Source organism: Periplaneta americana, chromosome 3 (genome assembly GCF_040183065.1).
Source record: "Periplaneta americana isolate PAMFEO1 chromosome 3, P.americana_PAMFEO1_priV1, whole genome shotgun sequence".
Classification (NCBI taxonomy): Eukaryota; Metazoa; Arthropoda; class Insecta; order Blattodea; family Blattidae; genus Periplaneta; species Periplaneta americana.
In genome coordinates, this window is record NC_091119.1 from 68,284,553 (window position 1) to 68,406,341 (window position 121,789).

Here is a 121,789-nt window from a genome sequence, read left to right on the forward strand (position 1 = left end):
GTGTCTTACTAGTCGTCTCAAAAGCTACAATACAAGCTATAGCATCAAACAAATTGCCTCTTACAAATAAATTAATGAAATCCGAAAACTAATAAAAATACCAGAAAACTTACAGAAGAAAATACACTTCCAATGGATACCATCACACGTTGGCATAAGTGGGAATGAAATTGCTGATGAATTAGCAAAAAAAAAAAAAAAAAAAGTTCACACACACATTAGGCATCACAATTAAAACCAAATCAGAAGAAAAAATATTACATAAAATTGATCAACAATCACAAGGGAAAAAATGGGCAGATATCAACAAACTTTGGAAAACATATAGCTTAAAACCAAGACAAGAAGCTGTTGCCGCCTTCAGATTGAACACTGGTCATGATTGCCTTGCAGCACATCTCTGCAAAATTGGAATCCTTAATACTGAAGAATGCCCCTTATGCAACTTACCAGGTTCATCTATGGCATACCTGCACAAACAGCGCTCAACGAGCGCACGCGCTCCTTTGGAGCGGGAGAGCTGTGTTTACCGCTCGCCGAAAAGGAGACGAAGATACATCAGAATGACATAGACTTGCTATAGGTAGAGGAGAGGGAAACGACCACTCAGCTATCTAGTGGAGTGCAGTGTGTAGGCCTATTCTCAGTAACTGTCTCACGTTGCTTACCTAATGCTATAGTACAGAATGGAGGAATCTAAAAGACGGAACATAACATTTAACGATTTACAGCTCGAACTTATTGATCTTCAATGTGACCTAAGGGCTAAAGATCGTTTGAATAATACTACTAGCCTGGTTGAGTTTTACAAGACTAAACATTAGCAATAATAGGCTATCCACGACTACACAGGCTGGCTGTGAAAATGATTGCTATGTTTGGCTCAACATTTATATAATCAACTTTAATAAAGGCAGACATCGAACTTCTGTAACTGATGTTTCATTACGATCAGTAGGCTTACTATTCCTTTCAGCTGCCAACAGCATAAAACCTCGTTTTGATGTACTGATAAATAAAAATATAACAAAATGATATTGTGCATTTAAGTAGCTATAGAATTTCTAATATTTTTGTAAAATAAATATTTCTTTATTAATTAATAATAGTCCAAGACAGTTTTGCAAACACTGAACGGGAATTCATTTCATAAACACTCGTAATAGTAATTCCTTTGTGTATATTTTGCACGAGTCCACCCCTTCTTCCAGTCACCCTTATACAGAGCGCAGCTAATATCTGCATTCCGCTCATGAGCTGTGAGCTGGCTCGGAGAGCGCAAACCTTGTGCAGGCCTGATCTATGGGAAGAGAACACCTATTCACATGCACTGTACTGAACAAGGAAGCACAACAAAATAAAAACTTCTCTCAACTTTACTGGAAAGCAAGAAGCAAAATGGGTTAAATGATCCCAAATTGCGGTGATTAGAGAACAACAACAACAACAACATTCCTTCCTGTTGTGGATTCTCTAATTCCGAACTGACAAAACGTGCAGAAGCTTACTCATTGATTTCAAATCTTATTCCTTCTTCAGTGAATTAGAAATTGGTTCTGACGAGCTACACAAAATGTGTGAATATTTGACTAATGTATATCACAAAAACTTTGATTATGATGATCTTTTAAATGAATGTGAGCATCTCAAACAATATATCGTTCTTGATAAAAAAAAATTGTGATAATCTCCTGTATTGTATAGGAAAATAATTTCGGACAATTAGACATTTTGTAAAATTACATTCAGAGCGTTCATATGCTCAGCTGATAAACTGTGCAGGAGAACATTCATTTTCAAGTGAAACTTATATAAAAAAAAAAAATAAACTTCGCAGCACAACGGGGCAGCAGCATTTGAACTGGCTTTCACTCATGTGTATGGAAAATTACATCCTGAAGATCGTTGACTTCCAAGCCAATTATAAAGGAAATCTCTGCAAAGAAATTTAACAAATGTTTGTGATCAACACTTGATCAATAATAAATAACTCACAGTAATTTCATAATGTGTGCCTGTATTACCTCAGTCAGTATATAGTACCAATCAAATACCATTTTTATGTTGAAATTTTTGTTTTTCAAGTTCAATTATTGTCAAAAAAATGTGTATTAATTAATCTTTTCTATACATCATGTTCAGGCCTCACCATTTCCGATCCACGGTCATAGTTGTGATACATTTACCATTGCGTTTTAAATTTCGGACGCATGGCAGGAAAAGGAGGTACCACAAGGCATAAGCAATATAATGCAGCCTACACACTTCAGGGCAACTGAATGCATAAACAAACAGACCCAATACAACATGCACTTTATCTAACTACAAGTTGTACCTGAAATAAGTGTGGTTTGTAATTTGCAATATCAAATAGCATTAAGGTCTGCATGTTCATAGAGTGCATTTGTATATATTAAAAAAAATGGGATATATTGTATTTACTTATTTCAGTTGTACGATTGAGTACATTAAAGAGAGGAAAAGGACAGTAGTTAATATTTTAGGTAGTACAGGAAAATAATAATAAAAATGTTGTTCTTTATATAAATTTTCATTATATTTCACTTAATTTTGGACTTTCATTAAGGGATTTGCATTTTCCAAGCATAAAATTAAGTTTTTAACACATTTCGAGTAGCTATATCGTTAATACCAAAAAATCGCACCCCTAGTTATTATTTAAGAGGTTTACATCAAATATAACAGTTAACATCTGCGTACCAAAAGTTAATAGCAGAAAATCGTAAAATTATGATGGTATTTATCTCCAGCATTATCTTCTGTGGAGAGGAAGGCGTTTTAGAAGATTAGATTCAACTGAGAATCGATAGTGGTGACGAGTTACAACATATATATGGTAAAAAACTCCATATAAATCTCCATAAATACAAAATGAAGTCATAAATTTGTGTGGTAGTGGCATGAAAGACCTCATACTCAAAGACTTTACAAAACTGTGTGTCAATTGGAAACTAGTGGATGAGACAGCTCATGTCTCAGGAAAGGAACAATAAATTATTTATCAATAGGATTGAAATATTTTTATGAAGAAAAAATTATGGTACGTACATGAATAATTTCTCACATTAGAAGAATTACAAACTATGGCTACAAAAATAACAGTGGACACAATCAATAAATTTCTAGAAAAAGAATTAGACTCACAAAAGTGTGCCAAACAGGAATACGATGGCTGTGCAAACATAGCAGGGAAAGATGGTAGTGTACAAAAAATATTAAGGGATAAATATATGAAAGCTTTGTACTTTTGTAGAAGTTATCGGCTAAACATGATGGTGAATGATTTAAATTGTGTCACTGAAATTCGTAATACAGAGTCTACTATTAAAGACATTATAAACTTTTTTCGATAATCTATTCTAAGGAAAATACCAGCTTCGTGTGATACCGAGAAGACAAGGTGGTCTCAAAAATACAGCATTTCCATCTTCAAGGATAATTTTCTGTAAATTGTGCAAGGTCTGGATAGATTCGCTCAAGAAAGAAATACTGCCGCAAGAAAAGACAGGCACTCTGCTGCCACAAAACTCTACATACATTATTGCCAAGTATTCCTCTATACTAGCACGTGTTGTAAATACCTGCAGTTAAAAAGTTTACATCATCGATGTGTGAACCACATTAAGAAAATTGTTAACATAGTGAAAGTTCACCATTGAATTGTCGATGCTATTATGGAAGATTTTCTTGCTACTAGGGGAGGTACTAGTAGAACTCTGGGAATCCAAAGTAGTAAGACACAAACAGCATCATTCGAATCCTCCAGCAAATGATGGAAATGATCAATGCTTATTCCATAACTTGACTCATTTGTGTCAGCGTTGCAGAAGAGAGAACGAAGTTCATCATCAGCATTTCGAATGTAAGACTCAACACAGTACAAAAGAACCACTTAATCACTCATACTGTACATGAAAGATGGATTTTATAATCAACAACATACTATCACCACATTCCTGGATATTTAACAAGCAATCGACAAAGTCTGACATGATGGTTTTCTATATATACTTTTCAAACTAAACATTCCCAATGTATTCATGAAATTTATTGCAGACTACTTCAACAACAGAAAAATGCCACAATTGGTATGGTAAGTAGATTTCCTGTAAAAAAAAAACTAATTTACTTACACAAATCACAATTTATTACTGATGACTAGGGACCAGATTTTTATGTAATTACATACCGGTATTATATTACTTTCAACCTAACCGTATATAAATAACAAATCTTAGCGAATCTTGTAAGTACCATTAATATATTAAAATTTGATACTACATATTTTTACATATTTACCCCACATTACATATTATGGCTTGGTATTACATAAATCTACATATTTTGTAGTTTTATTCATTTTTACTTCTCTAAAAGGGGCAGGGGAAACTTCTGCTGGGGAAGTTTACAATTTGAAATACACCCAAGAAAGGATATATTTCGGGACGAAACACAACGTCCTTAGTTCCAGAAAGTAATAGAGGCACTCACCCCATACAGCCCACTGTAAATATGAGTAAACAAAAGGCAACCTTTCTCATACAACTACCTTGTATTGTAAAAATCACTCAGATTAAAATAAATAGCTTTTCAGGTTATGCTTGATCTCTTTACTTTAAATTTAGTAGACCTATATGGAAATGGGATTTTCCGAGCAATTAGAAAGTATGATTCTCGGCTGGAATAATCCTACCCTTCTGAATGAGACAGGAATGTCACTTTTCAAACAACAATTTGTAAATGCTTATAGTTTGAAGTTTTAGTAGGTACTTTGTTTCTTACAGGGAGCAGCTAAAATGCGTATGTCTCACATCTCCTATTTTCTCCTAATCCAGTAAAGCGAAACAGTGCTTGCAGTTCTGTTATGTCATTCATTTCACTCAGTTCTCTAGTTTTAGTACTTACAGTATAAAGTGTGAGTTTATCTACTGCTTTTAACTAACTAAAATTACCTCTGTATCTTCAACCCTAGTGACAAAAATAAAATCATGGATTGTGATGGACGAAGCTTTCACTACAGATGGAAAAATAGTAATGTGTCAAATATGCGGTAAAAAAGTCGGGTGCTCTATGAAATCACAACTGGAGAGTCTTACCTATCCTATACCTGTCAGATATTGATATTAAATATTTTCATGATTTTACATATTTTGGTACATATTCAGCTTATTTTTCTTACATAAATATGTACATATTACACACCTTGATATTATATTAAAATCCGGTCCCTACTGATGACAATGAATTATTAAAAGTAGAACTAGAACACCTCCATTTCTGCAGGAACCTTGAAATTGAAAAACAAGAAGCTCTTTCACAATTAAACATTCCCAACAACGCAGAAATACATTCGATGACAGGACGAAGTTTGGATCTGAGTTATGGTGGAGGTCGTTTAATAATTGGTGTCGTCTTCCACAAAAAGGTAAAGGAATGATGACTTACAGTGAAGATCCAAAAAGCAACTCTTTGATTAATAATAGAAGAAGGATATTATCCTCAGAGTGGACCAATGCCATAAATATGTCCACAAACATTGCAACAGTACAATCTGTGCCAGGTCGTTCCTTTCAAGATCAAAACTATTGTCATCCAGGATGCAGTGAAGTAGAAACCCTTGGGCACGTTTTGGGTTATTGCCCTAAAGGAGAACTACTGAGGAACAATCGCCACCATAAAATGAGAAGCTCCATCGCAACCACTCTTCGGAAGGCAAAGTGGGAGATTTACGAAGAAGTGCACTGCTTGACTGAGAATGAGTCAACAAGAAGAGCATACATTATAGCCATCGATTGCCAGAATCAAAGAAGCCTCATTCTTGACCCCACTGTCCGTTTTGAGGATGATCAACAAACCAATAATGTTAACGATGAAAAGAAGTCTGTTTACAATCCATATATTCCTCACTTCAGTGAGAGATACAAAATGAATATTAATACATGGGAAGTGAAAGAACTTTTTTTTTTGGCGCTAGGGGAACTTCATTTAAGTTAACCAAAACCATTCTCCTTTCTCTTAAATTTTCTAATGAGGACAATAACAAAATATGTCTAATGGTATTGAGAGATTCATTATCCATTTTACACAGTCACTTGTATAACACTACGTAATATTTTTTTGTTTTACTTCATTTCATTACTCTTCATTGTACTTTCATCTCATGTTTCTCCGAAATCAAATTGTACTTTATTTTTAAATTTATCATTGTTCTGTATTCTCTCCGGATATCATATTGTATTTTATTTTTAATTTAGCCTCTGCTTTGTATTCTGGATCCTAGTGATCAGCTGTAGATGTCGGCCAGATGTCCCAAATTGTGGAATTAGTAGTAGTACACCAATGAGCAAGCAGAATACAAATAGTGTGGCTATTTCATCTAGTAAATGAGCATAGACGAATAGCTCAGAAGATCTCATGACTATATGTGCAGAACCATTCTAAACCCTCGTATTTAATGGTCACTGTAAGGAATATTGTTAATCTATGTATTAAATCGCGAACATACATAGATACACAATTATGTTTTTGGAGATTTTGTTCTGTTTAAAAAAATTATACTATCACTTTTGTATGCATATATTTTGTCTGATGGAAGTTAATATAGTTAACAAATATTTTCACACAATTCTATACTAAAACATAAAGAAGGAACACCACTGAAAATAAATCTAACTTATGCAAAACACATATTCAAATGCTTTTTAATCACTTGAAATAATATTTCTATTTATAAAGCGAATGTAGTGTCTTATACAGCATTACTTGAAACTAAACCCTGTAATAGGCGCTAAATATGAACTCTGACAACACAGATTACATATTTAGATTCATAAATGGCAAACAATATACATATCATCAACAGCAAGTTCATTATGCTTCCCACACTAACATATCAATCTATCAGCACTTCATAAACTAACATGAAAATATAATGTAAGCATGCAATTTAATTTGATTTTAGGCAGTTAATATTATTGTCAAATTAAACTATCAGATGCAACAATCTACAATAACATACAATTAAACTATTGACAAACATGACATGTATTCATAACTAATCATCCCATTTTTCCATAACATGGGGAGGGACCTATGTGAAATTCATCCTTGTTGATTTGTGAGCTAGTGCATATAATTTCAAACCATACATACAAGCAAAGTTGATTAAATAATAATAGTAATAGTAATAATAATAATAATAATAATAATAATAATAATAATAATAATAATATAAAAAAATACTACACAATAATATAATGTACTACGCAATAATACAATGTAAATGCTGGTACCTATGCTGTGCAATTCTGGTCAGAGTTATAAAAATGGAATCTGGGAATAACTATTATAAACACGTGGACATAATGAGATAAAAAGTTTTCAAGCTACATTTCATTCTTTCACTGCATCCTGCAAAATTTTTCATTATCATTGTTAGGTTTTAAGGATTTCAGGGCTATTCTGAGTCCTTTCTACTTACGTTTATGAATCAGTATAGTTCACAAGGAGAAAATTCCCCGATTATGTGTTGAGATTGGCTCAAGATCATCACCTAGGACAAGTAGGATTACTTTCCTAATCGACATTAATCCGCTCTTTTCTATGAAAGGTCTCCATAATCTTCATCGTGGTGACATCTGTTACCACATGCGACCAATTTAACAATAATCTCTCATGGACCCACCTCTGGTCTCCACCTCTTCCATCCGTATTGTTAATGGGATGTAACATTTTCTCTGATGATCTGTATATATGTAATTCAGTTTGTTATTTTAACATTTCAAACTAATAAAATGATTTGAATAATTACAGGGAGCTTCACCTGAAAGACGATTTGCATAATAAAATGATTGGTTGGTTTTCAATTCTGAACACTTAACAATGATGTTATTGGCTTGCAAAAAACGTGTAATTCATGCAAATTTGGCAATACCTGTTATAATTACACAAAGAAAGTTGTGATACAATCACTTTGTCACTTTTTTATAATAGGCACATTCCCTCAGATTTCCCATAAGCCCCATCCACAGTTTTTATAGTGATAGCATGTGTCACCAACAACCGAAACAGAGAAATAGTGGACCAGACAGAATTTTTTCTTTATACAGTGAAACCTCTCATTTACGGACATCGAAGGAACGTAACAATCTGTATGCATCTGGGAGGTGTCCTTTATTGGGAGGGAGGCTCCCCAATCTAACAATAAATTTATAATATGCATTATGTATCCCTTCATGCTTTAAATGAAATGTAGGCTATTACCGGTACTGTAGTTTAATTCTAAATACAGTATACTGTACTACAGTAAATTCTTTGCAACTTTGAACTACAGTAGATAAGACCAAAAAAGGAAAATACAGTATTTTATTCTAGGGCTACAGTTATGAGTACTGTCATTTACAGTTTTCAACTTAACCTTTACGTTCAGGTGCCATGTTTTTCGAAACAGAACAACTGATTGAAGTGAAGAGAAGAATCCTACTAACCCTATCTTGTGTCAAATACAATTTAACGATCACGGAAACCTTGAACCCATCAGACAGGTCAAATATTATGATTTTGTTTATCCACCTGCTTCCAGCTAACAAGGGATAGCCAGCTGGGTTAGTGGTAGCCTACGAGACCCACTGTCTTCTTTCATGTTGAGGAATTTCTGTACAGCTCTCAAAACTAAATTTTCAATTTTTGTAACACATTAGGTTTTAAAATCCAAGTTCTGTCAGCAGTCAGGAGGTAAAGCAAGCTTTAGGACTGTGAAACAGCTGTCCGTGTCTGAGAGTGTCCATAAACGAGAGTTAAATTTATCATTATTTCTATATTATTTCAGTTGGGACATAAAAATCTGTCCGTATATGAGGAATGTCCGTATCTTGGGGATGTCCATTAGAAGAGGTTTCACTGTACATCTTTCTTTATGGAATCTTTTTTTATGGAAGAAATACGCATTACTTCAATACCGGTATATATGATTTTCATATAGGTTATTACAAATATCCTCATGTTGTAGAATTAAAGATTCTCACAACAGAAAACATGGCTCAATGAACAAGAGTTCATGCAAACCTGGATAAACATCAAGATACACTTATAAATGTCCTTCACATAGGTGCCCTCATCTTAAATCTATTATTACTATAATATGGTACAGCATATTCCGTCTTTGTAATACAGTTTGGTTACAGCAAGTGCTAGCTAAGGTTCAATTTTTTGTTCTAGAGACTGTCTTCATCCCTCTACCCAGCATTTTATGATCCAGTCACCTCACAGAACAGAAAACAGCACTAGTTTACTTTCAGATGTTGTACGATACAAGATTTACTATCTTACGTGTTTATCTATTGATTAATGATGGCACATCAGACATACATTTTTGTACTGGTACATGAAGTATTTTATGTAATTCGTACGTTAAAACAAAATCTGTTAAGACAGGTAAGAAGACAGCTGTCTACGAAGTATCCAGGCTCCACACAGACTATAAAAATATGTGCTACACAATTAAATTCTCGAATAATCCCCGCACAACAGAAGAATTAAAATGTAATGTCAGGGCAGAAATTTAAGAGACTTCTATTTTTTAACTTAGAAGTGGATCAGTAACAACTACTTCTCAATTTTTTATTTTTATTATTACTGTATTATTATTATTATTATTATTATTACTATTATTATTATTATTATTATTATTATTATTATTATTATTATTATTATTATTATTATTATTATTAGTGTTTATTATAAAGAGACTAATCGAAAAGAGAAGAGAATTTAACTTGCCAGCGTATTTACTGTTTGTTGATTTTGAAAAGGCCTTCGACAGAGTAAATAGAACCAAACTATGGGCAATAATGAAAGAACGAGGATATCCGCATCATCTAATAAAATCAATCCAAAGCTTATATGAAGAAACCAAAATAGTAATAAAAGCAGATGAAAAAAAGTCAGAAGAAATTTTAATAAATCAAGGAGTTAGACAAGGGTGCAGTTTATCGCCCACTCTTTTTAATATATATATTGACGACATTATGAAACAGTGGAAAATGTTAACACACAAAGGCCTTAGATTGAATAGTGACACAAGTATTAACAACTTAATTTTCGCTGACGATTTAGTCTTACTACATTATGACGAAGATTTATTGCAACTGGCTGCCCATAAATTAAATGAAATATGTAAAGATTATAATCTCAAAATCTCGATAAACAAAACAAAGGTGATGGCTTTTAGTGGAAAAAACCCTCTACGCGCAAAAATAATCATTGATGACCAAATGATTGAACAAGTATCCCACTATAAATATCTAGGATGTGATATTAGCTATGGATATGATAAGGATATTGAATATAAAATTAATCAGTTCCAAGCTATTTGTGGCACAATAAATAGAACGTTGAATAATAAAGCCCACAAACAAACAAAATTAAAATTCTGTAAAACAATGGCAGTTCCTACCCTCCTATATGGGAGTGAATCTTGGATTACCACTACTAAACATGAAAGTAAAATCCAGGCAGCTGAGATGAAGTTTTTAAGGAGAGTAAAGGGATGTACTAGAATGGACCAGATAAGAAACGAGGATATCCGTGAAGAACTGCAAATCTACTCCATAAAAGAAAAGATAACTAACAATAAGGAACAATGGAAAGAACATATAGAAAGAATGGCAGAGAGTAGATTACCAAAGAGAATACAAAACTACTTCCCAAGAGGAAGAAGAGATGTTGGACGTCCTCGGAAGAGATGGTCCTAGATCTTTTAGTGAAGACGGAACAGGCAATTAATGCCTAAACTAGGAAGTGAAGAAGAAGAAGATTATTATTATTATTATTATTATTATTATTATTATTATTATTATATTACTATCATTATCACTATTACCAATGCTCTTCTTCCAGAGAAAAAGGTGGTGGAAGTCTGTGTAGAATGTATTATAGCAGTTGGGGAGAGGACTGTCCAGTGCACGAGAATTTTATCGTTTTTACCTCCTTTTCGCCCAACTTTCAAGGCCTAAACGGAGTAATTATTAACACATTTTTCGGTTCCATGATGAAAAATATAACGAAAAGTTGCCAGAACACCATTCCGGCACATTTCACCAGAAACAAAAAGCCCTGACTATTACCATTGTTGTTGTTGTTATTATTATTATTATTATTATTATTATTATTATTATTATTATTATTATTATTATCTGTAGCTTGGAACTCGATTACAACCACAGATTCGGCTAAATTAGAAAATGCACAAAAAAATTTATATCTTTATGTTCATTCAGATTTCTACCCGTTAATTCCGGGTATAGTTAAGAGAAAAAATTCGAATATTTTAATTGTCGAAACCTACATGCTAAATGGCACGAGCTCGATTATCAGTTCATTTGTAAGGTCCTCAAGATATATCCTGGGACTCCTTCTTAAACAATATTACCTTATGTATTCCAACAAAAGATATGAGAGCCCACAAACTTTTCTATAATAGAAATTCAAACTTTTCAGATGCATTAAAAATGCCAACATGCACGACTGCGAATTTGATCCTTTCAATGTATAGACTTAGTTTGCTCTTGGAAATGACATCATTTATGTATTCTTTTAGAAGTTATACTTAATTTTCATTGTATCATCTCTATTATTCTCATAGTATAATATATCATAGATTAGAGAAAAATTCTTCCTTCGAGATAGTTGATTTTTATTTTATCTTTATTGTTATTTTTATGCATCCCATTGATTAATATTACAATTTAATTTACTTATTTAAGTTCTGTATTATTATTATTGTTGTAAATTTTAATTTTATTCTGTATTATTATTGAATCACTTGTGTTGGGTTATCATTGGCCCATGCCTGTTGGCAAGCAAATTAATATTATAATAAATACAATTATTATTATTATTATTATTATTATTATTATTATTATTATTATTATTTTTATTATTATTATTATTGGTGTTATTATTACTATTTAAGTTTCATACTTTTATTTTTGCTAACTTCAATTTCTATTGTATTATGAATCATTCCACGCAACAAATTCACTACAGTAAGTATGTTTCAGCAAAATGTTGTACCTTTGCTAGCACTTCAAATAATTGTAACATAGGACATTTACTACCCTGTGTACTACCCAAATTACAAATGCATGGTCATTTTGTGCATATTAAATGGGCAAATTCATATTGTTATACACACAGTGATACTTATGTTATAACACATTCAGAACATACTAAATGAGTTTAATGTAAGCACATATTATATACGATAGGTACCCAAGAATAATACAAAATCACATGATAAAGAAGCGCAGTATGATCGAATTCTGGATTCAATTTATGCCGTACCTCAGTGATGTCAAACTCAATGCCACCATAAACCTACACAGAGCACGGTACCAGATTCGAGGCAAATGACATAAAACAGATGACAATTCAGTCGTACCTTCATTCAATATTCTGTGACTGATCACATTACCGTGTGTGAATGTAAGACCAGGGAAATTTCTTGTGCATGATTAGCTACAGTATTTGGCAACAAGCTTATGATCTCGAAATTCGAAGGTTCATTGGGACGTACATTCTTTGCTGTTGTTAAAATACAGTCCTAAATAAACTGTCCGTCTGCATAAGCTTCATGTCTTGCGCGACAATCATGCGCGTTAGTTCATAACTTGCTCTCACAATATACTCCTCTATGTTATACCAAAAAATTTATATTAAAAAAAAAAATGCTTTAAGAACAGTGCGCTAACCGACAGGTTATTATCTCAGTTTTCACAGAATCACATGAAGCTTTCACTCATTCACAAAGTTAGTATTGATGCATAAGATGCACCATGCTTTTCAGACCTATTTTTAATTAAAAAAGTGAGTCTTATGTCCTGGAAAATACTGTACATTGCGGGGAATATATAATAAATATTAATAGAATATATAAAATTATAATAAAAAATGTGTACCATACCTTACGGAATAATTAATGTTTATTTATTTAATGTTATTTATAGCATTTTCACTGCTTGTATATTTTGTGACCTGGTAGAGTGTAAAAAGAAGGCCCTATGGCCTTAACTCTGCCAGTATAAATAAGTAAATTATTATTATTATTTAAATTTGTGGTCATTTCCTTCAAACTCTAGTATAAATTTAAAGATCAGTTTTATATTCCTTGGGTCACCGAAATGCAGGTCCTGGTCATTAATATTATCTATCACTGGTACGACTTCTTTTTTTTTTTACATATTAACTATGATTCTATGAAACAGATCTTTAGTCTTCTCTTAGGATTGTACAACAGTAAATAGGCCTACAAGTACTATCAGTAAATTCCATGAACTTTAAAATTATGCAACTACGGTAAATAGCATTTAACTTGTTAGACAAATGATTGTAATATCGTACAGCATGAGTGAACTACTTACATCACATGTATCTACTTTTAGACATTTTACTACAATAACTTGTTCTTCTCCATCAAATCCTTCATAGTCCGCTTGGTGTTTCAACTCTTAATGTCGTTTTATATTGTACTTTCTTATGAAGAAGTACTGTTTGCATACTAAGCATTGTATATTATGATTTGCTACAACCCTACATAACAACACATTCTCCCATTCTACATATATTAAAAATCTACGTAAACTAGGGTATTCAGCACGGATCATGTCTCTGGATTTAGACAGAGCCTTTTCTTGGACTTTAAGCCTCTGCCTGCCAAAGCACTGTACTAGCAGCTCGGGCCACAAGAGCCCTGGACCCGAGCTCGTGGCAAACCTGTGGCAGTTACCACCAGTGGCCGAGCTTGACATGACTGTCGTACCTCAACTAGCTATACTTTTATTTGCATTACTGATTTTGTTATTCGTACCCTGAAAGTATAAAATGGAAGAAGCAGAAACACATTATACAGGTGAGTAAAAAATGTGGAACACTGGTCATATCTTTTCAATTTCATTCTTATGAAGAAACTCTTTTTACCAGTAAAAAAGTTATAGGGGATGAAAAAAAGTAATATTTTGAATATGTTTTCAAAATTACGTTTTCATTTACAAATGGTGTATCAAACAGTTTTTTTTAATGGTACCTTGTACAGATACGTGCTACCATTAAAAAAAAAAATCAGACTCCTTGACACATCCTTTAAGGAAGGCAAAGTTTTTGAAAACATGTTCAAAATAATCTTTTTTTTTTACCTCCTGTAAACATTGTAACAGCGTTAATTCATATGATTAAAAATATGAAAGCTACAAGCAGGTTCCATAGTTTCTACTTGCCTTACTTTCTACACACCTAAGCTGACAATATAAAAAGTCGCGAGTTACAGCTCATAAAAGTAAGTCTAATTACAACAATATCTTTATGCAATGAATTTTCTACGTATAAAAAAAATTTGAGTTCAGTTTTATATAAACTGCAATCTACACTTTTTATACAGATAATTACAATATACTATATTCTAACTGGAGTCCTTTGGTACCTTTACAGAGAGTTTTCAAATAGAATTCAAAAGGCTCAGACAAAACTCAGTATCCACTGCTGCCAACATGCGATACTACTGATTTAAAATTTTAGTCACTGTCAACATTGTGTAATCACATGTAAGTTTGAATATTACAGTGATTGAGGGCAATATCCTGTTGCAACTTTGAATTAATATTAATTAATGTTGCTAATTTACAAGGCACAACGCAATTTGTTTATTGTACAGTATTACAGAAAATTAAAATGTTATTATAGAACATTTCTTCTGAACCCATGTAATAATATTGTATAATCGGTATGTATTTTTGTTATTGTGTATATTTTGCAAATTGTAATACAAATTAGATGTGTCAAATAAGTAAGTTCTGAGATTTACATTTGCATCATTTTTCTCCATTAGAAAATTTTTCAATTTTGAGTTGTCTCAAAGTTTTGACTAAGCCTTTTGAAACATCATGTACATTTACCCTTAAGTAGTCACGACTAACTTTGTAACATTAAGAGTCGCGCCGAGTGTTGCTGACACTCCAAATACAATGGGTTCTTATGGGCCACTTTTTCAGTGAACAATTAAAATATCGCTTTTTATTTATACAACTACTATAAGAAACACTTTAATACCTATCACAATGTTATAATTAATGTACAGTATGGTAATATTTCAATATTGGTTCACATATAATATTTGAACGTCTATTCACTCCTAATCATAATTTACTTTTTAGCTTCCTTTTCAGACCACTTTCTTGATTTTTCTGAGCACACAGTCACTACTTAACATCCACTGTTATTGTTTCACAAGTGTGGTCAGTTTAGTCCTCTCACTATTTACAATTGGAGCATTGTTGTAACACTTTGTCACTCCACACCACTTAAACCATTACCATCTCGAATATGCGAATTCCGATTTCAAACATGTCTACGGTTATTGTTGCCTTACCAATTCTAAGAAAGGTACTGAAAATTTCACAAGTACAGGCTTAATAAATGTAGTTAACAGCTCCATATATTTGACTGATGTGTTGACAACACCCTGCATGACTACTTAAGGGTTAAATTTGAACAGATGAGAGATATGTTTAAAATAAAGAATAAATATGATACAAGCCATTCATTATCTCGTGAAACCTACCTGTGCGTCAGGAGAAGAAGAAAGTGGTCTGAGAAGCTTCCCTCCCTCACTAGACTTCTGCTTGTAGCTAGAGAGTTCACTTACCCCCACCACAAGGCTCTTACTATATGCTACAGTGCATGCAAGCATTTGGTTTCACGAGATAACAAATGACCTATATCAGCTCTACAAAACATATCTCCAAATATGTACACATTTGTTTTTAATGTGATATACAAGTTTATAAAAAAGTATAAAAAGTATTATTTTTATACCTTGTATTCAGTTTCAATATTTGTTGTAGCCTACATCATTAATAAATTTAAGTTTTGCACCACTAACACATTATGCAACCTAAGTCTCATTTTGCCGTCCACTAAATAAATTAGCGAAATCTGTTCGAAATTCTTATGCTAGCATTAAAAAAAATTAAACGTGTGTTACTTTGAGAGACTGTTGATAATGCAATTTATTACTGCTACATCTTATACGATTCAAATGAACAATATAGGCTACATCTTCCTAGAGAAAGAGGAGGAAAAAAAAAAGCTTATGTTTCCAATGTTTTTCTCACATTTTTTATAAGTCTGTAGAAACTTCACGAAAATATAACAATATTATGTTAAGTTTATTGGAAGGATATGTAGCATATTGTTTTGGACTAAAACACGAGACAGCAATGGAACATATTTTACATTAAACTGACACACATTTTCCGAAATTTTCTTTCCTTAATAAAACAACCTATTTCCATTTATTTTACATCCATTATTTGAAATGGATTGTAGATGTTGCAATGGAAAAATCCTATAAATTTTATCAGTACAGATAGAATTTGTGGTAGACATGAAGTGTTCCAAAAGAATTTTTGGGTATCCCCATTCTCTTGTCATCTTGCTCTTAGTCTGTAGCTTATCATCCATATTACTGTAAGACCAATTCTTACTGATATTAGAATTTAGATATTCCTACGACTTGGATGGCAAATACTAGTGGAAACTTCTGTATGTGACCCAAACGGAATCAAGCATGGCTGTTGGAATGATGGGGCAGGAGAGAGAGAAGAATGTCGGAGATAAATTTTGATCAGCTCTACATAATTTGCCAGTATTTCAAATTAAATCATTAATTTGTTTTCACTAAGTTTATTTACACATGCTTTAACATCTGTGGTCAAATCATGTGTTAGGATCTGTGGGTATACCAGTAGGCCATTGTTACTATAGCTGAGTTTCTTTTTTCTGTTGTGTTGATGTAATTGATTTTTTGGATTTTTATTAATGTTTATGATATTGGTGAATGAGGTGGTGATAAATTAGGGTATGTAAATTTCCAATCCAGCATTTGCCTTTGTGAAACCATGAAAAACCCCAGTCAGATTGGCGAGCGCAGGGGTTTGAACCTGACACCACCCGAATACGAGTCTCAAACGCTACTGTCTGAGCCAATTTACTTTGTTAATTTATATTAATTACATGATTAAGAATAAAAAATGTATTTTACTTTAGAACTAACACAGCAATAGTTTTTAAATTTATGGGTAAATATCAGCAGTTCATTCTTGTATTGAAAACAAGCAATAAGTAATCACAAGAATAGTACCGTAAAGCGGGGTGACTTTGAACAGTAATTTAGCACCCTTCTAAATTAAATGCTGTACCCTATTGCGAAAAAACTGAACTAAGTTATTGACAACTTAAACAGTTTTTTCGCAATTGGCTACAGCATTTAATTTAGAAAGGAGCTACATTACTGTTCAAAGTCACCTCAGTGTTCAAAGTCACCCCACTTTACGGTAATACCAAAGATTAATACAAATGGTGAGGGGGTTGGGCAATGGTGGCATTTCTTTCACCTATCCTGACCCACCAAGACAATGACCATGATGATATGTAAAACAATACTGTATTACTACATTATATCTTTTATTCTCTAAATAGACCATATGATTTTTAATTAGGGAGAAAAGAATCACAGTTTGATCAAAATATCTTTGTTACAAACTTCTTTTATTTTTTGAGTGGGAGGCGAGATATCTGAAAATGGATGTGAAGATATAGCACATGATCACTACATATGTTATATGTAGGTGGCTGTGTTGATACTACAAGATGTCATACATAAAAAAATGCGTTTTTCGACTATTCCGTTGCTGTATTTGAAATTTTCCAGTTATCATCCAATAAGAGGTCGTATGTCACAGTACACTACAAAAGATGACACACATACATTGCAATATGCAGTGGTATATGTGAGAGTTCGCTATGGAAATAAAACTGCCTCGTCGGTTTCAGCATAACTACTAAAAAGATTGTGTAATGCATCTTTGTGCAGTTAATTGCCCTGCTTTCCGTTTAAAATACTGTCAAGTGTGGTTTCATTTTCTTATTTTTTTCATTGTAACAATAGCTTAATAAAATTAAATGGTAATTCTTTACAATTGTGCTGCCAAAGGAAGGCAGGTAACAATGATTCCCTAATAAAGACATTACAGAACACAGTGGAAAGAGTGGGGGGGTTTTAGATAGGAAAGTGACATCTAGTAGAGGAGGTGACTGAAGTAATAAGAAATAGTTCACAGATGGTATTACTCTCTTTCCTCAGCCTGCCCTCCCTCTTTCCCCCCCCCCCCCAGGCAGTACATCTTACTTGACAATATGTCAGAGGGTAATTCCATGCAAAAAAAAAAAATGTATTTTTGAACCGTGATGTCTCAAAAGTTAAAAATATTGTAGTAGGTTATTCTGTATGTTCTAAATATGAATTTCACGCAATATTATATTTATATTCTTCATAGTTTGACAGCAATCAACATTTAAAATATTGGTTTAGCAAAGAACATGGTTTCATTCATTGAAGTTTTCTTACTATGTGAAAGATAAAAAAAAAAAAAAATGTGATTTCAATGCAATTCGAAAAAGGGGAGCCTAGTTTATAAAGGCCTTCAAAATGGAAAATATATATATATATATATATATATATATATAATTTTTAAATGATTACCCACCTTAAAATAATTAAAAAAATATATAGAACACAAAGTGCAATTCATTTTTACAGACGAAATAAACATGTGTTTAATTCTTTAGGGTATATCGATTCCACTATGAAAATTTTAGAATGTAGACTTAAATACCATGCTAGTTTTTAATAAAAATAACTCACCAAAACAAAGAAGCTCAGCAGGCAGGCTATCCCGTTGTACAGAATGTCGTCACTGCCACGTGATGCTGTTTATGGTTTTGTGTCAGTTTAGAGATGAGCAAAATGCCGAATTCTGACATTTTGTTTACACTCCAGCTTTTGGGTAAATAGGTTAAAACCATATATTTTTCGTTCGTTGAGTGCACATTAGAACATTTCTCCTTAAATTGTGCGGTCATTTCTTCGCCATCATTACTTTTATTCCATACATTAAATATTTTGCTAATTAATTTCGTTCACGGCACTGGCTTTCCTTGCCGCGTATGATTTGATGCTCAATAACTTACGTTTAGAAACGGAAGACTGTCCAAAGGGCGTTAATAATTGACTTAAATCGCTTATTGTGGCCTCCTCTTTAATTTCTGGTGGAACACACTATTCTTCACTAAATTTCAACTCAATATCAGTCACTGGCACACATTCTTCTTCGCTGTATTTCCTCACATCAATTTGTTCACTACAGCCCGCGGATGCCATTTTTGATAATTTTTCATACAACACGAACTGCATATTGCATCACCTATCACTAAATTCGGTATTTTTTTCTCGCGTCCATTCAATAACTTTTCTACTACCTGTCCTTCTCGTATGTCCTTGGAGTCCGAAAGGGTTACAACACCATAAATACCAAAAACGACTTTCAGATTTTGGCATTTTCAATCTAATCAAGCACCACCACACTGTTAAAAATTCACAGCTTTAAACAAATGCTTCCAGACGTATACTGCCAGCTCCAGCAGCGCAATCAAGGTCAGGGAGAGACACACGGGTTTGTTTGAGATTACTCACCGAGTTACGTCTCACGACCATCACACATAGCAAGCAATTTTCAATCGTCAGAACAAAAACTAATAATTTTATTAATTTAATTATTCATAGGTTTTTTGAGATTGTCATAAAACTTGGGAGATGGATTAAGAATAAGATTTTCTTCAATATGAATGAAATTCGCATGAATTTAAAATGTTGCATTCTAATATGAAACTATTTCTTTTTTTCAATGAGGCGTTTTATTAGTATCCCTTAATATTATTCGAATTTGTCTTTAAAGTATTAAAATACGGTTTTTCAAGTTTACAATGGCGTCTCTTTAATTTCGATGGCGCTTCATACGGGGTGTCTACAATATTTCAAATTATGGATAACATGTAACTGCCACCCATATGACTATGACTAAAATATTAATGATATAGGTCATAGTTGGCAGATTAATTTATTTTTATAACATTATTATACTGAAAGCCCAAAAAAATTCATGACATCACTGGCACATTCTTAAAATTTTCTAAGGAATGACCCCAGAGGAACAGTCAGTACATCTCACTTGACAATATGTCAGAGGAAGGACAATTGAATGAATATATAGTCTAATTAGTGCAATACATTATTAGTCAGCGATGTATGCAATTGAGGGGGAACTGGCCACCCTACTCCATTATCTCTTGGCTCTCCTCACGAGTGATGCCTTATTGGTATCACGAGATTCAATCTTGTATTCGGACAGTTGACTAAACAACATATTAACATTGTTGTAGACATAAAACTCAGAAGGTTAGAGTGGCTGGGACACGTAGCCAGGATGGAGAACAATCGCACACCCAAAGCTCTACTAGATGCATTGCCAGTAGGAAGAAGGAAAGTCGGACGACCTAAATTGAGATGGCTGGATGATGTTCAGGCTGACCTAACAAAAGTTGGAATTAGAAGATGGAGAACACGAGCATTAGACAGGAGTGATTGGTCGGATGTTCTGAGGGAGGCTAAGGCTAAACTACAAGGGCCGTAATGCCGATGATGATGATGACTAAACAACAATAAATTCTTACCTTGTGGTAATCAGTGAGCTCTATAGTAAACTGGAGACATCATGGCAATGCTCTTTCCTATTTGAAAGCGTGACTGTAGATGCCATGTTGGAGAGGGTATTGCTCTCTTTCTAACTAATGTGTTTCAATCAGTCTTTCGTGAGGTTTATGATGCAATAAAAATACTGATATTGTGTATGACAACATTCATTGCAAGAGAGACAAGGACAACACTATGTTAGAAAGAGATAGCAATACGCTCAGGCATTCAGCACTTCAGCGTCATGCTTTTAAAGCATTGAGTTGTGTCTCCAGTTTAGTATAGAGCTCACTGGTGAAGATTTGAACCTGCGACAGTACCCCTTGATGTAGACAAATTTCAAAGTATTCAGACATATAAATTTAGAAATTTTCAAACCGAAAAAAAACTACTGCTGCAAGTGCACTTATGTTTAAAAAATGAGAATTTGAATGAGGAAGACTACCTTGAACATCAGAAGACAAAAATGGAAGCCCAATTAGGAAAAAAAAAAAAAAGAGTTGATTTCAAACAACAATGATGAAGGAACTGTGTGGTGATATCTTACTTCAAACTGGACAACGAAGATGTTATTTGGTATGTTTAACAGAGTAATAATAGGCTAAGGATTTTGCAACTATTACTAGGAAACTGAACAAGAATGAACTGGAAAAGAAGGATAAGCATCCTGAAAGAATTATCATCTTGAGCAACAGCTATTATCAGAACAGAAATGAGAAACTGCTCATTACTGTGCTCAAATTGGCAGCTGAAGAAAACATAACAATTGAACAGAAATATTTAGAAGTTGGCCACACTCAAATGGAGGTTGACTCCATACACAGCACCATCGAGAGAAAACTATGGAACAATAAGGGAATTTACATTCCTGCAGATTAAGTCTTGCAAATTATAAAACCTGCAAGGACAAACACATGCTCATACAATGTTATAGACTTCTACCAATGTGAACCCAAGTACTCCATTGTCAGGTCTGGAATGAAAATAAGACCCAAGTGTGGCAGATTTAGTTGCCTTAGATATACAGCCCATGAAATTAATTATAAATTAAACTTCTCATCTGCCTCGATTCTTCTAGCAAATCGCTCAAAACGAAGCAAACAACCTGCTGAAATGGAAAAGCCTTTCTATTTTGGACAATGCCCAATTGAGGAATTTAAGTACAAACACTTGTAGAAATTGAAGGTGCTAAAGGCTGGTCCACAATAAACTAGGAACGGAAATGACAACAAGAACGGAAATATTGTTAAAATAAATGTACCGTATTTGCCCGAGTATACATGTATAGGCTGCACCCAAATTGGAGGCAATACTTTTGGAGAAAAATTAATTTCTAAGAAGCAAGACGAAGTGAAGCATGTGGTATTTGAAAATACGGTATGGCAACATTATAAATTCCTCAGCTCACAGTAGCTGCTTAGCAGTACAGCACATAACAAAGAGATGGTGGGTTAGTAATTGTTCCTTGGCTGCATAACAGTACTAAGCGTAAAAAAGGGGCTGGAGGGTTAGTCACTGCTCCTTGTTCATTACGGTGGGAGTTCAGTGTGTGAAACCATGAGTCTAGTGAGAACAGGCTACTCGTCAAAATAAGTTGCAAGTAGTGCGATGTGCACGAAAAAATGGAAACAGCAGCAGGGAGGAAGTCTGATATCGACGAAAAAATGTGTGATGATGGATGAAAGCAGAGGATGCACTTGAATTTTTGTGAATACACAGATGTAGACAGCTAAAGTACGTGTTTTTATATATAATAAGATACCTACGTTACTGTATTTTATAAGAAATTTGTTCTACTTTAGAATGTCTTGAATAAAACCGCACCCACATCTTTTATTTACATTTTGGGTAAAAAAATGCGGCCTATACACGGACAAATACGGTATTTAAATGCGAGCATTCACAAATAATAAGCTTGCCGAAGCCTGGGAACAGAAACGTGAAGGTTGGCCAAGTTTTAACTTTGCTATTCTCGTTTTTGATTACGATCTACTAGATTCTTTCTGTTGCCATCAAAAACATATTTGGTCATCGTATATTTTGTAGCAAGAAGGCCGTGACATAATTTCTTCTTCATTCATTGCTTGTAACTAAGCCATAAATTCAGTAGAATCACTTCCAATATGTGCTACATGTATATGTGACCAGACTGCAACTTCAATTGAATTCTTAAATATTCCGTGTCATAAATTTTGAAGTTGGCTGGCTTGTAATCATGAGAGAAGGCCATTGGACAATGGTCGCGTTCTGCCAGGACAGTGCTAACTTGGCTATTAATTTTTGGCGAGTTGCGGCAGTTGTAAGGAGCTGAACTATCTGCAGGGTCTGGTTTAGGCAGGAGCCTATGGTGCCTCTCCTCAAGGCTTCATGATTCTGGGGGCCTCAAAATCCCAGAAACATGTCCCCCCCCTCCCCCGTGAACTATGCAAACCAAATAGACAACAACTCTGCCAACTGAAAATCAGAATTGAGGAACTAAGTAATTATGCAATAAATGCTTATGTTTGAAAACACATAAAAAATCATTTTACTGTTTTATGTTTAGAGTAATAAGTTCAGTCCAGAGTTTAATGTGTTCAATTTGTAAAAGTTGGCTACCATGTACAATTGTGCAGTTTATTCAAATTATTGTAATAGTAAGTCTGTTTAAATAATTAATAATGAATTCAGCAGTCAAACTCAACAACACTATCAGTTCTCATTGCATTGAATGTTAAACCAAGTTCCTAGTGCTTGTATTCCTTGCAGCTTATTTAATTTTTGTTGGTATAGGACAATTATCGGTGTGTAGTGGTAGTGTTAAGTTGTTTTTATAGGAATGTCCATAATTAAAAATTGAATTCCCAAGCAAATTTGGGTTCGTAGTCAATAAAAGAAAATGGAAAGCTGCTATTGAAATTCAACAGGAAAAACAATACTGATCATTGAGCAAATATATTCGTTGATATGTTATTAACAGTACCTCCTTCACTTACAGAGACCTCCAATTTCAAAAAGTTAAGAACGTTTTAACACAGATTAATGAAGATTTTGGCATACAGAAACAACAATCCAACACAGATATTTATTGTGGAGAGCCAAGGTACTTTTTTGTATAAGCTTAAGCCAGAATTCAGGAAAAAATAGAACATTGCTTTCAAACTCCTGAATTACTGCACTAGAGGAAACAAGGGATAGCCTAGTACCGGCACTACAACCAATGCAATCAGCTCTGACCCGGTCTTGTGGCCACACGTAATCACTGATACCTCATGGAACCACTTTATTTTTAATGCTTCTCCTCAAAATAGAGAATTAATAAAAACCTTTGTGAAATAAATACATGATGAAAGGAGATAGATGACAGAATTTAAATGAAATAAGATAGACCTAGTTAACATTATATGAAAAGAAGGGCCTCAAAGAAAATTAAACTCTGGGTCTCTGAAATTGTAAATCAGACCCTGACTATCTGATTCCAAAATGTCCAATGTGTTTAGAAACAATCACATCCTTGTTCCTTCGCTGAGTGAGCAATGGAAGAGGAGCAAAAAAGAAATTTTCTACAAAAAATGACGACCACTGTTACAGAGAAGCCAAAGGCTGTCAGTTAGCAAGGCATTCAATGTTTTTACTGCCTTAGTGCTGTTCCTGTTGAACGCAACCAATTACACACAAATGACATCTGAATGTGTAATATCGACTTTACATGCTGTTCTTGACATACATAACAATATGCATACCAGTTTCCATTCACATCCTCCATTTTGCGTTCCTGTTCTCGTTCTAGGTTTATTGTGAACCAGCCTTAATATCTTCTGACTACTGGTTTTTTTTTTAGTAGTTTATTTTATGATGCTTTATCAACATCTTAGATTATTTAGCGTCCGAATGAGATGGTGATAATGCTGGTGAAATGAGTCCAAGGTCCAGCACTGATAGTTACCCCAGTGGCGTATACTGGTTAAAGGGTTCGGGCTACCGCTGACCCTATTATTACACAAAATATATCTAACAATTACTTTAATTTTAATTACTATGGTAAAACTAATAATACAAAATTATTACATTATGTCATATTATAAACTTTTTCTTTTGTAATTTCCTTGGGCTACCGCCGGTAGCCCGCAAAATATGCCCCTGAGTTACCCAGCATTTGCTCATATTGGGTTGAGGAAAAACTCCGGAAAAAACCTCAACCAGGTAACTTGCCCCAACAGGAATCGAACCCAGGCCACCTGGTTTCGTGGCCAGACGCGCTAACCATGACTTTATAGGAATCAAAAACACAAATAACAACATTGTGTGCTTTGTGTATTTTCTATGGTATTATTTATATTTTTGTACCCCACAAGTTTATGTGCAAGCACTTTCAAGGTTTTCCTTTCCTTCTTGAATTCGAAATAAGAAAACTAAGAACAATAAAACTGTATATCAATTAGTCTATTGCACTTCATCATTAGAATGTCGTATGTTGGCAAAATTTGCCACTCTTAATATGAAATAAGTTGTAAGTCAAAATTTACATAAGAAATTTTTTTTTAATGTATTTTAATATAAATAAAATTCAGGATACCTACAAAGTATTTTGCTAAAGTAAACAAATATATAAGCTCCACAAAGAAAAAAATTCGCATTTTTGCTTTCCTGAAAAGTAGCAAATTTTACATATGACATATTGTAGTATCGCTGTTCCAGAAGAACAATAATGCAACTGCAAAAGTAGGATAAATATTAAAAACATCGCTATCTAATACTGTTCAAAAGTAACCAAAAATTATATTATTTTGATTTCAATTGTCATAATATTTTTTAAATATTTATTATTTATTTATACATGTATTTATATCTAAATAAGATTCTAGTTTTTGCTTCTCCTGAAAAACATTCTACAGTGAGGTTAGTTGGGGACGCTTTTTGTCCTGAGCCAGTCCGGCTGTCAATGTGTTGGTTACCGCAAGGAACACGTGCGTGCATCTCTGGCACTTTTAGGCCTACAATTCTACTGTTACAATGCTTAAAAGTTACGATACTTACCAAGCTCACATTCGTTGCTCAGGATGTCTTCCATTTACTGCAACACACATTTGACAACTTTTTATAAGATTTGCAGTCACTCTCGCAAGTTTTTCAATTTTTCACCAATCTCGTCTAATTTCTCTTCCGACAGAACACGCATTCCCTTTTTGGTTTTCATCGTTTACCGAACCTGTCCGAATGAACTTCTTATAAAGTCTTATTGTACTGGCAGCTGGAACAGGTCTCTCCGGAAACTCTTCCCGAAATTTGCGTCTTGTCGCCGCATAAGATTTTCGTTTCCATATGTATGTATTGTATGGATAAGTACGTTCACGTTATGAATAAGTCATTACAACAGTAGCCTACACAGGTACTTCAAACTTTTAAGATTACAACTTTCACCATCTCACAACACAACTAAAGCGAAACTTCAATCACTCACTGCTTGCGTGCGCTGAGAATGTGGACGCACTATTCCTGGTGATTATGCCATCTCTTGGCGGGGAATGGCTCCTGCAAAACCCGAGCATCCCCAACTAACTTCACTGTATGTTGCACTTACGTCGTTGTTCCTCTGGAACAGCAATATGTCAATGTGTTGTATAACTACTTTCATACAAAAGGCTTTGTAACAGCCGAAATTCGAGGCACTAGAATCACAAGGTAAGTGTTTTTCTTGAACCACTACTACTTTCGGTAATATAAGATTTACTTAAATGTCCCCCTAATTTTAAGAAAATTACCAGATAATGTTAGTGGATACATTCCACGATGACACGTGAATCGTGAAGTTCAAAATGTGTCCTAAGCACAGGTAACAAAATGATGTGTTTTTGCATACTGGCACAATATACCATATAATAAGATTTCTTCATGTGCAACTTTCCAGCATAAATATATGTTACAGTAAATTTTTACAATGGATGAGGACAAACAATTTTAATGGTATAAATAAAAAAAGAACAAACTGAGTGAAACATCTCACTTGAGAATAGCGGTTGTATTGTGTTGTGATGTCACACAAAGAACATTACGTTTTCGAGCAATGTGATTGAACTGAATTTAATGGAGGGGGCACTATGGCCCAGCACTGCGACCTTGTTCAGACGCATTCCCAAATTCACACCGGCCGGCCACACTAAGGTTCTTTGGTCCAGGTTTCGAGCAGGCATCCCCACTCGTCCCTAGATCAATCCCCTCCATGCGTCACCAGCGGCGTTCGGGGAATGCTACGGAATGATAATGAAATGGAGAAATGATGACAGAATGATGTAAATGTCTAATTTGGAGAAAAACGAGAGAACCCAGGCAAAAACCCCAACTGCGACCTTGTCCACCACAAGTGTCACTATGGATTTTTTCAATGAAAAAATCCCAGACCTGACCGGGAATCGAACCCGAGCAGCCTGCGTGACAGTCAGCCACGCAGACGTCGAACAATGTAATAGTTTTGACATTTTGTCGTATTTTATTTGCATTTGAATGAAGAAATGAAAAACTTTAAATTATCGAAGTCATATTGTAACATATCACACTATATATCCCACTAAAAGACCCAACTTTCTATGGAAAATAAAATCAATGCATATTCCCCATTAAAATAATGGACTAGGTATTCCTGGATGATGACAATGGCAATGACAGTGGGTTGTGGTGGTGGTGGTGGTGGTGGTGGTGGTGGTGGTGGTGGTGGTGGTGGTGGTGGTGGTGGTGGTGGTGGTGGTGAAGAGAAGGAAGAAGTAAAACTGAACCAGTCCTACATTTAATACTAGAGAACACCATGAGATAAAAGGAATTGTTGATGAACAACACAGACTCATCACTGAAAAATATTCCATTTTAAGACCACATTTACAAATTAGAGAGCTAGGTGGAGGCCATAAGCACAAATATTGACATTATTCCAGAACTCTTACTCATAGTTCCTGTTACAAATTATTCATTGAGACTTACATCTAAGAGCAATGTCAATACATAAGAGACAGGACAGTGTATTTCTACAGTTCTAAACATTACAAAATAAAATTATTCTAACCTCTACATATTGAATTCCAATGTACAAAAACAATATTCTATAATTTTAGTATAAACATGCATGTTCGTTTATTTTATTTCTTAACAGTAAAAAAATAAGTCAAAACGACTAACTGCAAGTTTCCACTGAAGATAGTAATGCAAATAATATGGATTTATACGAAAATAATTCATATCACAATCATTATAAACACAAAAAGCCATGAAAAGCTTTCTAAATTTCATATCTGCATCAAAACAATGTATGTACTTATAAAACTATCCCATCTCTACTATCTATATTTCAGATCTCTCTTGAGTTTCAGATATGTCACAAAATGTATATTAAAGTCTAATGTTATGTAACTCTATTTATATATATTTATTACCTATTATCAGTGTTTCTCAACCTTTGTGAGACCACAGACACCTGACAAATTACAGCCAATTCTGCAGACTATATTCCCAAAATTAATTTATGCAAATTATAACATACAGTCGTCATTTTTCCTATATAATATGACGTTGGGGTGGAGGGAATCTTCATAAGTTGGGATCCACCCAATGTGCATATAGCGTAGTAACAATTTCAGAATCCCAAATGGCTCATCATACTTGAAATAAACCCATAATGATCATGTAGAGCTTTTGATGGACAAATGTGTTGAGCCAAGTATCATTGAGGTATTCCAGTTTCCCTTGCCACAATTTCATTTTCTTTTCAACACTATTATCGTTACATATTTAGAGAAAATTAAAACAGGCACAGTTAACATGTAATGTGTAACGTTCATGTAGGAAGAGGGACACGAGAGAGAGGTAGGCTTAGGGTGAGAAACACTGTTTAGAAATATCAAAACCATTATTGTACAATTTGTTGATTGTAGAGAAAAGTGGCCTAGAAATTAGTGACATTCATACAAATGCCATACACGTACTTTCTTTGGTAAATTCATGTTTACCCTGTTTAGAAGTAGAGATTTAAAGAACAGAAAAGCATAGTTTTAATGTCACTTAGCTATTTTACACTTGATTCTGATCATATGTGGACTGCACATCAGAAAATGTCCATGCAAATTGAAAATATATTGATATAAATGTTATGCATAACTACTGTATATTTCTCAATGCACAATTTTGATATTTAAAGAGTGGTCTGTTATTGATATAAGACTTCCACAAATATTCCATGAAATCAGTGAACAATGACATAAAAAACAAATATCAAGAAAATAAACAGACAATCAAGTATCACACAAATAGTTAACCTAACTTGAACATGTTAAATGAGAGGAGTCCGATGCTTCAGGGATCTGCAAGCTATGGCTCGCAAGGCCACAGGCCACAAACAAGTACACTGAACATGTTAAATTGGTAAGATGAATAAACAATAGGAACTTTTTAAAATCTATTCACGTGAAAATGGTTCACATGAACAATAATATTCAGATTAAAATTGGAACAAAATTCTCTTAGATGAAATAAATTTTAAATAGCTACTCTTAGTACAGTATGATTATTTAGTCCTGACAGTGTTGACAATGTGCACCTGGGTAGTCCATAAAGTTATGCCAAGGGGTGTTCGGGTTAGTCAGTCACTTGCATTCAGAGCGATCGGATGTTACACGTGCTATAGAGCAGTGTGTTTCCAGTACAGTTAAGCTGTACTGCATTTCTTTACTGACCGCTCGCTTCTATCTCTACTCTGGGCTCTCCCCACTACTCTTATTACTTCCCCTCTTTCACATCGCCGAGCTGTCAGGACTAAATAATCGGTCTGTACATGCTAATACAGTTTATGCAGAAAAAAACTGGAAGTGTTACAAATGCAATAAATGTAGTGTAATACGTTCGAAGAAAAGAACTGAGCAAATTTTTTTAATGTATGGTTACATTCGCAATTTGGTCTAATGTTAATAAAAAGTTTATTACACGTGTTAAACAGTCTAATGTTGAGATAATCACATAACACCCTAATACTAAACAATAAGAGAAATCCTTACAGCAAGGCCAAATGCGAAATATTACTTATCAGGATGTAATGCAACATTATAAAAGGTCATTAAAATAATTTAAAAAATAATGGGATATAAATAATCATTACTAATTATTAATAGAACACTCATTCACTTCCAAAGCCATTCAGAACGACTGCAATTAAAAATTTTGTTTATTTTTAAAAAAGGAACAAGCGGCATTATTTTAACAGGGTTGCCAACCCACTGATTTTTTGTAGGCCTAAATTTACCGAAATATTATGCTCTCACATCTAACTGCAGTAATTTCTACCACTTCATTTTTTAATTGTTCTCATTTCAGTCTTTCTTAAAAAAGTATATAAAACTGAATGAATATTTAATGTAATTCGTATTAAATGGATGAAATGAGATTACAAAATTGCATACACAATTTTTATTATTTCATTATTTAGTTTTCTCAAAACTTCAAAACTCTCTATTTTTAATATGACAACAGTGTCAAGAAAGAAGAAAATAGACTCTATTTTTGTCACACATTCACTCTCAGTCGAGTAAAAATATATACTTTAAGCTGAAATTAAATTTATGTATAGCCTTAGACATAAAAATGACCGCTCTCCTGTAGCATGAATTTGTCTAAGTCCACTTCGGGCAGCGCCTGGTTTACACGACTAAGGAAAGGATGTTTATTTTGCATCTAATTTCCTCTTTGAATATATCTTCGTTATAGATTATTCACAACACTTGACGTATAAATAGATAGAAAAGCAATAAACAAATAAAACAAAGAAAAAACAGAGTGGAGCCCTGCATAAGAAATTCCTTCACGTGTGAACCTTAGTTCTCATACAATAAACAAAAATCTTCCAAAGGGAACTTGGCATATGGCAATACGTCATTTTTTTAATCTAAAACTGTACATATATTTTTTTAACAATGGGTAACACTAGAACCTACTAGGTATTATGGTTTCCTTACATCAACTGCAAACACGTACTGTATCCTTTATAAAGTTGACCCATTTTCCTCTCTATCTATCGAAATATTTATTCCAAAAGTGTAGATTTCTGTCTCAAGAGGCTGGCAACCCTGATTTTTAAATACGACTGGAATTACAAAATTAATACACCCTTATATAATAGTCTACAACAACTATGTTTCGACACAAGTTCTCTATCATTCATGGAGTAATGAATAATATAGTCTAAACTTGTTTTCATTTGTTACAATAACAAAAATACACTAAAGGCATGCTCATTATTACGATCAAAAATCAGAAAATCCTAATTTTAAAGTATAATTTACTACTTTACCCACAGAAAGTAAAGAATAACTCACTTATATTTTGTAAGGATTTCACTGTGAGAAATGGACTAAATAGATTAATCACAAATTAAGTCACATTACAAACAAAGTATCATATTACAATATAGTGAAAAATAGGACACTGTAAGCCCATAACATATTAACATGTCTTTCAAGGACACCAGGTTGCAGAGAAACCTGATTCAGTCTCATGACTGGTTGCTTACATAGACAAAAGATAATTATTGGGTTTATGCACAAGTTCGTAGCATTTTCGTTCATCATCACAATGCTGCATTGTTAAGAGATTGTTTATAGTTTGTAATTTTTTATTTGGAAGGTTATGTTTGTAAATACGCCTTAAATTTTGATTTGAAAAAATGTTGTGCTATTTGTGGGCTAAAGGAGATGGAGTGGTAAGTGGAAAAAAAAAAAAAAAGAACACTTCCGAAATATTCTTCTATTTGAGTTTAATAGAGCAGCAAAGGCAGCAGAGACTGCTCGAAACACATGTACTGTGTATGGGGAGAATGCCATCGGAGAAAGCCAAGCAAGAAAACGTTCTGCCATTGCAACACACAACATTCTGCACAAAAGTTATTGTCCATCCACAGGAGAAGATGTTATGTGTCTGTTGGGATAAAGAAGGTGTCATGTTCTACAAATTGCTTCTCAGGAATGTAACATTTCCAACGCTCAGACACCTTGCAGCCGCAATTGAAGAGAAACGACCGGGAAGACTGCGTCAAGTGCTGCTGCAACACATCAATGCATGCCTGCACTCCAGGAACGTGACGAAAGCAGCTATCCAGAAGCTTGCTTGGGAGTTGCTCCCACAACCCCCATATTCTCCCAATCTTGCTCCCTCAGATTTCCACCTTTTTCTTTCTCTATCCGACAATCTTCAAGGGACCTCCTTTGATAACGAAGATGCCTTACAAACTTGGCTTGCTCCAAACCAGCAGATTTCTCCAGATGAGGAATCGAAAAATTACTCCAGTTTTGGCAGAATCATAGATAATGTAGGAGAATAATATATTACTGATTCATTTCTGTCTTCTATTTATTTCAAATAACTTTTGTCACAGCGAAAAAAGTGCTACGAACTTTAACATCAACCCAATAAAACTGGCAACAATCATCTGCCCTTACTGCTAGTAAGCTACCTATCACTGGTGCAGTTTAGAAGGCTGTACAGCAACAGTCCTCGTGATAGACTCTTTACATTCAACCATTTGAATTCGAACTCATTATCTTTCAAACCTGCCCATTTGTTTCTATGTGATCTTATCAAATGCTTTCACACTTATACTAAGAAAATGAGACTTACAACATGAAACTGAATCGCAACATAACTCAGTAATTTAAGCAGGAACAGACTTTTTCTTTTAATATTTCAGATATACAACATCTAAATCATTAAGTTTTCCTGTGTTGTATGACAAACAGAAGTTTCTCTTTATATTATTACATTATGTATATACATAGATGGTTAGAATTTTAAATGAAAAGGCTTTTACAATAGCCCACAATCAAGGGAATATGTTTATCTTTGTTATATTTACAACTTTTAGAAATAATTCACTGTGAAAAGTATTTCCATATGGCACTTAGCTTTTGAACATATTCGGTGGTAAAATATTACCTATCATATTAATAATTTTAAAAATAATTTATGGACACAGATTGCTGTGTACAATATAATAAATAAAAGGGATTAATGAATAATAATATAATAAAAAATATATAATCCGTGGCACTACAGCCCATGAAGGGCCAAAGCCAACCAACAGGCGTTGGCACCACGTCCACATGCCTCAACAGAGGTGAACGATCATCCAACCAGTAAGGGGATAACGTGTAGTCAGCACGATGATCCCCTCAGCCACAAAACCAGAGTTCACTATCTATTATAGCTTCCCAAATTTATCACGATGTTGGGTGGCCACCAGTCCCATATGGGAGTCATGAATATAATACAGGGTTGGGCATGAATAATCGCCCTGCCTCATCTCAAGAATGGTTTCAGTATAAGAGAAAGAACAGTTTCAGACCAGATGAGTGTGAATATCTGACAAGATGAGGTGAGTCGGTTATTCATGCCCAATCCTGTATAATATAAAATAGTCAAAATTATGGAGAGATCAGGAACATGGCTGAAATATGTATATAAAACTCACATAATGTAAATAAAAAAAGATACGTGATTTTATATGAATGACTCGTCTTTAAGCCAATGGCCAGAGTTATATACATATTGTACAATGAATATACCACTGTAATTAAAGAGGAAATAGTTATAAATCTTAAGGGATAATATAATTTAGAATTGATGCATGTTCTAAATGTGTACACACAGCTATCTACTACATACAAGAAATGTATAGTTCTTCTTTGTATCTTTCATAAATTTTAATCTGAAATACGAATATTCGTCCACTAAAAACAATTCAGTTTCTTTCTTGTACAGTCTATCAAAAATTTAAACTTCGAAAACTAGATACGTTTCTATAATACAAAAAACCAAGCACAATGGAACAAATAACGAGTGAATTTCTACCATGGCATATGAAGGCGAAGGAATAGAAGCAACAACACTATCATTCCAAAATGAAAGGGATGGGACGTTCAGAGAGAATTATATTTGTATATGTATATGTATATGTAATACATTATTTATGATAAGAAATCGTATTTCTGTTTAATCAGCAGCTCTAGCTTTATACACACAAATGAGTTTGTCACTTTTCACACTACCATCACTGTCATGAATTTATGTGATATATTAGGAACTTATCATGCCCTGAAACAAATTTCCACATGACCTGAGTTCAAAGAGCAGTATTTTTACGGACTCTAGTATAATGCATTAGAGTTCAAGCTTTTATGACTTGGTTGATAAGATAATTTTGATTTCTTTTAAATGTAGTGAGACATTTCTCTGAGAATCAGTCAGCAGGATTGATAGATATCTCAGACTAGAATAAGGAACAGAAACATATACAAGTAAATATCTATCAACGAAATCATTATTTGTAATGAGTTAAAAAAAGTTGGTTTATATATACAATTTCGGGATCAAATTTAAAATTTTAATTTGTTACTTCCTGACCCATTGCATTCTTCAACAAGTTATTATTACAATGAATGGAATAAATGTTTGTAAGACATAGAAGACAAATTTATTTAAATCGGTAATTCTGTATCAATTAAATTGTACGGGAGTTGCTTATTATCTTTCCACTTCAAGAACATTTGAGGAAACAACCATTTCTACAAATTAATTTGAAACTGCTAAGTTTAAACAAGAACATATTAATGTGGAAAAATTTTGCACTTCATTGCCCATATTCTTCAAAACTGTCGCCTATTTTCTATTAAAATCTGGTTATCATCACTGTTTATAAATTGTAATCTAAAGAATCTTTGATAACGAAATACTCATCTAGGTTAATATACGAGTATGACTCAAATTTCACACTACTTACAGCATCAAAAGTAGGTTATTATATTTTATGAACACGTCAGATCTAGTGCCATTCTGGAAATGGAATTGAAACAGAAAAATGAAAACAATTTCTAGACAAGCTCTATACTGGTTTCAAAAAATGTTGTATAATGTTCAATTAGTTTACCTAAGCTAAAAAAAAAGCCGAAGTTTCACAGGACAATCGGCATTCCCTGAACGAATTATAAGGTACATATGAAATTATATCTTAAATATTTCTTAATGTTTGAACATTTGAGTTGGGTGATACAATTCTCATGGTGGAAACTGTGAGTAGTTCCAAAATTTCAGAGAAATGTCTTGACATATGCTAAAAGCCCCAATTGTTTGCTACCCCTCCTCACTTATTATATCCCTGAACTATTGCAATGCAATAATAATTGCATTAAAACTGCACATACTTAGGTCATGTAGTAATGAATTTAGTCCATTATTTCGAAACTTTTATAAACTTTTTAAGCAGCAGTGGTTTCATTGTGTTACTACTTTCTATAGTGCCATCTTCTGACCATATACAGAAGTAATTTGGAATTTCACGTACTTCACACAAGAGATAAGAATGAGATCATATATTCTATATTCCGCTGAGTTATGTTTTGATATGATTTTATTACTATCGTACTTATCTTGAATTGTTTTGTATAATCCCATAAGAATCACATTCGCTTTTTTAATATTATTTTTTACTAAGATTTGGAATATTAAGAATCTATAAACTTTTACACACGTGATCAGCTGGATCTGTGATTTAGTCAGATTACAGCCTGCAAAAAAAAAAAAAAAATGGTAATATGATGAAAACACTGCAGCTCAAAGTCTTCAAGGAATGTTTACACTAGTTTCATTTCATTTCATTCCATAACACAGTATAAAAATCACTCAAATACATACAATGGTTTTACTATGTAAAATTTAATTATAAGTGTTCTGAGGATTGTTACTTATTCTTATAAAATATCTCAAGAAATGCCTTCGAATGGGATGCACTCAGTGCATATTAACTAGATCATTCCAACTGAACTCTCACTATTTCTAAATCTCTCATCCTTCCTTAACCTTCGGCCATTCATTTACTGAGTTTCTCCTGAAGCCATTGCTCCGTCAGTTCATCCAGCTCTCGAACCTCATACACCCGTGTGAGATCTGCTTCCTTTTGCAATGCCAGCTTTGTCCCAGCATACATAATCTGAAGCTCCATCTGACTATCTGTCAAAATATTAAGAAAAAATTAACAAAGCAACCAAGCACGACAGTGTAGGGCAATGGTCATCAACTGATTTGCACCGTGCGTCTCCCTAGCTCGCTTGCTTGCCCTGAACAACCGAGTGTGTGGTAATGAAGCAGAGGTGCAGTGGCGGTGTGTTTGCTTTTAATGAATAATGAGCAAGACATTGGACATGATTTGAATAAATTAACATTAACTTTATTATTGCATTAAAATATTTAACATATGCAAACAGAATAAGATATTAAATAGCAGCAACACAATTGTTACATATTACTGGCACAATTTCAATTAATACTTAATTTCGGAATATGTAATATATGTCTTTCTCGTGTTAAATTCTATCATACCCGGTTAACATGTTTCGGCATGTTATGGGCCTTCTTCAGAACTGGTTGTTGCTGGTCTTGGCGCCTTTTATTTTGTTTCCTGTGAGAATGTGTTTGTGTAGTGTAATGTGGAGTCAAAGAATATGTGTGTTCTGAAATTGAGTTGTGTGTTGAGAATTTCATCTGGATGTGTTTTTGTGTTTCTGTATATTTCGTATTGTTCTAATGAAATTCTCAACACACAACTCAATTTCAGAACACACACTCTTTGACTCCACATTACACTACACAAACACACCCCCACAAGAAACAAAACAAAAGGTGCCAAGACCAGCAACAACCAGTTCTGAAGAAGGCCCGTTACAGGCCGAAACATGTTAACCAGGTACAATAGAATTTAACACGAGAAAGACATATAATACATATTCCGAAGTGATACAGTGTTAAAAGTTGTGTAATCAAGATGTATAATACTTAATATTCAAATTAATATAAACCTTGTATATATTTTTTAATTAAATACCGATTGCCACTACATACATAAATATGCATTAACTAAACCATGAATATAATGAATGGTACTATTTTAGGTTTGAAAGGAGATAAATAATTGAAATGAGAAACTATAAATGTTTATGAAAGAAAGAGAATAAACATAAATATTGCTACTATTTGTGAAACACGAATAGAAGTTTACTCAACAATGGCAGCTATTTTTCGGGATTTTTTTAATTCTCTTTCACCCACAGACTTCTCAATGTTTGGAAACAATGAGTGGTGCACAGTCTCAGTGCACATTTTAAATTGTGATCTGACAGTTGATTTCTATGTCGAAGTTTGTTAATTTTCATCAAAGAAAAAAACTGTTCGCAAATGTTGTTGTTTTCTAATGCCAGGCATTTGACAATAAAGTCATTTGACCTCTTGCACTCCAATATTTTTCAAAGATATCATGACCAGCCACTGAAGCACAGATTTTGAGGTGCTCCGAATCCATTTCTTGGTTTGAGTTGCACAATGGGCAGTTAGGGGACTAATATATTCCAATTCTATGCAGGTGTTTGGCCAAACAATCATGGCCTGTTGCCAATCTAAATGCAGCTACAGACGATTTTCGTGGTAAATCGGGAATTAACTGTGGATTTTGATGCAGAGTTCCATTTTTTCCCTTGGGATTGAGTTATCAAATTTTGTTTGTTGAAGTCTAAGTATGTAGATTTAATAAATCTCTTCACAGAGTAATACGTAGATTTAGTCACAGGTCTGTAAGTAGCAGTGCTGTTCGCAAATGTATGTTGACCTAAAGAAGCACAAGATTCGAGCAGTATGTCTGTGCAATCGTGGAAATCGGACCTGTGGAAGATTGTTATAAAAGTCACACAAACTTTTCTTGGTTGCAAATTTCTCCTTCAATTTCCGATCACATTGTAGAGCCAAGAGTTCCAACAGCAATTCAGTTGAAACACAATCAATCTCCATGGAATATGGAGTCCCGAATATTTAAAAAACACATTCAAGACTTTCCAAATCATGGAATCTCAGGTTCAAGTCATGAAACCGTCTAGCTGCCACCGTTATTCGTAAGACCTTGATGGGTACTGCTATGCTGCTCGCTCCAGCAATGCACTTGCCCTGGAACTGTGCCCGCGCACCAATACACCGCAGTTGACAACCACTGGCGTAGGGAGTTAAAACACCTGTCTTATATTCGGGGTTTGATTCAAAGACTATCATGACTTGGGTTTTTCGTGGTTTCTAAGTCTCTCCAGATAATGCCAGGATAGTACCTATTACAAAACCCACTTCCTTCTCAGTTCTGTAACCCTTCACTATCACATGGTTTCATAGTATCATCAACCAACCTCCCACTACAAAGATGCCATATGTCTGAAAAATATCGCAACTGGCTGAGTTGGACTCAGAGGCAGCTTTTATTAAGGCGCACATGGGCACGTGCCCTCCCAATGATTTTTATTATCGTATTATGACGATATTATAATACAATTTAATTGCATTATGAAATGATAACTTAAAGAGTTTCACATTTTGATTGCTACTAATGTTTTCAGAATCTGTAGTAGTCTACGAAACCCAAGTTTTCTGAGCAGGTAATAAAATGGGCTCTCTCTTCTCGTGCCCAGCAATGGACGAGGAAGGGATGGGGGTGTGAGTTGTAGGAAGGCAGAGCTCTTTGCCTCAGACCGTGTGTCTTTGGGCACTGTATTTTCCGTGCCCACCAAGTCTCTTTAGTTTAGGAACACTCCAATTAGCTGCGTGCCATTTTTAGGGGTGTTGATACTTGCTGCATAGCAGACAACATTTTACAGCTAAACTTGACATGAAAAACGTTAAATGTAAGTTTATTAATTTAGAAGCTCGATTCATTGTATAAATCACTTTGTATGTACTGTATATATATATTCATTTGTCACAGTTATGTTGTTAATGCTCTCTGTAAACTTTAATGCTTCCATCGTATCCAAAAAAGAAAGTTTACATTAAATACATGAAGTTGGCAGTTCTCAAAAAGCTTTGTCACTGACAATAGAGAATCTTGGCGGGCGTTTTGTCGCCTTCAGTGCACACTACAGTTTTCAACTGAGTTTCCCCAAGTCTAGTGCTGCAGTAGTAAAAAGACAGGCAGTTGCGTGATCTGTGAGTACGAACGAGTGAGAATCAGCACATTTCTGTGAATTACACTTAGAATTCCATTTAACTTTCCTCTGGGGGTAGCAGTGCTCTCAATTGAAAGATGCTACATTCTATTCCGAACTTCAACAATAGAGTTATAGAGGTTTTTGCTCGCAGAAAGAACCGAAAAATGGAGCTCATCTACAAAAATTAGAAAGGTTAGTGCACATAAATTGGTTTTATATGTTTTTAATTTTCAGGATTCATCATTAAGGTTGTGCCCCACTTGACAGAATGGCCTTCGGCCGCCACTGGTTGTACTCCCATTTGTCACGAGGCAAGAAAGTTTCTAATGCCATGGAGCACAAAGTGGCAATCAATGGTAAAGTGGAAACAGAGTTAAAAACAAATACAATAAAAGAATTATTGATTATGATAATAATGATGATGACGACGCCGATGACGAGGAAAATAAAAAAAAATATTTATGTAGTACCAGTCAGTAATCAATGCATTATAGTCCCCAAAATTGGGCGTAAACTACTATTTTATAACTCTAGGGTATTGTAGAATCATTGGTCTTCAAATCAGACTCCATCAATATTTAAGAACAGTCAACATACGATTCACTTGCGTTTTCGATTCTCGTTTGCATACAAGTAAGGATGACTGTATGTCTTCACTGATGTCTGTTAATAAATTAGTTAGCTCATCTCGATGGCATGGCCAAGCAATGGCAAATATTAACGCCAACCTTCTTTCTCTTTAAAAATGCGATTATTCTTGAATATTAAATTTACTGATTTCGATATTATCTTAAAACCAAGTTCAAGTAATCTATACTAATAATAAATCTGTAACCATAATTTTTCTGGTAATTTTCGATTGTCCAAAAATAATTGGTGTTAACATGTATAATTAACCATCCTGAGACCGAAAATCGTTTTTTTTAATGTCTGTCTATCTGGATGTTTGTTACCTTTTCACGCGATAATGGCTGAACCAATTTATATGAAAATTGGGATATACATTACGTTCGCTGTAACTTAGATTTTAGGCTATATGTCATTCAAAATACTTTATTTACAAGGGGGGGCTTATAAGGGGGCCTTAATTAAATAAATCGAAATATCTCGCTTATTATTGAATTCTATGAAAGATATTACATAACAAAAGTTTCTTTAAAAATGATTTCCGATAAGTTTTATTCTATGCAAAATTTTGATAGGACTGTGATGTACTGAAGTACATATTTCCATGCAGGAATTCTGCATTACCATATCGCGAGATAGTAACAATGCTTTTTTATATCATGGCCACGTCAGATTAATATACGAGTAATAAAGATGAAACAAATGAATCTGCATTTAAGGAGGCCTTGGAGTCCTTGGACAACAATCGGATTAATATACGGATGATAGGATGTGTTTATAATATACTAAATATTATTATATTATAAAGAGAGAATGTTTGTGTGTTTGTATGAGGCAATCTCAAGAAACTATTTAATAGATTTAAATAATTCTTTCATCATTGTGAAGTGTAGTTCCTTTAGATGGACGTAGATTTTATGTCATTACAGAAGCTCATGAGTGAATCGAGGACTGGACACAAATTCATATAAGGTAAGACTAAACAGAAAACTTTATATACTGTCGAAACTAATAATTAGCTATATGTACTGCAGTTAAATTTAATCCTATTTGGAGGTACCGTACTGAAATTTGATGTCTGATTTATGTTGCGTTTTTTTTTATGAAAGAATGAAAGTCGGAGATGGAATAATTTTATAAATATACACGTGGTACATATTAAGTATTAATTATTCAGTAACATAACAGTACATATTTTTATTGCTTAATTACGTATTTGGGTGAGCTACGGTAATGTATACTTAATAGGTAACAGTTCTATGTAGTGCACAATATCCATATTGAATAATTAACAAAGAAACATCTTTAGCATCACTTGTGGTTTGTAGGCCATCACAAACCCCAAACTCCACTCCTCTGAGCGCGAGAGCTTATATACTCGGTCAGTTATGACTGAATGTTACAATAAAACAATTAACAACATAGATATTTCAGTCATAGCGTTATACAATACCAGATGAAACTATGAAGTAATTACATAATTGAAATACGACTATTTGGTGTAGGGAGCATCTGTTTTCTTTGCAAGAATAATTCGTTTAACATGTTTGTAAATTAGTCTTGAATATGTTGCGCTGCTGGAAAAGTTTTTCTTCCTGAGAATCAAGAGCCCCCACAACCAATTAAAAACTTAGGTAGGTACTTATAGTAATACATCCGTTATCAACACACATTTTAAATAATATAGGGCAGTACAACACCTTATTTCAAATGGTAGCATTTGGTGACAAAGCCTTCTTCCAGCTGAGAGTAACAACCTTCAGTTCTCACAAATATATTCTATTTCAAATGCTGTTAGGTCTAACATAATACCAAGCTTAAAAGTAGAATTAATCGAACAACTCCAGAAGCTATTGCATGGTAATAACAGTTATATTCATAGTTCTAAATACAACTTTGAAAGTAATTCAGGAGCAAACGGTTTATAATTGATAATAAATTTAATTATTCACTAACAATAACAAAGCTGTGTTTGGAAATACAACAGATTTAAGTCAATGACATTTATTTATAACAAGTGCAGCGAAGCACGCGGGTACGGCTAGTAAGTAAAATTCTGTTGCATTCTCCCTGATCTTGAACGAATGTGCGGGTATTAGTCAATGGCTGTTCGTGCCTAAAATGACAAGAAGTTCATTACTCTTATGATATTACATAGTTTTTCAACAATTTAAACAATATCTAATTTCTGAAAAATTAAAAAATATTACAGTTCTTTCAAATAGATAAATGCCTTTAAAATGAACCTGATGATCATCATCATTATCAATTATCTTTGAATTAAATAAGTCATATTATATAGTAATGTGGCAGATGAATGCTAGAAGGAATGTCTGGTATACAATTCTGGATTACGGTACTCAACTTCATATAATTAGCAATTTTGAACGGCAACTTGGCTGTCAGAATAATTTATTTTTTTCCAATGGGTTCTTCTTTTATTTTATTTTTTGTAATTTAAGAAAAAACGTTTGTGATTTACACTCTGGGTGTAATGCAGCATATATCTAATATATCTCAAGCATAGTCTATGGTGACTCGCTTTTATTGTTGGAATAGAGGTTGGATGTGACAGCGTTTTACTGTCACAGCTCCGAAAAAAATCACTGTGATAGATAATAGCGATTTTGTCAGTGTAATTTTCTGTGTTCAGATGATTCTTGGCGATAATGGAGCTCTGTTTCCTGTCTGTAGGTTTCCAAGTCGTATACCCATCTAATTATCTCTGAACAAACCACAAGGAATACCCATGTCTCTCATCCTGAGCTTACAGATGTTTATGTTTATCACTCTTCTGTGAACTGAATTGATATGCCTAAATATATTGAATATATTAAGACTAAAACACCAAGAAAGACTAAATGGACATATAAAGGATTGTAAGAAACCATAAATAAATAGAACAATCAATAACACATGCTTAGCATGATCTCAGCTACAGATTGGAGCTAACTTCCGGTTTGGATCACAAAATCTTTCGCATGTTGGCTGTCTCACAATCACTCACGTCAATCGCCACCGATGACGCACCAGCTATGGTTGGAGGGGAAAAAGGATTCCTCAGCAGATTGGTGTCATTTTTTAAAGAAACTGGATGTGATGAAAAACTATCAAACTGGATGTGATGAAAAACTATCATGTTCCATTGCATTAATACACCAGAAAGCCTTATATGCAAAAAACTTTAAATCTGAAACATGTTACGGATGCAGTGATCAGTACAGCAAACAAAATACAATAAAATTCATTAAGGGTACACTGATATGATATTTCAATTTTTTAAGCTATTATAGGTAGAACTCTGAAATTTTTACAGTTGTCCTGCTGCATATAAATAGTCTCTGTACAAAATTTCATCTCATTTGGTGCATAAATGTATGAATTATTAATAATTTTGTAATTTCAAATTGTTTAAATTTAGGTTTTCAATAATTGTTACTCCTCCCACAGATTCAAGTATTTTGGCCTGAAATTTTGTTTACATACTTGTCAGACCCTCAGAAACAAAACTTACTTCAACGGTATAATAACTGCCTTACATTGGAAACCATTAATAACTGTCATGTTAATGCATCAAGAAATCTAGAACCCGCGGCTAATAACTGTCTTAATAAATTGAGCATAAAAAGAGAACAATTGCTTGCAGAAACTAAAAAAATAACTAGTACAACGTTGAGAAATATATTAAGAGATGAGGAATATAAAAAATGATGCACACTCAAGCAGAAAGGCAGAGATGTGTCATTATTTCAGGAATACACGCTAGCTAACCGTTGGATAAAAACAAGAGATGGTCTCTCTGTATCTGAGTGAAAGGAGGCAATTAAAATGATAGGACAAGTGTCAAACGTGCGTGCCATCCCAGGTCGATCTCAGGATGGCTCCCAGTGCAGACATTGCACTGAGATAGAAACCTTATCCCACATTCTGGGATTCTGCCAACATGGAACTCTCATCCAGAATACTAGACACCATGCAATACAAGAACTTATTGCTAAAAGTCTTCCTTCTACGAGGTTCACCAAGAAGTCCACTGTCTTGTAAAAGATGGAAGTTCTTGGCGAGTTGACATCATTGCCATTAATAGAGGAAATGACACAGCAATTATCATCGAACCCACTGTGCACTTTGAAACTGCAGTTGAACAACCCATAGCAGTACATGAAGAAAAGAAGACCATCTATGACCTTACAATTGAATACTTCAGGGATTATTATCATATACAAGGACAGATTGAAGTATTTGGGTTATTGTTCGGAGCAAAGGGAACAATTCCAAAATTCTCAGTTGAATTCCTTCAAAAATTTTGAAAATTATTGCTGTAGACGTAATGAAATATTCTGTTCAGATTTTACGCAACCTGTACACCTAAATTTCTTTATATTCTATCTGATTACTAATAATTATTGAATAAACGTACTTTCCCAAGGGTAGCTTCCATTTGAAAATAACAATCATCACACAAATGTTTATTTTTATTTGTTTAGTGTGCTGTGTCTTCTGGCAACCCTTACTGAAGGGCAGCTACCCTTGTGGAATTTATATATACAATTTTTTTTTATTTTACTAAAACAATAATAAAAAATATTTTTTGCATTAAAATGTAAAAACAGAAGAAAAAAATTCAGCTCGAGCATAAAAAATTAATATTAAAAAAAATATGTGTTAGGTACAATCCTGATAGTAAGTTTTGTTAAGAACACATTCAAAAACCTCTACAAAAAATCATGCATGTAGTACAAAATTTATAGAAAGAGTAGCTAAATTTACAGAAAATGAAAGTGGAGAAAATTGATTTCAAAGTTTGGAATGATGATAATGAAAGTAAACACACGCTGTTTGTCAAAACTCACATTTAGAAAGCTCCAGCCTTGTAAGAAGGACCTTCTTTCTTCTTGGTAGCTTCTTCTAACCTAATCCTGGCTCGTTTCACTCTCCTTCGAGCTTCCTGGAATGTCGCAGTTGATCATCTTTCGCCATGCCTCTTTCGCTCGCTGTCTCTCATAGCTCCTAATGCAATTGTTATTGTACCAGGTGACATTCCAGCTGTTTCTTGTGTTTTTGTTGTTGTGTATGTGGTTCCGTGGTTGTAGTCGCATACTGCTTGGCCCACAGCTATTGCAACATGTCGCTTGGAAACAAATATTTCCTTCGGACACCTGTCCAGATCATATGGTGCAAGCTCTCATTTGCATTTTGGGTTCTTCCCATCACACATCTTTGCAAGAGAGAGTCAGTAGCAAGTCTTTGATAAACAGGCAAAATCTTGCACAGGTATGGCTCTTTCAATGGAATGCCCACACCTTTAGAATGAGGAATTGAATTCTTTCCCTCAGCCAGGCTTGATTATATAAACACTATGATATTACAATAGGGGGACATTTTGTATGCTGTGGTTTTTGATCTGTGGAAATATGTACTATGAAACAGAGTTGCATACATAGCTGTTTTCATTTTTTTTCCACATTCCCTAGATTATTTATAATGGCGTTTCTGTAATAACGCTGCAATTTCTCTATAGTGGACTGCTTTTTAGTATCATGACCCTTGCCGCCAAGACATACACCCTGTGCATGTCACAGGGTGACAACATTCCGAAGTGCAACCTAACCTTTTGCCAACATGGTTCACACATTCTTGCCTCTCTTCACCATATGGTTTCACCTCACCGAGTTTGCTGACAGTTTTCGCATCACCATCACTAAGTGCAGTGGTGTAGCGAAAACCATAGGTAGGTGATCATTCCCACAACAACACTGCAGCATTCAGTATGATATATTTCACATACTTCACTATGATCTTCTATCCATATGTTGAATTCTGGTGATTCTGCTCCAAGATCCTTTGCAGTTAATTTACAAACACAACAAAATTTAGACATCACCTGAAAATCAACTACATACCCTGTGAGGATGTCGATTACACAGCCACACCATACTGTGATTTATGACCTCTGGTGAGCCATGTTGAATCATAGCTTACTGATAAGTCCAGAATATCAGTCGTGTCAATTACCTATATGCCTTGGCGACTTCACTGCGAGCACCCTGCAGTAAAATCTCAGTTGTAGTATTGACAGCTTGGGCAATTTTCTTCACATGACCATAGTATGAATAATCTGACATGGGTGACATTCATAACCATTGCAAATGATTTTATTGCAGCATGCCCTTTTCCAAACTGCAAGAAGGCATGTGCCATTCTCTGATTGATATCAAATCCAGGCCTATTGGAAATTTCATCTTCAATGGGTTTAGATATGAAAACTGTTGATTTCTTTGGGAATTTACACTCACTGCAGACAATTTTTAAGTTGTGTGCAAACCCATAACCATTCCCAATATCTATAGAAAGTGATTTATTGTGACATTCAGAACACAACACACCAGAAATAAATTGGTGAGAATGCTGCTATCAATAATACTGTATTTCCTTTCTGCAGTGCCCTGAACTATCACTTCAGGGAAATTCCTTTCCAAATATTTCTGTCGCAAGTTCTGGTTTGATTTGTATTCATTTTGAGTTTCATTAGCCACAACTTGTAGGCCTACATGCTTGGTAATATAATTTGGGCCTATACCATTACAATCACTATTACCACAGTTATTTTCATCTTTTTTTTTTTAAGTCTGAGAAACAAGATATCTGTCTCTTTATTTTCTAGGCATTTTGAAATATATAGGCTTTGCTTATTGTATGCAGAACTTACTCTTATATAGGCTACACTACCACGCTTTGCACACCTAACCTACACTAGTAAATAAAGACAACTGAAAAAAAAAAAAAAGTACACTTATGAAAACACTCTACTAGATAACTACTATTTACAAATCACTATAGACTGTAGACACTATTATAACACTAACAATAAAACTGTTAGAAACTTGCAAATATTTCTTGTGTTACAAACAAAAACCAAGCATGGAAAACACCTTCTGGCTACTAACAACAAGTGAAATTTTCCTTTAGACAAGAGTTGTGCTCTATATAATGTATGAAATACAGCGTAATATCCAAAATGGTCGCAGAATTCAGAGTGGTGGATGTGGACAGGGCATTTAAATTACCAGTCAGAGCGCGCAGCCTTTTAAAAATGTGGCCCTAAACAGCTGTTATGCCAGTCGTGTGGCCATGAAAATTGGCAGAGGACATCTTTAGATCATAAAAAATTTTTTAAAGATAAAAACAAACAATCGATTTTTTGACCAAAAATGACAAAATTTCACATCAGTGTATCCACAGTTTAAAAAACTACTGGAAGATATAAGTGCAGATTATGAAGACCTTGTACTATACAGAGGTTAGGTAACTTCGTCGAGGCAAAATGCTTTGTTTCTTCAATCTGCAGGAAACAATATATTATAATTTCAACATGGGTAGTTTTTGCGACCCCTTTCACACGTTGGACATAAAACGTAAAAAAAAACCTGTTTTCACCTATTCCAGAAACCTAAAATGGTCTTTTTAAAAACCTAAAAATCTGGTCTCTAGTTATGATTATTATTTCCGCTTGCGTAGGTATATTATTGTTTGTTTAATAGTACATTAAATTTTGATAGATAATATTATGTTCAGTTATGTTCCTTTAACACATTGGTCGATCTCTTCAGTTACTTTATACAGATACTTGCATCGCCATCATCACATCGAAAATGTATAATAAATGAAATGGACAGGACGTTTTAATTTAGGGCTACGCCTACTTCCATAAACTGAGCACACTTGCTATACTGTTTTAACAAAACAATGATGGCGCAAGCAACAGAAAATTTTCTTCCTTTTTTGGAGCAATACAATCACACTCACCTATACCTACTACAGAGGGCAGTACTAGTATTAAGCATTCCGTCTTGGTGAGGACAGGAATTCCTGTCCTACTAAAGATTGAAAACAACTTGCTTCCCCTCCTGCAGTACATACCACTCTTTTCCTGTCTGGACAATCAAGCAGTAGTAAGCAGTACAAATGAACATGTCTGCTGTAAATCCATCACTGTAGATAAGAGCTATCTCTTTCCAATGTTCAGAGCTGCTGTTTCAGACCAGTCTTACTGCTCGTGTTGAGCCCCTAACATTTTTCCCACCCCTGCTCTAGATCATTTCCCACTAGCACTCACATGCTATTCATAATGAAAATTGATGATATTAGGGGTGTAAAAGCTGTAACAGTCGTCAGTAAAGAGATGTTACACTTTTGGTGATATTTCTTAAAAAATCTACAAAAGTTCAATATGATACCAGTTCTTTACAGAGAAGCTTATGAAGTTTAAGACGTCACAGGTTAAAATATTGACAGTTTAGAAATTAGCTTACCTCTTGGTGTGATATAAATAAAGCACATGGGATACGACACACGGCCATCCCCGTGTTCCATTCGATAACTGTATACTACAAACCGAGGTTGATGTCCTGGTAAGTTCTCTCTTAGCTCGTCCACACTTACATCCTGAAAATGTGCACAGAATAACAGAGTTTAATTTAATGCGACGTGACTTCACGTAGGTATTATTGAGAAATATATATATATTTTTGACAAGATTCTGTTGCAAATTTAGTTGAAAAAGTGGACTGAAGAAATGTCAATAAAACCTGTGTTCTAGGTCTCGCTGTTTAGCAAGATCTCAAATACTCCTGCAAGATTCTTAAAGCACTATACCACCCGTGATTTATTCAGTGTTGCCAACAAATTAGAAAAATAAAGCAGACAGTAAAAACATATATAAATATTAGCCTGCAGTCAGTGCTATTATGGTTATTTTTTCTTGACCATAGACCACATCCCTACGTTTTCACCCCTGAAATATATTTTACTCTCATCTTTACCCCTTCGACAGTCATTGAATGGATGTTAAGGAAAATGTAAAGAAATGGTTTTGCTTTACCTTTTAATTATAAAACAAGCCACTGGGGATACATCACTGCCACTGGAAGTACACCCAATTGCAGTGTTAACACAAATGCACAACCACACACATTTAAAGAATATCCCACGAAGCTTTTACAGTAGATGCAAACTTGTCTTCACGAATATCAGTGGCGAAGCTCTTAAGAGGCTTAGCATACCAAAAAAATTTTAGTTATTAGCCTGTACCTAGTAACAGTAGTCCTAGATTTCACTAAAATCCACAAACGATTAGGGAAAACATGGGAATTTTACTTGAAGCAAGTAAGGAGATATGTTTGGAAGTATAAATTCCGAAAAAACAAAGTATATGGTTATGTCTCGTGACCAGAACATACTACGAAATGGAAATATAAAAATTTGAAATTTATTCTTTGAAAAGGTGGAAAAATTCAAGTACCTTGGAACAATAGTAACAAGCATAAATGACACTCGAGAGAAAATTAAACACAGAATAAATATGGAAAATGCGTATTATTATTCGGTTGAGAAGCTTTTATCATCCAGTCTGCTCTCGAAATAACTGAAAGTTAGACGATGCAGAACTGCACACACTGTATTCTTCACCTAACATAATTAGGAACATTAAATCCAGATGTTTGAGATGGCAGGGCATGTAGCATGCATGGGTGAATCTAGAAATGCATAGTTGGAAAAGGTTAAGGCGTAGATGGAAGGATAATATTAAAATAGATTTGAGGGAGGTGGGACATGATGGTAGGATAGGGACTGATGGTGGAATTATGTAAGGGCGGCAATGAACCTCCGAGTTTCTTAAAATCCACTTGTAAGTAAGTAAGTAACAAACAGTATTCCTGTAAGTTCGTAATTTCTCACGCCTTCTATTCTGTAGGTAAATTCATGACATTCAACAGCGCTTCATGAAATTGATACTAAAACTTTGTGTTGTACTAGTAGACTATATTGTAAACTACTTCTGTATATATTTCAACTAGACTGTGACTATAAATTAAGACTTTATAGTAGTATTAAGTTTTTGACTTGTTTCATATTCTAGGTGTGGAGCAATGTACGAATACCATGGAATGTTAATAAACAATACAATACAATACAACTAGAGTCCGGAAGTTCAGGCATTTATTTTGGTTAAAATAGGCACTTATCATTCAGGAAAAAGGCAGTAAAATAATAAAAATAGGCATTTAAAAATTACGAAAATAGACACTAAAATCATCAAAATAGTAATTTAATGTATATCATTTAATAAACCTATGAACTACATTTTCACCTCTATAAATGACACTTGGGAGGAAATTAAATGCAGAATAAATATGGGAAACGCCTGTTGTTATTCGGTTGAGAAGCTTTTGTCATCTAGTCTACTGTCAAAAAATCTAAAAGTCAGAATTTATAAAACAGTTATATTACTGGTTGTTTTGTATGGGTGTGAAACTTGGACTCTCACTTTGAAAAAGGAACAGAGATTAAGGGTGTTTGAGAATAAGGTTCTTAGGAAAAATATTTGGGGCTAAAAGGGATTAAGTTACAGGAGAATAGAGAAAGTTACACAACACAGAACTGCACGAATTGTATTCTTCACCTAACATAATTAGCAACATTAAATCCAGACGTTTGAGATGGGCAGGGCATGTAGCACATATGGGCGAATCCAGAAATGCATGAAGTGTGTTAGTTGGGAGACCGGAGGGAAAAAGATCTTTGGGGAGGTCGAGACGTAGATGGGAGGATAATATTAAAATGAATTTGAGGGAGGTGGGATATGATGATAGAGACTGGATTAATCTTGCACAGGATAGGGACCGATGGTGGGCTTATGTGAGGGTGACAATGAACCTGCGGGTTCCATAAAAGCCATTTGTAAGTAAGTAAGTATGAACCACATTTCAGTACGGTACTTGCTCTTGTTTTTCTTGGTTACATGCTACAACAAGATAATTTTTAAAGTTCTCAACTGACATAGTTATCTCCTGTCAGAGAGAATGTTTTTCATCATTGAAAAAGATCGTTCTACTTCCACTGAAGTGACCTGAGTATACTTAAAACATGCTGTTGTGTGGATGGACTCATATCGGTAACAAAAGCACAAACTAATGTGCCATCCTGCTAACTGCTTTCAATATGATTCGATCTGTCAGAGAATTTATTATTTTTCTCTCTCTACGCAATGTTTTTTTTGAATTTCTAGAAATTGAACTTCTCAGGTGAGAGAAACCAACTGCCTCTGGGTGTGAGGTGCAATAACAGTAACTGGTCCCACCAACCCTCTCAGCCGACTGATCAGTTTAAGTCACTACAAATAATGTAAATGTATTTATGTGGGTGAGATCCTCAATAGAGATTCCTATTATGTAAAAATATCGTTTAATTTTTGTAACAGGTGCTCCATTTATAAAATAAAAATTGTTTTCATTTATATTTTCAATATATTGTATTCACAATTAGCACAATATTTCACTGTACTGATTTATTTAATACATACATAATAGCAGAAATCTCCATCAAAATCCAAAAGAGCGTAATAAGACATTAAACCTTAAAATAGGCAAAAGAAGATAAAAAAAAATAAAAAATAAAAAAATAAAAAAAATAAAAACTGCCCCTATATTAAAAATAACTGGGTTAATTTTCAAGAAAAGCATATTCTGTGGTTAAGTCTCACTTTGAACATCTTATCTTCAGTCGTGTAGAAGTTTCTCCTGTTTTCAATTTTCAGCACTTTCATGAAGATTTATATTTAAAATTTAAGGATAAAATATTAGAAAGTAACTTGAAATACTCACCTCCATTAATTCATCGACACATATTTTTTGCTTCTCTCGATCAACTTTCACTGAAAATAAAAGAAAAGAAAGTCATATTGGAATTCATTTACACAGACTTGTCTAAGATAAGATATTTTCAACACTGTAGAAATAACAATGTATCTACTAGAGTCCTGCAAAACCAGTTCTGAATAATTTAAATTAAACAATGATACTAAGTAATATCATATAAATTAGTTTTTTATTTTTCAGTCAATCACTTATCATGTTAAGATGGCAAAAATGGATTCTGTTACATCAAGATACAATGTTAATATATGTCAAGGATATTTTCGACTTAATTTCAAGTCATCTTCAGGTGATATTTTTCTTACTTACTTACTTACTGGCTTTTAAGGAACCCGGAGGTTCATTGCCGCCCTCACATAAGCCCGCCATTGGTCCCTATCCTGAGCAAGATTAATCCAGTCTCTACCATCATATCCCACCTCCCTCAAATCCATTTTAATATTATCTTCCCATCTACGTCTCGGCCTCCCCAAAGGTCTTTTCCCCTCTGGCCTCCCAACTAACACTCTATATGCATTTCTCGATTTGCCCATACATGCTACATGCCCTGCCCATCTCAAACGTCTGGATTTAATATTCCTAATTATATCAGGTGAAGGATACAATGCGTGCAGCTCTGCGTTGTGTAACTTTCTCCATTCTCCTGTAACTTCATCCCTCTTAGCCCCAAATATTTTCCTAAGACCTTATTCTCAAAAACCCTCAATCTCTGTTCCTCTCTCAAAGTGAGAGGATAGTTTTCTAACAAACAAAATTTGAACTAGGTGAAAATATTATTTAATCACATTTATAAAACACTAGTAAATAGTCTGACCTTGCATACTTTACATAAAATGGTTGAATGGCGTACATAGTCTTAAAATTAAAATTGACATACAGATAGAAAGCCTTCCAATGAACATAATTATAATACAATATATTGAGAGGCATGCAGTGTGTCTGAATTATGATGAGAAGGCCACATCATCTGAAAACCTCCACTGTACATCTTTTATATAATGCCTCTCATCACAGCGAATAGACCAAGATTTTCTTTTACATCCACTTCATACAGTCTTCCAATACACTGAACGTCAAAAAGAACATGCCTAGTCTTCAGTTTTTTATATATAATAATTTTAAACGATTTTAATTTCAAAATTCAGGCACACTGCATGCCTCTCAATATATTGTATTATAATTATGTTCATTGGAAGGCTTTCTATCTGTATGTCAATTTTAATTTTAAGACTATGTACGCCATTCAACCATTTTATGTAAAGTATGCATGGTCAGACTATTTATTAGTGTTTTATAAATGTGTTTAAATAATATTTTCACCTAGTTCAAATGTTTGTTTGTTAGAAAACTATCACCTGAAGATGACTTGAAAGTAAGTCGAAAATATTCGTGACATATATTAACATTGTATCTTGATGTAACAGAATCCATTTCTGCCATCTTAACATGATAAGTGATTGACTGAAAAATAAAAAAACTAATTTATATGATATTATTTCACAAACTTATCTGAACTCAACATGATTTTTTTAAATTTAACGATACTAGCGGTGTAGGCAGTATGCAAAGCTCTTCCATCATGCGGACTGCCTTATTATTCGGTTTACAAAAGGCTCGATTTGTTTCGCTCTCTTTGTATGAGGACGGCTGTGGCTTTTGGATATAAAAGGCAGATCACGTCATTGGGCCATCCAGATATTACAATTACCTACCTTCAAGAATAAGAACATGCAGCGTAAAACTACATCTATCAGGAATATATTCTTTCTTAAAATTGACATTCTATCTTCTTAGAAATGACTTCTTAATGAAATAATAATGCATGTGTACTTACAGTACTTAAAAGCATTATATATGGACAACAACTTCTTTTTAGGTATACACTTTCATTTTACTAATAAATTATGTATAGTATAAAGGTTGTACAGGACTTATACACCATTGGAACATAAAACGTAACTAATAAACAGTGTATAAGCTATTCTATATATGGGGCGCTCAGAGCACAAGGGAATCAAGTCACAAAAAAAAAATTTCAGAAAATTAGACTTAAAGTCTCTTATGTATAGTTAAATATCCATTAAAAGTGAGCGTGATTTTGAACATCTGCACATTGCAAAGATTGTGAAAACATGATTCTTTTATGCTCTGAAAGTAGCCTCATCTAAGGTATGTACAGACGAAACATCTTCCAATTGACCAAAACTGGACTTGATTCCCTTGTGCTCTGAACGCCCCATATAAGAGTTGTACAATTATACATGATAATTGTTACACAATCTATCACCCTAGTATAAATCTTGCACAGAAAGACAAGATGACCAACTCCGTAAACAGCTGATCGTTTGTTTCCTGACTTTTTTTTTTAAACTGAGCTAAATATCTTCCGTAAAGAAAGTTAAACAATCGAAATGGAAGATTTAAATGATTATTTAATAAGTATGGAGGACATTGAAGACGTTGATGGTATGTATAATTGTGGCAATATAAAAATAAAGCAGTACAAAACTCATTTTTATCCATTTAAATTGAACGATGAGAATTTTAAAGGAAAATGTAGATTCACCAAGCAAGCAATATATATGAATTTTTGCTGATAATGTAAAAGAAGATTTGAAAACGATGGATCTGTAAGTTCTGAACTGCAAATTTAATATCACGTCAAAGTCTTCGCACATGGAGAAGAAATGAAGTGCTGACTTAATTTTAAGTAGGCCTAGATCTATGAATACAGTTACTAGATTATATATTCTGTGTCCGAATTCGGGAAAATGAATAGGCCATGCTTTTTTTTAATATATCCTTCCCTGTTGAAGTACAGAATGGATTAAAGCACGCTTGACTTTAGTTACTTAATGCACTTGTCTCTAAATTGAATAATTAAAAATAATGATCACAGATAATTTGAATCAACATTTTTTATAATTCTCTGCAAAAGCTACACCAAAGAAGTCACAAAATGGTGTCAAGTTTTCATTAATATAAGAAAGCGGGACTCTGGAGTGGGTAGAAATCTAAATGTTTATAACTAAATTTAGGAATTAAATATTATAAGTGATTAAATGTTGTTTACTTCAGTATAAATAAAACAAACTTTCTATTTGCAATAAATTAATGAGAGAAAACTTGTCCCTTTCAGTAACCATTATTTAGACATTTATATCTGAAGTTCGACTAGTGTAATATGTAACTAGTTGGCGATGTATGCACTGGAGGGGAAAAAGAACTGGCCACTCTAACCCATTATCTCCTGACCTAGTTGTCTTATAAGTGGTGCCTTCTTGGTATCAATTGTGAGGTTCAGACTTGTCTTCGGACAGTTGACTAAAAACAATAATCTATAATATCTCCTTTTTGTCCTTTTAGCCAAAATAAGTACCACATATATCTCGTCCTACTTATGATCAAAACAAACGTTTATGGTATTGTAAAATATTAGCTGAGAATTCTCATGGCTTATTAAAATAATGCCTACCTATTATGAAAGAAATTTATTAATATAATCGTATAGAAGTACTGTACATGGTACTTAATTTTCCTTTATTGTCCCAATTTGGAGATCGTATTTTCTTCCCTATTCCCATTTCTTTCTGTATGAGATTCGTGCTCTAAACCATCCGTGATCTTGTACATAAACAGTAAACACTTATGTAATATGGATTATCAGGTTATACAAATCGAACGAGATTCAGTCGATATGTGACGAGAAAGAGTTAAGACGTAATAAAATTATGAAATTATGATGTATACTGTTTAACAATGGTATAGTAAAACACCAACTATCAACTATGTAGCGTTTACTGGTAAGAAAAATATACATGGCTTATGCACTCTTGTTCTGTGTAAAACTAGGCCTATACCATTATTTAGTATGTCTATAAGTATTAACATATGCAACGGAAACTCGGGCAGAAACAAAAAAAAACTGCAAAAATGATGACAACAACAGAAATGAGGATATTACGAAGTATTGCTGGCATTACGTTATATGACAGACGAACGATGAGATCAGGGAAAAATGTGGAATGCAGGATGTGGCAAAATGGATGAAGACTAGAAGAAAAGGATGGAGGGATCATGTGTTAAGGATGACAGAAGACCAACTCCCGAAAATCGCAATGAAAGGAAAGTTGGACACCCCAAGACCTTTGGGACGACCCCCTAAACGGTGGAAGGAAAGTTGAACACCAACATCGGATTAAGACAGCAAAGTTGGAAAATACAGGATTTATCCTAAAACACGAGGAAGAAGAAGAAAAAGAAGCAGAAGAAGAAGAAGACGAAGATAAACAACTTTTATTAGTAAAACTCTCAGTTCTCAAGACAAAGATCTATCCTATGCAAATTACAATCAACATGTTTCTCAATCGTAATGTGCTGCACTCTGAAATTGGATAAGCACAATATAGAAAGTGCTAATTCCATCAAGCCACACATGACCAACCAGAAACATCTAGTGAATCATTTCCACTGCCTGCTCGATCGCATGCTATGGCTGCTTACACTGCCTGCTCAATCAGTGCTTATGTGCGAGTAATTAAAAAAGTTATTTTGCCGCTAGGTGGCAGGTAGTGCCCACCACTATTAACATTATCAGTATATGCAAAGTACCCTAAAGTAACTATTGTTACGATGTCCATAAGTACCAGAAGAGACAAGCACTTAGGGAAATGATGGTCTTGAGTGTCTGGAGCCTTCTGCAGTGCTTAATATGTAATAATATTAATACTTAACTTAAAACTTTATTTTTTCTAAGCGATACTACATCCAAATACAAGTTATAAGTAACAGGTTTGTATCACATAAATACAATTATATAAGTAGGCCTATGCTTATTTTAGGCGTTTACTAAAATTATTATTAAAACCAATTAACGTAATAAAAATAATGTCTGAAACTGATATAAAACATTTCGGATAAATTTCAAAACACGGATACCTTCCTTCCCCTCTTACTCCGAAATTCCAACCTTGTGCACACAAAATAAGTTGGCACTGAAAAGTGCCTTTTCGTAAGCATGATGATGCGTATTCGACAAACACAAAGCTACTCTTTTAGCATTCTAAGATAATTGTTCAGTGAGGTGACTGTATACTGAAATTTTCCCAAAATTTCGACAAGTTCAAGCTTATTTATGAAGAAATATATGCTTCCTGTAACAGCTACGAGATTATTGGAAATCATGGTTCAAATTAATGACAGTATGGTGGTAACTTCCTGCTTGTAAAATAGCAGTTCTTCCAATCCATGGAAATGTTATACGAACACTGGCCTATTGTTTTATTAAGTTCAGTATTACAAGAAAGTAACTTCCCCGCATATAACTTAGAATGGCTCATTCGAAGTGTGATAAGTTATGCACTTATTTAAAAACAATCCTCTCCGCCCCCCCCCCAAAAGAAATGCTGAGTAAAATACTATAAACAGATAATTTACCCCATACTTTTGAAAATATTAAGTTATAATTCAATGTGTTTTACGAGATATTGTATTGTGATCCTTTCCACTTCTTTTTGCTGTAATATCATGGATGACAGATAAGTTACACTTAAAATGACAAGAAATTAGCTTAATTAAGACCTTAATAGGAAAAACTTACACCATTGTAAATATATTATAATTAATAGGCCTACAGTTATGTTTAGGAAACCAACTTTTATACATCCTACAAAAAATCTTGTTTAGAAAAGAACATTAAATGAAACGTATTTTAACTCGAATATTTCTTACTTCTAATATATTTCAAATAAAAAAAATCATATAATTAATAAACAATCACTTACATACACTGTAATTACTTCTAAGATTTCAAATTAAAAATTATAATTCACTCTGCATACTTAGAACACCTAACTAACGGCAGTTACTTGCTGCACTCATGAACAACAATGCCCCTTGCGAAACTCAAAATGTCAGTCAATAATTTTCTCCAAGTGTTTAAAAAGACCTCGTGATAAAATAAAAATATGTAATCAAGAAATTCAATACAGTCACCATGTAAAATATCTTGGTATTACTCTTGATAACAAATTGTTATGGCATAAGCATATAAAATCTGTAACAACTAAGAGCTCTCTTAGAATATCTCATCTTTACTCTCTATTCAAATAAAATAAATAATAAATTATGGTTTATTTAACGATGCTCGCAACTGCAGAGGTTATATCAGCGTCGCCGGTGTGCCAGAATTTTTGCCCTGCAGGAGTTCTTTTACATGCCAGTAAATCTACTGACATGAGCCTGTCGCATTTAAACACATTTAAATGCCATCGACCTCGACCGGGATCGAACCCGCAACCTCGAGCATAGAAGGCCAGCACTATACCAACTGCGCTACCGAGGGCGACCCCTCTATTCAATCTCCTGTTCTCAGTCTAAGAACAAAAGTTATGCTCTAAAAATGCTGATTTTACTGATCCTAACTTACGTTGCCCCAGAACTTCTTCAAATTGCTCAAAATAAAGTGCTCTGAATAATACATAATTCAGACTGGTTACACAACTAACGCACAAATACACTTTGATCTGAACATGACATTTCTGAAAGACTCATTATGTAAACAAGTAAATAAGTTTTATAACAGTGTCCTGTATTGATGTATGGCTCGGAATGCTGGACCCTTAATAAAAGCATGATAAGAAGAATGGAAGCAGCAGAAATGAGATTTCTTCAATATGTAGCAGGATTTACTCTTTTAGACTAGAAAAGAAATGAAGATATCCGCAAAGAACTACAAACAGCATAGTAACAAAAAATAGAAGAATATAGAAATAAATGGTATGATCCTAAATTATAAGCCTCAAGGTCACAAAAGTCAAGGACGACCAACCAAAATATGGAGTGATCAACTATACTTTGGAGCCGGAACAGATCAGTAATGATCTAATCCATGAAGGAGATGATGATGATGATGTAAATTCTAGTGAAAATCCATTCATCAAGCGTCTTGGCAATACAATGCACTCTTCTACAAGAAGCACAGAACACCAAAATCTTTTTTATAACATGTACTTTTCCACAATCTCCGACTTCCTAACATCTACATTAATGTCTCCGTGGTCAATTGTATTGACAGCTGGACATTAACAATACTTATAGATAGATAGATAGATATTTATTAGCCTTAGGAAATACAATGATTTCATGGCATCGTCAGAGTGAATACATAATAAATATGCGGTTACATACATGTTTTTCCGACATACAAGATGTCTACAATAATATACAAATAATATACAATCAATACATTCAGTAATGAAGTCAATTCTCCACAGTTTTCTTCAGACCATTACTTGTACAAGGTTCTTGGTTTCCTTATCTTCTTGGGCAGTCTCACCCCAGACATGAATCAGATAGAAAAGAAGAGCAGTAAACACAAAAGGAGATACTAACTACTGTAAGCTAAATTTGGAGTGCTAAACTAAGATACTCATTGACAGAAAAAGGCATGTGGAAAAGTAAAATATGTTTCACTGACTTTTTAAATCTAGCATAGCTAAGGGCTTTAGTTTCAACAGGGAGTTTGTTGTAAAGTCTTATCCCTGTATGTGATAAGCTATTGAGACTTTTGGATAACCTATGATGATTACAATGTAAATTATTGCATGTTCTTGTGCTGTAGTTGTGATAATCAGAGTTTATTTTAAAACTATCATAATTTTGGTGGATGAAACAGACTGTTTCAAGAATGTAAATACAAGGTAGGGGCAAAATATCAAACTCTTTGAATATTTTTTTACTATCCGAGCGAATAGGTACTTTCTTTATAATTTTCAATATTCTCTTTTGCAGTCTAAACACTTGTGCAAGTTTTGATGATGACCCCCAGATAATTATCCCATATGATAATACAGAGTGAACATAGCCAAAGTAAACCGCTCTAAGTAGTTCCTTGGGAGTTATATTGGTTAGGACACGGAAAGCATAACACAAACGACTTAGTTTATCAGTTAAGAATTGAATATGACTTTCCCACGTGAGGTTGGAATCAATCCATATCCCTAAAAATTTTGTACAATCGACGTCCTTTATTCCAGTATTATTAAGTAGTATTTCAATGGAGTCATGTAGTTGTTTCTGACTGAAATACATACAAACGGTTTTACTGACATTCAGTTTTAGTCTATTGCTAGCTAACCACTGTTCTAGTTGTCTTGAGGTTTCATTTATTTTCTCCTGTAAATTATTTTTATCAAGAGCATTGAAAACAATATTGGTGTCATCTGCAAAGAGAACGGTTTTAGCTTGTGTTATCCTTGAGGGAAGGTCGTTTATATACAGGAGAAATAGAATTGGGCCAAGTATGGAACCCTGGGGCACCCCGCTTTTCATGATAGTGGGATATGATTTCATTGAGCCTATTTCAACAAATTGTTGTCTTGCACTTAGGTAAGAAACAAACCAACTTTTAGCTAACCCCCTTATGCCAAACCATTGTAGTTTCTGGATCAGTATCATGTGGTCAACTGTGTCAAATGCTTTACTCAGGTCCAGGAATAGCCCAACTGTTTGATTCTTGTTGTCTTTTGAATTTAGAATAAATTCCGTGAAAGTGAATATGGCGTTATTAATTCCTTTGCCTTTTTGAAATCCAAATTGAGCATTAGATAGTGCACCATTGCAATCTAAAAACCGAACTAATCTATTATACATAACTTTTTCAAGGATTTTGGAGAATGTAGATAATAGAGATATCGGCCTATAGTTGTTAATATTTTGTTTATCTCCCTTCTTAAATATAGGACATACTTTTGCGAGTTTCAATTGTTCGGGAAATTTACCACTAATTAAAGATGAATTGCAGATGTTTACTAGTGGAGCTACTAGTAGTACGGCACATTTCTTTACAATACCATCCGGAATGTCATTAGGTCCACAGGAAAGATTATTTTTTAGTTTTTTTATTATATCGAGAATTTCATCTGCAGTCACGGGAGATAGAAATATGGTGTTTACATTTCCTGTTCCATGTAAGGTTGTTTCCTGACTACCTGTTACCTGGTTATTAGGATTGTCTGCTACATTTGCAAAAAATTTATTAAAAATTTCAGCTATTTCGAAGGAATTTTGAATTGTTTGACCATTATGTATTATTGAAAAGTCTTGATTTGAGACTTTGGTATTTTTACAAGTTTCTTTCTTTACAACTTCCCATATAGCTTTACCTCTGTTCTGTGCTTTCATAATGAATTCTCCATTGAATTTCAGTTTAGCTGCATGTATAACTTTCTTTAATATGCTGGTATATCGTTTATAATGTAATTTAAGATCTAGGCTATTTGTAATTTGGCACAATTTATATAACTCCTTTTTCCTCCTACAAGAAGTTACAATCCCCTTCGTTATCCAATTTTTTGAATCGTTGAACTGCTTATTTGTAAGTGTACATTTTTTTAGTGGAAAAGCAACATCAAAATAATGAGTTATTGAGTTTATAAATTCGTTTGTTTTCGCATCCACATCTGTTAAGTTGGTTACTTCAATCCAATTTTCTTTGCTTAGCAAACGTTTAAAATATTCAACGTTTTCATCATTAAAAGATCTTTTATACCTAATTGGCTTAATGCTATTTGGTTTAGGGTTTTCAAATGCATAAATATTTAAGAATATAGCATTGTGGTCTGCGATACCCATATCAATATTTCCTACTGAGAATGGATAAGAATCATGGTCAATAATTATTTGGTCTAGGCATGTTTTAGAATTAGAGGCTATTCTAGTTGGAGTGTCTATTGTTTCTATCAGATTATATGATCGAATTAGCGATCTGAATTCTGTTATGGTAGCATCACTATTTAAAAAATCTATGTTGATGTCACCGCACAAAATTAATTGTTTCTTTTTGCTTTTTAGGTGATTTAAAAGAAGTTCAAACTTTTCTAAAAAGGTTTTTATACAGCCATCTGGGGACCTATAGACACACACTACAGTTAAATTATAATCCTGACCGCTAATTTCAGTCACAGCATGTTCGAATACTTTGTCTTGGTTTAGATAATACGTATTCTTTTTTTCTATATGTGATAAATGTTGTCTCACAAAAATAGCTGTTCCTCCATTTTTGTAAGTGTCCCGACAGAAGTAACTTGAAAGGTTGAAATCTGGAATATGACAGTATGTTATTTCCTTTGTGTTTAGCCAGTGCTCTGTACAGCATAAGATATCTAACTTCTTTAAATCATGGTTTATGATTATTTCTAATTGATACAGCTTATTTCTAATGCACTGAAAATTTTGATGCATTAATGTGACAGAGGCCATTTTGTTAGCATTATAAGAAGTCTTTTTATCAGCAAATGAGAAAGAGCTAAGTTTACATGCACTATTTAGGTCTGTGGTTCCAATCTCCGTGAGTGGCCCTGGTATAAAAAATCACGTAGATGGGCAGGCGTCTTCACAAGTCGAGCCGAGGATCTAGTTGCCGCTTCCGGGCTCTGAAGACTTTCTTGGAGGCATCGATTTTCTTCATTATCTACCATCGAGTCGGACTTCCATTGAAGAGGTAGTTCCAATTCCCCCAAATTCAAATCCAGTCCAGGTGACGACAGCTTCTCCTCTGACAGACTCCTTTGTCTCTTCTTCCGGGATAAACTTGGACATAAAGAATCCTGAAGACGAGCAGGTGCTTTACTAGATCGCGAAGAAGCTCTCGTGCAGGTCTCATCATTTGGCTGATCCAATCCCTGGGACTGATCGTCATTCCACTGAAGAGCAATGGGGGTACTTGGGAGTATTAACTTGCTATGTAATATCGCTGCTATTTTTCTCACTGCTGCCTCCTTTCCTTTACCGTTCAAATGTAAGCCATGTCTAGTGAAATTGTCTCTATTTAAGTCTATTTCATTTACCTTTACATGATTGTACACTTTTAGTCTCTTTTTCAGTTTCCTATTGAAATTTACAACCTCACTGTTGACACATGATGTTGTAGGAAGGTCATGTCTATGTAGAGCGTTCATTACTATGATATTGGTTTGGTCATTTCTTTCCACAAATTGTTGTAGATGACGTAGTCCATTGTCTGTGTTGTTCCTGGCTATATCATTGGAACCTCCCCAGATCACTACCGTGTCTTTTTTGGTCATTTTCTTCATCTCTTCTTTTGCAGAAGTTGTTATAACGTCCAGGCACATACCAGGCCTTGTGTATTTATTTGAATTTTTACACTAAATATGAAAAGGCAGAAAACATATTTGTTTTTATACTTTCTCAATAAATTGCTGAATGTGAAAAAAAAAAAAAATTAAGAAAAAGGAATGAGCAGGCAGTTACACAACCATAAGATGCGATCTAGCAGGCAGTGATTTCAAAGGACATGAAAAAACAAATGCATAGGAATTAACAGTCATTTGGTTGTTTACTAAACCTGGATCAAAAAGTTAAAAGAGTACTGGTGTATTTATTATAAGAGATATTTACTATATTTTGGAATTATCATTGCTGAAATAGGAAGAAGAATCGAAGAAAAGCGAAAGAAAATGGAAGTTAGAGGCAGGTGAGGAATATGTTAACACTAGAGGAAATCTTGTCTCTAAAAATGTTGTTGTTTTCTAATGACAGGCATTTGGCAATAAAGTCATTTGGCCTCTTTCAGTCCAATATTTTTCAAAGATATTGTCATGGTCAGCCACTGAAGCTCAGATTCTGAGGTGTTCCGAATCCATCTTGGTTTGAGTTGTACAATGGGCAGTTAGAAGACTGATATATTCCAATTCTATGCAGGTGTTTGGCCAAACAGTCATGGCCTGTTGCCAATCGAAATGCAGCTACAGATGATTTGCGTGGTAAATCGGAAATTAACTATGGATTATGATGCAGAGAGTTCCATTTTTTCCCTTGAGATTGTGTTATCAGATTTTATTTGTTGAATTCTAAGTATGTAGATTTAATAAATATTTTCACAGAGTAATATGTAGATTTAGTAACAGGTCTGTAAGTAGCAGTGCTGTCCTTCTTTGCTAAAGCATCCGCATTCTTGTTTCCCAGGATTCCACAATGGGATGATATCCATTGGAATAAAAATTTATTTATGGATTCATCATGCAATTGTTCACTAAACTGTAATCGAGATGTAACAGCAGATAGGAGGCAGAAAATATTAAATGATTATTACAAACTGGACTGAGATCTTAAATTGGCTTTCATTATGAGTCATGTCGATCTGTAAATAAAAAGAAACATCATACCAATGGTAATTCTTCAATGTGTAATTAAACGAGAATCTACAAGCTGCCAGCATTTGATGATAATGAGGACATTGTTGTGTGCAAAACTTTTTTCAAACAAACATAACAGATTTCTGATAGTAAAATTGACCTCACCTTCAAAAGAAAGCAGATAAGAGGAGGGTCAACTGTGGATGGACATGGTCATCATAAACCCCGTAGTAAAATAGGTCAAGAGAACAATAAATTTGTATGTGATTTCATCAATGAATTTCCATCGTACCATTCACATTACAGTATGAAGGATAATTAAAATAGAAAATAGGCGTTTTCTACAGTTTTTGAGAGAAGCTTTCATTTTTGGACCACATATATATCTTGCCAACCTAGTAGAATTACCAAAATTTGACTTTCGTCATATACCAGTACTTATTTTTTCAGCTATTCAATTTAAAAAAGGGGGGCCAAATTTTCAAACTTCTGCTTCTCATACAAACTTAATTCAGTCAATCTGAATATTTCACACAACTCCACTGCTATGTTAGAAAGAGAACTATGCATTCATTTTTTTAAATAGTAATCCCAGATTACAAAGAAAAAATAATTGTGAAATAACCACAATATTTTTTCTTTATAATTTTGTTTATGACGCACACAAGCACGCACGCACGCACGCACGCGCGCACACACACACACACACACACACACACACACACACACACACACACACACACACACACACACACACACACACATATATATCCCCCTCCCTTTAAAAGTTATAGAGTTATGAGAAAATATTATAGCGGAGAAAAATGACTTTAAAGTTGACCCTTCAGGGGCATGGGCCTTCACTTATGACGACATTAGAAGGGTTTCCATTCCTATTATGAACTTTAAAGTTTGAAAACGTGTAGATTATGGTATTAGGGACGATTTACTTAAAAAAAAAAGTCAATTTTTTTGTCAGAAAATGTATTATTTTCTCTATAGGCCTCCCATAAAAATCTGACATATTTGTGCCACTACCCATATATTCCACCTGTTCATCATGAATTTTATAGAAACTTAGAAGTGACAACACTGAAGATATTATTCCCATTTATAAATCCAAATGAAATAGTCAACTTCATATTTCTTACATTTCTTTACATAAGTAAAGAAAATTAATGTACCATAATTGTACTTGTGCCAGGAAGAATTTTACTTAACCTCTTTCATAAAAATTGATAGCACTTCTAACAGTAAGCTGCTCTTGGAAGTCATTTGCTGTTTGAATACTGTATTATATCGTCCTTAATTTTATGTATCCACCTATATCCACTGTACAGAGCATAGTTTTTTTGGGGAGAAAGGCGGGAGTAATTAAACATCAATAGGCCTACAGAAGAATTTTATATAATTGGGTAGAAAACATTGGTGAATATGATGACTTCATCGAGGATCAGTGTAGGTCTACTGATATTTAATTACTTTTTCCTTCCTCCTGAAAAATTATGCTTTGTACTGTCACATGGGAGGTTTCATAAATTCAACGACAATAATTATGTTAGTAAGCATGGTAAATTAACATAATTGTTACTAATGTTTTAACCTCTTAACAATTATTAGATTTATATCATAACTAGTATGGATGCACGCACAAAGAAAGTGGATTGTTTGCTTGCAGACAGTTGCTGCCAATCAGAGTGAAAATTGCTTACATTTTAGCAGTAGACACTGAATGTTCAGGCAAGTGCCTATTTTATATGAACTAACGTTTTGAAAATCTAATATGTGTGAATCATTTAAATATTAAGAACCCTAATGTCCGATTTCACGAAGCTTCAATAAATCAATCCAAATGAAATATTAACTAGTGAACATTAAAATATTTTACAAGCTGAACTAAAGGGAGGGGCTACTCATCAATTAGCACTGGTCAGCTTGATGAGTTAATGACTGAATTTGGTATAATTTTCCTCTATTCAATACCTAATTCCCTCTTTACCCTTTCCTATCCAGTCCTCTCACTGAACTCTTACTTTCTTCGACCCCGACAGCATTAGAGCATTTGAGGCCTAGGGGTTCATTTCACTTTCCTTCCTCCTCTTTCTACTTTTCTGTTCCTAGTGCTGACCTGCTGTGGCACTAAAATCGTCCTCCAGTGGCTTGAGGAGGAAAAGCTGGTGATCAACAAGATCTCCCAGCTAGATCCAATGGACAAGTCGACCAACAGCAGGTGTGGTCCTCCAGACATTCTGGGGGTTGTGTGTGAATGAAGTAGCCACCAAAACGTTAAAATATGGTGTTCATTTAAATCGGCTACAACTTGCCATTTAACATATTGGAGTGCAAGAGGTCAAATGACTTTATTGTCAAACGCCTGGCATTAGAAAAAAACAACATTTTCATAACATAAGTACATTTATTTTTTCAACAACTGTATGCTAAAAAACAAATTATGTGACACTCATTTTAGTTTGAAAAAAAATGTTTATTTTTATGCCAGATATAATTAACATCTACAGTTTGAAAATAAAATATCATTCTGTTTTATGCCATACATGACTAACATTTTCAGTGCTTTAAAAACAGGATTCTTAATTAAGAAGTTAATATTTCTCTTACTGTATGTTCCATTTGACACTTGTAGGTTCCAAATAAATGTGTGGATACAAAAACTTGCTGTGGATTTAACAATTACTTCTTTCCTTTACCCTTCAATATCTCCAAACCTCTTCCTTATGGCTTAGTCACCTTTGGCTTGGAACCCTTCATATATTGTGTGTTATAGAGTCGAATCAACTCTAGGAGTACTTACAAACACTTTTTTTTTAAATAAGACAACGTAAATTTCCATCAATTGTTACCTACTCCGGTTGTGTACTCGAAAAATGTCAGTTTCATGTATGATTAAGTGCGCCTGGTGCTCTGTCTAGTCTACAATACATCAGGCGTAATTGTCTGAGAATCAAATATTCAGTTGATGTTCAATCTAGCTGGTTGTAGCTCTGACCGGTTGAATCTAAATCTGTTGTAAATGCTATTTTGCAGCTCTCTGGTATCTGGTGTGACGGAGGAAGGAGGCGTAGACACTGATAAAATTGCCATCGATGTAGTTGAGAAAATCAGTATAAAGTTGGGGTTGGTTGACATCAACAAGAGTCATCATGTGGGCGTTAGGAGGGAGGACAAACCGCGACCAGTGATTATTAAGTTTATAAGTTACCGAAAGCATAGTGAGGTTTTCCGAAATAAATTCTTGAAACAAACTGGTGTGACCGTTCGTGAGGATCTCACTAAAATATGACAAACTGTTGATATGGTGTTGGAAATGTGTGGACCATAGACGGAGTCATTATTGTGAAGATTGGTGAAGCAAAAATAAGAGTAACCTGTGAAGACTGTATCCAAGGTACTAAAGCAGGGCTGGGCAGCAAGAGAGGATTCTACTCTCTCATGGGGAGCCATATGATTTCTCTTCATCCCCTTTCTTCCCTGCCAAACACCGTGCAGTGTTGATTCAGTGACGGATGAATATTAAGCATCCCCGTTTAGAGTCTGGTTTCGCTCCCGATGCCCAGCTCTGCACTAGAGTGTGTGTATGCATGTGCGTGTCCTTGTGCTCATTTAGTAATTACGTAAGTAAAGTATAATTACAATTAGTCTAAAATTTCTTTGCTTTCTTTTGTCTACTTTTTGCTGTCTTCTAAGTTATATGATATTCATTATGAAAGTCTAAATTACTTATTTATACCTGTAATTGCCAGTACTGTCTATGCATCTTCATTTATTTCAACTTAATTCTAGTCAAGTTATCAATTAATAGGAAATCTTTACTTGTAGTAACTTCATATTTTATATATAAAATTTTTGTTTTCTTAGGTAGGATACCCTGATTTTTTACAGTAATAATCCGGTTGTCTCTGATAGAACATTGTACAGTGACCTTTGTTCACCCCATTCCTCTATACCTGCTGACCAGAACCCTCTCTCTCACCCTGAAGCATTCAACATTTTAACAACAGCATTTTCCAAGAACTCTTCATCCCTTCACATAGCCCATATTAACGCTCAGAGTATGGTTGCACACTTTGACGAAATTCAATCCATATTCTCGAATCAGAATTTGCATGCTCTTTTCATCTCTGAATCTTGGCTAAAGCCTACACTATCCTCAGAGACATTACACTTGGATGGTTATACATTATTAAGAAATGACCGTTTAAAAAAACAAGGGAGTGGTACTGCTGCATATGTTAGATCAGATCTCAATCCCAAAATAATATACACATTTTCTGGCGAGTATGCCGAAAAACCTGAAATGTTGTTTGTAGAAGTCTCGGCAACCTTTCAGAAATGTTTTATTTGTGTTATTTACCAATCCCCAAAGATTAACAATATTGCAGAGATCGAGAGATTATTGTTGGAATTCATTACAGACTATGAACACGTCTTAATTATGGGTGACTTTAACACAAATTTGTTAGCCTCTGATTCGAAGTACACTAGACATCTAGGCCTATTGACCATGTTCCAGGCTCTTGATCTAGCAGACCTTCCCCTTGAACCCACCCACTATACCCAATCTTCCCAATCCCTATTAGACTTAATTATTACGAAGAATGCAGACAAAGTACAAAAACATGGACAATGTGCGGCTTCGGGAATTTCGTACCACGGTATTATTTATCTAGTATATTCTTTTAAATGTCCCAAGCCCACGCCTAACTCATAAGGTACCGAGACTTGAAACGTGTTGATGCAACTCAACTACTTCAAGATGCAATAAGATTCCCTGGGACTCAATACGGACATACTGTTATAAGAAAGTCGTTAAACTAAATGAGTATATTATAAATTTATATGACAAGCATGCTCCTATCAAATCTAAACACGTAAAAAGGACACCAGCACAATGGATGTAGTACGATTATGGACAGAAACGTTGCGTACAAAATGTTTAAACATGACAAGACAGAAATCTCTTATAATTATTATAAACTCTTATGTAACAGAACTACTCAAGCCATTGACCTGACTCTTCCAAATTGTGGAGAAACTTATGGACAATTGGTTTAGCAAATCCCAGGACTCAGGTATATAGTGCGTCAGTTTCTCTTGACGAACTAAATGACCATTTTGCAACAGTCAATAACCTTGAATACAATCGACAAACAGCACACAGTTCACGAATTACAAATGAATCCAATTCTAAAGAGAGAAATTTTTCTTCACTTATGTCACAGAAACTGAAGTGACAGTGGCAATAAAGTGTATTACCTCTAAAGCTGAAGGTGTGGATAATATTAGCACAGTATTATTGAAGAAAATATTGGACATAATACTGTCGACATTAACACATATATTCAATGCCTCACTCATAACTTCTACTTACCCGAACCTCTGGAAGAAAGCCTTTATCCGTCCAATCCCCAAAATTAAAACCCCATTATGTGCAAATGATTTCCGTTCTATTAGTATCCTACCTGCTCTATCAAAAGCTCTGGAATATATTGTTCACTAACAACAGACTAATGAACTATCTAACTGAACATGTTTTACTGGATGAATACCAATCTGGGTTCAGAAATGGACATAGTACGATTATAGCACTATTAAAAGTGAATGAGGATCAGTAGCGGCCGGTGATTGAAATCCTCGGTGAGGCCAGATGCAACTAGTTTAAGTGCCGATAGAAAATGTTTATTTATGATATTAATTATTATTGTTATTATATTATTAATATCATTATTACTGTATTATTATTATTATTATTATTATTATTATTATTAGTCTATTATTATCACTAGTATTGACAAATAATAATTTCACTCACCAAATAAGCTGTTCTGCTGCGAGTTTCAGTGATTGTTTCAGTGTGATGAAGCAGCCCATATTATGTGTTGAAATTCCCCTTTCTTTCTTTTCTTTTTATTTTTTTCCTTTGACAGCAACAAACAAGGCCAACAGAGAAGTTTATTTTGCACCACATTACCACTTAACCATTTATGTTGCCTATACCAGGATGCAATAGAAACTCGCGTTTTAAGATTATCTGTCAGAAAAATTGTCAGCAGTCATAGGTATCTCGGTAGGCTCTCTCTTTATTTAAAACTTCCTTTCTTTCAATATTATTTCTTCTCGAAAAAGGGCACTCTAACAATGAATTAACTGCACCAGCATTATTTCTCGCATTTGTTTCTGTTTATATTTTCCCGAAATACATAACATCGGCCCAGATTCACTACTGTACTACGAAGTACAATAGTACAACACCCCCAATTAAGTCATAAACAAAGACATAAGAGGAGAGAATAGTGTGGGTCTCTGCCTGCCAAAGAGCTGGAATTTTTGTTATTTATGGCCTATTTAGGAAGACAAGTCATCATTGCTATTCCCACTCTACCCTTGAGGCCAGCCCATGGATGGCAGGAGTGAAACCTGACCAGGCCGTGAGGCCAGATGTATTGTGCCTCAGCTACAATGTTTTAAGTGCAACCTCAAAAGCTCGCGAAGACACATGAAATGCAGAAGCAAACCCATCACGAGCGATCCTGCCTCAGGAACAAATTTTACTGCAAAACAGGTCTATCTACATCACAAAGTTTTCAAATATTCAAATAACTAATACATTACATAAAAACACAAAATGTTATTTCAGTTAAGCCAAGTGACTGAGGCCCGGCCTCACTTGCCTTAATCAACCACCACTGATGAGGATATACGTGAATTAACATTACTAACATTACTTGACTTCAGTAAGGCATTTGATACAGTAGACACGGACCTTCTATTATGTAAATTAAAACTTCTGAATCTTTCTGAAAGTTCCATTATTTCGTTCGAATTATACCTTCGCAAACGTCAACAATGTGTCATTGCAAGCGCTTATTCTTCAAAATGGCGTGTCGCGAAATCTGGAATTCAACAAGAATCAGTGCTCGGACCTTTACTCTTCATTATCTATATTACTGACGTGACTAAAATGATAAAGCACTGCAGATACCATATGTATGCTGACAACTTGCAAATTTATTTGCATTTCCATTCTGACGAGACCAGTGCAAGCAATCGTAATGGGGCATAATCATCTATGTAGCACTCTTAATAGTAATACTACACCACATATAATATTGAATAGGATTATTGTTAAATACAGTGAAACAGTTAAAAATCTTGGCATTTTTATGGATAGCGATCTAAATTGGAATGCTCAAGTAACACACATATGCAAAAAAATATTTTCTCAACTTCACTCCTTGTTTCATGTGAAAGAATTTCTACCACTTAGTCTAAAAAACAATCTTATTCAGACGCTTGTAATGCCCCATTTTGATTATTGCCATTCCTTGCTAACTAATGTAAGTTCACTCTTAGCTGAGAGACTACAACGTGTTCATAATGTGTGCATACGATTGATTGATCTGCAATACTCGTAAATTTGACCATATAACGCCTTCCCTCCAGCTACTTTTATGGGTGCGTCTGAAGGAATGAAGAACAATACATTCACTGTCTCTTCTATTTAGAATCATGCATACTTCTACTTCGAATTATCTGCTATCATGCTTTCAATTTCTTACAACTATTCGAAACCAGCATCAAGCACTTCTTTCTATTCCTCAACACAGAATGTCTTTATACTCATCCTCCTACACTGTAGAAATACCTCGCTTCTGGAATTCGTTACCTAATGACGTCAGGGACTGCCAGACTTTATCACAATTCAAAATTAAATTGAAAAATTTTGTCTTATTTAATGCTTTTTAGGTATTGCTGCAAGTGTTGTGTTTTTTTTACTCTAGATTAAAATTACAAGTTTCTTGTTTATGTTAATTATTAGTTAGAATATAATTAATTACGATATTTAATCACTCATCTAAAGTATGTGTGACTGCAATCTGTGTTTATTTTTGTGTGGCTTTACTTTGTAGTGTGATTTTTCTTTTTATTTCTATTATTGTATTTCTATTTCTGGTGGTGTGGAAGAGAAGGCCTGATAGCCTTAATTACACCAGAATAAATAAATAAATACTACACAAAATTTATATAAAAATTATTTCCTAGTCGTATCTATAACAATAATAATTAACCATAAAATGTCTGCTTGAAAACCAATTCTAAGCAACCGATAATGTATTTTATGGCCTATTTTATGCAGGAGGAAGATGTTTCCAATTACTAACTTCTTCAGGAGTTGAAAGAAAATAACTGCTACAGAACTAACATAAGCCAAGAGGATTCAGAGTATAAATTCGCATGCTGATCTGTTATTGAAGAGAACCACAATGAAAAAGTAAGAACTATACAGAACACATCTCATACACCTAAAATGCACAGAAAAGTACTCGGTACTGTAACGACAAAATTTATAATAATCAATGTCAAAGACAAGTAACACCTATCTCTAAATCACAAAATTCACAACAGCTATATACAAGCGTGTAATAAAAAACTAAGAAATATAACAGATAGGTCTTGAAAGAAGAAATCCATGATGGCAAATGGAGAAGCTATCACGAAGCACTGGAAACATTAGAACTAGAACATACTATTGGTTCTTATCACCTACTTGCAGAGATACAAAGGAGGCACCACTATGTTGCAAAGATACAAAGTGATCTCCATAAAATGGGTGATTTTAAAATTATCCAATTTCCCTTTAATGGCAGCTATGAACAGGCAACTAATTTCTAAATGTTAAGTATCTCTGGAAGAATTACTTACACTTCCAATATACAGCGTAGAAGGTAACCTTTTACAATCCTTCACACACATAACAGATCATGTCATTTGGGAACATTTTGTCAAATAATATTTTTTCATACGACCAATAGTTTTTGTAATATTTCAAGAAAACGAATGTTGCAATGTTGCAACGTTGTAGACAGCAGCAGTTTTACTTCGAGAGATCATTGCATCCCAGCATAATGAATGCCGCTTTAATCATCTACTTGGCAGGGGTTTTGAGAGCATGTACACACATACTGTTTTGTAAACAAAAACATCTGTTGAGAATGCAGTCAAATCAAAATTTATGTAATCGTAACATGTTAATTACATGAACTATGTTATTCGTTATCTACTGTATCGTTATCGAACTATGTTATTCGTTATTGTATCGTTTCAGCATTAAATTTAGTACGAACAAACACGTAGTTTTCGTTACATGTTAAGGCGATTTCATTAATAATACAGTAGAATGAAAAATTATGCATAAACAAAATTAATCCTTTAAATACAGTATTATTTCACACTGAGGATCACACAGTTATATTGTCAGACTCCAAAGCAGCTATTCTATCAATAGTCTCTAAACACACACCTTCATCTCAAACAGCAGAAATAACTAAAATGCTCTCTCAATTAATATCACTCAATAAAAGAATTGTATTCCAATGGATAACATCCCATTGTGGAATCCTGGGAAACGATAATGCGGATGCTTTAGCAAAGAAGGACAGCACTGCTACTTACAGATTTATTAAATCTACATACTTAGACTTCAGCAAACAAAATTTGATAACACAATCCCAAGGGAAAAAATGAAACTCTCTGCATCAAAATCCACAGTTAATTCCCGATTTACCACGAAAATCGTTTGTAGCTGCATTTAGTGATTGTTTGGCCAAACACCTGCATAGAATTGGAATATATCAGTCCCCTAACTGCCCATTGTGCAACTCAAACCAAGAAATGGATTCGGAACACCTCAAAATCTGTGCTTCAGTGGCTGGTCATGATAACATCTTTGAAAAATATTGGAGTGCAAGAGGTCAAATGACTTTATTGTCAAACGCCTGGCATTAGAAAACAACAACAGTTGATGTCACTCCAACTCAATTACAATACAATGTTTGGAAGAAATAAACAACTTTGAAACTAAATGAAAATGGTACACAATGTGAGGTACACTGTTAAATTTTGTACACTATTCTCTACAGTGTATTTTAAAGGTATATTGCTCAAAGTGTCCACCATTTGCGTGTCTACAACTTTCACACTCCTGATCCAGTTATCTGTCACGGTATACCCATAAGCGAGCAGCTGCAGCAGCATTGTGACAGTTTCGCCATAAATTAATAACACATCCAGATACTCACGATTAGAAAACTGTGGCATCTCGTCGTGTTTTAACTGCTTCGAACTGCACGTAGCCTGTTCCCATGCAATGTGTACACGGCTATTAACGCGATTTATTCGAAATCTGTGTTATTTTCCATATAAATACTAATGTAACATGGCCATACATAGCTTACTCTATCATCCTACATGAGATAAAAATCCAATTTTGGACAGTGTCATGAAAAACTTAAATCATAATTTCAAGTTACAAAAGACCATTTGTTTCGAAAACAGTCCTTCTGGGAACAAAATATTATTAGACTTTCTTGTTTGTCATAATTCGAGACATCACATCCCAGAAGGATTGTAAAAGGTTACCTTCCACCCTGTATGCCCAAAATGACCTCCCGAGCTTCCTGTAGACCCATATCATCACATATTTCTGGCAGTTCGCTGTAATATGCTCCAGTCAATGCCATTAATAATGGTGGTGTTGGTCTTAAAATCATCAATTATTCATGGTTGATTTCCATCAACTACATCCTTAAGGTGACTCCACAGGAAATCCACAATTTCTACATCGTTTAAATGAAACCCCCTCCAAAAGGATGCAATGTACATAAAGTTATGCTATTTTAAAACCACCAGTTTTATATGAATCACTCTTGTGCTATTAGGTTGATGCATAAGTTCGTAGAATTTTTGTTCATCACAACACTGCGTTATTGGAAGATTGTTTATCATTTGTAATTTGTTATTTAGAGTGTTCTATTGTAAATATGTCTTGAATTTTGCTGTGCTATTTGTGGGCTAAAGAAGTTGGAGTGTCAAATTGAAAAAAAAAAAAAAAGAACACTTTCGATATATTCTTCTGTTTGAGTTTAACAGAGCAGCAAAGGCAATGGTGGCGGCTCGAAACATTTATACTATGTAAGGGGAGAATGTCATCGGAAAAAGCACTGCAAGAAAATGATCCTTCGTTCAAACACACAACACCCCATACAAAAGTTTTTTTTTTTAGTTGGTTATTTAACGATGCTGGATCAACTACGAGGTTATTTAGGGTCGATGAGATTGGTGATAGCGAGATGGTATTTGGCGACATAAGGCCGAGGATTCGCCATAGATTACATGGCATTCACCTTATGGTTGGGGAAAACCTCTGAAAAAACCCAACTAGGTAATCAGCCCAAGCGGGGATCAAATCTGCGTCCAAGCACAACTTCATACCATCAGGCAAGCACCTTAACCAACTGAGCCACGCAGGTGGCCGTACAAAAGTTAGTGTCCATCCACAGAAGATGATGTTATGCATCTAAGTTAGTGGGGGATAAAGAGGGCATTATGCGCTATGAATTGCTTTCAAGGAATGTAACCATTAACTGAAACTAAGTTCATTAACATTCTTTACTTTTTTGTAACACTTACCTCTCTCTCAAAAAACTAGGTATATTTCCACTAATATAAAAATGTATTTGCAGCTATGTACTTGTATGAAGCAAACAACTGTGGTGCTCCAAAAGTTATGGTGTGGTGTGGAATTTTAGGTCAGTGATTCCCAAACTTTTTTGATCGCGGATCCCTTTTGACTTGAAAAAAGTTTCACGGATCCTCAAATAAAATTAAATTAATCACTAGATTAATATAGATAAAAATTTAATATGCCTCCATATTTATATTCTGTATGTATTTAACACCGACAATATGTGTACAACTACATTAATTACCATGCATAGCCATGAGTTCATAAACATGCAGTAGTATTTATAAACTATGTGTATTTTTTCAGTAATTACATGCATAATTACAAAAAAAAAAACCTTCAAATTGCTAATATGAAAAATAGTGCTGTTTGCTCCTCTCACAACTCACCAGGTATGATGCCTCTGTAGCACTTTCATTGTCGTTTTTCGCACTTTTCACCAACATATTCTGACACTGTTTTAACCCTTCAAGTTTACATTGTCTTGTTCTTACATTCGGGGTGGTTTGTTTCCAAATGTCTATGCAGTTTTGAGGGCAATAAAGAACTGTTACTTAACACTTTCTTACATAGCATACAAAGGGTGCCTAGAGCAATTTTATTGTCTGTATACGTAAATCCAAGCGCCAAATATGATTCATCATATTTTCGTTTTTTGGTTGATTCACTCGTTTTTAAATTTGGAGAACTGGAGTGTGATACATGACAAGGCGATCGACTATTTTCTGAATTTGTAGAACTAATATTTTTATTGTATTTATTACCCACCAATACATTAAGACAACACTGTATAATAAGAAAATTAAAATTATTCGTAATATTAAATTAAAATATTATTATGTTCGGAATCAAAGACACATGGTTATTAACACACAGTTTAACACGAACACCTCACATAAGCCTGCTCGTACTGTATGAATAAAAATTGACTTCACAATAAAAGTAACAGAAGCAGAACGTATGCACAACAAAGGATGAAATTTGTTTCTTTTATAAAAATACGTGTCAAAATTTATTGCTGAATAAATAACATTGTTAAATTTATTTTACAATTAAGACAATAAGTCTCCGAGCACATATACAAAACTTATTCTTACATTGTTGATCTCAAGAGAAAAAACTGCAAACATTCACACACTCCTAGGCAATAAGAACTAATAACTCGCCACCTTCGCCAAGCAGACAAAAATTTTCATTAGAATTGACTACCTTAACTGAAAAAATAATGTCGTGTTTTTCACAAAAGATCGAAGTACTGTACAATCGCTTCGATAAAAAGGTAATATTTTGTTATTTCAAAATATATATATTACCAACTAGTCATCAGCGAGTTTTAGCCAAGTAAGGATGTGTGCTGAAGGAGCGGAGACTGAACAGCATAGAGAGGCAATGACCTATGAGTGAGTGATAGAGCAGAAGGTACAAAAGAAAATGGATAAAGTGTTACAATGAGAAGTGATAAAGAAGGGGAGAAATGAAGCTAGGAATGGAGGACTACAACTGCAGAACAGTACAGGAAACTCGAAGAATCAAGTGGATATACAGTAGCATCAGAAAGTTTGAAGTGCAGAATAGATAACATCAGTGTGAAGATTGATTATCTGGTACGGGAATGAAAGAGAAAATCAAATATTATGAAGATAAACAAAGAAAGAAGAATTTAATATTCTTCGGGGTGGAAGAAGAGGGTCATGAATATGAAATGGATACATATGAGACTGTATGTAACGTGTGCGATAAGATTTTTGGTATCGATGTGAGAGTGGGCCACATTGAACAGACTTATAGAATTGGGAAAGGAAGATTTAGACCTATTTTAATATCATTCGTAAGCATGAGAACAAGAGAAATTATCTTAAGGAACTTAAGAAAATTAAGAATGACGAAAATAAGGGTTGAAAAAGACGTAGACTATGAAACAAGAAGAAGACGCAAATCACTGATACCGTTCATGAAAGCTGCTAGAGATAAGGGACATTTTGCTAAGATATATGAAGACAAACTGAAAGTCAACGGGAGATACTATGACCTGGAGTTTTGTGAGAAGAACATAAATCATCCGGAATTTGGATTAAATAACGTGGCAGTGAAACATCAGAGGCAGACTGACAAACACGCGCAGCGGGAATCGAAAGCAGGAGTAGAGAAGGAAATCAAGCGAACAGAGCAACCGACTTCGAAAGAGAACATTGGAGCTAATGTAGAATACGAGAGGAATGTGGCGGAAAATGATGAATCAGGAGCCGGATCAAGAAGGTAACACACGCAGAAAGAAGACATTGAACCAGGGTGCAAAAAACGGACCACCAAGCATAATTCTACCAAGCTAGCAGACAGGGAGAAGTACACTTCTAAGAAGAGTGGCATAAAGGCTACAGCGGTAAGGAAATATGCGAATGATAAGATAAAGAAAGGTTTAAGTTGTGTAATGATGAATGAGTCTAGTGAAGAAGGGGGAGCTACTGATGGCTATGAATCATGTGAGCGGATAATAGAGGTAAGAAGAAGGAAAGAGAAGGAGAGGAGTCCAGGGTTCAGAATAACAGGAGAATCATCGAAGGGGAATACGGAGAGTATAAGGAAAGGAGTCTTTGCGAGTGCAAGTTACGAAAGGGACTGCGGGGAAGAGAAGAAAGAAGTCGAGAATACAACAGACGAGAGCGCAGATGGTCAAAGGCCACCAACCGTGGGTGATATTGAGAGGGAACTAAAAAAGATGTGCGAGAAAATAGATGAAACTTGTATAAAAATGCAGCGAGTTATGTGATAGTTAAAGACAAGGAAGTGCAAACTAAGACGTGTGAAGTGTAAAAGTGAACTAGAGGGAAGATCTGACTTAGTCTGAGGCATTACATAAATTGAAAATCAATGATAAAGTGTACGTTCTCGAATACTGTGAAAAGAATTGTGACAAACCAGAGTTTTGGACTGAAATTGAGCAAAGCCAGGTGAATCAAGGCGCAGTGAAACGGAGGTTCAATGAACGTGAAAATATGCGTACGTCAAGGCAGCACACTAGGAAGAATGATAAAATGCAAACAACACAAAACTTCAATATCAACGAAACGAGAGATGTACAATGTCGATATCTGACGCCTACTTCGAGTACGAAACAGCTGACCAGAATAAACCAAGGAGGAAAACAAAACGTGAAGCAGATACAAAATACTGCAGACGAAGGATTAGGGAAACAGCTGGAAGTGTCTGAGGTCAGGAGCATAGACAAGACTAATGGAGGAAATGCAAGAGAAGACATGTGAAGAACAAGTGAAGGAATGAAGCGACTACCAGATATTAGTGATTGTGAGGACAGAATAGATAGGGCTTTGGAGAGGTTATTAGCGAAGAAGAAGAAGAAGAAGAAGAAGAAGAGTGCTAAAAAGTGAGTGCAAGAAAGTTAGGGGTGGCAAAAGGAACAGAGAAGAAAGTGTTAAGTGTAAGAAGATTGGGTAAGAGTGGAATAAGATAGACTATCAAACAATGAATACAAAAATGTGAAGTGGAATGAGAGAGAAATTGCAAGTGTAATTAAGTGAATTACATATTTCAGTTTTTCAATGTTATGGGTTGGGAGTAGTATCAGGGGTACTACAACTGTAGGAGTGTTATAGAAATAAATATATGGAAAGAGGTAATAAAGTAGGAAATTTAGGAGTGAAGCGAAAAGAAAGAGATAAATATGTAAATAAACAGAGGATAAAAAAAAGTGATGTAAGTGTTGTAAATAAGAGTAAACGGAAAAGTCAGCAAGTAATGTAGGAGAAAATAGCGGGAAAACAATGATTAAGAGTATGTAGAATTTGAGGGTAGAGAAGAAAATAAATAAATAACGCAAATTATTAAGGAAGGAATATGCAATATTTAATAGGTGAGCGAGAAATGGAAGGGAGACAGTCTAGGTAAGAGGGAGAGAATAGAAGAGGATAGAGGGGGAAGGACATATAGCAATTCAGTCATAACAGAACATTAGAAAGTAATCAAGAAATTCTCGGCAAAGAATACATTAATAGAAAAGAGTTATATGTATTAAAGGGATGGTGGATCGAAAAACAGAAATGTGAAGGTCCACTATAACTGTGAATTGTAAAGTTGATTGACAAATAAATATCATATCATATATATCATATCATATATTACCAAACATGAATCCTCTGATAAGTGTTGGCGGATTCCCAGGGATCTGCAGAGTACACTTTGGGAACCACTGTTCTAGGTGATATGGTTGTGGGACCATATTTCTTTGATGGAAAAGTAAACCAACACACATATGAGGAATTACTGGACAGCACTGTAATGGAGTTCCTGTATGATTTGCTACTGAATAAACAGATAAGAATGTGGTTTCAACAAAATGGAGCCACAGCACATTATGCTCCAACAGTTCATCAGAAACTGACGAGGTTGGACGAGGTGGACCTCAGTCATGTCCTCCAGTCACCAGAATTCCGACTCCTTGATTTCTTTCTTGGAGATTTGTGAAACAGCAAATTTTTCAGACAGAACCTACATCTATTGATGACTTCAAACCAGAGACCATATCACTATTGAAAATAGAGGTAAATACTGGTATTTTTTCCGATATTTTTAATACCGATTAAGAACAACGCAAATCCTTAATACCAGTATTATGTCAGTTTAGGACATTTTACTGGTATTAAAGTGCATACCAGTATAACACCAGTTAAACACTAAGAAGTGAATAAAACACGAATAACTGAAATAACCAGAGTACGAATCAAAACTGAAAACGCTGACAAAAATAGGTAGGCCTATTTGTTTAGTACTTAACAATTTCTTTATAGTAAATTGCATGTATCCTTAATACCAATATGAAGACACTATAGAACTATCCACCGATATTGGCATAGTAGCCGACATGAATTAAATACTGTTATAAAAATCTTAATGTAGCTACTACAACATGAACAGCGGCGGATTTTCAGGGGAGGCAAGGGAGGCCTGGCCTCCCTAAATATTTTGTCAGAGACAACACAAAAAAATGTGTTATCCCAGCTCTCATAAGCTGAGATGGCAATATTCAAACTGACCGCGTTTCTAGTCTTAGGGAGGAACATGTAATTCGTGCTGCTAGCAACAGGAAGCACTGCAGGTAGCACTATGGGGTGGAATACACAGAGCACAAGCACGGAAGTTACTGTACTACAGTGACATCTAGCGACCTTGCGTTCTAATAGTTGGGAGTAGGTAGGCAAAGCAGAACTCAGCTCCTGGAAACCATGACAACAGCTGTTTAGCCAATAGGGAAGCTGTCTTGTTCACGCGCTTCATACCAAAAAGACGCCATGAAAGGAGTTGGTTTTGGCTTAGGCTCCTCGCTTCAGTCTGATGCAGTGAGCTTGTAGCAATGGATGTGAGATGATATTGTGGTTTCACTGTTGGAGGTTCCCTTTTCACGACGAAATGAAATCGACAGAAGAATTATACTACAGCAAGGTAGACCTACTCCGAAATTTTCATTTCTTCAAAATGATAAAGGTAAGACCAGAACATTTAAATCCTCGTGGTACGATCAACACAAGTGGCTGTGTGGTAGCAGTACGAAGGAGAATCTGTTTTGTTGGCCATGTATACTTTTAAGTAATAACAAAGGCGTCTGGTCATACAGTGACATGTAAAACTTGTCTAGGGCTGTAGTTAGGCACAGCTCAAGTAGAGACCACTTGAATTGTTGCGTGGCATTTAAAGGACTCTGTAAACAAACCCTTAATATATCGGAAATGTTGAGCGAACAGAATAGACTGTTAAAAATTAAATACAATGAAGAAGTAAAACTGAACAGGGAAATTTACAAAATTTTAATTGATGTCACGTGTGCTCTGGCTGCGCAAGAAATCGCGTTCAGAGGCCGTGATGAAAAGGAATGCTCTCTAAACCCTGGAAATTTTAAAACTACATTTCTTCTAGTTCTAAGCAGGGATGTGGCATTAAAAAAACATTGGGAGAATATGGGATACTTTAGAGGGTATCAAAAACAATTCAGAATGAACTCATTCAGTGCATTGAAGAAGAAATACAAGATTTCATTGGAAAAAGAATTAATGAGGCCCCTTTCTTTGCCTTTATTGTTGACAAGACGACTGACATCACTGAAACAATCTCAGTGTTCTATCGCTGTTAGGCTAGTTGACACAGAAGGTGATATTCAAGAGTTTTTCCTTGGTTTTCATGATGTTAGTGAAAGCAGAAATGCTGAAGGCTTGTGTAATGTTCTTCAGAAATACGATGTTCAAAGTTAGTGGCTCAAACCTATGATGGCACAAGTGTTATGGCGGGTGAGTTGAATGGCTTGAAAGCTAAAGTTAATGAGCTTGCTCCACAAGCTTTATTTACTCACTGTTTTGCACACAGATTGAATTTAGTTTTACAACAGAGTCGTTCTAAAATTAAGTCTGTGAAAATTTTTTTCTCGACACTTCATGGAATACCTGCCTTTTTTTAATCGGTCCTCAAAGCGTATTGCTATTCTCGACAGAATTGTGGAACAACGTTTGCCTACAAGCAGTGATGTCAGGTGGAATTCTAATACCAAACTCATTTCTGTAGTGCACACAAAAAGGGTAAAATTAATCGAAGCTTTCAATGAAATAATAGATTTCCCGGATTCAAACGGTAATTCAGCAAGGGAAGCACAAGGATTTATAAACAACCTACGTGATTTCAATTTTGTTTTTCTTCTCTTGACTTTCCAAGAAATATTTAATAAAACTGAGTTATTATTTAATATTCTTCAGAAGAAAACAAATTATATTCGGATGTGTATCAATGCAATTTCAGATTGTGTCTTGTACATAAGAAATTTAAGGAGTGATCAGCAATACAGTGTATTCATGGAGGCTGCTGAAACTGCTACCAGGTCAGATTCATTGACTTCTTTAAGAAGAAATGAATTAATGGAATAATGTGCTCCTTACAAGTATAAGCAACTGTACTTCGAAATTTTGGACAATATTTTAACACAGTTGGCATCAAGATTTCAAAATTATGAGAAATTGAAGTTTCTTGAATTAGGTGACACTACTCGATTTTCAATTTTTAGTCAGCATTTCCCTACTGAAGCACTAGATTCATTATTTCAGAATTATGAAACTTATTTTGACAGTGTGAAATTGCGTGTTGAGCTTCAAACTGTGTTTTCTCCATTGCACAAGGAGACATTCCATGGCAAGAGTTTGAGCGAACTGATAAAGAAGATGATTGAAAGTGAAACAAGTGAAATTCTTCCCAATGCCTTTAAACTTTTCTGTCTTATAGCCACAATTCCTTCCACAAGTGCTTCCGTGGAAAGGAGTTTTTCGTGTTTGAATCGCGTAAAAACTTTTTTGAGAAACTCCATGACTCAAGAACGGCTCTCAGCATTGGCATGTATATCTATTGAAACGGGGATCCTCCACAAACTTCAGAGTCGACCCACATGGAATGATGATCTGATCGATCGCTTTGCAAAGAAGAAGGATCATCGAGTGAATTTGCTGTTCAAGTAATGTGAGTACCGGTATATGTATTTTTAAATAGTTTTTATTTGTAACCCTTCATCACTTGCTGGCCTCCCCAAGTTTTGAACCCACTGTCCACCACTGAACATGAATATTTTAATTTAATTTAGGAACTTATAGTAGGTCTACTTTAATCATTACTTCTACATGGCTAAGGTTATGCTTCTTACTGGTGTTAGTTTAGTCCTGTAGCGGGGTGAACTGCACTGATACTGCCTCACTTGGCATTCTATTCTTTTATTTTGTGAAGTTTATTTATACACTCTTTAACATCTGTGGTCATATCGCGTGTTTAGGACCTGTGGGTATACCAGTAGGCCGTTTTTATTATTATTATTATTATTATTATTATTATTATTATTATTATTATTGAGTTCCTGTTTCTATTGTGTGTTGTAGATGACTCGTATACATGTAACTGATTTGTTATCTTGTTACGTAAGTACATCAACTTCCAGCAGCCTGCTTTGGTAACTTATGTTGTGTACTCTCTAAAATGGGAAGGAAGAAGACAAATCCTATACAGATATTTTGAATATGAGTCATCATGCAATTTATCTAAGTGCTTAATAAATAATTGCTTGCATACTGTGAGGGTTCGTATACTTTTCTTTTATAGAGCATAATAATAATAATAATAATAATAATAATAATAATAATAATAATAATAATAATAATAATAATAATAATCACCATCTACGTATATGAACTGCATATTACATAAGCGTCATACCTGTCACTTGGGCATGTTGTGCATGGCATATTGTATAATACATTTTTATATTGCTTTGTGGGCCTATACCTTTACACACAGCAAATATTTAACGCTTTCGCCAAACTTACAACAAAAATATTTCTCTTCCCACACTGTCCAGTGAGATTGTTTTCTTGAAGATTATGGTTTTCGTTGTGCCACTGTCAAACGCTGTTAGTACGAGTAGTAAGACAGTAGGTAGTTGAATAGTCTTCCGCGATCGAACAGAGAGGGAGAAGCGAGGGAGTGCACCCTTTACGTTTCAAGGTTATGATTATACAGTATAATCGCGAGACACAGAATGAGCATATATGCATAATGCTTTAACAATATTGTGATCCCTTAGACTAAGACCTGTTTGGACTATTGATACAAGAACAAAAACACAATGCGTCAGCTGCACAAGGTGGCTACTATACATAGACGGAGTTATGGGGAGGCACTGCCCCCCCCCAAACTTGTCAGAACTCTTATTTTTTTCTATTAATATTAGAAAATATTGAATTCAAAAGATCTTTTTTTCTTTTGTTTATGATTTAAGTTTCTGTGCTTAAATTGACGAATTAATGTCTTCAGATCAATGTCTGGACTATAATATTTCAAATTTCTGAATGTATAAGAATTTCTATATCTCATTTGAGGAATGGAAACACTGCAATGTTTCTTTTCTAACAGCGTGTACTAGATGTTAGAAGTCTGCAGAGTTCAGGTCGCCACTTGGAGAAATATGAGTAACAATGCAGAAAAAAGAAAAATAATCCCAGTATAATATGTAGACTTAAAGACGAAATTAAATAAAATAATTATTAGAGTTTACATTTCATATGATATCTTCAGGAAGGTAAGCTTTATATAAAAAAGTTTCTGTTAGCACTGTTGTATAGTTTTTATTGATGTATATGTGTTTCTGTACGAGAAAGAAAAGGAGGGAGATTGTTTTAAGTTATGCCCTATTATAATTTGTAGTAGACCTACTACAACTCGGTCCGAAACATCACGGATAAGGATGTAACACTGTAAGAAACATGCCCCCCGAAAATACCTTTATTAAATGGTCATATTCTGATATACTGTACCACGGTCCAGCTATAACAGGGGGATGAGGTAAATGATGTCCCCCATAACCCCATTATATGGAGATTCTATGGTTTTGCTTTGCCCCCCCCCCACCCCCAAGGAAACTGTTCTCTCTTTGCCTATGCTACTACAGTTCTAGCAGTTTCTTCAACAGAAGTTACTGCTGAAAGACTTTCATCCTTAAAATACATACAGTACTTTCTCCACATCTGCAACTTACAGAGGGGCACTATTATAGATAATATTTTAGTAATTTGAGCTAATTATCATTAAAGTTTTTTTCTATTATTTAATCAAGTTTTCTCAGTTCTGTCTTACATTCGTTAACTTGTGTATGTCCTATTTGCCCCTCAATGAATACCAGTATTTAACCTATAAATATCGGAGTTTGACGTATTTTACTGGTAAAAATCAAGCTTTTAATAATATCAGACAAATGTAATTGCATAAGTAATACCGAAACCTAAATAATTTCGGTATTCGATCCCTGCTTGAAACAAAGGATCACCGATGTTATCCAGCACATCCCACCTGCAACACTCACTTTTAAGTGTAACAGAAGAATGTCAGAATCGAGTGAAGCACTGTCTTCAAGTAAATGGAGCACATTTTGAACATTTGCGGTAGTGTACATACTGTATACAACTGTATTTTCAATTAGACTTAGAGTAATGTTTACAGAGATTAAGGATGTTTGAGAATCAGGTTCTTAGGAAAATATTTGGGGTTAAAAGGGATGAGGTTACAGGAGAATGGAGAAAGTTATACAACGCAGAGCTGCACGCATTGTATTCTTCACCTGACATAATTAGGAACATTAAATTCAGACGTTTGAGATGGGCAGGTCATGTAGCACGTATGGGCAAATCCAGAAATGCATATAGAGTGTTAGTTGGGAGGCCGGAGGGAAAAAGACCTTTGGGGAGGCCGAGACGTAGCTGGGAAGATAATATTAAAATGGATTTGGGGAAGGTGGGATATGATGGTAGAGACTGGATTAATCTTGCTCAGGACAGGGATCGATGGCGGGCTCATGGGAGGGCTACAATGAACTTCCTGGTTCCTTAAAAGCCGTAAGTATTAAGTAATGTTCCCCATTTGTCAACTGATTTCTGTGTGTCACGATATTACAACCAATGATAAGTTAGATGATGGAAAATTGTACCTAAATAAATAACAACATTGAAACTTATCAGAAAACAAAATGACCATTAAAAAAATGTTTGAAAAGGTAAACTTCAATACAGATATTAGGTAGGCCATGATGTTTCTATGGTAACAAGAGAATTGTTTTCATAACATTTGACTGTTGGTTACTAAAAGATGGTGCAACATGTTTTTAAGGATGGAGTCATACGTCAAACACTCTGTCAAGCAGAGGGCTACGATACAGAACTTGTGTTTGTGCTAATGCCGATTTTCAATGTAAATTAATGTTACAATATAAGTGTGTGTCGATAGAATTATGTTCGCGGTCGTACCAAACGTTAATTGTTGATATATTATAACCTATGTGCGTGTTGGCGATAAAAACAAGACAATAAATGAAAATGTGGCTGCAGTCTTTGGCAATTTTTACGGTTATTAATGACAAAGTGATTGACAATTCTTATAAATATTAAATATTGTATAAACTACAATTTTATAGTCTTACTTGTGGTTTGTAGTGTGTCAGAATTCTAGCCAAATTGTTGGGTCTCGCCTGCTATATCAATAAAGTTACGCCAGTAATTTTCAAGTTCATTGTAAACATCTGTTTTGTGATCCCATAAATGTTGCAGTTTTGTTGAAGATTCGGAATGCCTTCTATACGTCAGAACTACCTATAATTTGTAGATGCATACACTCACTTTGTTTGGTTTTCAAGGTTTGTTTTTTAATATTATTTCTTTTGTAATGAATTAGTTATAAACATGTTTCTTTTCACTTCCTATTTACAGGATTTAAAGTTCACTGAATTTACACTAATTGGCACATACTTAATAGATAATGATGTTGTTTTTACGTATTATGTTGAAGGTATGTTTCTTCATTTTTTCATAGATCTTTATATTTGGCCTAACTGTATTTACATGCTCATATTTTATAATAACATGTCAATAGTTTCCTCCGTTTACATTTTTACTTTATTTGCATAATTTACATTCTTAGCTTGCTTTCTGTAGTTATATTTATTTAAAATTATATTTAAAAAGTTTATAATAAATAATTTAGGATAACAGTATTGTTATGGTAACTGGCCAGGTACAAACTAAAACTGGCTTCCTGGGCATCTGAAATATTTATAGAAAAGCACGACAGATAATCACATGAAATTAAAATGTATATATGATATCCTAGATCTTTCACGTTACAGGTGACACACTCTAAAGTCGCAAAACATTGTCAATTTGCTAGCCACAAATTTGTTACTTGAATGGAACTTAAGAATACTGCGTAGGAACTTACGTCGTTATTGCATTATTGATTTTATTATTTTCGGTGCAAGAAATATCTTTTTTATTTATTTATTTATTTACCTTTGTACTATCAATATAAAACATGTTTTTTTTTTGTAATTATTTTAAGTGCCAGTCTTTGTATGTAAGTAGCCTACTTATGCCGTATTCTAAAGTATAGCTAACTGATTGCAATAAAACACTATTTTCGAATCCATAATAATTTACATCACTACTCTGAATCTTGGTCTTAGCTTTGTGCATAAAATAATATTGAAAAAATATACGTTACGTACAACGAAACCAACGAGCAAGCACAATTACATCAACATCACTTTAGAATCTCCCGCTTCCACTCAGCATTCAACGTCTTCCGAATCTCACCGGACCGGTGGACAACAATGACGTCATGCTGCAGCAAATTAGGAACAAAACTGCTGGAAGGATTGATGGCTGTCATGGCGACTGTATAAGTTGTTGTCTGTGCTACACTAGCAAAATTTTGCTAAATTTCTGTACTGCCATCTCGTTCAAAGAAGAGAACCGGTAGTAATAACTGGTCCGTTGACATGTTCGCTCATAAGCCATTAACATATTGTTTTTACGTTGTGCTCATTACAAACAATACAGCAGAACTAAAGCAGAACACACCGCCATGACACAACAGTGCACGATGTCATTCGTCTGCTAATTCCCGCCCTATACAAGAACCAATCAGATTCACTGATGGAGACTGCCACCACCTCTGCAAGCTGATGGCACCGGTGCGACACCGGTGGAGCATCAATGACGTCATCAGTGGAATTCGGAACACCGTGATGCCATCGGATTGCTCACCAGTGAGATTCGGAATACGCTCATTGCCAAACCTACCCATGATCCGACTTGTAACTGAAGAAGGCTCTGATATGTGGACAATGATATTTATGGAGAATACAGGAAAAATTCACGACACAGTTACAGACAATCTTTGAACGTTATTCAGAATCAAGACAGTCATCTAAAAACACTTATGTCAGACTTGAACAGAGACTTCATTATGATAAAGAATTAATGGAACGACTTCAGAATATCGCATCAGTACATTACTGCTTTATTGAATAATTTATTTTTGGTCCAGGTGACATATCTTCTTTATGTACTTATTTAAAGTACATTGTAAGTATAAATAGGCCACCATGTTAGAAGCACTTGTAGAAACGGAAATTATTTTATTGCCCTTTCACGCATCTATTTTGGGGGTGAAACAGGTTCACAGTATGAATTTGCTTGAGTTTACCTGATTTTACTTGAGATGTGTATTTCTTTTACTGTGAGCTTTAATGACATTACTGTAGTTTATATTTTGCAATAGACCATCCTATCAAAACCACTTCTAGAAGCGAAAATTGTTTTATTGCCCTTTTCAGTTCCATTTGGAGGGGGAGAAACAGGTTCACCGTATGAAATCGCTTTGTTTATCAGGAAATTTCTGTGGTTCTGTGTAAGACGTGTATTTCTTTAAAGTGTGCTTTAATGATAATATTCAAAGTACAAACAGTTTGTATGTGCGGATTTGAAGGATGTATAATTGCTTCTTGGAATGCAATTAGGCTACACACAATTTTGCTGATTTCTGTGCAAATGGTACAGTCGCGCTCGAGATAAGCATTATGAAATAAAAATATGGCCAACACGACAATCACTAGAGCCAGGAAAGAAAAATATTATACGTCAACCCTTGTACCTCAAAGTAAAATAATTTTACTCCTGTACACATTAAGTTATGGATAATGAAGAATTTTGTTAAAGGGATGAATCATGAAACTGAAACATTTAAACATATCCAGGGAAAATTTCCTGCTATTAGTGACTCAAAAATAAAAGAGGGAGTTTTCAATGGACCACATATTAGAGAAATAACGAAGGACAATCAGTTCGAATCTTTGTTGGAAGGAAAAGAGAGAACGCCTGGATTGCATTCAAGGAGGTTGTATTAAATTTTCTGTGTAATGGTAGAAGTGAGAACTATGAAGAACTAGTGCAAAATTTACTGTTGGCGAATGAAACTAAGGATTGTACATGTCCCTAAAAATTCATTTCCTTCACTCCTATCTTGACTTTTTCTCCGAGAATTGTGGCGATTTCAGTGATGAGCATGGTGAGCATTTTCATCAAGAAATTTCAACTATGGGAAAAAGATACCAAAGACAGTGGAGTACCAATATGCTAGCAGACTATTGTTGGATTTCACCTCGTGATGTACCTGATACCCAGTATAAAAGAAAATGTAGAAAAAGAAAGCTGTAATCTTCTGAACAGTGAGTATTTAACCTTATTGTCATTATATAAGGCAGTATTTTGAACAGACATAAATTCGAAAATTTCTCAAAAATCGTAATCAACAATTGTTCTTTATTGTCATATTCGTATTCAGAAGGCTCAAATTATATAGAAAACATGTATCACATGCCCAGCGCAAAGAAAAAGTTAAAATTTGTTACACAGTGTTTTGAGTGACGTTTGAATTTTGCTTTTGAAGTAATGTTTAAAATAGATGATAATTCTAGTTTCTTATCTAAAGTTTTATGGACAGATGAAGCAAGACGTCGTATGTAACAATGGAGTGGTGACTCATCATAATGCACACTACTGGGCTGTCCATTACATGGGGAACTAATGTACTGTACAGGATTTCAGATAGACGCTTGTTAGGTCCATACATTTATCGAGGAACTTTAATAGTCGCCATATAGGATAGTTTCTTCAGAATTCTCTGGCTGACTTATTACCAGAATTACGTCTCCAAGAGAGATTTCTAATGTTCTTTTAGCAGGATGGTGCACCAGCACACGACGCAACAGTTTTTTTTTTTTTATTATCCAATTTAATAAACCCTATTTCACCCTGAGGTATATTAGGGTTATAGTTGGTATCAAAATACATATTTTATAAGCAATAAACAATAATACAATTATCATACAAAATTGTGGTCAAGGTTACAATTCACATGAATTATGTACAAGAATGCACCTTAATGAAAGAATGGATCGTTTCATAAAGCCTCAGGGCATGTCTCTATATTTATATCTAATGGTTATAGGAAGAAATATATATATATATATATATATATATATATATATATATATATATATATAATAGCTATTAAACATGTTATTTTAGAGGCAATAAATAGCTATACTAAGAGATGGCTTAAAATTTACGAATTAAATACATTATTTAGTAGGCCTGGCAATAATCATGTATTACAAGAAATGGCTCAAAATTAGAAATCAAATGCCTAATTAAAATAAAAATTAAAACTAATAGTACAATATTATAGTATGCGAAATTGAAGACTTACAGTTTCATTATAGTTGATTAGAACTAATACGATTTTTTTCCCCCGGAATAATTTAACATTTTACAGTTTCACGAATATTCTATTCAAGAAGGACATGAAATACTTATATGATTTGGAGTTGGTAAGTATATTGGTTAACGGTTTGGTAAATGTATAATTTAGAGTGTTCAGTAACAACTCAAGCTCCTATCTTTCACGGTAAAAGACTGGACAATCATATAATACATGTTTGACATCTTGAGATTCCTCCCCACAAATGCAAGTTGCATCGTCTTTAATATGGAATCTATTTAAGTATTCCCAGAATTTTCCATGTCCAGTCAAAAACTGTGTCAGTACGAAATTTGGCATTATTACTTTACATTTATTACGATCATAGACCATTGGAAAATACAGCTCTTTTGTAAGAATTCCCTTATCACTATTGACCCATCTTTCGTTCCATTCTTGCATATAATGTTCTTTGGCTACTTTTTTGATATATGATATCGGACATAAATTGTACGACAATGGCACATCAGAGTTGGCTGCCATCTTTGCCAATTCATCGGCTCTCTCATTTCCAACTATCCCAGTACGCCCTCTGACCCAAGTTATACAAATATGAATATATGTGAACAATGAATTCCCACAAAGACAGACTGAAACAAACAGACCAATAAGATGGTCAACATGCACATAAAAATAATTTTGAAAGGTATATTGCAGAAGAGGGGAAGCAATTTGAGTGTTTTAATTGAATTTTTTTTTACAAAGATATTTTTCATGGAATAGTTAAAAATGTACACAAGATCTTTGAATTGGTTTCTGTTTTGTCAATGACCTGAAAACAAAGATATGGTAATCATACTTCATTGTTATATGACATTTGAATGAGAATGAAGAGTGCAACAAATTTTTGAATGAAATATAGGTCTTCCCGTTTCAAAAAGCAGAACTTTGTGTTACTACGAATTTCTGCAACACTAAATATAACTGCCAACTACTCAGCCCTAAAACGTAAATAAAAATTATTTTTAGATAAGCCTACACTAAAATACGCTCATTATGGCAGTTTCTCAAAGGTTATGGGACACTGTAAAGTATGTATGCATATATACAAAGTGAATCAAAAGTCTGGAACCATATAAATCGACCCTCCCAAGTACTAACACTGTAACTCAATTTTTTATGGTTTTGAGTTGTCCTAGTTAATATGGTCTTAAATTGTTTCTTTTTCTTCCAGTACTACCATTGTAACTCTAAACCTCCCCAATCGTATGTAAAATCTTATTGTTATAATACATATCTGTATACACTAATTTACACGATCATTTTAAAACTTCATTTTCATCTCCTGAAAAATGTAAGAAATTGAGTTACAATGTTAGTACTTGTGAGAGTCGAAATATCCTCCATATGCTTGATTTTCGATTGCTATATGTGTTACCAGTATTTGCAAGGCCAAATGCTCTACCAGTATCAGATTCGATTCTAGCCCTCAGCTGTCTCAAAAACCGCCATTTTGGATGCAACTTTGAAATTTTAAATGGAAAGGGGGTCATGTAGATACTCAAAATCAATGGTGCAATCCGTTTTGAGATATCTCTAATCGTTTTCAAGTTATTTAAAGATAACTGTCATAATGACACAAACATTTGTTACTACATTTATAGATATTTTGTAACATGATACAGTACTAAGGAGGCTTTGGGAAACTTGTTTTTATGCAATTCTGGTAATTAACTTTTCCTGCTTTACTGTTTGGTTAACCCGTGACAGTTTCAATGCATTGTTGTGATTATTTGAAGCTTTCCTATAACAAATTTCTTGATTTTCGTGATGGCGTTATCAAAAGAGGGAAGAATTGATATCATACTTCATTCTGCTGAGTTAAGCCACAGAAATGTTGAAGTAGACTGGACGATCAGTTCCCTGGACATTGGATTGGTCAGCGTGAACCAAGAATGGCCGGCCAGGTCTCCAGAGAAAACATTTTGTAGCATTTCAGGGGTGACTTTAGCATAGGCTTCAATGATACGGTTCTTTAAATGTTCCACATTCTCAACTTTCTCTTCTTTATGTAACCCCAAAAGAAAAAAATCAACGTGCGTTAAGTCTGGAGATCTGGCCAGCCATTCTACTGGTCCACACCGACAAATCCAATGTCCAGGGAACTGATCGTCCAGTCTGCTACAACATTTCTGTGGCTTAACCTACCAGAATGAAGAATGATATCAATTCTTTCCTCTTTCGATAATGTCATCACGAAAATCAAGAAATTTGTTATAGAAAAGCTTCAAATAATCACAACAATGCATTGAAATTCTGACAGGTTAACCAAACAGTAAAGCAGGAAAAATTAATTACCATAATTGCATAAAAGCACCTTTTCCAAATCCTCCTTAGTACCGTACCATGTTACAAAATATCTGTAGATGCAGTAACTAATGTTTGTGTCATTATGACAGTTATCTTTAAATAACTTGAAAACGATTAGAGATATCTCAAAACGGATTGCACCATTGATTTTTTTCAGAAAATTTCACATGAATTTGGGTACCTACATGACCCCCTTTCCATTTAAAATTTCAAAGTTGCATCCAAAACAGCGGATTTTGAGATAGCTGAGGGCTAGAATCGAATGTGTCACTGGTAGAGCATTTGGTCTTACAAATACTGGTAACACTTATAGTAATCGAAAATCAAGCTTACGGAATATATTTATATGGTTCTAGACTTTTGATTCATTCTGTATATTCATTTCTCGACATTTAATACAAAAACTATACCATACAGGAGTCTTCGTCCTTTGGAGCTTTCAGGGCTCAGCCCCACATGAAAATTTGCGTAATATATTACTTCCGATATTTACGAACAACTTTCAAATATAGAGGAAGTCTCGTTCTCTTTATAGTCAAGGTTTGGACTTCATCTGAGTGGAGGAGTTCTACTGTTGTAGATGTGACAGATAAATTCCAGCCCAGAGATGCTAGATTCCCTTAAGAGAGTGTGACATAGTTCTTGGTTTGGTGTAGCGCTCAGTGCATGGAGATGCTACATCCTACAACACACATGCTGCGAGTGAAGGTGCCAGGAGGGGAACGACTGTTGGGGCTCATTCAGTTCTGTTGCGGTCGCATTCGCATCACAGTAGAATGGTGTAATAGTGTCAGTAAGGGCTGCACAGTTCAAAATGCATGTGATATTCAATACAATTATGAATAAAGTATACTTTTTATTACAAAATCCATTCCAAAGGTTAGGTGACCTAGAGAAACTTAATGTTAAACAATTAGGACCAGATCATTCATCTGTTAATATAATACAAAAACAAAAACACAGTCACGATCTTTCAACCCCGAGTGGTACAAAAGAAAGCAGTGGCTTAAAGGTAATGAAAATAAGAAATCATTGTTTTGTTTTTATTGTTTGTTGGTGATGTTTCTTGGACTGTTAGGCCCTTTTCACAATGGGACACTGGTGACAGTCAAGGATAATGGTCACCGATAATTGGAGTGAACACTCATGAGTCACTGGTGTCGAACACAGCTAGTATTGCCAACTGATTACTTAGTAGATTCTGATAATACAATTTGTGATTAGTTAGTGAAATGGATTCGAGCGAGGATCTTTTGTTGCTACTGCTATTGAACAGAAGAATGAAGAAAAAAACGTACATTACCCAGACATTACATGATTGGCTGTAGAAAAGTTTGTTTTACACTCTGTATGAGGACCAGAGACAAGATGACAGGAAATTTTTTTAGTACTTCCGAATGTCAGAAACTTCATTTGATGAACTAGAAAAATGCGAAAGAGAAAAATCACAGGAATGGACACGATACTAAGGAAAGCTATCTCATCAGATGAAAAACTTTCTTTTACTTTAAGGTACTGAGGTTTTATTTTCTTTTGAGCATACTTGACAGATTTTAACTGGTAGTACAGTGCATTTGTAGCTCGGCCGGACCATTATAACATAACCTAAATAATATAAACAATTGTTAGAAAAGTTTTAATTAGGGATGCTGAAATAAACAAGAAAACTTTTATTTAAGGATGATGAAATAAAAAATAAACATGAATCATTTTAAAAGGAACAATTATTGAAAGTACAATTTTCAAATTTGAATGTTTTAGTGGTCTGGCCGAGCTACGAATGCACTGTAGTATATTATATATTTTAAAGTATTATAAAAATGTCAGAAGTTCATCGTTGCTCTTCATGAATTGTTGGAAAGTATAACAAAGATTACTGGAAATGTTATGTGAACATTTGTGGTTCCTACATGTCAATATTTCATTTAAGTTTCTTTTTTCTATTATTATATTTAGGATGTGTATACTCATAGTTCAATGCTAAATGTTATGTATTGTTAAATATAACTTTCCATTGTAAATTAGTATGGTAACAATTACAAACCATATTGCCATATATTGTTACTTAGCATCACATGAAATGTAATTTAGAATTCTTTACAGTGGAAAAGAAAATATACTGTACAACTTAAGTACCAATTTTGTTTCTTTCATCCGTACTTTTCTCATTGAAACCAGGCACAAACTTAGCTATAATTTCTTTCCAAGCATTCGTTTTTATCACTTTATTGCTATAGCCATCGCTTTTGATATCCCAAATAGCAGGTCGACTTTCTACTTTAAGTTACTTATAAAATCTTCTGTGTTAATCAAATCTAAACTCATGGCTGGATTATGACTAGTTTTACTGTGCTAGAGTACTGAGTGAGTATTTTATTGGCAATCTGCAAGCTGTGTCTTGTGATCTGTGTCCCAATGTGAACACACTAATTTAAAGAAATGAATGTCGGGTAGTAACTGGTCTGGACATAGTGACCTTGTCCATCACATGTGAAGAGGGTGAGTCACTGCTGTGTCACTGTGATTGGGTCAGGCACTATATTGTTACACTTCTAAAATACCATATATTTAATTTACGAATAATGGGGTAACAGCTAAATTGATAGGATAGCCTTCTGCTTTCTTGCCAAACATTCCCATTATGGACCTTAACAGACAAGTAGGGGCGGTACAGTTGAGCCCAACTGCTAAAACACGTATAACATTGTCTGCGATGTTTAGAAATATATGTATACTGCATCTAATATGCTATAATTAGACCTCGGATTTTAGGCTAAATGCCAATTTTTCTACAGGAATAATTTTAACACTGCTGAAATAGTTTCAAGTTTTACACAAAATGTTGACATTACGTATGGGCTTTATGGTGCGTAAAATACCGATTTTTTCCCCCATTATGAGTTATATTTGTTTTGGAGAACTGACTTGGGAATCTTAGAATGAGGGTGTTGAGGTGTATTGAAACGGGAGTATACCAAGAAAAATTCCACGCACTCGTTTTGTCCACCACAAATTTCTTCCTGGATCAGATGGAATTGAATCCGAGTCACTAAGTTGGAAGGCAGGGAAGCTAACCAGTCCGACACAGGTGAGCTATTTTCAGTGCAGCAATGAAAGAGAACGTTCTGGCTCAAAAACATTGTAATAGGCCTAGTTTGGTTGTAGGAATGAAAAAAATTCCCGAAAAGTAATAGGTTTGAGCACTTGAGTGGGCTGTAGGAATACAAAAGAACAGTGTCGTGTGGAAAGATAGAACCATTTTATAAGCGCAAAGTTAACAAAAGGTAAAGTCTCACAACAGAAAATTTAGGCTTATATCACAGTCTACTATATACAGTCGCGAAGCTTGAGGTGTTTTTTTGCAAATCTCGTGATAAAGCGCTCTAAGCGGTTAGCAACTAGAAACAATAGACTGTCCATGGTCGACTTTGGACTGTGTCGTATTTCTATCTAGTGTTAGCTCGTTGCGTATTTCACAATGATGCTTGTGAAATGTTCGTTATTGGTTGTAATGAAAATGTTAATGGCTAAAATATAATAAATGGAATAATAATATGGGACAAGGAGGAGACGTTTGTAGTGCTATAAACTGTAGCAACAGTAAGAGAAAGAGGCCAGAGTTATCCTTTGTCCGATTTCCGAAAGATTCAGAAAGGTTCCTGGGTTTCCACAAGAATGCTGTGCAGAAACAAAACTCTTAATTTTGAAGTTCTTTGTGACTGTTAGAATACATTATATCCTTAAATTTCACAATGAAATGTTTCAGTCTAACCGAAAGGACATTAGATACCAGTTAAAGTTCTGTCACTTAGGCTGCTAAATTTCCAGAGAAATAAAGGTTAGGTCTACTTTTTTTTTCAGAGGATAGGCCTATATTTTTAATTGTAGCTATTAATTTTGTTATTATTTTTATGTGTTATTTTACTAAAGACATAGAAAAATTAAGTTTGTTTTAATGAAATTTATTGATCACGTTTTATTTTCAATTCTAGTGGGATTATTATTGCTTAGGCCTTTTTTTTTTCAAAGGATATGTTTTTAATTATAGCTGTTAATTTTGTTGTTATTTTTATTTGTTGCTTTACTAGAGACGTAGAAAAAGTCTGTTACAATAAAATTTATTGATCACGTTTTATTTCCAATTTTGGTGTGATTATTATTGCTTAACCTCATCCCACTTTGTTAACTACGTAAGCCTACACTACAAGTACCGGTACACGTAAGTTACTCCCATTAATTCATATTTCCATTATTATTGTTGTAAAGGGAAATGCAAATTAATATTTATTGGTTTTAGAGTTAATTATCGCTATAATCTTGAATGAGTGAAGCTATTATAGTAAATTTCAGTTCGTTTTGCACAAACAAAAATTATATTACTTATTTCTTGCAGGTATCTTCGAGTTTATGGTGGAATTTAATACACTTCATTAAAATAATAAATTAACTTTATGCATTTAATATTTCAATAATGGAAGAAAGGTGTTAAATTTTCCAAAAGAACACGACAACGAAAGTGTAACATATTTTGTCGTCTGCTAGGAGAGAGATCTGCGATGATGAGGCGATAGTAGCGATCCTTGTGGTGGGCAACTACCCATGTTTGCATTTTTACTTCGCGACTGTATATAGTAGACTGTGCTTATATTATGATCATTGATCATGATGTCCTGCAAAGCCAATTATGAATAATGTGTTAATAAGAAATATAATTAATTGTATATATGTATCAGCAGCCATACAGAGCAATGAGCCCAATGAATTCATTAATAATAAGTTGATTATTCATAATTTAAGGCATAATAAAATGAAGTTTCTAATCACAATAATTTTTTTACTGTCTTTATCACTGTCTAGCGTGATATTTAATATTCACTAATTATTTGCATTGTTATAGTTATTGTAGTTTGAGCTGGTAAAAAATATGTATTTAGGTGCCTAAAATCGTATTTCCAGCTGCCTAAAATTGTATTTTTAGGTGCCTAAATGTATTTTAATGCATATTTTTTTTTATTATTTTATAAGCTAGTTCAGATACCTAAAAGTTGGTTAATGGCCTAAATGTCGGAAGTTTAATTGTGATGTATATAAAATATAATGTAGGTTTTTTTTTTTTTTCAGAAATCATTATGACATTAATAGGTTTTTCAATCATTTAGAATTGACGTGCTTATTTTGTGCGATAAACTGTACAGTACCTGGCCACATTATTATAATCACTCACATTTTTACTATACTTTACATATTACTTCCTCATTTGAACTCTGGTTTCCTTTCGGAAGCAGAGTTCACATTACATATTTAATTTTTAAACAATATTAAGTAAAATTACAATTATAACAATGTTATTTAAGAAATATTGATAAATAACCAACCACACCTCATTTTTACAAAAATGTCAGTATTTCGTTCGACCTCGTTTGGCTTTAATTACAGCTTCAATTCTCTTTGGCATGCTTACAATACACTTCTGTATTATTTCCTGGATCCTCTCATTGTGATTCCAAACATGTATCAGCCTTTTAATAAGTGGAACTCTGGTAGTAATAAATTCTTTTGCTATCTCTCTTTTTACAAGGACGAAGACGTTCTCAATGGGATTCAAGTCCGGTGAGTTTCCTGGCCATGGCGAAAGTGGAATATTTTTGGAAGCCAGAAACGTTTTGACTCTCCTAGCAGTGTGGCAAGGTGCACCATCTTGCTTAAAAATATATTTCTCCCCATTTGGGAACCATTCGTTCAGCTGAGGGATAAACCTGTTTTCCAATACCTGGATATATTGATCTTGTTTCATTGTTCCCTGAACAATGTAGAGTCGTCCTGAACCTTTTCCTGATATCACAGACCATATCATGACTGATATTGAATGTTGAACCGTGTTAACCAGGCATCCAAGAGCAAAATTTTCTCCCTTTCATCAACGAACAAACATTGTTTTGTCCATCAAACACTGAAAGGTTGATTCATAGGAGAAGCAAACCTGAAAATTGTCAAAGAAACTGATAAAAACTCTAAATTTTGTATTTTTAATACAGTATTTAATACTTAAAGACAAAATTTAGAGTTTTTATCAGTTTCTTTGATAATTTTCAGGTTTGCTTCTCCTATGAATCAACCTTTCAGTGTTTGATGGACAAAACAATGTTTGTTCGTCAATGAAAGGGAGAAAATTTTGCTCTTGGATGCCTGGTTAACACGGTTCAACATTCAATATCAGTCATGATATGGTCTGTGATATCAGGAAAAGGTTCAGGACGACTCTACATTGTTCAGGGAACAATGAAACAAGATCAATATATCCAGGTATTGGAAAACTGGTTTATCCCTCAGCTGAACGAATGGTTCCCAAATGGGGAGAAATATATTTTTAAGCAAGATGGTGCACCTTGCCACACTGCTAGGAGAGTCAAAACGTTTCTGGCTTCCAAAAACATTCCACTTTCGCCATGGCCAGGAAACTCACCGGACTTGAATCCCATTGAGAACGTCTTCGTCCTCGTAAAAAGAGAGATAGCAAAAGAATTTATTACTACCAGAGTTCCACTTATTAAAAGGCTGATACATGTTTGGAATCACAATGAGAGGATCCAGGAAATAATACAGAAGTGTATTGTAAGCATGCCAAAGAGAATTGAAGCTGTAATTAAAGCCAAACGAGGTCGAACGAAATACTGACATTTCTATAAAAATGAGGTGTGGTTGGTTATTTATCAATATTTCTTGAATTAATATTGTTATAATTGTAATTTTACTTAATATTGTTTAAAAATTAAATATGTAATGTGAATTCTGCTTCAGAAAGGAAACCAGAGTTCAAATGAGGAAGTAATAAGTAAAGTATAGTAAAAATGTGAGTGATTATAATAATGTGGCCAGGTACTGTATGTGTTAGGAAGAGAGTGAGACAGAGATACTGTACCTCACTCTTTCTTCTAACAGAGGCACCTTGTGGCAACAGTGTACTAACCAGGGCCCATAAGACCAATGCTTTTTTTCAACATGGAATCCTCTATTGCAGAACAGAAACCGAGAGCGAACTACGTGTTTTTACAATAGTGAAGAATTTAAGGATATGCATTCTACCAGTGACCTGTATTCTTTTTTTTAGAGACAATAACTAAGAGGACACGTTTTCAGAAGCAGTAAAAATGTTAAATGTGGTTCTCACTTCTCCAGTTGTAACAGCCAAATCTGAAAGGTGTTTCAGTACGTTGAAGAGAGTGAAAACGTGTTTCAGTACGTTGAAGAGAGTGAAAATGTGTTTCAGTACGTTGAAGAGAGTGAAAACGTGTTTCAGTACGTTGAAGAGAGTGAAAACGTGTTTAAGGAACAGCATGGGACAGGACAGAGTAAATGCGGTGTCAGTGCTTAGCATAGAAAAAGACTACATATCTACAATTGAAGAGTTCAACAACAAGAACAGAAAAATAGGCGAGTGGAATTGTTATAGAAGTAATTAAAGGTAATGTAATTTTATGAGCAATAATGAAATTACTTTTTAGTTTTAGTATATGTAAGACAAACTAACTACATTTCAAATAGCCCTGGACAAATCCCAGGCCACGAGACGCCACTGATACCACACACTTTCCAGTGAATGGACAATATTTAAAAAAGAAAATAAAAATTGTTACTGTTAATTTTCGAGATTTTGTAATGCATTTCACAAACGTGTAAGTTATTGTACAATTTTTTTTTTGCACGATCATATTTTTAAAATTGCAAATACAATATACTTTGCATTGAAAATGTTGAGCAATATTATTCCAAAGCCTTCGCAAAACTGCACTCCGGTTATAGTGAACCTCTGCGGACCAGCATATTTCGTTCACTATATCAGAGGTTCACTAAAACCGAAGTGTCTATTTTTATACTACTGACGTTGCTATACATACAGTATTAATGTTTGCTATACATACAGTATTAATGTTTGCTATACATACAGTATTAATGTCCGTTTGGGACAGACCACATTCAATATCAGTACTAATGTTCGCTGTATCTTCCAACTTCCAATACTTTATGCTTCAACATCCTGATGTTCACAGTTCGAAACTTGAATCTTATCTGGCCATGTAGGTAGTAGGCACCTATTCCCACTAGAGGTATGCTACAGTGTACTCGGCTTTGGAATTTCCCCGGGTTCACTTTTACAAAGACGAGGGAGGAAGAGTTGAGGACCATTATACTGCAATCCTTCTTATATTCTTTGGTCATCACTCTACTCCCTTTTACAAAAGAAAACACTTTCTCTACCCATTCTTCTAATAACTTCTTTTAAAGGAGTCAGAACTAATCCTTCCTTTATCCCTCACTGCATACACTATTCTCTTTAATATGTTTCAAGCTGTCCAAGAAGGTGAACAAATTCTTTGTCTTTCAATGCAGGTTTGAGATTTTGCTCTGAACATATTTTTGAAAGTTTATAGGAGAAAGGGTTTCCTAAATTACCATTTTGGTCATTTTAAAATTACATTTTCTTGGGGAAGTTATAGTTTTAAGTTCACTATAACCGAAGTGATGGTTCACTATAAACGGAAATATTAAAGTACTTTTTAATGTATGCAGGTCGGGACCAACGATTTAGGTTCACTATAGCTGAATGTTCACTATAATCGAGTTCACTATATCCAGAGCTGACTGTAAAACAAAAAACACAATCATGCAAAAATGTATATTTCATAGTTCACAGTCACTTCGTCTACAAACAGTATGTCTACAGACAGAATGCCTACTTACTTTTGTCTAATAATAAAACGTCTACAGAAATATGTCCATATAATTATATGATGTCCACACTTTAAATTAGTCTACAAAGCAGAAGTCTACAATACATTTGGTCAATAATTCTAAAAATATATTTTAAAGAACAATGGGCAATGTTTTTGTTTCTTTTTTCTTCAATTTTAATCTTTTTTAAATATCTTCAGAATATAATTTCAGCAGATATGATATTCCTCTAAGATAAGCATCAATTTCATTGTTCTCCTTACGTGTTGTAATAACTGACCAGGTTCTCGATCTGTTGTAAATTCACTGTATAGATTTTTAATAGGGTCTCATTTCTCCATGTCCTGCCAATGATTGATTAAGACACTGTCGTCTCTGATTCTTTCTGCATGGACTATAAATCACCATATTGATACATTTGAGATACGATTAGTCTTTCAAATGTTCAAATGTACTATGTCATCTCTCAACAGTTCACTATTCGACACAAACCATCCATAACTTAGTTGACTATACATGTACCATATCATGGAACTGATGGAAGATGGAACTGCATGCCATCATCTTCCAATTGATCTACCGGTACCACTAATGTAAGTGTTGTCTATAAAATCTGCCACTTCAAGTATTTCTTCAGAGATGGTAGCATAGATGACAATATACTTTTGACTCAGGTCATCGAGAAGAATAAATGGCACTGGCATTATCAGTCTGACATCATTCCTTAATATATTATTATTATTAATATAACAGATAAATGAGTGGAATAAGTCGATAAACTTATCTATTTTAATAAACAATGTCTGTGGCTGGGAGGAAAAAGGTTTTAAGTAAAGTTTTATACTTTTCAGGAGAGCAGTAGAAAGATTGAAATTGGTGTCAGTTATAGAGTTCTTTTATTTAAGAGGTTTTTCCTGGATAGGCCTATTATTTATTTATATTTCTTCTAAAATAGGTAAGTTGCTCATTTAACAATTTTCTTGGTTATTTCCAAAAATAGCCGCACTTAAGCCCTTTTAAGACTACAACCCAAACTGAGAAGAAGGGACTATTTAAACATAAGACCTTTTTCATGTCAAAATAAATAGGAAATGTAAATTATTAGGAAAGCAAAATAGGTCTTAAACAATATAGGACTGTTTACCTGATGCTTAAAGTTTTAAAAGGAAAGGGCATTAGTATGTGATAAAATAGCTAAAATACAAGTTAGACCTTTTTAATAGGGAAGCATGGGAAGTAAACATGTGATGTTTGTAAGGAATAAAGTATTAAATATTCTAAAGTCCTTTATTCTGTGTGTACTCGATTCAAAAAATACTTAGGACATTTGGTAACGCTCTATAAATCCAGTCAGGGGTCTTATTTGACTTTAACCGTTTTACCAGATTGTAGAGAATTGTTTCCACTTTCAGAATATATAAAAATCTCATTTTCACAAAAAATTGACTTAAGACCTTTTTCCTATTGGCCACAGATGTATTTTAAACAAAATCATTCTTAAATATACTATTCTGAAAATTAGAACACAATAAATTGCAGCTAAAAAAAACAAGCACAAATAAATATGTTAAAAAGTGAAGTAAAATTCCAACACAAGGAAAAAGAAACACTTAATAAAAAAAATTACACAATTAAAAAAACACAAACACAAAAAAGCAATTTTATAGACTAATTGTTATTCCACTCTATTTATTATATAAAATCGCAACTTATCAGAAAACATGTCACTGAAGTTATATTATTATTAAGGTAACATTCTTCCAATCAACACTGACAACTTTTTTCCGGATATTTTGGCATAAGTGGAACAGATAAGCCTTTTGAACTGCATTTGGAAAAATTATCGATGTTACACTCATGGTTATTTGTTCGAAATCTGTTATGATGACTTCAGGCTCTAAGCCAGCGGTCATCAGAACACTGCACTCTCGGGCTAGCATCTCTTACCAGCAAGTCTCTTATAGCACCAGCATGCATTCGTGGCTGCTGGTGGGTATGCTTCCTCCTGCACGAGGGTGCATGTTGCCATGCACTGCTTACCCTTAACCCATTTCAGCGAGTGCTTACAACCACTGCTCTAAGCTGAAGTTGTGAGCAATGCACAATGCTTGGAGTTGTCTGAAGAGACCTCTGCTCTAAGCTAAAGTTGTGAGCAACGCACAATGCTTGGAGTTGTCTGAAGAGAGTGATAGGCCAATATGTTTGCTCTGTTTTCCGGGAGCATATAAAAGGAAAGATGTGTCCATTTACGTCACCATGCAGCATGTACAACAAGCAAAAAGAGTTGGAAGAGTTTTGAATGTTCCACAAACTAAAATTAAAGGACTCCTACCTATATGCATAAGCTCGAATGTGCAGCAAACAGTCATATGGGTAATTTATTCAGGAATCATGATGTAGAAATGCTGCTCCAATCAGTCTCTCACTGTGAGGAAAGGACGAGGATTACTATGTATTCCTGCAGTGTATCAAGAATAGCTTGACTGGTCGCAGATTCATGTATTTGCATGGCCGGTAGCATAGCTTGCCGCTGTGATGAAATAATTACCAATGTTTCGAATATCTAGATGCCAATAAAAGAGGATGGTAAATTAGGATTATTTCTTGCTTTTCTTGTCATCCCATTAATCGATTAACGTACTTCTATTTCAGCAGAATTTCCAATATATGTAAGTGTACAGCTGTCAAAAAAAAAAAAAGTGGCCGCACTCATGAATAGCAAATATTTTCTACGTCAACTTCGGATCACGTGATGTTACATGATGCTCGCCCTTGTAGAAGCAGTTTCGAAACTATGGAGTTATTCTATTCTCGTCTCATAGAGTAGCGGTAGAGTGCTCACTTAATGATTCGAAGGTTGTAAGTTCGATCCTTCAAGTTATCATTTCATTTTCTTATCATTCTTTAGTGATATTTTGGAATATGATAACAGTATGGGGAACCATTACGGAGAATTTTTGTCACAGAAACAAAATTGTCAGAGAAGAAATAATAATGTTTCTGTGCTTACTCTGAAAAATAAATTAATAAAGAATTCACTTCCGCCATTACAATTTATTACTTAAGTTACACATTGATTATGTAGACCAAGTATCTTGAAATTGTCTGTATTTTCTACATAGACCAAATGTCTGTAGACTATATAACAAAGAGATTTAAATTGTTGTAGACATTAATTGGTCGTAGATTTTTTGACAGTGGCCATATTGTTTGTAGACCATGTGATCTGAAGGCTATATTTTCATCTAAGTTACTTACCTGTAATGAGAAAAGTATAGATTGACTCTTCTCCTATCCCCTAGAAAAAATCCTACAAGCTTCCGTTTAGGCCTACATTAAAGATACATAGTGTTCTTCCAAATGGTAGGTCTTTCACTCCTTCCTCTTACTTTCCGCAGATGATCCATGTATCTTAAAGTCATTTATCATCTGATGTCTTCTTCTGCCCCGAACTCTTATATCATCATAACATTCATGCCATAAAATTAAAATTTAAGAACTTACTTATCAATGCTGCATTTGTATTATTCTTACGGAAGCGAAATTTCTTGAGTGCTTCTTTGACATCATCATCAATGTCACAAACTTTTACGTTATGAGACTGAAAATAAAAAAAACAGGTTTATTTATTCAGCAACACACATGACAATTAACATTGCCGTTGTTAAAACTTCATTACAGCAGCAGCAGCAGCAGCAGCAGCAGCAGCAGCAGCAGCAGCAGCAGCAGCAGCAGCAGCAGCAGCAGCAGCAGCAGCAGCAGCAGCAGCAGCAGCAGCAGCAGCAGCAGCAGCAGCAGCAGCAGCAGCAGCAGCAGCAGCAGCAGCAGCAGCAGCAGCAGCAGCAGCAGCAGCAGCAGCAGCAGCAGCAGCAGCAGCAGCAGCAGCAGCAGCAGCAGCAGCAGCAGCAGCAGCAGCAGCAGCAGCAGCAGCAGCAGCAGCAGCAGCAGCAGCAGCAGCAGCAGCAGCAGCAGCAGCAGCAGCAGCAGCAGCAGCAGCAGCAGCAGCAGCAGCAGCAGCAGCAGCAGCAGCAGCAGCAGCAGCAGCAGCAGCAGCAGCAGCAGCAGCAGCAGCAGCAGCAGCAGCAGCAGCAGCAGCAGCAGCAGCAGCAGCAGCAGCAGCAGCAGCAGCAGCAGCAGCAGCAGCAGCAGCAGCAGCAGCAGCAGCAGCAGCAGCAGCAGCAGCAGCAGCAGCAGCAGCAGCAGCAGCAGCAGCAGCAGCAGCAGCAGCAGCAGCAGCAGCAGCAGCAGCAGCAGCAGCAGCAGCAGCAGCAGCAGCAGCAGCAGCAGCAGCAGCAGCAGCAGCAGCAGCAGCAGCAGCAGCAGCAGCAGCAGCAGCAGCAGCAGCAGCAGCAGCAGCAGCAGCAGCAGCAGCAGCAGCAGCAGCAGCAGCAGCAGCAGCAGCAGCAGCAGCAGCAGCAGCAGCAGCAGCAGCAGCAGCAGCAGCAGCAGCAGCAGCAGCAGCAGCAGCAGCAGCAGCAGCAGCAGCAGCAGCAGCAGCAGCAGCAGCAGCAGCAGCAGCAGCAGCAGCAGCAGCAGCAGCAGCAGCAGCAGCAGCAGCAGCAGCAGCAGCAGCAGCAGCAGCAGCAGCAGCAGCAGCAGCAGCAGCAGCAGCAGCAGCAGCAGCAGCAGCAGCAGCAGCAGCAGCAGCAGCAGCAGCAGCAGCAGCAGCAGCAGCAGCAGCAGCAGCAGCAGCAGCAGCAGCAGCAGCAGCAGCAGCAGCAGCAGCAGCAGCAGCAGCAGCAGCAGCAGCAGCAGCAGCAGCAGCAGCAGCAGCAGCAGCAGCAGCAGCAGCAGCAGCAGCAGCAGCAGCAGCAGCAGCAGCAGCAGCAGCAGCAGCAGCAGCAGCAGCAGCAGCAGCAGCAGCAGCAGCAGCAGCAGCAGCAGCAGCAGCAGCAGCAGCAGCAGCAGCAGCAGCAGCAGCAGCAGCAGCAGCAGCAGCAGCAGCAGCAGCAGCAAGAGCTTGTGCAATTAATTTTTTACTACAATTAAATTCTTCTAAATGATCAAATACAACTTCAGATATTCTTTCGGCAATCCTGTCATCTGAAAGTCTTGTTAATTCTTGTGTTTTATTATAGCTATTTGATTTATTTTTATGTGATTTTGGTTTTTATTCACTTTATTTTTTATATTAGGTTATATCATTGTAAATTATTTATTATTTCGTTTATTCTATACTTTTAACATGACCAATGAACTGCATTTAAGGAGGCTACAAGGGTACTTGACAATTTGTATTGTAGTCTCTGACAGGGTTTCCACACCACCACCCAGAAAGAAGGGTCGCAGTATTAGGATATACGGTCATATCCTCAAACGCAGTTTAAGTCAAGCCATACCCCACCCTCCGCACTCACCCCTGTCCATAACTTCACTGCTAGAAAAAAAATAGTTTGCTATAAGATACCTGAATGGTTCCTCGGAAAGTATTCCTAAGGTCTAAGATGTGCAGTGGCGACAACTCATGACAGAAAGTGGAAGTTTGAAGAAAATTATTACATCGGGACACATTAAAAATAAAATCTGTAATTAAAATCTTTTCTATCCTCAGAGGCACGAAATTAAACTGTAAGACCGTCCTCATATCCTTCATGGAGGAATCGCCATTGTTGAGAGTGGCAAAACAACACTACTGAATTTTATTGACAACTGTGGTTACACCAGAATTTTTAATTTAGAGGGAAATAAGATATGCAGAACTTAATCAATGTGGGCAATTCTTCAATCGTCCCTACTCCCCCAACATAAGTAGACATTGCAAGATTATAACTAGAAAAGGCAAATATTTCAAGCTTTTTTTTTTTTTTTTGTAAAATTAAATTTAAGAAGTTATGAGTAAAAGTCCATATTTAATTTACACTCTGTACATTTATTTGCTAGAAGTGTGACAGCTTCTGAAGCAGAATTGTGGATAGTACAATGAGTGCCAGCTGATTTTCCTGGTGTTTGTCAGCTGATAAACAGCACATCACCACTACTATCATCACTGCTTGTTCCCGCGAACTCACGGTGCTCTGCCAGATTAGAACTTATGTACTATGTGACATTTATAAATTTAATAAGTTTCCAAAATTGGACATCGCTGTTTTATGATAAAAGATATCTATTCGATTATTCTCACAAAGCTCGTCTCCCATTAGCTGCATGGGTGATAAATCTCCTAATGCTTAACTTGTTTTATCACTCCTGACTGGTGTTTATGTTATACTTCTGATATCAGCTTTTATTGTGTACATGCCAAGAGAGAAGCAATGAGAGAAAGAGAGATAGAGATCATCACGAGAAAGCTGCACAATTGGTGAATAGTCATTCTCAAAAATTAGTTGTGTGAATCTGTAGTCTGGTTGGTAAGCGACAATAAACGCATGCAAAGACTCAGCTAAGAATAAGTACAGTTCATTACATTCTGTTGTGTCTTGCAATGGTTACATTCAGGCAAGAATGTGTAGCTTACACATTTTGAAAAGGTACATATCGTCCCTCCTCTGGCAAACTAGCGAAAGTGACATATTAGCGACTCTGTACTTAAGGTCTATACTGTACTATTTAATAGTACAATATAGACCTTAAGTACAGGGTCGCTAATTTGTCACTTTCGCTAGTTTGCCAGAGGAGGGACGATATGGAAAAAGAAACTGTGTGGCAGAACAAGGAAAAACTAAAGATAATTTCCTGGCTGCCCTGTTCCATGTAGAAAAACAATAGTAAATTTAGTGAATAGGTTTAATGAAACAGGTTCTGTGAATGATGTGATGTGAATTATGTATCACACAAGCTGTGCAACACTTCCAGCAGCGACTGTGTGGAGGGTAAATACCGAATGTTATTAATATAATATAGTATGTTACAAGTTTTAATCTGGCGAGTCCACACCTGTGGAGTAACGATTAGTGTGTCTGACTGCGAAACCAGGTGGCCTGGGTTCGAATCCCGGTTGGGTCAAGTTACCTGGTTGAGGTTTTTTTCAGTGTTTTCCCTCAACCCAATATGAGTAAATTCTGAGTAACTATCAGTGCTGGACTCTGGACTCATTTCACTGGCATTATCACCTTCACTTCATTCAGATACTAAATAACCTGAGATGTTGATACAGCATCGTAAAATAACCCAATAACAAAATAATAAATCTGGCAGAGCACTATGAGTTCGCGAGTGCAAGTAGTGGCAGTAGCAGGGGGGGAGGGTGAACCTGCCACTGGTGAGCCAACAGAAACACCAGGGACATCTGTTGGGACTCACTGCATTACATTTAAATGTTAAATCTGGGGTAGAATCTACAGAAATGGGCATCTTCAGAAGGTCTGCGCAATGTTCAAAATTTTATAAAACGAGAAATTAGGATAATAGGAGGATGGATGGATTACGATATCAAAATTCTATAACTAACTATATCCATTATCTCCTGGCCTAGTTGTCTCATAGGTGGTGCTTTGTTGGTATTACTTACGAGGTTCAAACCTGTCTTCGGACAGTTGACTAAACAACAAACATGGTAAACAAATTAAGTTAGTATGGTCTTGCTCGGAGGATGAAGGACGACAAACTATCGAGACAGATATTGAACCGATACCTAAAGGATGGGAAAAGAGAGGAAGACCATGGGTTACATGAATATAGAGGAAAATAAGAAAGAAATGCAGCAGAAATGATTAGAAAATGGAGACTCGGAAAATTGAGAAGAGTGGAGAAGAAAACTTTGGGCACAGAAAGATGGTCAATTTCCATAGTATTACGTCCTTGATCTCTCGTATGTTAAGTTGATAGGAACAAGAGGTGGGGGGTTATAACAGTGCATTAGAATATACACGTAAGTATCAAACAATTAAAGAAAATGGAGCCTTAGTGGGTGTAGCTTGCAAAGAGAATTACCAAGAATAGTTACACTAAACATCGTTATATACAATTTGATAAGGCAAATTTAATGAGTATAGACTAGGTACCACTGTGGTAATTATTTACTTTAGCTGACGGCGCGTATTCTCGATCAAATTTATTTCGAACTCCTCGATTTGACTTGGGGAATAACTTATGTGGAAACTGCATTCAGTAATCAACAAGGGACCGCTGGTCTTTTACAAGGTATGTGACAAGGTTGTGGGTTAGTTGAGGAGATATATAAGTGACGTGAGGCCGAGGATCTTAAATCATTGATTTTTTTTTTTTTATATATACGGTATTCCTCAGTCTCCCGTCACTTACAAGCAAACATTCTCATTGGGGCAGATAGTTATTTTTTTTCTTCCACCATGTTAATAATGTCGAAACACAAATTTTGGCCACTCGAGCGCAATTACGAGGGTCGTCCAGAAAGTAAGTTTGCCTGGGGCCGTTTACAGGAAGAAAACATAATTTCATGGAAAGATTTATTGGAACAGATATAGCGAATTGTTATGTTAAGCTATTTTTCAACATATTCCCAACCGGAATTTAGACATTTGTCATACCGTGGGGTCAACAGATAGGTGCAGATGGCTGTCACACACGGGTTCTGGTCCCAGGCAGCAGACTTCTAAGCCATAGGAATACAAAATTTGATCCCACTGTATGACAAATGTCTAAATTCCAGTGGGGAATATTTTGAAAAAGGAATCAACAATTCCTGTATCTGTTTCAATAAATTTTTCCACGAAATTGTGTTTTCTTTCTGTAAACGGCCCTCGTACTTGCGCCCAAGTGGCCAAAATTTGTATAAGCACTTGTTCTGACATTGTTAACATGGAGGAAGAAAAAAATTAACTTTCTTATCTGCTCCCATGAGAATGTTGTTGTTGTTGTTATCATCTAATGCCGGGCTTTGGCAACGAAGCCATTAGCGTTCTTGCTCTCCAATATTTCTTTGTGGTGGATCCATCAGGTAAAACTTCACAGGTTATGAGATGATCTTCAGTCATTTCTTCTTCTTTGTTGCATAGAGGCCAATTTGGATTTGTGTAAATTCCTATTTTATTCAAGTGTTTGGCCAAATAATCGTGTTCTGTAAGCAGTCTGAATTTTGCTACTGCAGATTTACGTGGGATTTCTGGAATAATGAGAATGTTTGCTTGTTAAGTCTAGTTAGATATCTCAGTTAATCCACTAAACTTGTTACATACTTGTATAAGTCTGGCGGTCCTTTGCTAATTACCCTACATTCAGATAGGTACAGTAGTTAAAAAGTAGTTAATTCGAACAAGGACAATAGATCCGACATTCACTTGTCACTTTTTTCTTTTTGCGCGCGAAGCAACTGTCATAAATCTTTCTCACCATCAAATCCTAGGCGTAACCTTAATGAGAGTAAGGCTACTTGTCACTAATCATCTCATCACCCCCTACCCAACCTTGCCACTGCCCATAAGGCCACTTATTACTAAGGGTAAGGAGAAGAAGGGGAATGAACGATGTATTCCCGATAAGAACACAAGAGAACGTCAGGTCGATCCTCCTTCCGTTCAACTTGAAGTTTGCGAGTACCATGCTTTGTTATAGATGTTGTTAAAATAAAATTTTTCGTACGAAATTTAATTAGTATCATTATACGTAGGTATACCAATCTAGCAAAAGGCCTATAGCCTACTGAAATAATATTTGTAACTACTGTATCTTAGACCATCATACTTCCTGTATTGAATTTATAGCGAATTTAATATTACTTTAAGCATACGGAGAGAAAATATAGCAATATTAAATGTCAGCTTAATGAATTCATACTGATGGCAATCGTAACTTACATTATTTTATTTTCTTCAGCTTCAGATCAATTTATCAAGCAACAGCAGGTTATTACGATATTAGTTCCCTACAATTTTAAATGTTTTAAGTAGCCTAGATAATTTACTAAATGATTATGTTCTATAAATATTACTTACCATTACCAGTAGAAAGTAGGGGTAGTATTATAAATATACTACTGTAAAACAAGCAAAATTATTCCAGTATCAAAATTAATGTCACGACAAGAGGACTCCCTCGGGTCACGGTTACGCCCACTTCCATGAGAGTGGAAATATCGTTGTTGGTCGACAGTTGTCAAGTATATCGAACATCTTCCTGTCGATAGATTCCGACCAACGAGAGAGGAGCTAGCTTTGCTTGCACCAAAGACGTTGTAGTTATATATCTAGACACACAATTGGCGTTGGTGTCGTGTACAAATTTGAAACCTCTCGCGCAGGTTCGCGCGACGCCATGTTTTGGGAGCACGAATGATTGTTTCTATAAAGCATTCGGAGTTTAGAAAATACCACTGAGCATATAGGCGTTTTCTTAGTGGATTTCCTCCTTCACTGCAATATAACTAAACTTATTTACGTATTTTCTAACGTATAATATAAAATAAGAGAAGTAAATCTAAATATTGTAACTAAGCATTGTTTTAAAATATAAACGCATTATATTGCTCATAAATACACTTATTAGTTTATTTCTATTTCCTATGACCGAATACATGGAATATATTTAATTATGGTTTTTTATATACGTTAGAAAATACGTAAATAATTTATTTAAATTATATTACAAAGAGAGGGATGTCCGCTAAAAATGTCTATATACCCAATGGTATTTTCCAAACACCTAACGCACTGTAATAATAATCCTCAGTGTTTTGAGAATCAGAGGCGATATGACTCTTCTACTGCAGACATTGATTGCAATTCCCTCATTCTTACATCATTCTCAATGACACAATATTGTGAAAATGTGATTGTATTCATTGCTGGGTTAGTTGTTAAATAATTAATAAAAATATGGTGTAATAAATCTAAAGACTCAATTTATGGTACGTAACCTAATAGCAGTAAACAAAATCTCCTTTATTTTTTTAACGAAAAAATAATGGGAGTCTTGTCATACCATCATCTGAGATTATAGAAATATGCCGCTTAAGTGAAAGAGCGATTATACAGATGTTGACAGTTCAATGGCATATTACCACCCACTCTTACATCGTGTGAATACAATGTGCTCTAGAAGTAGAACACTTGTACAATCTTTCTACACTTATAGGAACATATTTTAGAAAATGAATCCCAGATTCCTCCCGAGAATCATATTTTAAACTTGTTAAACTGACCATAAAAGTACATAAAGATCTACTGACGTAGATCAGTGGACTAAGGACTGTCGGTCCGGAGTCGCCCTCTGTCGCTGGTTCGATTCCCGCTGATTTCCTGGTTGGGTTTTTTCTTATATCCCCAACCGTAAGGTGAATGTCAGGTAATCTATGGCGGATCCTTGGCCTCGTCTCGCCAAATATCATCTCGCTATCATCAATACCATCGATGCTAAATAGTCTAGTAGTTGATACAGAGTCATTAAATAATCAAATAAAAGAAAGTATTACATAAAGAGCAGATGTTAGCACACAGCTGAAGGTTACCAGTACAACATGACTTTGCATAAAAATGTTGTAAGACAATATTTAACGGAGTCAATAATAATAATAATAATAATAATAATAATAATAATAATAATAATAATAATAATAAATCAATAGGCAAGATGTTGTGTACACTAGGCCTGAGTTCTATTATATGACTAATTGACTAATTCATGCATGTGATGTTTATTTCATTCTACAGCTGTGATAATAAGCTATTGCACGGTAGGCCTACTTATATTTCTAACTAAAACATTAGGTACGTGTTTCTATTTTGCAGATGTAGGCCTATATTATGTGATATGGAAGCGAATAAGTAATAATTGTTAATTTCTCGTCCACATCAAAGCAAACGTGTTTACAATGTAGGCCTAAATGTAACGTCTTACACAGGCAGTGTTTTGTTAGTGATAGTTAATACTAATTAATTTTCATTTCATCTGAACTATTACTACAACATGCATTTGTATTTCTGTTCGCTCTATATGTTGTCAAATAACTATATAACATCTTTAGTTACGGTATCAAATTGTTACAGTTTTCTTTCGTTTCATGTCAAACTAACAGTAACTAAGCTTGATTATGTCTTTAACGTGGTCGCTTTAAATGTTAATAAGATTTTTTTCATTCATCCATTCAGATTGATTTATAAGAGACACCAAACATAATATATATTAAACATTTAGGATTGGTATAGTACAGCCGTCTGCTAGCCGGTGCTTCTCCCAAAGCATGGCGGCGGACACAAGCTTCAATTTGTCCCTACTCTAAACTTCTGCGCAGCCTCGGCTGTAGGGGCTCGGCTTGCACAGCGCTCTAGGTGGTTCGTGGCAACGAGCACAGTGGTGGTTCCAAGATGAAATATGACAGCCGTTAAATAAGCGCCTTCCGTTGAATAATTTTGCCTGCTTTCCACGTGCTGGATACGGGAGAAAAAATGCCTCGTGTTTGCGCTGAACATTACTGCATTAGGCCGTCGCACACTTTAAGAGATCTCGCTAGCGAGAAGTTGCCAATGTAGTATGTTGAGCGTTGTGGAAAGAACAGTCTCTTAATTTCTAAAATATAATATCTCTCTCAGAATATTATTCATGTTAAACAATGACGTCACGTGAAATTATACTGTACCTTTCTCTATTCTGTAGATAAAATAAAAAAAAGTATAGGCCTAATTAATATGATCTGAATTTATAATTATTATAATTTCTCAAGTCATATTAAAAAAAACGGGTATGATATAAGTGGACATACAGCGGTCATGGGATAAAAAAATCTTCCAAAATAAATTAAATTATATACGTATATTGATTCTTGGTACGACCGATAGAGATAAATTTTGGCTCACGATGACACCGCAACGGGTTCAGACTGGGAACAAGAGAATACCCTATTTATCGTCAGCTGTCTCTGAAGTTCAAGTGAAAGCATACATAGACATGAAATTACGTGAAATGTAGAAATATATCAGCACAGCTTCAAATCAATATACAGGTCTTATAATTATTGGATAAATCGCAATTTAGCGAACGCCACATGAAATGTGCATTCGACACAACACTCGCCTATCACGTAGAGTGTATGGTGAGCTAGTAGGGGAAAAGTGGAAGGGGTCGTGGACGGAGCTTCTACATTCGATATATTGCGATTTTCCCTAATTATTTTTATATATGTCTCTGTACAACATCACATTTGTGGTGGGGAGGAAAGAAGATGGCAGAAAGGTTGTAATGCATTTTAATATGCTGATGCCCATGAATAAGATAAGCCACTTGAAATATAATGGTCACTAACCGGCAGAGATAATATATAAGATCTGTAAAAAATTTAGTGAACACTTAATGGGTTTATAGGCACCGAGGGATATGTTTTTGTTTTGCTGAACTTCAAGGCAATGCTAGTTCATTTAAGATTTGTGTGACTGTAGCCTTTATATATTTTCGTCTGGTTTTACTTTGTTTATAGTTTGATTTTCTTTTCTATTATTTTATTTGTATTTCTGGTGGTGTGGAAGAGAAGGCCTGTTGGCATTAACCACAGTCTAGGATATACAGTCACGAAGCTCAATACGTAGTAAATATGCATCCATAGATAGTTGCTAACCACTAGGATCGCTAATATCACCTCATTGCAGACAATGCGAAATAGTACCGGCACAGTCTATTGTTCCCAGCACCCTCACAACTCAAGCTTCGCAACTGTATATACTAGACTGTGGCATTAACTATACCAGATCAAATAAATAAATTAAAATATCCCTCTGATTGAGGTTCTGACTGATACGTATGTCTATTATCAGCCAGTACATCTCACTTGACAATATGTGTCAGAGGAAGAACAATTGAGGAGCACTTTTGCTAAACTCGATAGATACAAAATTTTTCGAAAATGAGTTACATATCACAATCATATGATGTTTAGCTTCTGTATCACCCCATGCAGTCAGATTTTGCATAACTCGGTTCATACCGTGCGTAGAGGATAATTAGAAATATCTCCTTCCCACAACATAAACTGTGTATACAATAAAACTCGTTTTCTGAGAAAAGTAGTTTTATGCATCTATCGAGTTTAGCAAAAATGCTTCTCAATTGTTTGTATGCATCTGAAATCTGATTAGTGGAATATGTAGCTAATCAGCGACGTATACATTGGAGGAGGAAAGGAACTGGCCACCCTACCCCATTATCTCCTGATGAGTGATGCCTTATTGGTGTTACTTATGAGGTTCAAACCTCTCTTCGGACAGTTGACTAAACAACAATATATATAACTTAATTAAAAACCAGTTGAACGTAACGCATATGATGAAATGTTTTCTTCTCAGTGCCTGATCTACAACCGTTTTAAATTGAGTTTACCCTGATAGGCATTTGGTTAAGAAGCTTGTTAATTGATGTGACTAGTGAACAGTGGACCCTTCAATGTTAACCCAGACAGCATCCCAAACTATTACATTACAAAAGTGATTATCATTCCTGGAGTGGCTAACCGGGAACTGCTTGACAAGCCACCCTGCATAGTCAGGAGGCCCTTGCCCTTCACGGGATTTCGTGGTTAATTCTTAATTCTTAATGTAAAGATTCATCTTTATGGACGAGAAAAGCTTAGTTAGGCAATTCGTTTTGGTCGTCTATAGTTGAGTTTCCAAGACTTCTGAGAAGTCTAAAAATCAATTTCATTAAAAATAGTAGTAAAAAGGAAAACCCGGCAATGCCGGATGCTTCCAGCTAGTACAACATAAAAATTACACTATTCTGTTGTGTTATAAAATAAGGGACGTTTTATAATTAAAAGAAAAAATAATGGCATTTCATCAACATCGTCTTGGATTCCAAAATGGACAATATTTTCGTTGAAATTAATGAATTTTCCAAATGTAAGCTTCGAAAATTCGAATACAATGTTAATTATCAACATTAGTTTTAAAAGTAATTACCTACTAGGTAAATATAAATTTATTCCAATAATCGTCCAATGTCGAATTAATCTATTTATACTGTATTATTATTTGAAGAAGTTTTGAATCCTACAGAGGTCTCTAAACTGTATTTTCAATCAGTACCGGTACGTTAATAACCAAATGATTGACACAATGTAGTACCGGTATGATAAAAAACTGTAAAATTTCAACTGTCTACTTCCACTTATTCCAGAAAAAATGGGGATACATGCAATGAAATGTAATTAATATACAGATGAACACATGGGAAAGTCTGTGTTTTCTTAACTGCAGAGTCACAACATTACGGTTCATTTCCTATTGTGAAAACGCAACCAACAAAGTATAGAATGAAGTTTCAGATACAAAATTAATAAAAGAAGAGGAAGAAGAACTTTAAGCCAACGAGTTTTGAAATTAATATTCTCGGAAAAAGTAAAGATTTGTTATTTTTATTCTGATAAAAATCAAGTAACAGAAATGCAATACATAACTGCATCATAAAATGTATGTTGTATCAATTTCTTCAGAAAACTTAAAAATACGTTTTAAATATAAAATATGAAAAAGACAATTTAAATTCCCTTGCAACTGGTTGATTTCATTTTAAAATCAGGTCGAAAGTTCTCAACCCAAGTACTATCAATTTTCTTATCTACAGCTGTGCTTCTACCGTTGCTTCTACTCACTGATGCTAGATATAATTTTTCATTCTCTATGGAATTCACGTTCATTGCTCAAGACGTAACAATGCCGTCTTCAACAATGCAAATGACATATTGGACCGCCATTATGATTTTTGATTTCAAGTGAAGTAAGCAAAGATAGCGCTTTATGGAGAATATGTGTATTGAGGAGCTCGGTTCGATTCTTTTGGGACAACAGGATGAACCTCTTCCCACTGAGGTAAGTTTTCTAAGTTATATTATTATTCCTGCTTGAAAACTGCAACTATAAGTAGGGAATAAATATGTTTTGTAGCGTCCATGACGATTCTAGGAATAAATGTGTATATTAGGGGCTGATAATTAAGCTTCGACTGGACAGGCACATTTAAAACACTACAGGATGCGCAACGCAATTAATAAATACAGACAAAATAAATCATATAGTGCAACGCGTCTGAAAGTTTGGAATTCTGTGAGTCGTAAATTGTATTTAAATAGTATTTTAAATTTGGAGAATACCGTACTGAAAAATGTATAAAGTCACGAGAATACGAACAAGTTAAATAAAAACATGAAGCATTACCAATAATAATTAGCATATAATCGTAATATTACGAAATAAATATAATTACTATATTTAACTATTATTAATATCATTAATACTATTAAAGATCTAAAAAGAAATAATATTTATCAGTTTCATATCTGAATTCTCTGCGTATTTATACATAAAAACAAATTACCGAAATAGGCCAAATGCAGAAGCAGAAATGAGGCTACAGTTTTCCGCCCTAAAATCAGATAATTGTACAAAAAAATGTGTTCCACCCAACTGAACAGTTAAGTACTACATTTTATATAATTACGTGTATGAATTATTAAATAGCCCTACTATTAAAATATATTAACATTTGTATAGTAAGGATTATTATTATTATTATTATTATTATTATTATTACTATTATTCTTTTAAAGATCTTATAGCAAATGTGCACTTTAAATTAAAATTGAAAATGCAAGTTTTTGACAATGTATGTGCATTAGATATTAATATAGTTTCAATGCTACAGTTACACTCACTTCAATAAATGTGTGACTGTATATGCTAGACTGTGGTTAACGCCAAAGAAAGGTACAATATGGACTCCTTCAATTTGTTCTGGTACAATTTCCTTTTCCCAAATAGCAAGTAGCCTACAAACTTATTTCACCAGATAATGGTTACACCCTCTTCTATTAATTTGATTGATACCTGGAGACTTGTACTTTTTCAGATTTTGTATTGCAATTTCGAATTCAGAAAGTGTGGGTTCGTGTATAAATATCTTAGCAGTTTTTATTCTTAGTACCGGTATTTGTTTCTACCTCATTCAGTTTTTCCATCGAGTAATGGGCCATTCCACAGTATGTACTTTGTTAGGGACGGGACACTCAGAAGGGTCATTATACAGGAAATAATAGCTGGAAGAGCAATAGCTGTAAATCACAGTGTGTAACGTAAGTACTGCTATTAATAATACCGGTACATCAAAAGTTCCAAAGTATAATTGAATAAGTTTCTGAAAATCAATTAAAATAGGTGTGTTAGGGAAGGGACCTTACAAATTTGTAAAAAAAATGAAGATTAAATGTAAATTTTAAATAATTGATTAAATGGCGATCTTACTCGTGTTAATTGTGTAAGCATGTGTGGCTTACAGCTGTTTCGGTGCTTCTTCACACCATCCTCAGCAGATTCAACATGGGTAAATTTTAATTTCACAGCAACTGTAGCAGAGAATCATATAATACAAAATCAAATGATAGTCACATGCATGTAGTAATAATTGGAGAAAGATTAGTATGTTGCGTTAATGTAGAAAAAAATTATGAAGGCTTTACACTTCGGGTGCACTGTTAGGGAAGGGACACTGACTGTTAGGAACGGGACAATTTAGGGCATAGGAAACACAACATGATTCTTCCTGTCAATAATTGCTGCTGTTCAGCTTAAATTAAGTCTCTCGCATATAATATTAATAAAAATTGAAAATTTTTCAATCTGTGATTGGTAATGCATCATTAAAGTGATAACATCCTCGATTGTCAATGGTAGAAACAGGCACAGTCTTTAGAATGTCCTTTATATTTAGAACACTTGGATCCTCACATTTAAGACATTTCTTCTGACACTCTGAAGAAGTTTGATTTGATAAAATCTGACACTGATTTCTTCATCAGTCACAGATTCTATGAGTTTGTCACGAAGTTCTACACAACATTCTTTACACCCCTCAAAATCTGTGCTTCAGTGGCTGGCCATGATAATATCTTTGAAAAATATTGGAGTGCAAGAGGTCAAATGACTTTATTGTCAAACGCCTGGCATTAGAAAACAACAACAACAACATTCTTTACACCGACCGAGTATTGGCGGTATAACCACACCATCAGAAATAGAGGAAATGCTATTTCATCTCTTACGCTGGCCTGCCACGGTGTAGAAATGTTCCACAAGTGATGCTTGTGAGAAAGGTCGGTGGACTCTAAAACTCCTCCCGGCCAGGTCCAATGGACCCATTAACCAACGACAGGTGTGGCCCTCCAGTCATACTGGGGGTTTACGTGAGTGGGTGATGTAACCACCATTACAAACAAAAAATTGGTGCCCACTTAAAAAACGGTTACACTTATGCTAATTACCCTAATCCAACAACTTCAAAAACTACAGAAAAGAATTCAATTGCAATGGATACCTGCACATTGCGGAATTGCTGGAAATGAAACTGCTGACTTTCTTGCCAAAAAAGGATCCAATTTAATTCAGAATACAAATACAAGCCTACCTTTTACATCCATCAAAAGACTAATTAAAAATAAATATAAAATCAAGCAAAACCAAGCACTGTGTACCAAAACCAAAGATAAAAAATGGAGCATTTTAATAAAAAAACAGAAATTATTCCAGAAATCCCACGTAAATCTGCAGTAGCAAAATTCAGACTGCTTACAGAACACGATTATTTGGCCAAACACTTGAATAAAATAGGAATTTACACAAATCCAAATTGGCCTCTATGCAACAAAGAAGAAGAAATGACTGAAGATCATCTCATAACCTGTGAAGTTCTACCTGATGGATCCACCACAGAGAAATATTGGAGAGCAAGAACGCTAATGGCTTCGTTGCCAAAGCCCGGCATTAGATAACAACAACAACAACAACAACAACAACACATTCTTTACACCTCCTGTCATAGCGTGCTTCAGAAGGACTGCAACAAAAGGTAGCTTCTAGAATAGAATTAGTGTTATTTAAGCAAGATTCTGACTTTCTTATTTTTTAGCCCATTCAAGAGGTCAATATCTTCATAATACCAATGTAAGCAAACTTCATGGTCTCGTGTAATAGTTACAAAGACATCCAACTTACTGGACGTAGACTGTAAAATTTTGTCTTTCCAATTTTCACATCTCCATATTCGTGCTTGAATAGGGCATAAACTTCCTTGATATTGGAATTCAAACGTCTTTTTTGAAGAGTTTTCTTCTCTTTATTATCTTTTTTTCTCACCAGGGAAGTATTTGACTTATATCATCTCTGTGGCAGAAATCTTCTGTCTACTTTATTAGATCTTCACTTAAAGAATCTTTGTGAAGTGAATCTGATAATTTGTATCTTTTGAGAGCAAACTGAGAAATTAGTTCACTCTGTTTCTTTGATGATAGATCATATACCGGTAACTGAGAGTTCAAAACCTTAATTTCTTTCCTGGTGATCTTTGTAAAACTGATTTTACCCTACAAACTGCTCATCCTACTAGTGCCTGAGGAGTATAAAATATCACAGCTGAACCTTCAGTTGACTATCTCTTTTTTGTGTCCTTTGCTTTCGTTTCTCCCTCCCTTTTTGGGGGGGGGCTTTCAAGCACTTGTTTTTTTTTCCCCTATCTACACGTTCCTGATGTTTACGTTCCTTTTCCTTTGCTTTATAATTAGTATTTCTTTCTTCATTTTCCTTCAGCTTGTTACGCATTTTTCTCATCTTTCTGTAGGTGTTTTAAGACTCCAGATTGGTGAATATGAAATAAATATATTCATTCTAAAATGATTTTAAAATTAAGTTAAAGAGCATAAACATTTTCACAGATTGATTTGTAGTGAAAGCCATAGACAGTATTGTGAAAAAAATTCAGGGTCAGGAATATATTTCCAATGATTGCCAATTACTGAAAAATTACTAATTCTTAATCGTAATTTAGTCCTTGAACTCTGTACTACATATTGAAATTATCATATCCTACCATCCTGTCCTAAGAGATACCAGTATTGAATTCCCACTTTGAAAATGTATAGTCTATGCCTATACTGGGTGTTCAGTTCAAAGTGTGTCATGGCTCGCTGTATCCTGTCATATGGCTAGTCGATGAGCCTAGAGAATTCAATCTTCCTACACTTCCGCAGAGGTGTGTAACCTATGTGTCAGAGAAGTTGCCTAGCAAGTAAGGCGTTCATTCTGAAGAGTACTTATCGATATGTATGGTAACGCCGGTAGTGGCAGGAATGTGAACTGTTTAGAAACATGTACTGAGGTGGGTTTTTTTCTTACTGTCGGGATGTGGGGAGAGGGTTAAGACGATTACTTACGTATTTGTTGACATTAACTTCGACGGACTACATGGACACGGAGCATTTGATTTATATTGTGGAATGTTACCGTACACAACCGATAACAAATACGCTGCATACGACTTGGCAGCGCAAAACACAGTTCGAAAGAGATTATGGTAGCACACAGACAGTACAGACCGCCATCTGTTGCTACGACGTTCAAATTATACCGTACACGTTCTCAAGTTCAGATTGAACGCCTTGATTAATAAGCAAGTTCTCTGACATAAAAGCTGAAACTCGCTTCAAATCTTTGACACGCAACAGTGACGTCATGACACACTTTGAAATGAACACCCAGTATAACAGGTAACTAGTATTAACCTATTAGAAAACAATATGGTGTTACCACAATAATTATGACCTATTTCTTTAATGAAGTGTACTTATATATAATATATACTTACGTAATTATTTACATATATTATAATCTGTACTGGGTTGTATAGTAAAGATGGAGTATTCTAGAGGATGTGATCATAGCTATGACAAATCACATGCGTTTCACTGTTATAATCTCTTCTTAACAATTGACGCTGGTTCCGGAAGAATGGCATATACCCATAAAATGCATTTTGAGATAATGACCTGCAAAGATGTTGTGTTGCCAGTATGCATTTCAAACACAATTTTGATTTAGTTCCTTATATTTTATAAATTCATCGTTTGTTAATGTGCTAATATGTATATATTACATTTGTAAACCTGTACCGATATTTTGTCACAATAGTAAGTACAGTAGATA

General features: G+C 34.8%; 1 protein-coding gene across 1 annotated transcript; it reads right to left on the reverse strand.

Moving 5' to 3' along the window:
• Window positions 1-31,378: 31,378 nt before the first annotated feature.
• On the reverse strand, window positions 31,379-110,913 carry GMF (Glia maturation factor). The gene is made up of 5 exons (XM_069820689.1): window positions 110,777-110,913; window positions 104,433-104,529; window positions 50,964-51,013; window positions 47,613-47,745; window positions 31,379-35,668 (listed from the first exon to the last, which is right to left on the reverse strand). Exons 1-5 carry the CDS (start codon window positions 110,777-110,779, stop codon window positions 35,529-35,531), a joined length of 423 nt encoding a protein of 140 aa, XP_069676790.1. The 5' UTR covers window positions 110,780-110,913; the 3' UTR covers window positions 31,379-35,528.
• Between the last annotated feature and the right edge of the window lie 10,876 nt (window positions 110,914-121,789).

Coding starts and splice junctions, on each gene's coding strand:
- GMF (XM_069820689.1), bottom strand. Junction 47,746..50,963: donor GTGTCGATGAATTAATGGAG/GTGAGTATTTCA, acceptor GCACATTTTCAG/GATGTAAGTGTGGACGAGCT. Junction 35,669..47,612: donor TATTTATATCACACCAAGAG/GTAAGCTAATTT, acceptor ATATTTTGACAG/ATAGTCAGATGGAGCTTCAG.